Source organism: Aythya fuligula, chromosome 1 (genome assembly GCF_009819795.1).
Source record: "Aythya fuligula isolate bAytFul2 chromosome 1, bAytFul2.pri, whole genome shotgun sequence".
Taxonomy (NCBI): Eukaryota; Metazoa; Chordata; class Aves; order Anseriformes; family Anatidae; genus Aythya; species Aythya fuligula.
The window spans coordinates 188,529,310-188,673,488 of record NC_045559.1 but is presented as its reverse complement, the minus strand read 5'-3'; the positions used below and the strand labels follow the sequence as shown (position 1 = coordinate 188,673,488).

The 144,179-nt window shown below is 38.8% G+C and overlaps 1 protein-coding gene across 7 annotated transcripts; it reads left to right on the top strand.

The window, feature by feature from the left end:
* Positions 1-27,566: 27,566 nt before the first annotated feature.
* Positions 27,567-117,559, top strand: ZMYM2 (zinc finger MYM-type containing 2). 7 transcript variants are annotated; one of them, XM_032187293.1, is made up of 26 exons: positions 27,567-27,626; positions 28,562-28,621; positions 47,178-47,299; positions 48,598-49,099; positions 49,364-49,457; positions 55,224-55,509; positions 59,161-59,326; positions 60,139-60,351; positions 73,378-73,528; positions 74,309-74,424; positions 80,224-80,340; positions 80,712-80,862; positions 92,148-92,320; positions 98,163-98,328; positions 99,301-99,335; positions 101,057-101,186; positions 101,346-101,461; positions 102,307-102,478; positions 103,614-103,721; positions 105,994-106,088; positions 107,226-107,394; positions 108,327-108,478; positions 112,674-112,788; positions 113,860-114,111; positions 114,492-114,612; positions 116,580-117,559. In XM_032187293.1, the coding sequence occupies exons 4-26, from the start codon at positions 48,608-48,610 to the stop codon at positions 116,770-116,772; spliced, it is 3,783 nt and encodes a 1,260-aa protein (XP_032043184.1). In that variant the 5' UTR covers positions 27,567-27,626; positions 28,562-28,621; positions 47,178-47,299; positions 48,598-48,607; the 3' UTR covers positions 116,773-117,559. The 7 variants fall into 7 exon arrangements, 6 of the variants coding, with proteins under 6 accessions (XP_032043184.1, XP_032043168.1, XP_032043177.1 ...); XM_032187277.1 differs by having other exon boundaries at positions 47,178-47,269; positions 48,601-49,457; XM_032187286.1 differs by having other exon boundaries at positions 47,178-47,269; positions 48,598-49,457.
* Positions 117,560-144,179: the final 26,620 nt, after the last annotated feature.

Here is a 144,179-nt window from a genome sequence, read left to right as displayed (position 1 = left end):
TGGACTATGTCACCTCAGCCTGGCTTGTGACCAGGGCCAGAAGGGCCACACTCAGGCAAACTACTCTCATGCCTTGCAGCTGAGTTTAAGTGGCTTTGCACTCAAGATAATTTGAGCATAGGAAAAATTGGCCATAAAGACAGCTGCAAGACTGAATATCAAAAGCTAAGTGCAGAAATGGAGCACTGGTGTGGCAGTTTTAAGCCATGAGGTTGCATCCTTTCAGGATCTAAAAATTAGCCTAACTTGGTAATCAGTGGACTAAAGAACTCATCCCCTACTTTTGAGAACAGCAAAAGAACCATAAAGAATGGGTTTGAATTGAGAAGACAAGGCAAAAGAGACTTTCTGCTATAATCATAGACAAAAACCTGATGTTACTACACACAACTGAGCATATGGTGAGGTCAACCACCATGTTGTTACACTAAAAAGTGGCAAAAGGCAACTTTCCAAGCTGCACATGAATCGTATGAAGCTATGCAGGTCAATAACAGGGGCAAATTGAAAACAACTGGTGACGTCCAGCCCACCTACCAAAACTGATATGGCCAAGTCCAGAATATGGATGATAAAACAAAACTCAAATGCACCATAATCTGCTTAGTTTGCAAGGCTAGAAGAAAGAAGGTGCATGAGCAGTGCTGGGGACCAGCTGAATAAATGCAGTTGCTTGGAAGTGCAGCATCAGACAGCATTGAAACATCACTATGACTTGTTCATATTGCTGTTGTTAGTTGAATCCCAAGCCATAACGCTTGAGGGACACGGCAATGGTTGGTCAAAAGACCAAAATACATTGAGGGCTGAAGCGATTTTCTCTGGCATGGTATCACACTACCACCTGGAAATCATAACAGACAGAAGCCTTGATGGTGTGAAAAGTAAAATACTTTGCAATCAGCACAAAAATTGGCAGTGGAAGAGTAGACAGCTGAAAGGGTGAAGTAGAGGAGTTGGGCTATGTGAACAGCAATGGATTTAGCTGCATTTACAGTAAGTGGCCAGTTTGGTTTTCAAAGTGTGAATTGCTTTAATATTATTACACATACACACATATGCATGTTATGTATATGGTAATTCTGTTAGTCTACAATTGCAAAACCGTTCATAGCACCATGTATCCCCCATTCTAATATCTTACCGTCTTTTTAGCAGATGTACTACTGTAGACTGTCTTTTAAAACACTAATTTTGCACTGATGGCACAATTCCTTTCTTAATTATTACTTTTCCCCCCTGTAACTGGAGGCTTATCAGTCAGCAGCGGCTGGCTGACACACATCTCCTGTAAGGATCCTCATGAATAATTGATCTCTTCCACAAAGCCTTCGCCTCCCATTTTTCTCAACGGGGCTGAGATCACAGGCTGATGCTTTTTTTTTCTTTCTTCTTTTTTTTTTTTTTTTCCGGAACAACCACCCTGTGCCATTGTTCTCCCAGGGCCGAGCTCCTCTCCTGCCGCCCCCCGCCAGGCCCAGCCCGCCACAAAGCCGCCGCTCTCAAAATGGCGGCCGGAGGGCGACAGCGACTTCACTCCCGTTGGGATCTACGTGGGCCGGCCGCCATTTTTAAAGAGGGCGCGGGCCGCCGAGCTGCCTAAACCCGCCTGGAGGGTGAAGCTCCGAGTCGTTTGGGAAAGTCGTCGTGAAGTAAAACCGACCTCCAAATGTCACCCTAAAAGTTAGTGGAGCTTGAGGTTCCTGCCATTTGCAACAGCACTGGAATCTGAGATTCCCATGCACTCCCATAAGAGGACAAAGTGTATACAGATACACTTTGGATACAATCAAGTGCTAGGCTAAGATGTACATAATCTTCTAATTGACTTTCTACTCAAGAAGAAATCTTCAGAAGTATATTCTCTGTTTTTGTGTGTAGTAAATCAGGTGACTACACTGGTGCCTGTGCTCAGGTCTTGAAGTTTTGGGTCCATCTCCCAGCATGGGATCATCTCAGCCCTCGGTACTCGGCGGCGTCACCTGGCTTGACGGTGCCGTGTCCCCTTGTATGCACACTACTTTCTGAGAATAGTGGTTGCTCCTGCAACAAGAAAGTGAGGTATAGAAGGATGAAACAAATAACTTTTTATTAATTCAATATAACCTCTTGGAGCACTTTTTTTTTTTTTTTTTTTTTTTTTTCTCAAGTGCTCCTCATTCGAATATCTTTTTTAAAGGATATTGCTTTATTACAGCAATCTTTAATAAATACATGCACTTACAATCTGGACTTCAGACTTCTACAGTTTTTAGGTTGCCACTGACTGATCTGACCCAACAGAAGGGCTTATATTTGTACTCTTGTCTAAAAACTTGCATATATTCTACAGTGATCTTCAAACTAGTAAATAATACAAGCTACTCATACTTCTAAAATTCCAAAGACAATATGAATTCTAGAGTACTATATGTGTACTATTTAATTAGTTTTTAGTTAATGAGTTGAGTTGGGGTGATGTTTTGAAGTAAAGCATAGATAATAGTAATATTAGCTATCTCAGAAAAGCTATAGTAGCACAAAGTCATTTTTTAAAAGTCTGACAAAGAAATATATTAAATGTTCCTCAATAATGTTCCTCAATAATATTTATCCAAATAGCTAATGAGAACTTCATGCTTTTTTCTCTCTCTCTCTCTCTCTCTTTTTTTTTTTTTTTTTTTTTTTTTTTTTTTTTTTTTTTTTTTTAAGATTGCCTCAAGCTAATTCTGACAGTGGAAGGAAAAGCAATGTGTGTGCTAGGGAAGCTAAGTGGAACGTTTTGGGTAGATATATGTATTCTCAACTAATTGTTTCCTTCTAAAGTCTGCCTTAGATATGATGTCAATATGCACACTCCTTTTTTATACAGTTTTTATAATTTCATTTCATTTAAAACTACAATTGCAATATGTTTTACAGCAGATACTGATTGATCTCTTGGAACTCATTTAAAACTCAATATTAATTAGTACATTAGACTATATAAAGTTAAACTGAACATGCTTAAAATGCAAATTCTTTGAAACAGATATTAAGATGTTTATGAAGTCAGTAACATAGTGGGACTAAGTGATATTGTGGAATGTATATTCAAGTGATGCTGCAATGTAGAACATTTGATTAGGTATGTCATTATACCATTGGATTTATCCTGTTACCAATACAAGTACTGAATATTGTATTATACAATCCTATAATTTATTAAATAAATAAATAGATCACTAAATGCAGAAAGATGAGCATTCATTTTGTACCCTCTTACACTCTACAGATAATGCTGGTTACAAATTGCTGCTTTTTAGTGAAACAGTTGCCAGGATGTAGGCTGAAAAACACTGGGTTTAATTTAAAACTTTATTGCCAGATTTCACGCTTTATACTTAGCAAGAACTGTTTGTTGCCAAGTGAACTTTCAGGAGACCATACTGTGCAAAATGGGCGATACTGTATTTGAAAAAATAAGCATAAATCTGTGAACACAGACTGCAGTCCATCCAGACAGTGTGAATGTTTAACCTAGAGAAGAGCTGCCTGTGAGAAGCACTGTATTTACTGTTATGAAACATTCTTTGTATATTTCAAAATCATTTCAGGGAAGCCTATTCCAACATCCTGAGATGCAGGCTGTTTTGAGAGCATGACAAAAGTTTTTAGTTAATCAAGAATTTAAAATATATTTTCTATATTATGGTAGGAATCTCTTACATCTCCCAACAGAAATGTTCAAGGATCAGAGGAGCAAACAACGCAAAAAGGAAAACTGAATACATTGTAGAAATGTGGAAAAGGCTCATATCATACAGAGGAATCAAATAAGACCATCAGAAGCAACTAATACTCTTTTTCTGAACTTGTGGTAAGAAACAGAAGTGCAAAACTTACTCTCCAGGTAGCTTAAATAAATGGATAAATGGTATAGAGGGATCAAAACTGAATGAAATCTCAGCAAAGAAATAACAGATTATATAGGTCTTCTTGACATGCAATTATTTTATGTAGAATGGCAGGAATTACAGTGAAAAGTGGTTCAGAGATCATCACTATGCACTCAGCTACCTGTGTAACACAGTGAAAAAATGAAGAAAGAAAAACATCCTTCAGCCAACTTAGCTGCCGCTCTCAGAGGCTAGAGATGCTGCCAGTTTATGTTTTTATAGGACTATATGTCCTGCTTTTGCATTTTTCTCCATTCAACAGGTTTAAAGATCTGCTGTGTGGGTCTGTTTGGGAGCTGGTCACAAAACTATCAACCTAGAAAGACAATCCTAATATCGCCATACGCCAGATGTTCTTATCAATGTGATTTTCAACATTATGCATTTCTTCTTAGTTACAAATACAAATCCATTTCTGTTCATCTCCCAATTTAAGTTGTGTAAAGAGACTGTTTGGTGATAACTGTAAAGTAGAAAGAAACTGTGGTTACTTAATTGATTGTTAAAAGGCAGAACATTAAATCTCCATTTATTCATTTGAAGCTAGGATGGGTCTCCCAGTTTCCTGACAATTTTATGACAATACATTGTTCTTTTCCTGTAGTTAAGCATGCATCTCAATGTGTTCAATCTTATCTATAGAAACCATACTCCTACAGTTCTAGAACTGTTGTCAGCACCAATAAGGTTCTATCTATGTTCTGTCTTTAGCCCTATGCTATTTTATTTTAGTAAACGTTTAGTCAGAGCAGTTATACTGACTACTGCTGAATGAATGTTTTACTGGAACAGAGGTTGTAATTAAGTAAAACTATAAATAATTATGACAAGTATATTTCAAGAGCAGTAAGTATCCCTGTCACTTACTGGAGTACTGCCCACTTAAAAATATTGGGAGAAGTTTTAGGACTTGCTTCCAAACTTGTATATACTGGATCACCTTACCTTACAAATTTAATCTAGATCAAGCCTGAATACAGACTGGCATTTCTATCACACTTCAAGAGCACTTGATACAGTGTTTATGGTACTTTTATTGTGGCTATCCTTTTTCATGCAGTGTACAGCAGGACAAAAGTTGTTTGATTCAGCATGAAGTCAAAAGTAGCTTGGTGAGATAATACCTGGTCCAATATCAAATCCTCTAGGACAAAGATAACCTTCACATTTTTTACATACATGTACACTTGAAGTTGCATTGTGAGATCGTATGAATTCAGGACTTTGCATAATGTAGCTGCAATGCTTTTAATCCTATACTATAAGACTTCCTAAAATGCGATCGACCACCATGTGAAACTGTGATCTTATGGTTTGTTCCTATGAACCAAGCAGAGGAGGGGTGTCTTCGGAAACCACCTAAAGGATTTTTTTTTTTTTTTTAGTTAAAGCACCAGAGTAATAATTTCAACTGCACTGTATAGAGATTATTAGCAAGAATGATTCTGAGCAAGTGCACTGTGAAAATTACTTAAATAGGGATATTTCCAAGTAATTTTTCATTCTCACAATAGAATGTGCCACATGCAAAGGCCATTGTTTAATCTGAGAGTACAGGAGAAGTTTTTCGGTATGCTGGAAACCGATTGTATAGTCACATAGTAGAGCCTTAAAAATATGAGTTTTCTTATGGGAAATCTAAAATTATTATCCGATGTCCATATTTCAGTTACTAAATATATGGCTTGATTTTGGACAATACTAACCAACAAATAACTGCCACTAAGTCCATTTGGAGCTATCAGAGGTGTGTCACTTTTGAAAATACAGTTACTTATTCAATGTCTATCTTACTATCTTATTGTTAGCCTATCAAATAACATGATAGAAAATTTACCTGATTTAAACAGTGCATTGTAATATTTTTTTTTAGGACATTGAGAGCTAAGCTTATCTAGGGAGGGATTAAACCCTATATTAGATCCCAGTGCTTTGTGTCTACCTCCTGGAAGAGTGTACTTACATATAAATCTCAGACTCGTATTTACAACTTAAAATGCACATTTTTGGCCTTGTGGTTGCAAAGGCAATATCGAAATCATAAATTAGGTACGACCGATAGCGATGTTTTATCTCCTAGCCTAAATAAGAAGTGTGAACAACAACCACCACTTAGAGGAAGAACTCTTTGAACAGACAAAAGGAGTCACAGATGGCTTCTTTCACACACAGAAACATGCAAAGCATTACAGAAAAGTACTGTCTATCTCTGCATACCCCTTCCTGCTCCTGCTTCTCTGGAGGGAAACATGGATTCCTGTAGTCACTGTATTGTTCCTGAGAGGAGGCATCCCCTGAGGCTTGTATGGAAGGGGATAAAGGCATCTGTGCCACTGTGTGCCAGGCTGGTGGGGAAGGCGAGCCCAGTCAAGTAGCCACAGTGAAGCTAATGGGAACCCCATGTCATGATATACCTGAGTCCATGGGCATACTTCAAAGGCTAGAAGAAGATGCCCCAAAATCATAGAATCATTTAGGATGGAAAAGACCCATAAGATAAAGTCTAATCATGACCTCACACTTAAGTCTACCACTAAACCATGTCCCTAAGTGGCATGTCCACATGTCTCTTAAAAACCTCCAGGGATGGTGACTCCACCACTTCTCTGGGCAGCCTGTTCCAATGCCTGACTACACTTTCTGTGAAGAAATTCTTCCTGATGTCTAATCTAAATCTTTCCTGGCACAACTTAAGTATGTTTCCTCATGTCCTATCCTGTCCCACCTGAGAAATGAGACTGACACCCACCTTGCTTCAACCTCCTTCCTTTCATTTAGTTTTAGAGAGAGATGAGGTTTTCCCTCAGTCTCCTTTTCTAAAAAAATGTGTGGATAGTACAACAAAGATTTGTCACGTCTTTTAGGCTGAGAACTTGCTGATCCCCACTGTAGAACATATAACACTGATACTCAGAAGATGAACACCACTTTCCTTCACCCCTTCACTTAAATACAGATGAGTTCTAAATGACTGGAAGTCTAATAAATGGTTCAAATTATGTTCAAATCGGCATAAGAAATATTGTACTATTGTTGAGGGAGCTAGAATATTAATGGTTAGGAAATAAGCAAAGGCTTACTTTTTTTTTTTTTTTTTTTTTTTTTTTTTTTTTTTTTTTTTTAAATAAGCTGCAGGTGAAAGAAGGATATTTCCTGCTGAAGATGTCTGAACAAAGAATAAAGGAAGCAAGCACAAGTATGGGTATTACTGTGGTGGGAACCTATTACATATCAGCAAATCAAAAGCTGTGAGTAACTATTTGTGTGCAACTATTTGATAGCAATAGAACAATAATAGGAAATAGGAATCCAAGATCTTTAGGAAAAAAAAAAAAAAAAAGAAAAAAAAAAGAAAAAAAAAAGAAAGAAAAAAAAAAAGAGCAAGCAGAAATTGGAGACAAGCTGCTGCCAGTTCCTGAAAGAATTTAAATACACAAATGTGTACTGTTTCATCAAGTAGGAAAGATAGTAAGTGTACACAGAGACCAAGTTGGTTAAATCATCATTTTCTCATTCTTATCAAACAAGGAGGAAACTTCAGTCTAGGATACTTAAAGCACAGGGGGAAGTAGTGAGCAGCTATATCTGAAAATTCATGAAAAGTAATGAGAGATTAGAAAGGGGAAAACATCATACTTGTATCCGAAGAACAAAAATGAGCAGAGCAGAGCAGAGCAGAGCAGAGCAGAGCAGAGAAGAGAAGAGAAGAGAAGAGAAGAGAAGAGAAGAGAAGAGAAGAGAAGAGAAGAGAAGAGAAGAGAAGAGAAGAGAAGAGAAGAGAAGAGAAGAGAAGAGAAGAGAAGAGAAGAGAAGAGAAGAGAAATTAGGGAATTCTAAACCAATCAGCCTAATGCCTTTCTGTGTAAAAATACTGGAACAAACTACATATAAGAACCAAAAAGAACAAAAGTAACAGCCAGCACAAAGCAAATCATACCAAGATAATTTAATTACTATGTCAGGTTAATTGGTTTTATAGATGAAGAAGCAGTCAGTGTATGCTTTTGTGTGCTGACTTTAACGTTTTTGATACTCCTGTAAGTGAAATTCTAATAAATAACCTACAAAAGCATGGCCTAGATCAAACTACTGTAATGCAAAACTGTACTAATAGAGTTGCTATTGATTGTTCTCTGCCCAAGTGGGAGAGTGGAGAGCGTATTGACTGGAGTTCTGCAGGGGCTGGGGCTGGTATTGTTCACTATTTCAAAAACCACCTGAGTAGTTAAATAGAAAATCCAACTTTGCAGGCAACACAAAAATAGGAGATAATTTAACTACATTTACTAAGGATTAGAATTCAAAAGAGTGGTGGTAAATCACAGAAACAACCTGGAGAAAAAAAGGATATAATTCAATAGGGAAAAGTGCAAGATGCTACCTATGGGCAAAAGTAATCAAATGTAGGATGGAGAACAACAACATGCTCAGGTGACTGTTCTGTGAAGGAGGATGTTGGACTTCTTATCAATATATAGTGGTGTTAGAAACAAAAACAAAAACCAAGCTGAAACAAAACCAAACCAAACACAACACTGAGATGGATAAGCAGGAGTACAGTCTACAAGATACAGGAAATAATCCCTCTTTATGTGGCTCTAGAGATGCCAGCGGGATACTGTGTCCTGTTCTGGGCACTCAGCAAAGTCGTGCATCAATTAGCAAGTGTCTAGAGGATGCCAAAAGGACAATTAAAGGGGTAGAAAATATGGTCAGAAAGAAATCAGGGATATAGTCTCAGGATATTTGTTCTGAGAAAAAGATATGAAGATCTGTTGTAAGATTTCAAATGGATTAATGGACAATATGTGGAGGAAGGCAATACTCTCTGTCCATTTTTACAAGGTAAGAAATACATGGTCTTGATCTTCAGCAAGAAAGATTCAAAGTGGATGTTAGGTAAGGCTTCTGAATGTTGAAGTTAAAGAAGGGTTGGAATAAAATTCATATGGTGGTAGAGGTTGTTTAAAAACAAGCTGAGAAGTTTTAAAGAGCAGGTCAGGAATGATGAAGTTGTAAATAATTTTGCATTGGGCTAGAGTGATAGACTATGTGACACTGAGAGCTCTCTCAGCTTTAGTTTTCCAGGTCTTCTCCACAACCTAATTAATGCTACGAGATTTCAGCCTAGTGAGGCAGAAGACCAGTCTCTGTCCCAATTACTCCAGTTTTTGAAACTACTTCAGATTTTTTTTTATTATTATTATTTTTAACAAGAAAACTGCTTGCTCAAATGATTTTAGCTGTGACCAGGCAGTCATAATATTTCTTTTCAGTATCCTTCTGTAGATCAAGGATTAGGACATCCTGCTGAGGCCTTAATTTAAGTCCTATAAGCAGTAGTACTAGCATGTGTTTCTACAGACAGAAGATGATTGTGTTGTTAACTAGCTTGTGCTGGCTAGCTTAATACTACACAGGAATGGAGCACAGATTGCTTTGTCAAATGGCTGAATGAATCATTTCACTAATCCATTCATGGCAGGAGGGTAAGAGGCTGATGTGTCACTTTGATACCACTTCCTTGAAAAGCAGCTGGAACTCTTCATATGTGAACTGAGCCATTGCCACTTACGGTCTGTTCAGGGAATTCTTGTTCTAGGGCCTTATTACTTTCTCTATTTCCAGCTAACTGTCTGAATTTGCATAAAATACTTAGGACTATTTTAGACACCTTTCGCACATCAAGATTCAGCACAGTAGCCGAAATTGAATTAATTATTCATTCTCCAGTGAGTATCTGGAAAGTGCCAGGATATTTGTTTGATGTTCTAAAAAGAGCTGGTATGGCACGCTGTCACATGCTGACCCATCCTGATCACTCACCGTGCACAGGTTGCTACAGGGTGATTAGCCATTCCCAAAGGTGCAACACGGCTTCTTCTGCATGTGCTGTGGTCCATATTCTCCTTGACTCTGTCATTTCTTCTTATTTGTGGAACATGCTTGTGGCAATGATTGTCATTTTTACCACTCCCAATGGTAAATTTTCCAGAAATAAAGTAGGTTTCTGGTGCTTCTTTGGAATATGCTAAACTATTTTATGCAAATAAAGATGGAATCAGTTCTGCTGACTTACTCTAAGTCCTTTTTCTTGTTGTAATACCATGCATGTCAGCCAGAATTAGAACACTTTTGGTTTAATGTTGCATCTTACTGTTTCCATGGGATTCAGCTTGTGCCATACACAACAGATGACAAGTTGCTTCTAGTTATGTGTCTTGATAGCCTCACCTGCCATCACTGATGGCAAAAGTGAGAAGTCCACATTGCTGGTTGCTAGTTTTGATCTCTGTATCATAGTCAGTAGGTGTCCAGAACCATCACTTTTTTTCCTCTAACTGTACATCTGCTGTTGTAGGCACTCATTTTCTGGATTACACATCAGGGTAGAAGGTCCAAGCCACATCCTTCCTAGCCTCCCTCCCAGTCCCTCATAGCTAAGGTGCACTCTTCATCACATGGTAGATAAAAGGGGGCACCTGGATCCAGCCCCCATTCAACATAGGAGCTGCCTCCAATCCTGAAAACTAAAGCTTGTTGATATTACGTACAGCTGAAGTAAGTTGCTTCCCATATCAGTATGGGTGATATTTTTCCAGTTACCAGAACTTCTTATCAATGCAAACATGTGTTTTCCATGTGTTTTCTACAGAGGTAGGAAGTTTAGAAATAAAACTATAAGAACTTTCAGTATCAACTGAAGATATTCAAAAATACTGCTTGTCTGCAGAAGAAAATGACAAGTTATATGCAAATATGTAATATGACATGAAAGAATCATTATAGATTACAAAAATTTAATGATAATTGAAAACTTTGGTCTGCTGAGACCAACTAAATTTTGCTCTACTGTGCAATGTTTCATTTGATTTTAGCTACTCTGTCCCAGTGTTGGGCTATGGAATTGCTGAAATTACTAAAATACCCAGAAATGAACCTAAACAAATCATATTACAGAGTCAAAATGACTAAAGACAGCTTGCCACTGATGGAATTCATCTTTATCAGTGCTATTGTCACAGTCCACAGTGGTACTGTTGTTTTGTTTGAAACCTTTTGCTTTGTTTGCTGGAAGACCACACACAGCTGCAAGATGCATTTTGGAGTTAAGAGGTGCTGTTTTTCATTTGTGTTACTGAGGAGTAAACGGCCCAAAGAGCATCATCACTTTGAGGACTGTATACTGTTGTGTCCTGCAGTCAGATTGCTCTGGTAGTTACTTTCTGGGCTAATAACCCATAGCTGATCACAAGTCTTGACAAGCTGATGAGGTAGAAGCCAACCCCAAAACGTTGTCCCCTGTATTTAAAGATCTACCTCATACATTTCATGTGCACTGTAGTTCTACTAGCTGGACTTTGTTCCTTAAGTGTATTTCAGTTGTAATCATGCTCCTGATTTGAGTCCTTACTGATGATATTACTGAGATCTGCTTTCTGTCGTGTGTTCTTTCTCCTCCCACTCCAGAACTGGCACTTGCTTTTGACCAGATCGCCCCAGCTCCCTGCATACACAAGGGCTTTCTTTGGTTCTTTTTAGCTTTGTCAATAGACATACTCTTAACTGACTACTCATTTTGGCAAATCCTTCAACAGTTCTGGCTTCCTGAGTTCAGCATCTGCTTCTTCATTTACAATGAAACCCTGTGTTTTTTGCTGTGGTCTGTTTTACATGGTCTGTTATTTGTTGAGTAATTAATATATATATTGTTTTAAGTGTTTTAATTTCAAAATGCTGCTTTTATCTCCTTGGGCTAGACTGATCTTGGAATAATGCTTGTCAACAGCTAGTAAGTCAAACATATGCAGCATTTTAGACAAATAGGGTTGTTCTCAAGACACTGTTAGTTAACCTGAGATATACATGTAAATTAAGAACTCTGTGAGAGTTTATGTTTTATGTTTCTTTCTCCATAGTACAAAATATCCTGGTTTAACTTTGCTCCATATTCAAGCAGTATTGCATTCCCATGTTTAAAAGTCTTATGCTATGCAGAAAAAAAAAATAAATCATAATGATCTTTTCTAAAAGGTTAGCTACTTCTGTATTGCTCTGGAGATTTCTCCCTCCCTTCCTCCCTTCCTTCCTTCCTTTCTTCCTTCCTATTTATATGGCAAACATAGCCGAATATTCCTCAGCTATTCACTATCAAGTAGTAGATAATTCCTTCATTTCCTATGATGTGAGTGTAACCATGGTTTCACATGCCAATGCCAAATGTACACAACGACCACTACCTCAGCTGGTATATACCTGGGAATATTCAATACATCAACTTGCTCAAAGAAAAATGAGAAAAAAAAAAAAAAAAAAAAAGAGAGAGAGAGAAAATTAAACCAGGAAAATGCTGCAATATCTCTACTTTTTTTTTTTTTTTTTTTTTTTTTTTTTGATTTACAGGTGATTCACATTTAGTCTGAAATTTAAAAGTGATCGATGCCCAAAAAACACTGCTTTAGAGTGTCTAGAACAGCAGGAATTGGGAGAAGTAGGTATCCAGTATTCTGTGAAGCTTCTGAACCCTCCACTGATCCAGTGAAAAAGAAAATTAAAATATTTCAGACTTTTACTCTATATATGGAGAAGTTCTTACTACAAAAATGCGCATTTTACAATATAGAAACAAAGGTTTTGTTTTTAATTTAATTTGTACAGGCCAAATTTCTGCTTACCTCACTGCTCCTTCTAGTGAAATAGTTTCATTTTCATTCTGAGAGCATTGGATCGTATTGGATTTATATATTTATTGTGATAATGATATTCCCAGCAGTGACAGATTTGATATAGAACTGCAACAAATCTTGAATGCACCCATTAATCCACACCAAATGCATGAATCTGATTATTTTTCTCTAGCAAATACAGGATTTGACAACAACATAATTATTAATTTAAAATACCTATCTGAGTTTGCATCTGGGTAAACATGAATAAAATTAAGCTCCTTTTTTGTTGTTGTTGTTGTTGCTGGAAGAAAAACAGAATCATAGAATATCCCCAGTTGGAAGGGACACACAAAGCCCACCAAGTCCAACTCCTGGCTCCACACAGGACCACCCAAAAATCAGACCAGATGTCTGAGAGCGTTGTCCAAACACTTCCTGAACTCCAGCAGGCTCGGTGCCATGTCCACATCCCTGGGCAGCCTGTCCCAGTGCCCGGCCACCCTCTGGGTGCAGAACCTTTCCCTAACCCCCAGCCTGACCCTCCCCTGTCCCAGTGCCGTTCCCTCGGGTCCTGTCGCTGTCCCCAGAGAGCAGACCTCAGCGCCTGCCCCTCTGCAGGTCTTGTCCCTGGTTCCCTTGCACTGACCTGAGATTGACAGGCCTATAATTAACAGTGTCTTCTTTCTTGCCCTTCTTGAAAACTGGATTACATTTGCTACTTTCCAGTCCACTGGGACCCCTCCAGATTCCCAAGACTGTTAACAGATAACTGGGAGAGGTCTCACAATGACACTGGCCACCTTGTTCAGTACCCTAGGATGGACACCATCAGGCCCCATAGATTTATGCGCATTTGGTTCCAGCAGCAAACCCCATACAAGATCAAAGTCAACTGGGAGTTTATCACACCCCCAGTCACTGTCCTCCAGCCCAGAGCTCCAGGGGTCCCCAGGCCCCTCACTGATGTTAAAGACAGAAGTGAAGAAGGCATTAAATGTTTCTGCTTTATCTTTATCCTTTTTTGTGAGGTGACCAACCTCAACAAGTAACAGTCCAATGTTTTCCTTTTTCCTCCTTTTGCTATTAACATATTTTAGAAAGCCTTTTTATTATTATTATTATTATTATTATTATTATTATTATTATTATTATTATTATTATTATTATTATTATTATTATTATTTTTAATCCACCATAGTACTGGGTGGCTTCAACCCTCATTGAGCTTTGGCCATACGATTTTTCTCCCTTCAACAGCGAACAGCATCTCTGTAGACCTCCTGTGCAGCCTGACCTTCCTTCCAACGTCTATACACTTTGTTTTTCTGCTTAAGTTTCAGCAGGAGATCCCTGTTCAGTCAAGCCAATCTTTTGCCCTGCTTGATTGACTGCTGACACATTGGAATTGCCTCTTCCTGTGCCCTTAAAAAGTGACCAGCATGTATGGACCTCACCATCCTTGAAAGCAGATTCCCACGGAACCAGTTCCTTGAGTAGTTTAAAGTCTGCTCTCCCGAAATCCAGAGTAATAGCTCTGCTGACACTTTTTCTCATATCACCAAAGATTTTAAACTCAAACCCTTCATGACTGCTATGGCCTAGACAGCCACCAATCATCCCTTCACCCATGAGACCAACAGATCAAGGAGGGCAGCTTTCCCAGTTGTCCCTCTTAGTACCTGTATCACAAAGTTATCTCTGAAGTGCTTCAGGAATCTCCTGGACCTGTGTGATAGCCCCCAGCTAACATCTGGGGCACTAAAGTTGCCTATGAAGCTTTCTTATTAAAAAGGGCAATTGACCTAAAGATTTCCCTTAATTCCTTATAGAATAATACATAAGTGTCATCATCCTGGCTGGGTGATTACCCAGCCCATAGTAGACTCCCACAGCAACATCCACTTTATTCACTTTTTCCCTAATCCTTACCCTGAGGCTCCCAACCATGTTGTCCCTGACTGCAGGCTCGGTACAGTCCACCCCCTTCTTTACATACAGTGCTGCTCCTCTTCCTCACCTGCCCTGCCAATCTCTCCTGAATGAAATGAATGCAATCCACTTATGGGAAAAACAAACAAACAAACAAACAAAACCACAAACCACAATAAACAAACAAAAAGCTTGCTAATTATTATTAAACATTCTTTGTAAATAAACACACATGTTTTTCCTGCTGTGCTTATTTTGGAATTAATCATCCTTGAAACAGGATCTCTCACTAAAATGAGTAATCCCTACAAACCAGTCAAAAAAAAAACCCTGTTGAGTGGAAAACACCAATGCCACTATTTAGTTTCAGCAGTTATCCCAACTTTGGGTCTTGATTTATTTCCTCCAGAAGAAAACTGATACTAGAGTCAGTTACTTCTTGATGCGATCCCACTTATTTCCAAAGAAATAAAAAAGAATACATTATGATTAATATAAAAACAATTTTATATTTCATAGGAAAAGAAAAAAAAGTGATGGTAACTCTTCTTTAGCAGTTCTACATTCTAAATTCTTTCCTCTGCAGTTCTTTGATGTGCCATCTACTTACGAATAATCACATCTAAATGACTAGCAACATAAAACTCATCAGCCTTCCTTTGACAAACCGATTAGACCACATGTATTTTAAGTGTCATGGGACATTTTGTCACAGGATGTTTTTCCATTTTTCTTCCTAATTCTTGAATCTAGTTAAACTACCTGGGCCCTGCTAATGACAATGCTAAGGATAATTCATGATAGCTTCCCTGATCAGACAGCCAGAAAGGACCATTGTGTCCTCTCTCCTGATTGATTCTAGAATAGACCCTTGGCTGCCTGATCAGCACAGACCAAAAGACTTTTTCGGAATGAATTCCTGTGTGAGTTATATTATAGCTTTTAGGAAAAAAATATAAACATGATTTAACATTTGTGGTGATGAAAAATCTGTAACAAACATTGGTAAGTAGTTCCAGTGCAACTCAAGCCTTTATTTTGTCCAAATATGTCTGACTGCATCATCTAGGCAATAAAAGAGGAGCTCAAGTACTACCAAATATAAGTTTTCCATGGGACATATCTTAAAGTTAGGATTTGTATGAAGCTAAAGCCAGATGAGTTTCTCAGTGCAATGGTGTTTCCCAGTGCAGATTGGCTTTGCTATTTCAGACATCCAAAAGTTGGGTGCAATCAAATGCACATAAATCTATGGGGCCTGATGGCGTCCATCCCAGGGTACAGAACAAGGTGGCCAATGTCATTGTGAGATCTCTCAGTCATCTGTTAACAGTCTTGGTAATCTGGAGGGGTCCCAGTGGACTGGAAAGTAGCAAATGTAATCCAGTTTTCAAGAAGGGCAAGCAGTCAATGGTGAGAGAAAAGTACATGCAAAAATACTGTACTGTCTACAGGATAGTGCAATTTTGTGAGATGAAAACAACAGAGTAAGTCCAGTTTTTCACTCTATTATTTGTTCTCCATGTTTTCTCAGTTATTTGCTCTAATTTTGCAGCATATTTCAGACCATGTACTACAGCAAGAACAGTACTTTGTCCAGTACAGTTGTAATATAACTTCACTACAACCTCTTAGTATTATTTTCTTTATATATTTAAGTATTATTTCCTTTATATATTTAAGTATTATAGCGGTCCTTTTGCCTACAAGACAGTGCTGAAAGATCATATTTCACTGTGACCCAGTTAGCTCTGGCCAGGATAGAGCCACCTGGCTGCTTGAGATTGTCAAATTTCTTCCAGCCTAATAAGCTTGCATGTAGAAGTAATAAAATGTATATTTCTTCCTCAGACCCCCTTACTAAATGATCGTATCATTCTATATGTGACACATCCTTACAGAGTAACTGTATATATCAACAACCTTATAGTCAGAAAACAAGGAATACTCCAAATTACATTTTATAAATAGAATAGTTCTGTTGGAAGGGACCTACAAAGCTGTCTTACTGATACAAAATATATTACTGGATCATGTTGTGCTAGAGTTCCTCTAAATTATGCCATCAGTGTGAGTTTTGTTGTTACTATCAGTGACCCAACAGATACAGTGCAGGACAACTCTTTGATACTCATTCCTTTCCCATTCACAGATTGTTCCTTATTTTAATTCCCTGTCTGCCTCCCTAGTCATCTGCTGATGGAGATGTCTTCATAAGGGGCATTTTGCATGGATTATTTCTAGCCCTTTTGAATTTTATGTGTTGGAAAATGACTTTGTAGAGCAAAATTTCCAGTCCAGGATTTTTCCTCACAGATGTTTTCATAGTTTTACTTCTGATCCATACTTTTAGATTTTTTATTTATTTATTTTTTTTTTACTAACAAAATAGAAATAGAGACAAGTACTCTGTTTCTTTGATCTGTAAAATGTCTCTTGATACTTTCCCATTAAATTAAAGGTCTATAAAGTGTAGAGGGTTAAAATGTATAGCCTTTGGCTTTGTTGTAAAGGTATTTATAATAAAGTATATTTAAAGTTCAGATTAAGCTTTTTCCTGCAGTTTATCTTGTTGCAATCTTCTTTCACATGTTATATCAAAGGTCTACTGCTCCCTGGTCTCACAAATAACTGGCATCTCTCTTCTATCTGAAAGGAAAAAAAAAAAAATCCACCTACCTCAGCGGGTCATCCATAGTCTAGCAGAACAGTGACTTTGGACAGGTTAGGGTTGTTTTGACAATACAGTAAATGTTAGGTATCTTGAAATCCCAAATCTTGAAAATATGTCACATGGGTAATTACAATATCCCAAAGCCTAGCAGCAGAGCCCAAATAAATCCATTAATGTCTCCTGTGTGTTCCAAACAAACCTTGACACCTATTTATTTAACAACTGTGATCAATGGTAATATATGCAACCTGTTGTGTCCCACCTCCCTCCTTCCTAACTTGTATCTACTAACCTATATTTGAAAAGATACAAGCTGGAGGCTTACAGAATATTTAGAGAGGTATCACTCTGTAGCTGTCTTCTGCTGTTCTCTAGATATCCACTACTGGCCACTGTTAGAGATGGGATCCTGGGCTAACAGACCTTTGGTTTGACTTTTATGTTTCTATATTCCTGCAAGCCTAAAAATTCTCTATTTGCCCAAGTTAGCTTGTAATTAAATTCTTAGATTCCATCCATGTAATTAAAGTTCCAGGTTGAAGTGCAAACTTTTTCTTCAACAGCTTGCTATAATACCAAGAACTGAGAGCAGGGAAGCTGTGTTGGAGTGTGGAAATACGAGAAGATAAATGCGAAGGGATTAAGTTATTATTGAGACAAGGAAAGGATGGGAGCTGGAACAAGGTTTCAAAGAGATACAGGACTAGTATGTAAGCCTCAGATGTGCCAAGATGTATGTCCTTACACTGGAAGTTAAGATGTGAGAAAATGGGAGACGAGATATAGGCTGCATGGCAGGCAGTGACAGAGAAGCAAAGGGAATACATCATTCTTTTGAGTGCAGATTATGATCCAGGATTCATGAGTTAGCTGGCAAAGAGACAACATAAAATATTAGTTTATCTCTCCCTAATGATTAGTTTGCACAGAATTCACAGATGATAGTTTTCTGTTGCTTTTATTTGCTATTAGATCATGTCACCAAGCTTTGCTCTATAAACTCCTGAGTTTTGAACTTCTTGAATGAGCCCCCAGGATGTCAATTTGCTTCATCAAGACAGAATTTCTGATGGTTGTTTTTTCTAGACTGCCTCCTAAAGGTGATTGGGAGAGTATGAAGATTACAAGAAATGAGAACATTCAAAAAAGTAGAAAACGCTGGATCTCAAGCTGCTTGCAAAAACTTAATTCAAACTCCTGGAATGTATGTACTGTGATGCAGTCTTTTACTTCTGAGATCACATACTATTTTTACCACAGGCCATTCCTTCCTGCAGTACAGAGGATACCTAGTGTTCAAAGTATGAAGTCATGAAGTTGCTTGTTGTTTGTGTGACCCTTTGCTCATCTAGTACAGAAGCCAGGCAGTGCAGTGACTGAGGCAGAAGAGTTCAAGAAGAAAAAGTTGTCTGTGTGCTTTGGACAGCAGAATAAGTATCTTCTGAACAACTGGACTCTAACCTTGTCTCATTTCAACGAATCCTGCATGAGGCTGAAACTCATTTAATTCACATTTGGGATCGGTGATGAGAGATGTGTATTTTTCAGCTCCTAGTTGCCCAGGCTTATGCTCTGGAGACTTCTCAACTGAAAGTGGAATTGATGTCAGATGTGATTGCCAAATAAAATGTAAAAATAAATGCTATATCCTTGACAAAAGCAGGCATCCAAAACAGGCACACAAAATTAACATATAGTTTTGTTGCTAATCTAATTGTACCTTAGTTCTCTGTGTAGATAAGTGAACTAATGTTTGTGAAGCTCTCATCTGCCAGTGACAGGTGTCAAAAGAAAATTATTTAGAGCATGGAGCTGCTTAAATAAAGCACAAATTAAATACCCAAACATGGGAATAAAACAAAATGTTGAACAGCATTCATCAATGCCATTCACTTTATATACTGAATGAGACAGATGTGATACGAAAAATAAGAGTATTAGTGTAATTAGGAAGTATGATGCAATGCATATGCTGAAATGTTCACTGCCAATTAATAATTAACTCAAGGGGTGGAAAGCATAGGAGCAGGTCTGAAGGTGGGAGCACAGGGTGGGATTTTTGAGTCTGACTCAGCATGGGCTGACAGAGTGTGAGGAGGAGCTGCTGGTTGAGCTGAGCATAAGCTGTGTGACTCAAGGATAGGAGGCAGCTCCAGCGAGTGGAGGGTATAGGAGGCAGTTCTCAGGAGCCATTTTGGGAATTGGCTGTGATTTCTACAGTTGGCTTTATACAACTGAACTAATCCACAGTTGCATGGGCAAGTAGGGAATGTTGCATTTCCTAACCTGTAGGTATTTAACTTGGCAAACTTACTATTGCTTCACTTATCTTTTTCTATATATGCGATACATTTATTTATTTATAATAAAGAGCACAAGAATGGTTTAGAACGACATGAAAAAAAAGGTTTGCGAAAGGTGATTAGAGGAACAGCAATGCATTGAAGGGATACCCTAAGAGATACTAGAAAAATAAAAGGGAATGATGGACCTTTGGAAGATGATGAAAGTAAAGAACAGACGCAACAGATTCAGAATTTGGGACAGAGGAGAGAGGGAATGTCACCAGTGAGGGGACTGAGCATGAGGATCAAGCATCAGCTAATTCAAAACCAAACCAAACCAAAAACAACTAAGGAAGAAAAATTTTGTAAATGTGGAAAAAGAGGCTGCAATATGATGACAGATGTTTAATGAACAAGAATTTTAATTTCCTGGCCACAAGTGAAAGTCATATTTTATAGTCATTCTAAAGGAAGAAATTGTAAGGTCCGCAAGGAGTCTTGTAAGAGTCTCATCACACAGTACTGTCTTTGTGGAAAACAGGCTTGGGTCCATCCCACTTACATGGTTCTGTGTGGCACATGATTTGAGTCTCATGGCAAGTGAGCAATGGTGCTGTTTAGCAAACACTCCCATCCCCCCTAAAGTTCAATGAAGCCCTGGTGGAAAGATCCTGTGGTAAATTTCCTGGCTGCATCCTGCCTGAACTGATTTTTCCAAATGACCTTTTAGCCTGTAAAACAGCAATGCATTAATTTAATCTGAAGGTAGTGATGACCATGGCACAGTCCTCATCCAAAAGGAAAGGACAAGTTGCAAAAAAAGCTTCCTTGTTCACTGCTAGAATGGGCTGAGACACTTTGAATGAAACTGAAGAACAGTGGTTTTGCTGTGAAAATGAAAAGGTTTGCAAAAAATTACCCTTTTGTTCCCCAGTCCTTTTCTATGAAATGTGTCAAAATATTGTTAAAACCATCATCACAATGATTCGTAGTTTTTTTTTATTTTTTTTTATTATTTTTATTTTTAAATTGAATATCCTACCATAAGTTTTAATATTTCAAAAGCTGACAAATTTAAGCCTGATGAAATAGAATTAACTTCACAATTTTATATTGTGCATTTTTTCCACTCAGCCGGTTCTAAACAATGTTAATAACTTATTAAAAACTACATTGTAGATCCTACCGAGATAAAACAGCAACCAGTCAAAACATACTCCTTCCTTTTCACATATATAGCATCGCTTTGATTTATGCAGGCTAGCAGTGCGGTTTCACAGATGGGATATGCGTTGTTCCCCTGTGCTTCCCACTGCACCCTCCTTATCTGGCAGTATTGCTTGTCTGGTTGCACATGCAGCGAGATCAACATGTTCATCCAACTGAAATTTGGCCAATTTTTAGCCACATGAATACTCATGTCAGCACAGAAAGGTGACAGAAACGTGTAGCCAGCTGTAGAGGAGGGAACAAGAGGGAACTTTAGGCAGTGGCTTTCTCACACAGCAACGTGCCTGTGGTAAAACCACAGACTAACCTCATGGAGACTGATCTCATTCAAGCTCCTCGGTTTCACAAATACCAGGAAAATAAAGGAAAAGTATCTGCTAGGTTTAATGGAAAGAAACAGAGTTGAAGGTTCTTGTGTACTGAAGCCTCCTTTTCCGATACTGTTCTTACAGACACTACAAGAGCTATAGGTAGAGAGATCTAGTTTAGGAGGAGACTTAAAAAGGTTTGAATGACTAAATCCAGTACTTAATATTTGTGATCAAATAGTATTTGAGATCCACTGTTGAAAACCTAGAGAGAAATTGGATTTAGAAAGAAAAAAGATTTTTCTTTCTAGATGCATATACATATATAGACAGCGCTCCAAAGTTAGGTTGTGGTAAGATGAGAGGCTAGGCTCATGTAACAACTCCCTCTTGCTGAAATGGAGTAATTCCACCCTTCTTCAGGCTGCACGGTCTACTGTGCTGTCTGGGGGGGCTTTGGTACCTGACTGACCCAAAAGTCACTTCAATTCACTAAGGTGGCAAAATAACAAATTCACTTTGTTCCCCTGATTGGTTTAGTAGGCTGGAGAATAAGTATTATTAATGGTGGCAGGACCCCAAATACAGCTGAATGTCAGACTAGCAGCTTTTCTCAGCAAAAGGTCACTAAACCAACATGTAAGGATGCTATTTTAGGGCTGGACTTACAGTTCGAAGACAGTACAGAAAAGCTAGCTGTAGAAGATTATCCTGAAATTGATTTAGTGTAAAATGAATGGAAAGTAAACAAAAGCAGGTCTGTATCTAAGCCCCCTGATTTCATAAGGCAACTCTTGGTAAACTAAAGGACCCAGATAATCAAGTCAACTGGACTGAGGAGATTGGGAATTTGAAATGGACATAGTTTGCTGTTACTTGAAGAGGAAGGTACAAACACAACACATTAAAGGATAATTGAGAATGTGTAGAGAGCTTTCATGGAAAGGAGGACTGCTTCGCTTTGCTAGGCTTGGCTTTTGGGTGGTCCTGTGTGGAGCCAGGAGTTGGATTTGGTGATCCTTGCGGGTCCATACTAAATCAGCATGTTTTAAGATAACATAAAGAGGCACAGAGATAAGATGTTATTTGCCAGAGCAGAATGAAGGAAATGGCAGCTGGAAGTACCGAACAGGGAAGTGTCAGATGGAATGGTGTCTGCTAGTAGATTTCTTCAGGATTTATTCTTGGGATTGATCTTATTTGTTTGTCAAAGAAGAGAAAATAAGCTTATCGCATTGGCTGGTTTCACAGAGTCAGGCAGCAGCACCAACACGAGAGCTGCAGTCGGATGTTGTATGGAAAAACAATGAATGACCCTGAAGATTGAACTAATGGAAACAAAACTGCCATGATACAAAATGCAAGGTCATGCACCTGGAGAATAATAAAAATATTGCTGTTAACTGAGAACTCTTCCAATAAACTAGCGGGGTAGAAAATAACATGGGTATTGCTAGAATAGATGGTGGTTACCTAATGCAGTTGTGCAAAAAAGAAAGTGTGCACCCAAGTCTGAGATATTTTCTGCAGATATGGAAATATTAATGTATTGTACAGTGTACTAGTTCAATTTAAAATGCAACATAATGGGAATTTGAACCCATATTTAAGACAGATGAGTTCAGACTGGGGGTTCTGCTCAGGCTAGTGGAATGATCAGGGGAATGAAGATCTGTTGAGCAAGAAGAGACGAAAAGATCTTTGTTTAGTCTTGCAAAAGGAAGGCTGAGCAGGAATATGATTACTGTCTATAAATATATCGGGGTAAACACTGGGGAGGGAGAAGAGCTATTTAAGCCAGAGGACAAACGCTGGCACAAAAACAACTGGGTTCTTGAATAAAATTTGTCTGGAAATTAGAAGAAGGTTTCTAACCACCAGAACAATGAAATTCTGGAACAGATTTGCAACAGGAGTAGGGGGTAAACATATCAAACTACCATTAAGATGGAGCTTGAAAAGTTTCTGGAAGGGATTATATGACACAGTTTCCTGTAATAGCAAAGAACTGGATTCAGTGACCTAGGAAGTCTCTTCCAGTCTTAAGGTCCTGTATTCTGTTTTACACTGTCATTTCTTATCCATTTATCCAACTAAACCCTTCAGATGTATAAAAAAGAATAAAAATATTTTGCAAGTAAAAATAATGTTGATTATTGTAAAAAAAAAAAAAAAAAAAAAAAAAAGTGATTTCAGAATAACACCATTGGGCAATACATTCATGGACAATTGGGATGACTTCTGTGTGGAGGTTTCCCAGTTTGTCATCCTTTACTTCTTCAAAACTGAAATATGGGATGTGGCATAAGGGTCATTTCAAGACATATTATATCATGCAATGAAGAGTAATCTTATAGGATAGTGTATATTCTCTCACTATTTGACCTTTTGAAAGACCACTTTTGGACAAATAAGCTGCAAATTAAACATCTGAATGCAATTTATTTATAGATACATATTGACTTGTTTATAAATATTATGAGAAGTACACATACCTCAAAAACCATAATGAAAACCATAGGCAATATTTTGTAGAAAGCAAATTTTTTTCAATTTTATATGGTGTGGGGTATGTTATGTACTGAACAAACATATACACACATATGGTATTTCTTTTAAGAGTTTTAGTCTATAAAGAGTAGCTGAAATACCTAATGAAACTCCAAAATTGGAGGACAATTAGGGGGAATATTATAGAATAAAAATAGAATGATCAAGATGTTACTGATCACAGGTATTTTAAAAAATTCTTTGTTGTTGTTGTTGTGCGGTTTTGTTCTTGTTTTTTAATCTTTTTCCTTACAATACTATTTCTTGAAGTTATGTTGATGAACCAGCTAGTGGACCATGATACCATGACCATGAAAACATGACATGTTCCATCAACAACTACAGTTTTTCCACATCTTTCTTTCTGATGGTGAAGGAAAATGCCAAAGGGAATTGAGACTATATAGAGGCAAATAAGTGAGATTAAGGACAAAAGAAAAATAAATATTGCCAGAAATGGTAGGGGAAGAAAGCATAGAGGGTAAATAAAACTGTAAAAAGCAGTAAAAACGTGGTTTGTGGGACAGTACAGTATGGAAGCAAACAATATAAGAGAAAATTTGGGGTCACGTTTTACAAAGGATTAGTCTCCACTTTCGCTTCACATGTGGTGGAAACACACAGACATTTTTACAAACCCAAGATTTATTTGCTGTTCAACCACAAGTTTTTTCCAAGCCGATCTTCAAATCAGCTGTAATAGTCTGTGTTTTGAAGGGTTCCATGAACCACTGCTTTTGAAGTGTTACATATATGAAGTGGTGAAAGACATCTTGTTCAAGTACTTCCTCTTCCGTCCTCAGAACTCTGTTCTAGACACTGGGACAATTATATTGATGCAAACCTAAACAGTGTTCAGGCTGAAGAAGAAGTCCTTCAGGAAACGGAATATGTTTACTTCTACTTCTGGAACAAATCCCACTATTTATAATCATAGATAAACACTGCTGATGGCAGGAGGTAGCTTTAAACTATGTACATTCTGATCTTGCAATTTACTATGCATCACTTGAAGGCTGGCGTGGTAGTGTTCCTAAGGTTCCTGCTGAAATATAAACTTTTCAAAATATATCACATTACTCCTTCTCAGATCAAATACTGTTGACTGCTTTTAAAGACAATTTTACTCTGTGACAGATAGAAGGATGTCACTTGTGTAAGTCATTGAGCGTACCGTTGGTTCAGCTTTCTTGAATTTGTCTACTACCAGCCAATACGTTAAACATTTTTTAGTGAAGTTGCTGACATCAGGCCTGTCCATGAAAGCAGTGGTGTGGAGCCTGTAAGTACAACCATTTTGGATCTGTGGAGTTTATGAAGAGATTTTACTGCTTAGTGTTTGAGCTAATGCTAGCTTTCTCACCATAAAGAAGAATTACTTGATCTATGTTGTTGTTAAAAATAATCTGAATTATCATGTTTTTAAAGATGAGGAAGAGCTTACTAGGTGTCTGAATGTATTTCTCCTTTCTCCTGATGTCACACGTAAAAATAATAGAAAAATATGTGCTGTATCTCATTATTTTTGTCTACTTTTGAACACACAAATTCAAAAATGGTGCTATATGTCTACATGGGGACTACGGTCCTCTAGAGTTATAGACTTTTATATATAAATACATTTCAGTCCAGTTCCAAAATTGCAAGCAAAATCATTACAATTTCTGTTAGAACAGAATAAGCTAAAGCATTAATGGAAAGGGTCTACATTCCTATATAAAAGTCCTAGATAACTTTGTTCGGTAATGTTTATTGCAAGGGCATTAGTAAAAGGAAGGTGTTCTTTGGTTACTTGTTTAGAATAACTAAGAGTGAGTTTCACTTAATGTGTTCTAAATGAGAAAACCCCTTGTTTTCTACCACCTATCTTTGTGCATCAAAGCTCTCAAAACCTGGGACTTAAGTCTTCTGGAATTTCTTTCTGAACTTCACTATAGTAGACCAAAGATATTTTCCAGAGGTATGCAACTGGAAAGGTGGGAAAACGTGTAATGCAGAGGATGACTTAACATGTTTTTGACTTTTACAAACCTAGAAGGTTTTCAAGGCTAATAAAGGAAATGCTTAGGAACCAGCTGACCTGATTGAACATGTAGAATCATAGAATCATTAGGGTTGGAAAAGACCTTCAAGATCATCTGGTCCAACCATCACTCTACTACCAATGTCACCCACTAAACCATGTACCTAAGTGCCATATGAGATTTAGTGTTGAGATTTCAATGATTGTCTGGCTACTATGAACATAGTTAGTTGGACAGTGTTGTCATGTAGAACAATGCTTATGAATTGTTTGAAGAGACCTTCAAAATGAGTGGCAATAACTCTCCTTGGCATGTCCCACCATCATCTCACCTCCTTCATCAAGGAATGAGCAATGGTGGCACAAGCTGCCACTAGCCCTCAGGTAACTGTCACTGCAACACCAAGCAGCCCTCCAAATTTCATCAGAGAGGTAGGATGGTGTGAAAATTCATAAATTCCTGTCAACAACTTACAGTAACAGCATTGGGCAAGCCTTTGGCTTGAGCTGTTGACTTCAGTATGTGTCTCCGGGTGGGACGGTTGGGAAGGAATGAGATGTATTGTTGTGACAATAGAAGATAGAACATTTCTCGTCTCTCCCACACATGAAAATTATTAACCGAGCACACCAAGGGTGGCGAGGGAGAAGCACGCCCTTCGGCGACTTGGAGCGCCGTCGGTGGGCTCGCTCCTCCGCCGGTTGCCCGGGCCGGCCCCGCGGGAGGCCGCGGCTCCGCCATGGAAATGGCGCCGGCAGCTTGAACCCGTCCCCATAGCCCCGCAGGAGGCTCTCTCCGGGGGACAACACGGCGCCGCCCATCGATCCGGGCTGGCGAGGACGAGGGCGGGTGCTCGCTCCTTCTTCCTCCTTCTTCTGGGCAAGGGGAGGACGAAGGGATGGGGCAGAGCGGGGCCGGCTCGCCAGGTCCTCGACCAAGCGGGCGTGGGTGCCATGGCCGGAGAAGGGGCACGGCGGCGCGCAGGGGAAGTGCGCAGCCTCCATTTTGGCAGAGGGCGGGCGGGCGGCTTGGCTCCGGGCGCCCGGCTGCCGTCGCTAGCCCCGGAGCTCTCCTCCCCACCCCACGGAGGGGGGCCGCCGGGCTCCTCTTCCCTCCGGGAGCCGTGCAGGGGCGCCTCAAATGGACGCCCCGCTGCGCCTCCCCTTGGTTTGAATTGGTCCCCAGCTCCCCGCAGCGGCTGCCGACAAAATGGAGGACGCCACCACTGCTACCACCACCACCACCACCACCACCACCACTACCAGCAGTAGCTCCTCCAGGAGCCATGTCGGCTGCTGACACGGCTCCTTCCCCCATGGGGCAGGAGGGTGCCCGCAGCCGGGGCGGCGCTGCTCGGCGGGGCAAGGGCTGCGGCTGCCTGGGGGCAGGCTCCTTCCCCGGGGCTTCGGGCGCAACCTGGCTGTCCCCTAGGGGAGCAGCTTCCATTATCCACCCTCCTTCCCTCCTCCACTCATGGAGGTGGCCCCGGGCTCGCAGCACCACCGGGGGGCGGTATCTCCTTGGGGATGGGTTGGGGGAGGCTGGAGGCGAGCCCCGCCAGCCCCCCAAAATCCCCCCCTTTTCACGGGATAGCTGAGCCCGTGCCCGGGGGCTGTGGAGCCCGCAGGGAGCGGGCGCAAGGCGGGGACGGGTGTGGGAAGGGGCGGCCAACTTGTGCGAGTTGCCGCTGTCAGACGGCGGCGGGGAAGGGCGATAAGGAGGGGGAAGGGGAGGCGGCTCAGCCCGGCCGGTGGGCACCGAGTCGGGCTCCTGAAGCCTGATGGAGCGGAGTGGGAAGCACTCGAGGCACGGCCAGCGGCAAAGATTGGCAGCCCGCGGGGGCAACCGGCTGCGGGCAGCCCTGACGGGCGGCCCCGCCGCCCACTCCGCTGTCCCAGCGCCAGCGCCCGCCCTCGGGGCGAGCCAATGCCGGGCTGGAAGAGGCGGGCTCGGCCCGGTTCCTCCTCCCCTCCGTTAGCAGCTGCGCTGAGCCCGGGACTGGACCGAGTTAGAGTTGAGACGCCGGAGGAGTAGCGCAGAGTGCGTGCGGGTTGAGGTGTGGGGGGGTGGCGTGGGTTTTGGGGTGCCCGCTGAGCCCCGGGGGGCTGGGTGAGGGCTGGGGGGGTGGGGGGGGCTCCGCCGCCGCCGTGCCTCGCAGCTTCCCCGGGCCAAGTGCCCCGCGGTGGCGTCGTCGGTGCCACCGCTCCCGGGGTGGTGGCGGCGGCGGTGGCGGTGGGAGGAGGGGGGGGAGCCCCGCGGGTCCAGCCCGGGGGTGGGCGGCGGGGGGAGCCCGGGGGCAGCGCTGTGGGGTCGGGGGGGGGGGTTGGGGGTATTTGGGGGAAGGGCCGGGTCTGGGTTAGCGCCTCCTATTTTAACTCCCTCCCCCCGGTGGCCGCCGGCTGTTGTGTGCCCCGCTGCCTTGCCGTGCCCCCCTCCCTCCCTCACCACCACCGCTGCAGCCCCCTCCCCAAATTTCCTTCCCCCCCAGCCCCCCCGGGTGCCTCCCTCCCCCGTGCCCGGCGCGGCTCCTCCCGTATTGTTCGGCTGGGTCCCTCTAATGGCGGACAGGAGGCGGCGGTGCTGCCGGCCGACTGCAGGGGGGCAGAGCCCGCACCGGGGGCAAACCCCCGTGGGGTTGTAGGACCCCCCCCGTTCCCGGACCACCCCACACACACCTCGGGGGGCTGCTACGGGGCCGCCTCTGCCGAGTTATTGGCTCCTGGGGGCTGATTCCCCGTCCCCACGCTCGCCCCGGGGAGCCCCCGCCGCTGCTGAGCCCCGGGTGGGGCCCGGCTCTCGGGGGGGGGGGTGTAGGAAGGGTCCCCCCCCCTCCTCCTGTCCCCTCCGTGTCTCGGTGTGTTGGGTTTGGGGTCGAAAGGGATGCGGGAGATAACCTGCTGCCCTGCTCGGGCTGAGGAGACGCTGCCTGGGGGCGCTGCTCGGTGCCCTGTGTTAACCCCGTGTCTTTCCCTTAGGCTCCAGCCCGGTTTGGTGCAGCCTTGGCAAAGAGAGCGAGGAGGAGAGGGAGCTCCATTGTGAGTGCTATTTATGTATCTGTCGGCTAGACCTGCTCACCGAGGGCTTGACCCCCCCTTCCTTCCTTCCTTCCTTCCTTCCTCCTTCCTTCCTTCCTTCTCCTCCGGGGGTAAAAAGGAAGGGGCTGGGGTGGGGAAATTCCTGGGTCCAGCAGCTGCTGCCCTGGGGCGAAGCCCTGGTAATGGCTGTGAGGCGGCTCCTCCTCGGGGTGGGCGCTGCTGCTGCAGACATCGCTCCTGCAATACCAACTCCGGCAAGCAGACGACGGGCTGCCGCCGCCGCTCGCCTTACCCGGCTCCGGAGGGAGGGGGAGGGCATATTTCGGGTGCCCTCTAGAGTCTCAAAGCGAGAATGGGAATCCGTAACGAGGCGCCTTTGGCCATCTTTATTTGCTTCCTCTTCCTCCAAGCCCGCGTGCTGCGCGTCTCGAAGATAAGGAGAGGTACGGGAGGTTTTGAGATAAGCCAGCAGTTTGCGGAGCGTGCGCCGGTGTCTGGTCTTTGTGCGGTCAGGTTGGGTCTTAGCGCCTCTGGATTTGCTTGGGTGATTTCGTTGGGTGCTTTTGGTGTTTTGTGTGCCTTGGCAGTGCTCCTGAACCATCTGCTTTGCTCCTTCCCCAAAAATCTAAAGGTCACTAGGGAAAAAACCTTCAGCTTCTTAATAATGACCGGTTTTGGTGCTGTATCTCTGGGATTTTCAAAGCAGACTGTGTTCTCTGCTGGGTGATAGGCCACCTAAGGGGAGGCTCATTACCAAACCTTCTATGTAAGATCGGTGTAATTTGACTCTAGTTTATATGCTTTTAATATCATTTTTTACTGTATACTGTGGAAAACGGTGATTCTGAAATTGCAAAGTAGCACAGTGAAGGAGAAAGTAACCTGGCGTGTACGGATGCACGTTTTAGGAGCTCATGAGTTTGGATGCGACTGTTGTCTGCAGGCTCTCGCCGCTAGAGGCCACTGCAAAAAGCGTAGCCTTGCCTTGGGAGGTCTGGTTGATAACGTGCAGCACAGAGAACAAAACAAAAAGGGAGCATGTGTCTTGTGCTCTAGGTTCCTGAGTTGGGCACAGGAGGAATTCAGGTCCTCTCCACCGCTTGTATCTTGAAGTCTTCTTGTTATTTTCCCCTTACCATTCTAGGTAGTAGATTGCCCAGATTTACATAGGTTGCCACTTCGGTACTTTTGATGGCTTACATGTAGAAGGAATACATGGTTCCCTGCAGAAATGCCACTGCTAAAGAGGAAGACATGAGATCTGAATTCATTCTGAGCTTCTAAAACTAACAACTTTGTGAAAGACTCTTAGGAGTTTGTATGGTTTGTTATCATTAATAAAGTGGTCTGTTCTAAACCTTGACTTACTAATGTATAATTTTAATTGTAGCTCTTTTATTTTCACCATGCCTTGGGAGGAAGGCTACCATCTAATTTTACTTCTGATCCATTATACAGTTCAGTCTAACAGCTGTTCTGCTTTTTCTGATGTTTCTTCATGTTAAAAAAGTAACTTCTAAGAGTGATCCAGGCAAGTAATGCTTTGTAAGGAGGGAGACTGTTGTGTTGGAAGGGAGCGGAAAAGGTTTGTGCTGGAGCTGGTATGAAAAAAATATTGCAGCTTTGTGTGGCTGCCTATGAAAAGATGAGAACACTGCCAAGAACAGCTGTATAGCGAAGATTCAGCAAAACTCAATGAGTAGTTGCCATCTGGCTTGTGAATTACACGAACGTCTTGCACGAAAGCATCCTACTAGATGGCACATTGTTCTCCACCAACTGTGGTGGTGATGGTACAGCATTCTCTCTGTTAGGTGGCTGGAGGAAAGCAGTGTGTCCCATGGCATGGATAGGCCAGGCTGTTGTGTGATGGGAGTCTGTTCCCTGCCTGCTGCTGCATGAGCACTCCAGGCTCCTCGGCCATAATTTGTGAAATGAAGGTGATGATGACACATAGGTAGAACAAATCACTTATTTTTTGAATTTAATAAAAGATTGTCTTAATTAGAGTATCTACTAAATTTGCTGTGGATTGTTACTGACCCTCTTTGACCCTAAATATGATTCCATTCCACTCTTGCTTACTCTGAAATAATATGCTAAGAGGGATTTGCATTGGCAAGAATGTACAAATGCTAGTGAAAAATGAAAGCAAGTGTACTGTCTTCTGTGGAGCTCGTTCAAGTATGCAGAGGGATGTGGGACCAAAACTGATACAAACTCAGAGACTTTTGCTGGCTTTCTTTGTGTTTTTGTCCAGCAGCACCATGAACAGCCCTGAACTGTTACAGGAGCTTTCATTTTGGTTTCAAGGAGTAAATAAGGTATTACTGAAGTTCTGTCTGTGTATATTGGAGTTCACAACGAATCAGTACACTCAGCAACAAAAGCAGAATGAGGAGTTCTGTGAATAATTTATATAAAGTATTATTACTGATGGAAAATCCATTGTTCATGGAGAACTGCTTTGTTACTCTAGGAGGCATGTACATCACAAATAATAAACTCTACCTATCTGTAGAAAGAGATTGAGATTGAAAGTTTGGGAACTTGAGAAGTAAGCTATCCCTTCTGAGAAGTTGAAGATAACGAATGATTGTCTCATGAGGTTGTTAAAACCCTGTATGCAATAGGAATTTTGTTGTCTGCTGAAACTGTTGGGTTTATCTCTGCAGTTAGAAGCGCTTTTTTCAACTTCTTTGAACTTTGTTTCTATGATTTAATCTTACAGGGTGAGTGCTTCAGGAAAATAACTGGGTTTCTGAGAGGGTAGAGTTCAGAAGAAACTTTTCTTCCATACTTGCAGCTTACCCTACATGCTGCTGGAGGATATGGCTGGCAGTAGGCGTTAACTTGGTATGTGAATCACAGGATGGTTTGGGTGAGGTTTCACCCTCATAGTGAAGAATTTCTTCCTTGTGTCTAATCTAACCTGCTTTAGGTTAAAACCATTACCCTTTGTCGTATTACTGCAGACCCTGGTAAAACGATCTACTCAATTTAGTTGCTAGTATTAAAGTTCTTCATTTTGGAGCAGGATTAGTGACCTTGTCAGTGTTTGGTACTTGTGAGAAAATTTTTGGATAGAAGAGAGAAGTGTGAGACTTCTGAAATGCAGTTCCCTGGCGTGTCCCCTTAAGTTAACTAAACATGTGGGCTGCTTGGCTTGAAACTCCACGTATTTGTGCTTACGTTGTTTTGGCAGTTTAAGACTTCTGTCTTTCCTAAGTTTCCAGAAATCATCAATTTTAAGACAAAAGCCATAATTGTTCTGTGTAATTCTATGCCACTGGACTCTGGTACGATTGATACGCACACAAAAAAAGATTGCACATCTGTCTGGATGAGAACATCAGCAGTTGTGTAGGGGTTGGTGCCAGTCCTTTATGGATGGGTTAGGTCATAACCCGTTCCTGTCCATTCAAGGAGTCTTCCCCTGAAGTATTTCATGAATCGGGCACGTCAGTGATTCAAGTTTTGTTCTGATAGCACACTAGAGTAAGAAAACAGTTGTTATTTCAGTCAGTGGTTATAATACAGACAATGAACTCAAAATGAACAGAGATTATTCAGTGTTGTGGTCAAACGGGAGCCTCTGGTGACATGGTTGCCACCAGCGTGTTTTTGCAATTACTGTCTGAAGGGCGTTAATGCTTTCTGTGTGTCTGCTAATGCATGAGCGCTCCATCTTCCTCCAAGCTTTTCGGAGCAACCTTTCACCATAACTTCATTTTCCACTGCTGCTGTTGGCCACGGGAGCATAATCTGATGGGGGTGTTGGGATCAGCCCTGGGGCAGGGGGCTCAGAGGCAAGTGCTCAACTCTTTGAATAGAGTAGATGGAGTAGAGTCTTGAAATGCACTTGGACATTACTGGTGCTCTCCGCAACCACCCTGAGCATCAGTAACACAAGAGGATCGTGGATTTTAAGCTTTTTCTGAGATGAGATTACATAAGCATGCATTGCTGTTGGGCAGAATGGATAGTTCTGGATCTCTGGAATACTTAACACATAAAATGTTAATGCTTTACCTAAAATAAATAAATGAATTAGGCAGTCTGTAGTTAACCGTGTTAAGGTTCATAAACTCTATCTTTTAACTCCTAGAAGAGTTATCAGAATTCTTTTGTTTGTGTTATTGTCGCTCCTAAAATCCATAATGCCTAAATTTGTGTACCTCATACTGTACAAAGCTATCGAAACACAGCCCTGAACTGTTAGCTTTAACGCTTACTGACAAGTGCTGAGCAGGAAGTCATCTTAATTCCACCTTTTTGGAAAAAGGTGTAAAATACTGATATTCACTTGTTTACGTGAGCTGTTAATTAATTGGAGAACTAATTAGATATTGATGATTACTTGATGATAACTGATCAGATATTTGCACCGTAGCTCACCAATCTAACTCTTGGGGGGTGGCAATATAGTAGGTCATTGTCCTCTACTGGAGAGAGGACAGTGGCTTTATGGAAGAGCTCATTCAGCTTTCTATATAGTTTCCTTATTTCTTTTGTTGTTATAACATTGGAAGAAGAAAGTCAAATTGGGTATAACCCATAGAATAGCAATATACACAAGATTTTCTGATTTAACCCCATTGGGCCTCGGTCACTAGAAACGTGGACCTGTTTTGTTTTTGGACTCTAGACAAAAATCCACTTGTGAAGCAAGTACGCCCACCCCCCCTAAAAAATAAAATAAAATTTAGACTCAGTGAAGATCTTTCTTCTTTCTGAGTTCCTTTTCTTTGCATCTCTGTAAGACCTCTCCGGTTCGGTGTTTGCCCCTAGTACAACACCCAATTCCTCTAGAAGTTATCTCGCTAATCTCATTCACGAAGTCAGCTGTCATCTCTCTGTGGAGGGTTTTCCAATCTCTCTCTTCCAGACTTGCTGCTTTTCCTACCCGCGGTATCGTGGTGTGTGCCGCTGACATCCCTTTGTGGATGTTTGACCTTTAGCTCGGGCTGCTATCGCAAAGGCAATCCTTCCTCCCCAGAAGGAAAGCTCTCCGGGCTGTCTGCCACTTGTGGGCTGTGTTGTCATGGGACCTCTGGTTTAAGCCCGTGATCTAGCTATTGTTTTAGACCCAGAGCACACTGTTCTTCCGACAGATAATGTGCTCTATCTTAATTGCTAATAAACACGTAAATGGTTGTTACTTATTTAGTTATGTGATCCATGGTCACATACCTCTCATACCTCGTTTTTGATCTCCTGTATCTTATAGTAAGACTTTTTCTTACAGTTTGAGTAAAAATGATCCCGATCTGGATTCAGAATCCTCAAGAGTGATTACGTAGTCCTTGGCTTTGACTGTCGGATCTTTGCATCTTACAGTTTATGGATGTAAAAGTAACAGGTTACCAGCCTTTAATTTAAAGTTGGGGGTTAGCTGTGAAAGGTATTACCAGTATTATATGTATATTTTTTGTTGTTAAAGAGATTTTTTTAAGGGCTTTCCAGACAGTGACACCAGGGGCAGTTGAACACCTTTGTCCATTCTCCTGTGATGCTCCTCATGCTCAGGGAGGTTCCCTGTGTGCATCATTTAAAGCAGGTGCAATCTAGTAATGCAGAGGAAGCAAACTTAAACAAACAAAGCCTACTAAAAAAAAACAAGCCAGCACCTTTCCCATTACCCTGGGACCCAAACGCTCCATCCTTGGAACAAGAGCTAATTCAAACCGTTGTTTATGGTGGTGCTCTTTCCTTGGATTCTCTTTTTTGTCTCTCTCCATCTGTTGTCCCTTATGTTTAGGTTGTTTGCTCTTTGAACAGACATTCCTATTCTGTGTTTGTACAGTGGCTGGCATAACGGGGTCTGTAACTTTGGCTCCTAGGAACCTGTGATATGAGCTGTAATATATGGGTGTGGTATCAGTGTCTTTTTTCCTTCCTTTTCTTTTGTAGCTAGGGAAGGAAGACCTAGTGTTCTGTGATACCTGAAACCACGGCACAATTTTATTTCACCAAGAATTAATGACTAGTATGTCAGCCTGTATATGTTCATGAACCGCTACTAAGCTGGAAGAATTTATCAGACATCTCCTGAATTATTAGCCGATATATCTGTGTTCACGGTGGTTAGTTCCATTTATTTATTTATTTAATACAGAAGGTAACGTTTTATTCTGGTAGATAGTTCTTCATTAAAGAAGGCAAATGTTATATAGAAAGTCCAGGTAAGAGGTTCCCTGCAATACATACAAACAAGGCAAAATGCTATTTGGAAATGACAGAAAATGGAGAGTACAACAAAGGTGTTTTTTGATTTTTTTTTTTTAATTTATCACATGCAAATGTTGGATATATTTTGAAATTACTGCCATTGCCACTGTGTTTGGCTAGCACTATGTACACTTCTATCCAAAGAATTAACAAATAGAAACACTGAGATGGTCTGCCTAATATTGTGTGTAGGACCGCAACTATGATCTGAATGAAGTCCAGCATTTTTTAATAATTAAAAAGAAATTGAGAGGTCAGAGAAGACCTACAAGAATGACTTAGGGAGGAGTGGAAGATACGCTTTGTATTAACAGATTTTAGAAATGTAGTCTTTCTCTCAATTAGGAGAAGATAGGTTAGGGTGTGTCTTAATCCTGGTCTGAGCCAGACTCTGCACCCAAGAGCATATGAGATAATTGGGTGCTTTTCCTGCCATCTGTGTTAAAGCCCCCATTCCTGAGGGCTGGTTATTGGCTAAGCAACACAAACTCGGGGAACAGTGGGTAGGTAGCCTGTCAGCATCTAGGATAACGGAGAGTTGGAATAACTGATTGAGACACTGCTTTAACCTGTTTAGGCAGAAGTTTAAAGAGGACTTGAAAAGGCTCTCCTTTAGCAAAGTTTGGATTTTTTTTTTTATATGAGACTTTGAATATACTTCATGCAGGTCTTTATTCAAGTTACAGGTTTGGACTCAGAAGACAAAATACTGGTTTAGAACCAGTATTTTATTGTTTTTAATTGGGTTCATTCAAATAGACATATATTGCTTGTTTGCATGACTGTAAGCCACCCAAATTTATGGCTGTTGTCCTCTTCAGTTTTACCAACAGCAGCTTTTTCTGTCTCTTCTGGGGAATCAGTTCAGCTCCATGAATACTCACAGTGAAGTTTCTTCTTAAGGGGAGCTGTGCAGTTGTTGGGTTTTGTTCTGTTTTGAGTTTTCCAGCTTTCTATCACTTTAGTCCCCGTGAGTGACTGACTGCTGGGACCTGTGATTACCTAGTACAAGAGCAAGAAGGGGAGAAAGTGGGAGAGAGGAGTTGGAAGCCAAGATCACGGCAGTCCTGTCCTAATCTGGATGTGTTTCTTGTCCTGTTCTGGATATGTTTCTTTGTTGTGGAACAGCAACCATGGCAAATATAGTATGCATTTTGTTGTTGTTAAAAATAAGGCTACATTCAACTTCTTAAAACCAGTTGAATTTTTGTGCCCAATATACTGGAGTCTTGACTGCATAATGTAATTTACAAGCAGTCAGGGAGTGCAGCTGTGAAAAACTTACCATGCTAGCCATGCTCACCATATCCATTCTTGCCTTGGATCCCATTTCCAATCAACCTTACCTCTGCATCAAACTTGAACTACTTTTTTCCTCATGTTTCTTTTTTAATCTTGCATAATGTTAAGATTTTCTTTCTTTTGTAACACTGGCTTAATTGGCGCTTTGTCCATAGTGGGTTTCTTTTGCTATATTTAGTGTAGCATTCATATAACCTCAATTTCAATTTTTCCTTTTTCTGAATTGCTTAGATATGTTGAATGCTAATCATTGAAGGTAATGTGTTGAAGAGGCTTGTCCATACCCAGCCAAAAAGCAGTAGGTTATTAGTTGAACTTGGGTATTTCTCAGATGAAAAAAAATCTGTTCAAGACTCCTAGTTGATCTTTTTGCTAAAGACAGGAGGAAAATAGGTTATCTGTAAACTTCTTGTTCATTTGTAAGCTATATTGAATGGCACTTTTTCATCCTGAGCACATACAAAAATAAAAATGAATTTTAAAAGCTGTAGTAAAAAATGTTTGTGAGCCCAGGCTCTGAGAAACTGGGCATGCCATTAGATATGATGTTTATCAGTTATCCATCCAGAGTTATTTGTATCATGGGCAATACATATGTAAGTGTAGATTGCATGCTAGTTTTTAAATAATTATAAAAAGGGAAAAAAAAAAAAACTAAGAGGAAGCAGCTTGCAGAGAAGAAGCTGGGAGTCGTGATGGACACTAAGTTGAACACGAGTAACGTGCTCTGGCAGGGATGAACGCAAACAGCATATTGGGCTGAATGAAGCAAGGCTATAGCCAGCAGGTTGAGGATTGTGATTGTTCCACACGGTTTGATACTTGAGATGACATCTAGAGTGTTCATTCAAGTTTGGGGTTGAACATAGTATAATAAAAGGTGGTGATAGATTGGGATGAGTCCAATGGAGGGCCACCAGGATGCTTAGAGTTGGAGCACGTAACAAACGGGGGCCAAGAGGGATGGGGTGTATTGAGCCATAAGAAGAGAAGGCTAGAGGGACATGTAACTGTCTGCAGCTATTTAGTGGCAAAGTGTAAAGATGAAGCTAGATACGCGCTGGTAGGATGGCAGGTAATGGGTACAGGCTGCAACCAGGAAATTGTGAATAGCTAAGATGACAGCACTAGAAGAGGGTCTCCAAACGGCTTGAAAAATCTCTGTAGATACTCCGGACTATGTTGGATATAACCCTAAAAACCCAACTTAACTTCAGATGTGGGTCTTGTTTCTAATTTGACACCCTTCTGAGCTGGAGTGAATGTGCAAAGGTGATATCCATCATCTCCTTTTGAAATCTGCTGTTCTATAATTCTATTAAACTTGAAGCGTTTAAGCGAAGTCTGATATCATTTAGAGACAAAAAATGCTCTCAACTGATAAGCGGTGCTTTATTGTAAGTTATATTGGACATTTATTTTTTTTATAACAAAAAATGATGCTGTTAAGATAAAAATCGATAACGTAAATGTGTGAAGCATGGTTTAAAAACTTATTAAAATCATCTTAAATGTACTAAATTAAAAAAAAAATACAGGGAAGGTTAACTTGTTATGAGAATTAACATTGCTCTATTAAATCGGTCTGTTTCTGAATGCGTAGTTCTACAGGATACAGTAATCTACTAGATCTCACCCTTCCACAGCTGAGATTTCTTTTACTGTTTCCCATCCCTTGTTGTTTTTTCAGATTTCAGTGGTTTATACATGACTGATTGTACCCCCAATTCTTTTTAATGTTACGATCTTGGCCAACTTCAATGTTTCTATAAATGACTTGGATGCGGGACTCGAGTGCATACTAAGCAAGTTTGTGGACAACACTAAACTGGGAGGAGTTGTTGATTCCCTCAAGGGTAGAGAGGCCTTGCAGAGAGATCTCGACAGATTAGAGGGCTGGGTGATCACCAACAATGTGAAGTTTAAACAGGAGCAAGAGCCAGACTCTGCACCTAGGAAGGAGCAGCCCTAGCTATATATACAGACTGGGGGATGAGAGGCTGGAGAGCAGTCTCTACTTGAGCCTCACCTCAAGTACTATGTACGGTTTTGGGCACCACACTGTAAGAAGGACCTAAAACTACTAGAGAGCGCCCAAAGGAGGGCTACAAAGATGATGAAGGGTCTGGAGGACAAGGCGTATGAGGAATGTCTGAAGTCACTTGGTTTGCTCACCCTAGAGAAGAGGAGGCTAGAGGGAGACTATACTTCGTATGAAATATATTGAAATAGATTATTACTTGGAGCCTTTTCTCATTAGTATCTGTATTACATTTAAATCTGTAGCATTTGCTGTAATGACTCTGTTACCTGAATATTACATAATGTTACCCAAGTACTTTCCACTCTGCTTCCTCAAACCTGTAATAATTAAATGGTGTGTTAAAGGGATTATACACTTTGTGTGTTACCAACTCAATTTATTTTTTTGAATGGTAGTAAAATACAGGGGCATGACAGATTTAAAATCTGCATTAATCATCTTTATTGGTACCTGTGGAGCAAGTGTGAGGCTTGGTTTTGAAATGAGTGCTGTGACCCACTGATCCTTAGTAATCAGTAGCCTATATTCCATGTCCTAGTCTAGGCATCTAAATAATTTTATTAATCTCAGGTCTGTTTCTGATCTTGAGTGTTGAGTATTGAGGCATTGAGTATGTATTTTACCCAACTAGACTATGTATACTTTTAAAATTAATTTATGTCAATTGACATGGTACACTTCTACTCTTTTGTGTGTGCGCTGTGCTTGTCCTTTTGCTATTTCCATATCTTTAGTGTTTCTCTTCTGTTACTGTAACGTTCCCTTTGACTTAGGTCATCTTTCAAGTCTGTTGCTGTGGTCTAGTGTTACTGACTTTCTTGGAAAGAGATACGTATTTGGATGTAAGTAATAGATAAGCATTTAGACATACCTCCTTTTGTGGGTCCTTGGGTTCTTTGTTTTGTTTCACCTTTCTATTCCATTTATAACAACATACATCCTCAAGTAACATGTTGCTGCTTTAGTAGAGAGAGAGAATTTGTCTGCCACATTACACATCATGGCTTTTAAGGCTAGAAGCAGTACTGGTTTCTTGCTGATCAACACCTTTTCAGGATTAAACAGGTATGAAATACATCGAGTGTGTGTGGGATACGTGTCAGTATGGCTGTCCTAAAACTTCTACACTGTCAACAGTATGATTTTGATTTGCCATGAATAGCTATGCCAAGTGCTGCTTATTCCCCTGTGAGCAATCTTGAAAATGTGAGGTGCTTGGTGTGGATACTCTTCCATTCAAGATTGATGTTGAATAGGATCAAGTTTGAGATTGATCCAGAATTTCGATGCTGTTCATCCATACGAGGGAGCAATTCTCAGCACTGGTTGATTAGTAAGACCAAGAGAAGAGGCTGTGTTAAATAAAGGTATTCAGATGTTCCTGGAAGTGTCAGATGGAAACCAGATATCAGCATTCACACTTGACGTTGATGGCTGCAGTACAGTTAAGATATTCAGAAGGTACTGAAGTTTGCATGTCCCTACCTGTCACTTCTCAGTAAGCTTTAGTTTGTGTTTAAATACTTTCTCCTCTGAAGAAAAACAACTTACTGATTCAGCTGCTTCAAAATGTTTCTTTCACTGCATAACTCTTGCCATCTTACTGTTTTTAGTTGCTGTCTCTGCTGGAATGCAGGTCTCCGCATGCATATGCTTTTCTCCTCAATTTCTTGAAACGTGTAACAAACACATTTTGGATGTTATATAATGAAGTTTCCCTCAAATTTTCAGATTTGTAAGAAAAAATGGAACTTCGGGCAGCTCTAAACCCACTGGAAAATAAATTCGTCTGAAATACCATCTTTAGGCTGAAGAAATGAGATCTTAGGCTTTTGTAATGATGATACTTGGACTGTAGGGCTTGTAAGTACAATCTGTCAAAACTGAGTATCCTGTCCCTGAAAATTCTTACCTGTGGTCGAGAAACAGCAACATGAACGCATTGATGGGTTACTGTAAAATGTTGTTCGGACTCTTGGTTAATCTTTATAACCAACTTGAATAATATTTTAAGAAAGACCTTGTTTTGCTTTGGTGTTAGGTATATTTGCACTTTAGTTTAGCTCAAAGTACGCAAGTATGTTGAACTCAGTAGCCTGATTTGTGTGTGAAGCTGGTTGACTAATTAAACAGTTGTCATTGTGGCCTCGGCGTAGTATGTTAGGCTTGCTTACAAATTTCCAGTACCCTACTGATTGCTATCAGTAGATACACGTGTTTTAATTTAGTATTCACTCACTCAATCGTCAAATAGCATGTGCATTTCGGAGCAAGCGTGTTTCACTCAGTATGGGATGTGTTTGCTGTCAGAGTCATGCAGTTGTGGCTTTCAATTTCCTCTCCCTACCCTATCCGCTGAAGTGGCCTTGACCAACCTTGTTACAGTCTGGCACAGCTGCTAGTGGTGGTGTGCAGAGAATTTGTTTTGGGGAACTGATGTGGCTGGAAAGGACTTCTGGAGGAAAGTCTTTGTTAGCCGGATCAGCTTTTGTCTTATTATGAGTGTGGTAGCATCATGAAATGAGCCTGTGGACCTAATCACCAGGTGGACCTTCAGTAATGTTACAGTTTTTGGTAAGATCAAACATGTAAAAGTTGACAGTAACTCAGGGCCACTGTGTATGGTGCCTCTCTTTGCTTAATACGCTAGGATTGGCTAGATAGCCCTCAGGAAGGATGTAAGGAGAAAACACAAAAATGCTGAATGTTTATAGTAAGGCTGTTCCACAGAAATGATCTTATTGTGGTCGTCTGCGGTAACGGAGCTCTATATCCGATGACTCAGAAGGGCCCTTCAACCCTCCCCAACGCGGGTTTCTGCTCATATAGGTGGCTGGCTGTCCATACACGCTGTCTTTCATTCACTGCATAAATTGAGACTGGTCTGTAGTAGCAGCATTCAGATTTAGCCTACAGCTGGTTTAAATTGCAACCCTTTAAAGTATATTGGATTATTGCTGCTCTTCTAGTGCTTTCAGTCTTCCTGTCTGGGTATAGTTGGGCCAGACTGTCTTGGTTGCAGAGTAAAACAGCCACTTAGAAGTGATTTTTTTAATTGGGATGTTTTACTTTGTTTTGGGGTGATTGTTGGCACACACTTGGTCAGATGATGGTTCGTACTATGGGGTGTAGGTTGCACCTGTTTGTGTAGGGGATGTAGTGGTCCTGAGTTACAGCAAGAAGTTACAGCATTGTGCTAAGCCAGTGAAACAGCTTCCTCGTAGCTGTATGCAGTCAGTCCTCACAATAGGCTGAGGTTTTGATAATTAGACTTACAAAAAGTCAAGTGGTAATGAAAAATGAATTTCTGTGGTGTTGTGGTTGGAAGGAAGGGTATGAACTCCAGGAAGTAGTTGAGTTGAGGAATTCAAATGAAGTTATGGTCAAACAAGCACCAAGGTGAGGAATTAATCAGTAGAACCATACAGTGTCACAGAGCATTGAGATGTGTTCAGATTAGTCTTGTAGCTCCTTATTTTGCTTAAATATTGATTTTTTTTTTTTTTTAATTTTTTTTCCCCTCCATTCAAGCTGAAGTCAACCTAACAGCCATAGGTCAAAATTCAGATGTGGATAAGTGGTTAAGACTTCCATGAGGGCTAGTGACATCTCCTGTACATCTAATAATGATCTAATAGTGAATTACTCCTCTACTAGGTTAAAGTAATTACTGTACTAGGGTAGTAGACAGTTTGGTAATCTGGTTACAGCAGCAATGTCTAGGGATAGAAACTTGGCAGTTACAGCACAGTTTTTCTGCAGGTGAGTTCTCCTGATTTTCAGTATCTGCCTGGCTAAGTACTTCTGTAGTTGTCTTTCAACTACTGTGTTTGATGGTCACCAGTGTATTTATTTCCAGCTTTGCCCAATCCTTATTTTAACTGGTTGCGCTTCTGGCCTCCGTCATTATATGATGGCGGTTCTCACAGTTGAGGAGAAAAAAATGTTTCATGCACTATAGATTATTAAATCTACATAATTATTTCACAGGGTGTCTTTTTGTTTGTGTGTTATGAGACACTGGGTGTAGCTCTCAATCTTCTCCATGTTTTTTTTCTTTTTTTTTTTTTTTCCTGAGTTATCTTCCTTTGTTTGTCTTCCAAAGAGAAAACTCTTCTTTAGTATAAACTCTTCAAACTCTTCAGCATCTCACCTGTTTTTCTATTTCTCTGAAAAGGGGTGACCTGAAAATCTCATAATTAAAAAACAATAACAACAACAACAAACAAACAAAAAACAAACAAAAACACCTCCCACCCCCAACCATAGTTCACCAGCATTTTCCTTATAGCGACAAATATCTCAATACAGATATCTGTATTGTTGATTCTTTGCTTAGAAAGTCTGAACATACTTGGTTTTTCCTCTTTGGTCATTGGTGGTTGAGTAGATTTGGTTTGAAGGAGTGGATCTTTGACTTCCAATTCAGAGGAATCACTGTGTGTGTTATTACCCTTTTCTCCCTGTTCACTGTCATATTTTTATCACAAGTGAATTTTGCCTATCGCACTGTCTGATCGTTCAGCACTGTGATATTCTTCTGCTTTCAGATCATGTGAATAATTTTGCACGATTAGGAAAACGTCCCTTTGGTAGTCTCCATCTCTTATGGTTGATTTATGAATGTTGACCTGTATTATTTTATATTGGGATCCCATTAATAACTCCTTTATTGAGATAACAGCAAGCGATACATAATACTTCTTTCTCTTCAAATAATTGCAAATCCTCGTGAGGACCCTATCTTGAATCTAATTATGGATAATTTCTACTGCAGTCTTCAGTGAGAAATGTGTTTGAATGTCTTTGGAAATCTTGAGTGCTGTATACTGGTTTAATTAGACTTGGTCAATGAGCATGTGAACCCTGCAGAAGACCTCTATAGTAGTCCTGTGAGATGTTAACTTCCTCTCGCAAAATCCCTGTTAATTCTTTCCCCCTTCATTATGTTTTTTCCTTAGTGTATTTATTCAGCCGTAGTTTCCATCAATCTGTCTAGTGATGGATATAGGATTGTAATCTGTAATTATCTGGGTAATTATCGCCTTCTGTTTAAGTAATTGCTTGCAGATACGTAAATACAAAATTGCCGACTGTCTTTGGAAGTCATAAGTGAATGTCATGCGGCCCTAGTGATTTGTTCTGAAAGTCTCTTGTGGTAGCACTTTGATAGGATGTCTTTCCTTTGACTTGACCCCTAGAAAGAGAGCTTTGATGTGGTCTTCCCTGATCTTTTCCTTCATGAACATCAGTGCTAACACCTTATTCTGTGTTTTCTGCTGTGGTTCAGGTTTCTTGGGTACTTCTGTTCTGGAAAACTGTACTGTTGTACAAGAAGAGGTGTGTTAGGCAAACCTTTGCTCTGACATAGCTCAGTGGCCTGTCTTAAGCCATACCTAGCACAAGGTAACGAATTGGACAATTGTGTGAGACTTCCCCCTAGTACAATTACAGCATCTTCTTATCTCAGAGACTTTTTGATAGTAGTCTTTATGGTTTTGGGGGTCGTTTTAGATTGGTTGTATGCTTAATATGGTGAGTTCTTAAATAGCCTTCATGCTGTCAAAAAGCTTTTTGTTCTTCTAGCTGCTCCATTTCATTTCCTTCTACTGGGTTCCTCATACTCGAGGTTGTTCTTCCTTTTGAAGACAAGCAATGAAGTAACATTATTTTTTCATTCCCTTGGGAGTTTAAATGTGCTGTTCAGATAATTGCATCTTGACCGTGTTGCATGGCTCAGAATTACCACGTGTTGTTTTTCCTTTTGTTGGTCTCCTAGCTGGTTGCAGTTGGCAGCATTGCATCTCCATTTCTGGTTTTTGTCTGCCCTTTTCCCATAGTCTACACAACAGTGCTTGAATTCTTCCATTCACTTCATGTCTGGCTGTTGCAGTCTTTCTTGTGCCTCTTATCTCACACATGCCGTCAAGTGGAAGTGATTGATATTACGGCATTAATACGCTGTTTCTTCTATTTTGGGTGTAGAATGTAAGTGTTAGCACAGCGCCTGTTGAGGTAAATAATTTAGTTAAGATCCTGTGGTTTTCCTAACAGAAAGTAGTATTCCTTCGTGGGGGCAAATGAGTCATTCTGTTGTTCCTGTGGTGTTTGTACCCAGGTAGAGCGCTACCCCTAGGATTTTATTCATCCATTCAGCGTTGAAGATCTCTTAGTTATGTGCTCTCTTTTCCTTTACAAAGTTTAGAAGCCTAGAAAGGAAAAACTTTCTTTTTTACCTTTCTAGGCTTCTAGCCTTCTCTCTTTTACCTTTCTAGGCTTCTAGCCTTCTATATGGAAGCACTTGCACATGCTGGTCTTGGTTTGGGTGTCTGTTTCAAGTGCTTTGATGTTGGTTTGGTGGGGTTTCAGTGATCACTTTTGATTGCTCTGACTTTGATCCAGGGCTGCATAACCATGGCTGTGTTCTTCCATACCTGTCACCTGCATCCCAACTGTTATCAAAGCCACCCAGTAAAGGCTTTTAAACTCCAGATTTTGGTTAGTTAATCACTTCTAGGTATACCCTCCTCCCATTCCAAAATTTCTTCAATTTCTAATAAATTTAAAACTATTTAATTATTCAACTGTGGAATTAAGACTTGGCTTATGAAGCATTGCCTGGCTGGCTGTCTTAAAAGCTGTCATATCTGTCACTTCTTTCTGGAGAAATGCCCAAATTTTGCCTTTTATTTCTTCAGCAATTAAGTCTTGAATGTAGCCACGGGATTGTAATTTATTTCAGCACGAACACTTCTATATGTGAGTGATGTAACCTAATTTAAAAGGAGAACATGCAAAGCTTGGCTCAGGAAGGGCTGGTGTGTGTTGGTAGTGCCCGTGTTCCCATCCAGCTATAGTCGTGGTGCCTGTGCACTGCCGCAAAGCCTTGAGCTCATGGCACAGCAGAATTGACTGCACACTGTCTGCAGACTAGGCCTCACCAGGCTCTCTGTTACTTTTTTTTTTGTTTTTATTTTTTATCCTTCTCTATAGAGTCTTAACAGTTCATGCAGTCATCACTCTAATGAATCTTAGAGGCTTTTAGCAGTCATGCTTCTATGGTAGCAGTGGGAGATGCTTAACAAGTTACGGAGTGTGGAGTTTTTCCTATTTTCCCATTCTAAGCCTATACTTTTCACCTGGTAGATTATTACTTTTTTGGTATTTTTCATTTAGAAATAATTGACCACAACATTGCCTGTGTAGTCTCTGAGTTTCTCCTCAGTATTGGCATTTTTAGAGCACTAGCTATCTCACTTTCCAAGTTTTTTAAAACTTTTTTTTGATTTTTTTTCTGAGTCTTGCAGAGTTAAAAGATGATATTTGTGAGGAAATACCTGCAGGTATTACTGTCCACAAACGATTAAGCTCATAAGTTTTTCTTTCTTTTATGTCATACCAAATAGTACAGGTCACAAAACCCTTTAAAGAGCCTGTGTGGAAAAAACAAGTATGTTTAGGCAAAAAGATATCTTTCAGGCTATGTTATAATACATGGGCTTACCTTTGCAGTATATTATGTGCAAATCTATCTTTTTACTGAGCATCTTTACTTTGCTATTTACTGGAATAGCAAAGGTTTGAGTCAGACCTGAGGTGTAGTCTTGGCATATTCTCATTTCCTCTTCGCTCCCATCTGTTCAGGTATATGTAAAACTTTATTGAAAGCTTTTATATGCTTGATAGGCTTTTCTCCTTGTTGAGAAAGAAAATATATGAAATAAAACTAGGAAACTTAAAGAGTCAATGAACTGAATACATGCTTTTCAGCAAAAGCTTAGATGCAGGGAAATCTAACTTTTGAATTATTCAGCCCTAGAGGGAAAAAATGATAGGTAAAAGAGAATATTGGATTAAATTAATCTTCAGTGTAACTGACGGATTTCCAGGGAGGTACAAGCCAACTGCATTGATAATTTTTTTTTGTAAGAAAACTCTTCATTGCAATTGAATGTTACCTTTATTACAGTTCAAATGCTCTTACATAATGGCATTTGGCTGTAAGGCTAACATATGAAGGAATTAAAAGGTGGTTGCCACTCTTCTAGGATTAATCTGGTTCACAGCTTTGCTGTTTGGATTCTGCTTTGCCAGCTTCAGCTAATGGACACGAGGGCTTGAATAACGCTGTACATGCTTAGAAGAATTTTTGTGCTTTGTTCCCTCAGGCCTCTTTGCTTTCTGGGGATTTTAAGGGCTGTCCTCAAACAGTATACAAGTTGATACTGCATTGTAAAAATGCTGCCAAGCTTGGTAAACCTAATGACTGTTGCAAAACTTGAGGAATAAATTCAGACTTGAGCTATGAACATTTTCAGTCCCTTGTAAATGGGCATATGTGTTAATATAAGCTATGGATGCCTGAACTTGTGCTCAGTACTACTGCAGTGCGTATATACAATTTGAAAATGATTAGCAATGTAGGGTTTGTATTGCACTGTAAGATTGATTTGCAGTATGCATTCTGTAATTTTCCTTTTGCCATGTCTGAATTTTAATGTTGTATATTCTGCTACAGGCATTGGGAAAGTTGACACCATAAAAAGCAAAGAAACTTATCAGTTATTTTGTCAATAGCTTGGTTTACTTGAACCATTTATTTCTTTTTATGTTCCTTTACAGATAGACTTCTTAATTCCAGTGTTTGATTATGTAATTGGAGCTATGTCTGTCTGTTTCTTAAGAGACATACTTTTTTCATGTACCTATAAAACATCGAACAAAAGATTCTGGAAATGTAGCGCCATAGATTAGAAAATGTAGAATAAACAGTCCTGTTGCTGCTTTGCTCATGGCAATATTTGTCTAGACTAACATTCTCTGTTGGCATGGAACAACAGTGCTAAAAGTCAGTTTTGAACTTAAACTGCAAATTCAGCTTAATGAACAGAGTTCATCAATGAATCAGAGCTCAGTACAAGAGGTCTGAGATGCAGAAACTGTTTGAGGTATCTAATATTTGTTTCAACCCTATTTCAGAAAACTGCTTTTGCGGAAGGCAGCAAGTTGATACAAGAAGTGCAGGTTCCTCACAAGAAAGGAAATAAAAGGTCTTGGAGCAACTTATTAAGGTAAAGAGATTGCAGTGGATTTCTGGATGGGTAAGTATTGATGAGTGGGATATTTCAACTTCCTCTATATGCCTTCCTTTTATAAAGGATTTATAAAAAAAAAAAAAAAAAAAATCATGGAAAGCTACGTCTAGCTTTTCACAAAAGCTCAGTGATATCATGCATTACTGTATACTCTCAGACATGCTCTGTCATGTTATTTTTGTGTTTCTCATATATATATCAAGATCACTTTGGTATACACATGTTTTTTACAGAGATCTTAATTCTTTTAACACTTACTTGGAGTTACAGGTACAGAAATTAAATATCCAGGCTGCCTTTTATCAGTTTTGAACTCATGGTAAAATAGACAATTATAAACAGGAGATTCCCCAGACTGAACAATCACTAAATGCAAACAGAAACCCATGAGCAAAGTAGCTGTTGGGAGGGAGCCTGAAGAAACATTGCTTGCTGCTAGAGAGAAAGGAGATAAAAGCTGTTGAAAGCTGTAGTGGAACTTGAGGTAGTAAGTCAGGACCTCAGATGAGCCACCTCTGATAGTGGCTAGAAAGGAGTAGTTGCTGTGCACCCTCAGTAATGTGTCTATTCTCATTGTGTGCAGCAGTTCCATATCTCTTTTCCTTTTCTGCCCCTTACGCTGAGGCCTGTAATAAGCTCTGGGTGTATGGTGGTGGGGAAACATCAGTTGATTTTCAAAGTTGTTAATATGCAAAATGATTTTGCTTCTGCTTTTTTTTTTTTTTCTTTTTATTGGCTAGGCGCTTGTTTTGTGTTGATCTGGCTTCAGTCTTTTATTGTATAAATCTGTTAATGTTGTAACTTTGTAACATTTCTAATAGCAATGAAATTTAATAGGAATTTAAATTTTCTTTCTGCTTGTCTAGATCTTGATCTTGTTTTTGCAGTCTAGCAAAAACAGTGTTACGGGATCACTGTGTGTATGTGTGGGTGGAAGGAGTCCCTCAGGAGAGGGACCGAGAAATGAAGATTTTATAATAAATACCAACAAAAATTCAGTTTCTGGTGTGTGTGTGCATTTTCTGTTAAACATAACAGCATGTAGCTATTAGTGCGAAATCTTAGGAATGGCAGTATCTCTTGCTAGTACAGGATTAGAAAGTTAAGATACTCCGAAGAGCATAGATAAACTTTTTTTTTTTTCATTTGTGTGATCCCATATAGGAAGAAAACAAAGTAAAAGCTGAAACTATTAATGCTGTAGGGTTTTTTTTTGTTTTTTTTTTTTTTGAACTGTTACGGGAAAGTTATATCTTACTCTGAAGCTGGGTATGTTTTGTCTTGTTTTGTTTTTCCTCAAACAGCAGATCTGGAATGGACACAAGTTCTCTGGGAGGATTAGAACTGTCTGAACATACTCCTGGTCTACTAGGGAATACCGCCATGGCAGCTGGCCTTGCAAATGTAGGAAATACATTTGGAGGTCCACCTAGTTCTTTAGTTTCTAGACCTAGTAAATTCCAAAACTCGCCTATAGAAGATGATGATGATGTAGTTTTTATTGAACCTATACAACCTCCTCAAAATTCTACATCACTGATAACAGAACAAAGGAACACTGCGTTTACATCATCCAAAAATGATGAACTTCAAGGGGAAGATTGCAAAATGCTTCCTCCTCCAAAAGACTTAAATTCACAAAAGGGGAGCATAAGTGAAACTATTATTATTGATGATGAAGAAGATATTGAAACAAATCAAGGACAAGAGAAGAATGCTTCCAGTTTTAATGAGCGAAGACTTCCAGAGTGTAAAAATAGAACCAACGATATGGATTTCTCAGCTTCCAGTTTTTCAAGAAGTAAGGTAAATTCAGGAATAGGTGGTAGTGGTATAACCACAGAACCAGACTCTGAAATTCAGATTGCTAATGTTACCACATTAGAAACACGTGCTATGAGCTCTGTGAGTGATGGTCATTTAGAAAATACTGAAGGGCGTGACATGAACTTAATGATTACACATGTAACATCACTGCAGAATGCCAACTTGGGAGATGTTTCTAACGGACTGCAGTCAAGTAATTTTGGTGTTAATATGCAAACATACACCCCATCTTTAACTTCACAGACCAAGACTGGTGTAGGACCTTTCAATCCTGGTAGAATGAGTGTGGCTGGAGATGTATTTCAAAATGGAGAATCTGTGACTCATCATAATCCTGGTAAGTTACAATTCTGATTATTTCCTTCAAATCTGAAAATACATAATAGAATCTTTTATTCTTTTTTTTTTTTTTTTTGGCAGTTGATCTGCTTTAGTTTTAGTTTAATTCTTGTGAAAGATCTTGGTTCTCTTCATCCCTATGACAACCTTATCTGTGACTCTAGAATAAAACATGCTTGATAACATGATATGTTGCGTAGGTACAGTATCCCAGTTTAGCAGGTAGTGATGCTTTTAGATGTCTTGAGATGTAAATATTTAAAGAGCAAAGTTTTCTTTATGACTTCAGTGTCCTTTAATTCACACAAAAAAGGTAAGTGTATCTATAGGACTTCTACACCTTTTTGTGTGGTTCTATAACTAGTATAATGCATCAAAATTATTTAAATAAGATTTATTTTACTGATCTATTGTTGTGCCATCTGAATATAATTTGACATGCAAAAAAAACAAATTTGAAAGTCTGATGTTGTCAAAAGTAGTTAACTGTCATAATTCATTGCATACTGAGCAGTTCTCAGTATTTACAGTGCTTAACAAAATGGGATACAACTTGTAGTCTTTCATATTTCTCCAATAAGTTATACGCACATCATAATTGCTATTTTGTCACCTGTGGTAATATGCGTTTGTTTTATACACTATTAATTATGTTTATGAGTTGGCTGGTTTTGTTCTGTATCTCTGTAAATTACAGTATATTGTCTCTTGTTTTAGTGAGTAAACAGGTTTTGATAAAAAAAAAAAAAAACAAAAAACACATGGGGCAGTTGTAAATTGTTTTCTTGAATTGCTATTCTATAGAACTTAAGCTTGCACATTTAAGCTTTTAACTTAAAATCTTTCAAGTTTGTATACTGATACTCCACTGGCCCATTGGGCTAGAAGTGGGAGTGAGGAGGGAGAATTACCACTTCTGCAAAAGATTTGGCTTCAGACTAGTCAGGGTCATCTTAAAAGGAAAATTTAAAACAATTAGAATCCAGATGCAAGAGGCACTTATTAGCAAGTTAAGAAATTGTGAATTAATATGCTGATACGGACTTCCTACCTACTTTTCAAGAAATATTTAAATCATATAGATCTTCAGTTTGGTGATAAATCACCAAATACACTTTTGCAAAAGTGTTAATATCTTCTGTGTTGTACTATGGAAATGCCAGTATTGAAACTAAACCTTTAAATCAGATGTAACATTGTGTTCTTTTTGTTGTATTCATCTTAAAACTAACTTCAAGATTTGACTTTTGAAGATGAAATTTGGGAAAGTTTTGTAGTTTGGATGTCTCACTGAGTAATTTAAAAATTCATCTTTGAAAACTAATACTCTCACTATTGATAGTTGATTCCTCAGACATGGGGTATGATTATTATGACACAGCAGATGGTCAAGTAGTTGTGGATGAGAACTTAAAGTTTTTGTAGTTTTTGTTACCTTAAAATAGTGTCCTGCCCCCCCCCCCCCTTTTTTTTTTTTTTTAGGGAAAGTACTTATTAAGAAAATTAGCATGTACTTTTCCTGAGAAAGGGTAGGAGTGATTTATTTCAAGGTGTGTAAATGCAGGATTTTATTTCTTATGCCTGTGGTCTCTGTATGTGAATATTTATAAAGAGCAGTAGGCTCAAAAGGAAACTGGAAAGGAAGGGCTGGCACAGGTAAAAAGGAAGGAGAAAAATGCAACGCGCGAGAGAAATGAGAAAAATGACCAGGAACATGGAAAAAAAGGAGAGAAGAGGGAAGACAGCTATAGTAGGAATGGCTTTTATTCAAGAAAAAGCCTGGAAAATGGTAGGTTTGGATCATTTACAGTTTTTACATACTTACAGACATGTACAGGAAAGATTTTCAAGATACGTATTTCAATTTTATTTTTTTTTCCCAGAAGTTGCCTTCTTTTCTTCTAGGCCTTCTTTTCTTCTAGGGACTGAGTGTGTGCTTGTCAGCAGAAGTATCAATGTGTGCAAATCCCTGACAGGAGGGTGCAGAGAGGCTGGAGCCAGGCTCTGCTCAGTGGTGCCCAGTGCCAGGACAGGAGGCCATGGGCACAGCCGGGCACCCAGGAGGCTCCCTCTGAGCACCAGGCAGCACTGCTGTGCTGGGCGGGTGACGGAGCCCTGGCACAGGCTGCCCAGAGAGGCTGTGGGGTCTCCTCCTTGGGGAGCTCCAAAAGCCGCCTGGACGTGTTACTGGGCAGCCTGCTCTGGGTGTCCCTGCCTGGGCAGGGGTGGCACGAGATGGGCTCCTGAGGTCTCTTCCAACCTCAGCCATTCTGTGATTTTGTGATTTTTGTTTGCTTCCTGTATGGAGGATTTGAAGTCTTGAAGATGAAAACCAAGAGCATTATTTTTCCTGATCCTTATTAGCAAAGGAACAAGGACATGTGACATCTACATATTAGAAAAATAGTAGATCAAATTTATTGCTAATGAGGCTCCTCAAAAAAACACTGTATGTGGTGACAAATGCACTATAGGTTGTTTGGAAGATTTCTTCTGGATTAGTGTTAGTCTGTTTCCCTGAGCTAAGTGCCTTCACTATGTGAGAAGAGGTAGGTAAATAACAGAGAACTTTGTGTCCCACACGTTAATTCGGATCCTAATGTCCCCAGTAAAGACTATAGTATATATTTCATATGCTTCTAGGATGAAATTTGGATTCCATTCAGAGAAACAGAACTTTGTTTTTGTGGATCAAAACTGCTCCAGAAACAGAACCAACACAGCAAGTTGAGGGCTGCAGTTTAGAATCATCCTTATCTGAACCAGTGCAGAGGTAGTTGAGTATGTTTCAAGAGCTGCATACCTCTACAAAGCTTTATAACCACTTTCCCCTTCACCCCTGCCCCAAGTTGTGCTGATAGAGTTTCTTCTGCTTTCTAAAATAAATAAATAAATAGAAATTTAAAGGCATTTCATTGAGCCTTTTTTCTTTCAAGATGGCTCTACAGATGAACGTATTGGGTGTGAGTGAGGGTAAGGAGTAATTTTATTGCAATTTAGAGCAGGAACAAATGAAGAAGAATGGGAACACCCTGAACAGCCATTATAGTTAAGAAATTGAACATGAAACTGTACGGTCTCATAAACGTGACCATTAGAGGAGAGAGCTGCAGATAGAAACCTGAAGGATGAAGACATAAGGGCAGTGGGGCATGGAAACTGATCAGGAATCAGGTAGGGAAGTGTGACGCTTCTCAGTTCAAGGACATGAAAGATTTTAGAGGTCTTTTGTAGAGCATGCAAAGTGGAGGAGGAAACGTGGTTAAAATGAAACGTGAGGAAAAGTCACAAGACAAAAATGTTACGTATGAAGGAGTGATATGGAAAAAGTGAAAGTAAGAAAAGAGAAAGCAATAAGATACCTGTTCTTGTGACATGCTTGTGGAAGGAGGAATGCAACAAGATGTCAACTAGGGGAGGCCTTTTGAAGGGTAAGATAATAAGCAAATACTAAAATCATCTTAAAGAGGTACTAGGAAATCATGATTAAAAGTTTCAAACCCAAATGGGCCTAGCAAGCTTATGTTTTGGTGAGTGGAAGTTGAGTGCTTACTAGAACTACAAGCACATGTAATTTTACAGCATATGCTACGTGTTCCTGATAGAGGAGATACAAACTACGTGCTCCCACCTGAAACCTCTTTCTATGAGGAGGATCTGAAAATACTGTGAGGTATTAAGGTGCCGTCAGGATATAATCAGCTGTCTGAGGTAGTTCACGTAACAGTATAGAAAAATTTGAAGAGCGCACTCAGGTGAATTTTACCTTGAGCACTGTGCTAGCATAACTTAGATAGTCAGTGTAAAGACTTGTGCTTTAAAAAGTAAACATGTTTAATGGTTTAAAGAGGAATGTGTTTTGTTCTCTTTCCGTTCCCTCTTCTTCCCACCTCTTTGTTGTAGCCCCTTCTCTTTACCCTCAAGCATTGCAACAAGTTGATTTCCAACTTGTATTACGTGTCAGAGAAATAGGACAGCCTTGACAGCTGCAAAGTCACGCTGGGAAGTGATCTTCCACTTGTTCAAGAATGTCTGCTTGTTGCTGTAACGAGTTCTTGAAAGTTTGTCGCAATTTTTTTAAAGCTATGCAGTAAAATAACTTTAATAAAACCCTTTGTGAAAAAAATACTTCAAAAAATAGAAGACACCTTCTCATACAGTTTAATGAATGATTACGGACTGAGATAATGTCCCTTAATTACAAGCTATGGGCAGTTACTAGAGTCTGTAGGTTAAGGTTTTGTTGTCTGAAGTTGTAGGATTTGAAATAATTTTTGTTATTTCATTGTCAATACTAGTTTAATAACATTGCAGGAACATACTGAAGTAGGACATTAAAGTAGTTGCTGCAGTAGGACATTAAAGGCTTCAGACTTTTTATTTATCTACATTTATTTACAGTAAATTCAGTGTAAACTTAAAAATAGTAGCACAACTACTACCAAATACAGTTGTAGCTATGAGGTGAAATGGTATGCAGTTGTGAAATATTATTGTAAATGTTTGGAGTAACAGGCTTGAAAGGTAAGTCCCAAGTGCTTTGATGGTACTTGGGATAGCTGATACATGCTTTTGGAAATGTGTGAAATGGTTTGTTGTAGTGGAAAGAAGTTTTTATTCAGGTTTTCTTTCATTCTTACATAATGTATCATTCTTGGCATCCTTCAGTAGCTAAAAGTTCCTGAATTGTGGTGGCAATTATTTAAAATGAAAGTTTACATTTCCAACAAAAAGCCTAGAAATTCGATTTTATTGAAGGGCTGTATTGTTTGTTTTCTTTTTCATTAGAACTGTATTTTCTGGTCCAAACCAGGTTATTGAACATGTAATCTAACAGACGCATGTGATGTTTCTAGATGCATTGCTTTTTCAATAGCAAATTTTACTTAAGTTCTTGTTATGCAAGTTGTTCTGCAAAATGTTATGCCATAAAAGATTGGCTAAATGTGACATGGTTCCGTAGTAGTCTATTGTACAAAAATGCAAGTAGAGGGCTAATCAGGTCTGGAGCAAAAGGACATGGAATTGTGAATGTAATGTAGACTCATTTTTTAGGTGCATTGGTTTCTTCTGAGGAAGATGTGAAACAGTCACGACTTTGCCATCTCGTAGATTAAGTGGTACTCACTGCATTGAAAAGGTTAAAAACAAACTCCTGAAATAACCAGTGACATAGATGCAGATCCCAGATGTGGACCCACTCTGCTTGGCTTTGCAGCACAGTTCTCTTGTCTGGAGACAAGACTAAAAGACAAGTGGGGGGGAACCCCAAATCTAGGACTTATACCTGAGGCTAAACACATCAGTTGCTAAAAGCTTGCTTTAGTACAAAATAACTAATGAAATTCCTAACATTTCATGGTTTTATAGATACATTTGAAAAGTTTGTATCTCAAACGTTGGTTTTGAAATTCCATGTTCTCTGTTGGTCTCTCTTTTTAATTGCAGTTGGTAATTGCAGTTTTGTTTGTCTGGAGATACAATTACCACTTTGCAAACACAGTGCAAGTGAATTGAGGTCTTCAAAACCTGCTTCAAGGTGTAGAATGGGACCATCCTGAGACTTAATGGGTGTTCTGAAGCTTTCTGCAACAGTGGAGAGTGGTACAATGAAAGTGCATTTTATTTTAAACTTCAAATTCTAAAATACTGTTTATCTTCTGTTGTCAGTTCCAATAAGAAAAAAATCTATGGATATTATTCTCTCTATATATAATGTACATGTTTGTTCACTTAACCTTTCTTTTTTTTTTTTTACCTGAAGATTCTTGGATATCCCAGTCAGCTTCATTCCCTAGGAATCAGAAGCAACCAGGTGTGGATTCTTTGTCACCAGTAGCATCACTTCCTAAACAGATTTTCCAGCCTTCTGCTCAGCAGCAGCCTTCTAAACAGGTTAAAGTCACATGTGCAAACTGCAAAAAGCCTTTACAAAAGGGACAGACTGCGTATCAGCGGAAAGGATCAGCTCACCTTTTTTGTTCTACTACCTGCCTCTCATCATTCTCACACAAACCCACTCCAAAGAAACTTTGTGTTATGTGCAGAAAGTAAGGGATTTTTTTATTTTGTTTCATATTAGCAGCTAAATCCAGTAATACTTGAGATTCTCATGCATTTATGAGAATTGCTCTATTAATGATATAAAATCTGTCTATTCAAGTGCTTTATATAGTGTCAGTTTAATGTTTGGAAATGAATTCACTGTGTACACTGTAACAAAACAAGTCTATCAGTGCTCAAGTTCAGAGTAGGGCAGATTTTCTATGACAGGTAAAATCCGAAAATTGCATATCTTTTTTTAAGACGAGGTGTCTAGTTGTATACCATGCCAAGATAGATTCCTTAGATACAGTATTCTTCATTTAAAAAGTGGACCTTATGTTAACATAAAAAGCTTTCATTTTGATAGCAAAAGATATAAAATCATGACATCTAAAATGGAGTAGGAATTGAAAGCAGCTGGAGCTCATGGGAGTTCTTCCACTGTTGGTAGTCTGGAGGGAAGAGGTGCTTTGGGCTTGTCCCATAGAATAGGTGCAACTATGGCAGCATTGGAAGTTGAAAATAACTTGAGCAGATAGTAGAAGAGAAATAAGCATACTTTTAAGAGGCTTACTCTGAATTATTGGGTAGGTTTCACTTGTAATTTTTCATTATTTCCAAAACTTAAAATTGCCAAAGAAATACCTTCCATGATATCACTCTTGTAGTGTTAGGTGTACAAACTAGCTATGCTATCTTGTTTTTTTCGGCATACTGATAACTGAGGTATTTGGATTTCTTGCGTGTGAGTGTTTTTTTTTTTTTTCCAGAAAAGTCCCTCAGTCTAGTACACTCTGCACTGACACTAATTAGATGATGAATTCTTACTGAACCAAAAAAAAAAAAATACCTTGCGCTAAGGACTGCCTTTATTAATGCATGTTTTGGAGAGGATTATTTCTGCTTAATCACAGATTTAAGCTAGTAAAAGTTTTACATTAATATGCAATGAGGTGGATGAATGGCTTGTATCCAGATCTCTCTTTTTTTTTCTTTCTCTTGAGACTCGGTAAAATTAAACTATAGAAAGTATTTATATCCTGCATTTTCTTACGTTGGTACACTGTAAATATCTCAAATCTAACATGTTAGCTCTTCTTAAACATGCATAAAACCTCAAATTCTCTCAACCCTTTACCTCTGTAGTGCTAGTTAAGAGCACTCTGTACTCTTTCTGTCAGTTTGTATGCCTGTTTCTTTTTATTAGAAGTGATCTGGCATGGTAAATGCTCCACTAGCTGTATCATATGTGAAGATGAAGATTAATATTTTTTTTTCTGACTGAAATCTTGAAAGCTTATGGATAAATCAACGCTTTTCTTATAACTGTGTCTTTGGATGTGCTTGCCAGTGAGTTTTAAGTGGATACATACAAATGAAAATGATGAGAAAGTATTTGTAGCTTCATTGCTTATAAAATAGTTTGTATAGTGTTTGATTTCTAGAGAACATCTGTGAAGTCATCTTCAGACTGTTTTTGAGGTGATGTTGATCTTCACTCTTCCATTAGCATTCAGCTGCTCATAGATGGAAGATGGAACATGAACTAAATGGTTCCTCACTAGTATGGCTTTATTATGAAGGCCAATCTTACCCAGCTTTTTTGCTTTATTGCTGAGTTTTTGCTACCCCATTGTAGCAAACCAGGTACTCTGTTCTGAATTTGCGTTTGCATTCCTTTCCTACTAATGCAGAAATGGTATTATCAGATTGCAGTTTAGTGAAAGAATATGGCAACTCTAGCAAAATGTAGGAGATGTGGAATGTAGACTGGAGCAATGATAGTAGTTGGTATGTCACAGGTGACTTTCAGAGGTAATGCTCAATTTTATCTTCAAATGTGTAGAGTAAGTGGAAAATGTGAAGCTTAAGATAACTTGAAGAAAAAATAGATATATAGATACACACCGTCATCGGAAATAAAGCTTCTACATTTTTTATTGTAAATCTTTTTTAAAATAACACTCTATAGAAATAAACCCTTTTGAAACTAGATAAATAGCATAGGAATGTTAGTAAGAAGAAAAGTGTAAGAAATGCCTGGCATTCTCCTTAGTGTTTATAAAACTCAAATTTTATTGACTTTGTTACTTCTTTTTGACCTTAGACTCCTACGCTTTGAAAATTACAAGTGTTTGTAAGTCCTTATGGAATCCAGCCAGAAACTGTAAGCTGCTCAGGGCAGGAGCTCTGCCTTTGTTTTGCAGATCAGAAATGATAGCAGTCCCAAGCCTAAATCCCTTCTATCTTGCCAAAAGGCAAGCCAAAATCTGCTGACTTTCCTTTGATGGGAGACAGGCTTGCAAATGTTAATAATATACAGGGGTGGTACAAGTTTATTTTTGTAGAGTCATCAAATGATTTTGTTTGGAAGGGACCTTAAAGGTCACCCAGTCCCAACCCCCTGCCATGGGCAGGGACACCTCACACCAGACCAGGCTGCCCAAAGCCCCATCCAGCCTGGCCTTGAGCACCTCCAGGGATGGGGCATCCACAGCTTCCCTGGGCAGCCTGTGCCAGGGCCTCACCACCATCTGAAGAATTTCCTCCTGTTTAGGGACCATACAGCATTTTCCCACTCATCCTAGTTTCAGAGCTCCTATGTATGAGTGTCTGGGAGATGTCTTTTCCAGCTGATGATCGATCATAATATCAGTGAAGAGCCAGAGTTGTCCAATCAGTTTTTTATTTATTCTGTCTAATAGCACTTCCTGGATGTTGACTCTTTATTTACTTAATAGGCAGACAGGGAGACTTCTATTTCTTCTCCTTAGTGCTTTTAATTTACGGCCTATGACAGTTTGGGATTGAGTGAAACCACCAGTGAGATGGTCTTACAAATTTGGAAGACCTGAATCCAAGGGCTGACTGATGAGTGTGGTGGTAGCTATCTTCAGTTTCCTCTGTGTGCAGCACTCAGTTGAAGATCAGAGAAGTTTAGAAAGTTTGATCAGGAAAGTTAAAGTTTCCACTTCAGTGGAAAAAGAAGAGGATTTGCTCTACTTCTAATTAATTTTATTGGTTGTTACTTGTCAGGTTTTATGCATTAGGTTGCTTATATCCTAATTCTTCGTGGGCAGCTCTGTTAACTGTTAAGGTGCTTTGGGACATTAATGGTGTTAACATTTGAAATAGTGATAAAACTAGGTTTTATAGTGGTGTAGTTCTAATAATTTTGATTACATTTATAAATACGAGAAAACAACCTTCTCTATTATATGTAGCTCTGAACTTCTTGTATGAAATTTAAGAACAGCTTTTGTGTGAAGTTGCCAAAGAGCTAGTTTAAATTCACCATATTCATTTTTGGTTTAAGATTAACTACCAGTTGTGGCAAGCTCAATGATGCATTAGTTACCTAGTTCTAGAATGATGTAATAAAAAAAAAATAAAAAAAAAAAAATAACACCAGGTGGGGGGTGGAGGGGAATATGTTTTTATACAGGAAACATTGTATTTGGAGTGCTGACATTAGTCATAGAAAAATTTATTAAACTTAGTGTTTGACATGTGACTAACAATTCTACACCCACAAAGCTGTTTTGAAATATGAAATACAAGCATTTAAAGGAAGAATGCATGTTACAAGCTGTAAAGTGTTCTTGTTTAAATATATAATTATACACATACACTCTAGATGTTTTTTTCTATTTCAGAGATATAACAACAATGAAAGGTACCATTGTTGCTCAAGTTGATTCAAGTGAGTCTTTCCAGGAGTTTTGCAGTACATCGTGTCTATCATTCTATGAAGATAAACAGAATCCCTCAAAAGGAGCTTTGAATAAATCAAGATGCACTATCTGTGGTAAACTAACTGAGGTCTGGTTGATTTTGTTTTTTCCATCTTGTTCTCCTTAATGAAAATAGAATAATCTTAGTTTATAAATATTCTAAGAGAACTGAAAAAAAAAGGAAATTTAAAATGATGCAGCATTTTATGTACACTGAGATAGGCTTAATATACATGAAGAGCAAATAAAGAAAGAAATGATTTAAGAGAGAAAAATTACTCTTGTTGACTTTATTAGACTTCTAAGAAAGTGCCTTTGCTGATATTTTTGTAGCTACTGTCAAGAATTTTGTTGAGCATTGCTTCTTGTAATTATAACATGGATCTCCTGAGCAGAAAAATTACCATTAAAAAGTCACAATTTACAGAATTAGTTTTTACTGTATGTTTTGAAATATTACACCAACATTTTGAGATGCATACCATATACTTCATTCTAAATTCTCATTAATGTATTTCCTCTTGATGCCATTACTGGGGACACTATAGTTCAGGCTAATGTACACATTTTTTAGTATGTGTGTGTCTGGACAGTCTTTGCATGTTTATTTTGTACAGTTGCATAAATTGACCTTCTGTTCTAGTACCCAATTATTACATCCTTCCCTGTGTTCTTGGCTTCTAGGCTGCAAGAACAAATGGGTCCAAGATTTTGCTTATAACTTTGGGAACAGAAGAAATTTCTATACTACATGATTTGTCCTTGAATTACTCAGCTAGTAAAATGGATGGTGTTTTTTATATAGTTTTGTGTTTGAATGCAAGATTTTTGACTTCTCTAGTAGTCTTAGGCAAGTTGGTATTTTTGTGGTGATGGAATGCTTTTATTCTTATTTTTCAGATTCGTCATGAAGTTAGCTTTAAAAATATGACTCATAAGCTGTGCAGTGACCACTGCTTCAATAGATACAGGATGGCAAATGGTTTAATAATGAATTGCTGTGAGCATTGTGGGGAGTATTTACCCAGTAAAGGAGCTGGAAACAATATTCTTACTATTGATGGTCAGCAGAAGAGATTCTGCTGTCAGAACTGCGTTGGTGAATACAAGCAGGTAATTATTTCTTAATCTATAAATTAAATAAGCATTAATACTCTTTAAATTTATCCTCTTACTCATAATGTGGTTTTATTCTTTATTAGAAGTCTTAAGTAACAAAGACTTCTAAAAATATGGCGTTAATGCAAGTGTGGGCAAACTAACCCAAATGGGCCTTTTACGATTGTTTTTTTTTTTGTTGTTGTTACTGTAATAACAATACTTATTGGTTATGAACCAAATATCATTGCAATTAACATTTCTGTTAATAATTTCTTTTTTTCTAATGGGTGCATCATTTGTAATGGGTACATCATTTAGGAGTATGGTAAAATCAAGACTGACACACAAGTTTACTGGTTCATAAGTGATAACTTTTTTGGATTTAGAAGCTCACTTTTACACAATTAAAACATCCAAACATACACAGGATGTGTAGGTTGGACATTGCTGTGAGAATATGCTTACACGTTGCCTATGTACCTGTACTATGTCTTTTCACTGTACAGCATATGATTTTGAAAATGATAGTTACTTTCATTCTTTCATGTCTTAAATTTTGTGTTTTTGTGTTCTTTACTTGGTTTGGGTTTTATTTATTCTTAAAATTGTTAAGATATTAATACTTGTGGTTCAAAATGGTTCCAAATCAAGAATCTGATGGCGGGTAGTGATGCACTTTACATAGTACTATTCATTCCTAATGCTGGTTGGAAGGTTTAAACATTAATCACAGTATTTATGCTATGATAACAATTTCATAGTTGTGAAATGTTAAATGTTTTGGGAAATGAGCAATTTGGGGATTTTGTTAGTTTTATTGTTTGGTCCACATTGCTTTGAGTTTTCAGGGATAGTGTTATGAAATGCAAAATCACTATTTTACTAGCAAGGAATTTCCTTGCTTTTTTTTTTTTTTTTTTTTTTTTTGTGGCCCCAGTGCTGAATATTGCTTTGGGTTCTTCCTTCATCTCTTTCCATTTTTGAGAAACCAATGACTTAAGAGAAAAAGGGAGCCCAGCACTGAATGTTTATATAAGTTTCTTAATGTTAACATTATTTTTGTTTGTTTTTTCTCTTTGGACATTCAGTTTTGCTACTTTTGGGGTTGGCTGTTCTTGTGTATATGCAATGTGCAAAGAGCAATTCTGGAAACGTGCATATGTAAATAGCGTAACTGAAAACATAACTTAAGCGTTGTTCTTTTGTCACAGCGAAACCAAAAGGGACAGGATAGGTTTCCAAGATACTAAAAACATAGGCATGCCCAGAAGCCATGGCAAGACTTGAAGAAACGTTGAATACTGTCTCTCGAAGAAACAAAAAGGCATGAAATTAACTTTGAACTTGAGACATTCCCACACAACCAGTATAACATGCACTGCATATGGAATTAAGAAATGAACATGGAATTTTGAGAGGTTGAATGATAAATCTGTACTTAACTCTCATTACAGACTGTACTCTATTTGTTTAGATATTTCTGTATTTTGTGTTTAGATATGTACTTGAGAAAGGTATGGGTAGCAAGTTGTATGTGCTAGTTTGATTTGGGGGAGAGGAGCAGTTTGCAGTACCAGGAAATCTTCATAAATAGTAAGTGGATGTTGTACATTATTGTGCGGATCCTTAAGAGAACCTTTCAAATTGAGAAACATGCATTGTTTTGGTGTATTCAGTTCTGATAGCAGTTTGCAGTTTTTATTCAAACAAGTTTTTTGGAAATATTTGGTACTGGGGAACTGTAATAGGCTGTGAGAAGCTTAACTCTAGTGCTCATGGGCATCTAGTTTGGACTGGTGATTAAATGTAATTCATAGCTGGCAGATTTCAAATGTTCCTGGAGTTCTGTGGGTTTTGGGAGTATTTTTGATATTAAGAGAACTATAAAATTAGGAGCTTTTTTAGTGTATGTTGTTGTAGGTGTCAAAGTTGCTCAGGGTACAATTATTTCAGAATAACTAGTTGTCTAGCAAGATTTATTCAGATTTGAACTTGCATTTTCATTAAGGTTTTTGAACTGAACATAATCAAGGAATTCTATTTTTGAAAATAAGTTTAGACTTTGGAAAATGTCACTGGTAAATCATTGGGCAACAATTGGTAAATCACAGGTTGCTTTATTCAGTAGTAACAATGTTTTCTTGGAAATCTTTGATTCAGATCTGGCTGTTAAAGGAGAACTAGTGAAGGAGACAATACGGGAGACTTTACATGCTGAAATAAACACACGGGAGCCAATAATACAGGAAAAGTTGATGTGTCATTTGATTACAACATTGTGTTGTGCAACTGATTACCATGTGTGACATAACAGTTTTAGCAAATGTTTTCTTACAAAAAATTGTAAAATAAATAGGTCTTACTGGTACGAGCTTTGTATTAAGCAGTTTATTTTGTAAATGTCATAAGCTTATCACTATACATTTGTAGTAGTAAGTAATAAATGAAAACTGATTTTTATTACTTGTACCTATCTATATACTTCATCCGTATTTTTTAAATAAATATTACACTGATTTGAACAATTAATTTTCATTAACTTATCATGGACATTTTTTCTTCCTGGAATGAGAAATGAAAATTGTGCACAATAAAAATTACTGTGGCTCTTGGAATGGCCACCGAGCGCAAATAATCCACTGTTGATGAAGGGTTTCTTTCCTCTGCTCTAGACTGCATTGGTGGGAGGCAGGGAAATAAGCAAGTGTTATGGGATATGGGTGTGCATGGGGAGTAGGTCTTCTTCTGAAGTGCCTAAGTCACACTTGAAAGTGATGGATGCACATAGCTTTCTATGGACTATTTTCAGAACCTGCTTTAAAACTGAGACAAATGATCCTGAATATTATGTCCTGTGTTCTGCTTTCCTAATGGTTGTTCGTTCTTATCTACAACTGATACAATTACAGAGCTTAAATTTGTCATAGTAAAAGAAACTTATGAAAGATAAATAGACTAATAAATTGTTAGAATTTAAGAAAAAAATCTACATAGGCGTAGCCTCTGAAGAAAAAAATTAGTTATCCTGATAGTACAACAGCCATTCATCAAGACAGCTAAGTGCAAATGAAGCTCTTAAAAAATGAGAAAATAACATTAAAACCTTCCTCCAAAACCAAAGTCATTGTGACAGTTCAGATAAAAAGATATCAGAAGAAAATTCATACAAGAAGTAGGTATTTTTAAATCTGAAGGTGACTACTACTTCTAGATTGTAAATTCTTTACCTATTGCACTGCAGTTCGAAATCTTCACATCTAAGGGGGCAAGAAGGACTTGAAGAATGATGCTGAATAAAAGAAGTAAAGAAAACACAACTCTAGAGGTGAATTAGGTAGTCATGTCTTTGTCACATACCATATTGCCTATGTAATTTTGGAAATCCTAGAATATTTTGATTTCTTTGTGTAGGCATCTCATAATTAAAATGAGAATTTACACATAAAAAACCAGTATATATGCAACAAATTGAAAGAAACCCCATGTATGCCTGCCATGAAGATATTATCCAAAGCAGCTACAACCATCATTTCAAAGTTTTTGCTCCACTTAATATTGGATATTTTCCATATCCACAAAACTAGCCGATTTCCTTTTCAAGGCAGTTACGATGTTTATTGTACCCTGGTTGGGTACAATGAGCTGGGTACATTCCTGACAACCTTGTTTGAAGGATCAAGTGAATGTGACTTGACTTGTGCTACCAGCCATAAGTTTTAATTTTCAGCTCTTCAACTAAGATAAGGCTGAGTCTGGTTGTGTCTTCTTCTATAGATAAGTCTTTGAACTGTTTTGCCTACTGGCCTGATCAGTCCACAGTTTTCTTGATTCTGGCATGAAACGTGTTTGACACTTTACTAGTTGAATTTTTTTTTTTATGCTTCACCTTTTTTGTCTTTTTTGATTCCTCAACAAAATAATTGCTAGAATGTCCTTGACCTTGATTCCTTCGGGTTCTTCTTAAAAGCAATGGTCTTCATGTGCCGTCAAAAAAGAAACGGCTAGAGCTCCTTCCCCTTAATGATTTCTTAATAGTTTTGGAATGAAGTTGAATACCAGGTGAATGCAAACCAAATGGGTATTTTCCTGGTTGGAGAGGATGCTGCAGTGTCTTTTCATCTAGTGTTAATTTTCCTTCTGCACTTAAAAAAAAAAAAAAAAAAAAAAAAGTGGTGGCATCACTGTCCCTGGGGGTGTTCAAGGAAAGGTTGGACGTCGTGCCTGGGGACATGGTTTAGTGGGTGATGTTGGTGGTAGGGGGATGGTTGGACCAGATGATCTTGGAGGTTTCTTCCAACTTTAATAATTCTGTGATTCTAATTATTCTATGAAAAAGGCCATTTGGTTGTATTCCTTGATTAGATGAAGACTCCTTGAATGTCCTTCAAGACTAACAAGGCTATGCCATCCCTACAAACTCTTTGCTCACAGACAGGCAATAGAAAAAGCCCAACATAGGCAGCTGTGACTCAAATGTGATGTTTCACATTCTACTCCTTGCTTAGCAATTTCTTTTGTGAAATTGCGTTTTTGCCTGGGTGCAGAGGTTTAGGAACCTTTGTTGTATACAATGACATGCATGTGAGTTCTGCAATTTAGGGTTACTATTTATAGAGCTTGGATTTACTCTCACAAGAAGTATCTTATCTACTAGTATAAATTCATACAGAATGCTGTGCTAGAATGTCTTATTGCATGATGCTTCAGTGGAAGTGTTCAGGGTTTTTAACTTATCCCATGCAGTGTCTGTTCTTTCCCTGTGCTCTTGTTATTAAGATGAATCTGTCCTATTTTCTTGTTTTTTTGGTAGTACAATTAGCTATGAAATCTCCTGCTTCCTGCAGTAGTTACTGCTTTTTAAACTCTTTGCAAGTGTCTGTGTTTCAATAAACACAGCTGATAAAAGCAGTAACTGTGAGGTCTGAGCAGCCTCTTTAAAAAAAAAAAAAAAAAAAAAAAGTCAGTATTTCTAATATTTCAATTTAAATTTTTATTTCTGGTCTCTCCAAAGAGACAGTGTTGAGGTTTCAGCCAGTTCAACTGAACTGTGATTTGATAACAGAACTTCTTCCTCATGTAGTAAACTACTGCTGTCTTACTTCACGTACTATGTCTTAGTACCAGACTAAGACAGTCCACTTCCTTTCATTCTTGATCTGTATGGGGTGAGGTTTCTCTTTGAAGCCTCTTAATATTTATACCTCCAGTTTCTCGTGTCTCAGATGCAAACCAAATCCCTCTAGAAATAAGTAAATCTTATTTACTTGAGTTTCTGGAACCATTTATTTTACCATTTCTGCTTTTTTTTTTTTTTTCCCCCACATGTAGAACCTGTTGCTCTCCAATTAAAAAAATAAACAAACCCTTACAACTATATAACCAGGCTACTGAAGCACCAGAGTTGTTAGTAGTAACTGTTAGGGATATTCCCATTCTGTCTCACTCCTATTTTAGTAGATAGAATGAGGTAGGTTCATCAGAAATGTTAAAACAGCCATGTACTTCTGAAGAAAAATACTTAAGGCATAATTGTGATGTGTAATCTGTATGGGAGCACAGGAAGTGGTTATGAAGAGGAAGCAAGGAGGGGATATGAGTAGGTATTGGAGTTGACATAGATATAACCACGTCAGTGCACTGCTGCACCTCGAATGATTGGAGGTAGAGGGGAAAAAAGAAAAGGCAAAATAAACATGAAACGGAAGGAAAAGGTTTCATATAGTTAGAGTAACCTTTATGAGGTAAGGGAAGAAGGGATTCTTAATCTCTTCCTTCCTTAAATTCATGAAGATAAATGTCTGGGGAGTGGGAATGAAACTGGCAAGAAGAGGGAGCACTGGAAGTTGGAGATGCCAGAGGAAAGTTAGTGGACGTGTTAATGATTTGGTTGTTTGTGTAGTTCAGCTGAAACACCAATTACTTGGTGTTCAAGAACCACAAAAGCAGCTATTAAGAGCCTTTGCTCTTAAGACATGGGCAAATGCTTTTGACGCGTTACTAATCTTAACCTTAAGTTGGAGCAGGGAAGAGTTTATTCTTCGGGTTAGAGACGGTATGGGTGTGGTATTTCAGAAGGCTCAATAAATAATACGGTTTCTTCTTTCTTTGCTGTTACAGATTCTGCTGACATCTGGTTCTTTTCTTAGACGTGTGTTGCTTCTGGATCCATCTGGACCATCCTTCTTTCAAATAAATCTGAAGCAGTTTAGCTGCTGCTTGCTTGATTGCCTTTCTAGTGCATCTCCGTTATTGTAGAATTCCATGTAGTGAATACCTCTGCTTTTCTACTTCCAGAAATTTTCCATTTTCTTTCTCATTTACCTTTCTGTTTGAACACAGGTTGTCTGTGTGTCTGTCAGTGAATATTTTCTGGAAGTTTTTCCTATTTTTATCTTATTTCTAATTCTAAACTGTTACTCTGTAAAGATAGTGGAGAGAAGCTTTTGCCTGGATTGAGAAGTATGTACAGGTCTCTTATGTGGACTGTATAAGTTGAATTGCAAGGGACTTCCTCCAGCTGTAAACAGATCTTTGGGCTGCTGTATAGCATTGTAGCAATCAGCTGGTCTCATGTTCTTAATCAACTGGTCTTTGCATGGGAGAGATTGTAGCAAGAATGCTCTTAGGCTGCAGATGTGTCCTTCGTCCTTTTGAAGGAATGTGAAAGAGGCCATACTGCTCTTCTCAGTGGCGAATAAAAGCTAGTAATGCAGGTGCCTAGATCTTAGGCACTAATAGCTTTATTAAGATATTCCTGCAACTGGAAGGTTCAAGAAAGGAGACCGTAATAAGTTCTAGTTTGCAAACAGAAGTGAACATTATTTCTGAAGTACCATGGATTTGTAGTATTGGTCTGATACTTGTTTTTGGGCTTGATCTTTATTCTTAGTTATGGTATGTACAAGAAGAGCGCCAAACTTCAGCTTTCATCATACCTTCAGTCGACACCTTTGCTAATAATGACATGAGCAAATTCCTCAGAAAGCCTCCAAATGAATTTCCTCTTATTTCTAGGAATTTGGATTTCTGTTGCCACAGTACCATTATTTCTGGAATATATCTAATTCTACTGTTTTGTCTTGTGTCTTGATAGCCATTTTTGTAGTTGGCAGTTGGAGTTTAATACTATCCTAGCAGACAGAATGAAGACTTGAAATGTATGCTGAATTAATGACTCCTAAGAATTGAAGTATTTTATCGTATTTCTATTGTTAGTTACTTACCATGAGAAGTAGACCTGATTTATAGGATTAAGCCTGTTATAGGGTTTAAAAATGTCACGAAAGAGTGAGTGATTTTGGAATCAAGTGGAAGAAGACAAGAATGTTCAGGCTTCCACTTCTGCTTTGGACTTCATGCTTTGGAAGAAGTCAAATATGAATGTGTTCTAACTAAAATTAGGTCATCTCAGTGCAGAATCTAGGAGGAGGAGTAAGGGAAATGTAGTCAGACATTAAGCTTCCCCTCATCAGAGGGTATTATGCTGTTGTTTTCTATAAATTTTGCCTGTAGATTAACTTTTTTTTTTTGGTATTAGTAACCTAATTGGTGCTATTTCTGCTATAGTGATAGCTATTCCAGCTATCACTGGAACAGGCTCCCCAGGGAAGTGGTCACTGCACCGAGCCTGTCTGAATTTAAGAAGAGATTGGACTGTGCACTTAGTCACATGGTCTGAACTTTTGTGTAGACCTGCGCGGTGTCAAGAGTTGGACTTGATGATCCTTAAGGGTCCCTTCCAACTCAGGATATTCTATGATTCTATGATTCTTTCTTTAAATTTTCTTAAAATTGCAGGCCATAAATGTACTCATAGTGTCATAGGACTCTGCAAAATCTCTTAGGGATAGGTTGGAGATAAAGGATTTTGAATTTTCAAGAAGAGGTGTATAGAAGGAAAATGTTGGATATTTTCTCTTGCTAGTTGGTTCCGAGCTCATTCCATCTTTGAAGCTCTGGAACTGAAGCAGAGACTAGTTTAAAATGTGCATGCTTTTGTCTGTAATCGTTCTTGTCTACTCCTGAAGTATCATGGAGAGTACAAGTATCGTGGAGAGTGCAAGTCAGTCTTTCATCTGGAATGGAAGTGTGACTGCCGAACAAGCATCTATGGAAAAAAGATTTGGGTGTCCATATGGATGACAAGATGAACAGGAGTTAGCAGTGTGCCCTTGCAGCAAAGATGTCTAAGTTGGAGGGCACCTCTAGTTGTGTCCACTGCCCTGCTCAATCAGGCCACTTGGAGCCAGCTTGTCAAAGACCATATCCATTTGGGATTTCAGTATCTTGAAGGATGAAGACTCCACAAGCCTCTCTAGACAACGTGGTGCTGTATTAGCAAGAGGGTAGTCATCAGGTCAAGGGAGAGGAAGGTTTTTTTCCTTCTGTTCTGTACTCCAGAAACTGATGGTGGAGCAAGATATGCAGTTTTGGATCAACCTAGATGAAAAAGATTGACAGAATAAAGTAAGTCTGGTGGAGAGCTACCAAGATGTTTCGGAAGACAGAAGCACATGGCATGGGAGGACAGGCTTGGGTAAGATTAGTTTGGTTAGCCTTGGGAGGCTAAAGGGAGATCTAGGGGATTATATGGAGGTTGGAGTTGGAATGTTCATGGAAGTGCGTAGTGGAAGGTTGAAAAGCAACAGCCACAATTTGAAAACGCAAAGGATTTGATTACATGCAAGTTTAGTTTTTTTTTAATTTTTAATTTTATTTTTTAAATTTGTGGCAGTGGTGAAATACTCAGAGGTTGTCCAGAGAGGTTTTGGAATGCCCATCCTTGGACATACTCAAATTTGACAAGAACTGGGCAGCCAGCTCTGGGGACTCCATCTGGAGATGGAGGTTGGACTTGACCTTTGGAGGACCGTTCATGATGCTGTGTTTCTGGAATGAAGCAATGATGTTTAAAATAAAATCATGAAGTCTTGTATTTTGTGTTTCCTTCCCTCTTAGTCAATAATGAAGATTTTGGTATTCCTTGTTTCATTTTTCTTTCTACCAGTAAAGTTTTTTTGTCTCATGACTATGATACATTAACAGCATTGACACAGCTTTACATTTTTCTTCATTTCCTTTTTTCTGAACACATTTTTCCTTATGAAGAGTTAAAATATTCAAGTTGAACTAAAAAGAAAAATCTTACGTAGTAAGAGAATGAAAACAACTACTGGTTCAGAGCAGGAATTGCAATGCCTGCAGTGTATGTAGGTGGGCATACAGGGAACAGTAAGAACAGGATGGGTGTATTTATGATATTTTGTCCTAAATGTTGTTGTTTTTTTTTACTTCTGATTTTAGATCGAGGGATCACTTAAAACTTGAATAACTTTCCATTCACTTTTTAAAATGAATCTGAGTGCTTCTGCAGTTAACACACGTACAGTGTTAACATCCATGACGCTCTTCAGTAAGAAGTTCTGCTGACCTTTTTAGGTGAAGAACAACCTCCTTCTGTTTGTGTTACTATTGTTCTGTTGAGCTTCATATGACTTCCTGTAGTTCTCATCTTGGACAAGACAGCAGCTGAGTCGTAGTGACCCTCATACCATTCTTGGTTCTGTGGATCTGTCGTTACCATAATTTGTCTTGCATCCAGGCCATAAATCCATGCCTCGTGATTGCTCTTCTACCCAAGATGTTAATGTAGTTCTACTTAGTTTCCATGAAGCTTCTGTTTGCTTTAGTCCAGCTTCAAGAATACTTCCAGAGAAAGGATTCTCAAATTTTACTTTTTCTATGGGTTAAAATTAATACTACAAATTCTTAGAGATGGAAGACAGCCTATGTCTGTCAGATGATGACAGGATGAGGGGGAATGGTTTTAAACCAAAAGAGGGGAGATTTAGATTAGAGGATAGGAAGAATTCTTCACTCAGAGGTTAGTAAGGCACTGGCGCAGGTTGCTCAGAGAAGCTGTGGATGCCCCATCCCTGGAGGTGTTCAAGACCAAGTTAGATGAGGCTCTGAGCAACCTGGTCTGGTGGGAGGTGTCCCTGCCCATGGCAGGGGGGCTGGAACTGGGTGATCTTTGAGGTCCCTTCTAACCCAAGCCATTCTGTGATTCTATTGAGATGAATGTGAGAGTACAAAACTGTGGGGAGAGTCTCATCTTGACTTTTCACACTTGAGAACAGGAGAAAATTCTTGTTTTGCATTATGGCTGTCTAAAAACATGGGACAATACAAGGATGCCTGTTGATACTGTCAATGGGGAAAGCCTATCTGTTGGACTACTAAAAAAAAAAAAAGTGCAATGCAGCTGTATAATGGTGATTGATTAGTACTTTCGGGTATTTTATCATTGCTTTAATTTCTTTTATAGCAGTGTTGTACTTTTTAGTTTTTGAATGGTTTTAGTATTCAAATTTAGAAGTTTGAGGAATGCTGAAAAGAATACACCGAAAGTTCAGCTTGAAGGACACGATGACGAGTCCTTGGGAGCGATAAATTTGAAGAGGTTTGGAGCCTTTTAAGTTTTATTTTTTCCTTAACAGCTGTCCCCCCTTCACTCCTGTAACAACGTATGTTGAAGTTGCTAGTAATACAGAAATGCTTAAATTCTCTTAAGTGCTGTAACAATAATCGTGAGAGAATCTTCTGCATCCTTGATTTTTTCTTTTGGTGAAACTCATGGTCTTTGTACTGCTAGCGTAGTTTAAAGTTCAATGGATACTCAGCAGATACAAAAAAAAAAAAAAAGTTAAAAAAAAAACAAAAACAAAACAACCCTGCCTTTCTAATTTTGGAATATTTATAAGCAAATTGATACTTCGGATCTAGATTTGGTAGCTTTAACAGATAGTAAAATAGACTTAAAAGCAACAAGCATCTGAAAGATCTAGTGTCAAATCAGTAAACAACTCCAGTATTACAAGGATGTTTGAAATGCAGAAATAATGGACGGGGTAGTGCACTGTACTTCATGTGCATGAGCCTTCCTTGATACCAGTTAAATTCTGATGTATTGAGATGTTGGTTAGCAAATGCTTTTTCAACTTCCAAGGGGTTTTGTCCAAACATGAAGTACTTTGATACAGTGAATTGTGTCCAGTTGCACTCTGTTCAGCTTACTATAAATTCTTTTATAATATATTATATTTTCATCTTGATATAAAGTTGTTATGGCTTTGATTTTTATTTCAGACCAAGAACTTGTGAGAGCTCCACCTGCCTGTACGTTGTTTTTTGATCATATTCCTTGATGCTCTTCGTTAAGCTATGTCAGCATATTTGTACCAGTGCTTCTAGATTTATATTTCGTTTTGTTCTAGAGGTACCAAGGCTATATGTGTGTGCAGATTTTTTGACAGTTGTTGTTCATTGAACTTTTTTCAAGAGAAGTCTTATATAAAGTGTGATCTCCTATATACATGGTATAACTTGAAGGATTCTCAATTTTCTACTTTTGTCTTCTCAGCATGCCAGAGGAGATGAGTGAATATTGGTGGAATAGCTGCAGCTCATAGAACAGTACAATGGTTGCATTTAGTGCATTTAGCTCTTGGTACCTAGTGTGATTTTTTCCAATATTGTGGCTCATTAGGAGGATTGATTAGCAGGTACTGGGGAACATTTTTAAAGAAAAAAAAAATGGGAAAGAAGGATCCTGGACCCATATAAAATATTTTTCTCTAGGTAGAAGCTTGCTAGCTTGGCACAGATTCCTTTTTGGAAGAAATACACAGCAAAGATTTCATCAAAGTGTTGTGCAAATTTTGAAGTTGTTGAGGTATCTTGAAAATTTGCTAGTCTGTGCAAGATGCTACACCCAATCTGTGGCATAAGCTTGTATGTTTACATGTATGCATTTTTAATATAGGGAAGATGTCATCTTATGCTACCCTAAGTGTCTTCTGTGTTTGTGAGACTGGATTTAGCTAGTTCTCAAATGTGTAGAGGTGGGAAGACTAAAGATAGCCACTTAAGCTTCTGTTACTTCAATCAAGGTGGAGCAGATGTGAAAGATTCTTTGCATTTCTTTTCCCCTTAAACCTTGAAAAAGAGGAGAGGCAATGCCAAAATCATTCCTGAACAGAAGGCAGGAAGAAATCTTTCATGCCAAAGAGTCAGAAGGGTATTTTCTAATACCCAATAAGAAGAGATTGTCTGATCTGAGACTCGTGATTGTTCAAATTTGAGAATTATTGTGATTGCTATCAAAGCCTTTATAAATTTCCGTGGCCAGGGAGGATGTTTCGATATTTTTACTGAAACTGGCTTTATGGTGTATGGGCTACATACTTCACTGTTAGGTAAATAATAGATGTGGCAGGTCAAAACTACTAATTTTTGTCTACTCACTTTGTCACTGGTATTTCTGCTCAGTGCAACTTCTCCATGCTTTTTATATAACAATTCTGTTTTGTGGGACACTGTTGACTGACTGACTGCTGTGTTGAGAGATGTCAGAACTGAGTCTGTTTTCAGGTTAATGGGAGTCATGGTTCCTTACAGGGTCAAATGAGGAGTATAGGAACTCTGCAGTGTATTTCGCCTGCCTGGTAGACTAGAACTAGAAGACTGCAGAAGCTAGAGAAGTTCTCCAAATAGTGCTGTTACCAAGAAACTGCTGCAACTAACTCATACGTGATAACATTAAGGATGTTATTTGGGGGAGAGTGCAACTTTGTTTCTTCCAAGTTTAGCACCATTATTTATCCTTCCTCATGCCAAACTCCCATTTCTTGTCATAAAACCATTGTCCATATAACCATGAAGGAGAGAGAAACAACATCATTTCAAGCCCTCCAACTCAGCAGAACTTGTCATATACTCTTATCACAGTTTGTAGGTGGTGGGTAGTTTTAAAATATTTATTTATTTTTGGTTTTACACAGAAATGTAGTTTTAGCCAGGTCCCAGGAGGGAGAAACAAGTGCTGACTACACTTGAGAAAATGACAGTATAGGAAGGTTCTGATGGGGGAGAGAACTGCAGAAATAAATAAGTTTCTGTTTGTTATACTCTAATTTAAAAACAAAAGCCGAACATGGTTTTAACTAATGCATTGTTTTGCTTTGTTTTATGTTTTAGAAATATGGCAAATTAACATCTTGTACTGGCTGCAGAGCTCAGTGCAGGTTTTTTGACATGACTCAGTGCATAGGACCTAATGGATATATGGAGCCATACTGCTCAACTGCATGCATGAACACACAAAAATCAAAATATCCAAAATCACAAAGTAAGTGACAAGGATGTTGGATTTTCGTCACTGATAAGAGTAGACCTGATTTTTTTTTTCCAAGATTGAACAGTGGGGGTGGGTTAACTTGTTTTAGAATGAATCTCTGCAGAGTTTTAGAGTCTTAATAGGTTTTTAAATGTAGATTTCGAAAAGATTATCGTATATTGAACATTAGTAGATGGATCCATGAGGGGTCATTTTCCCCACGAGTATTTTTGCTTGATTTCTGAAACAGTTCATCTGTCTTAAGGTCTCCGGAGGGGGGAAAAAAATGTTGCAACATAAAGTGCTCTCTGCCACAGAATGGCAATGCAACTTCCACACACGTGAAATAATATTTTATTGTCTTTGTGCCACCCCATTTTATCTCCTCAAACAATAATTGATAATTTTTTTCTTTTGCAGAAGGACAGAGGTAGTTATACTGTATAGAAACATTCTCTAGGTAAACTGTTTAATCTGGGTGAAAGGAATGAGTAAATCAATTCAAAACTTATGTTCTTCAGTATGCAAAGCAGACATAGATCTTAATTCATCAAACTTAAGATGAAAATGCTCTACTGAACGTTGTAGAAGTTGCTGTTTCACATGCAGTGCTTAGCTTTAATGACAGAATTAAAAAAAAAAAAAAATTCTTTTGTTTTATGTGACTTACTGAAGCTGGCTGGAAAACAGAAAAATTTTAGCTTTTTACATTGAAAAGCTGACCTGTAACCCAGTATTTTTTGTGTTACTATTTTATACTTATTTTATTTGTAAACTACGTTTTTCTTTTAGGTATGGAAATTATTTGCCACTTTTGTAAACGAAACTCTTTACCTCAGTATCAAGCCACAATGCCTGATGGAAAACTGTACAACTTTTGCAGTTCCAGTTGTGTAGCTAAATTTCAGGTTAGCTGTTGTGTTAAATATTTTCCTCCCTAAATATCTGTGTACCTGTCTTTGTGTTAAATATTTGCGTATTAAGCAAGCTTGCTTTTACGTATGTGCTTATGACTTACGATTAACATAGCAGATGCTTCTGGCTCGTAACCATTTCTTTAGAAAGTGCTGTTTCATAATAATAACACTAGTTACTATCTTAAACTTACAGGATAATAATAACCCATTTCTCCTTGATGGTGTAAGTGAACCCAAAGCAATACCACTACTCATCTTATTTTTCCCATGCCAGCCTCAATACGGAGATGAGTTTTGCTGCTGTGCATTGATAACCATCAATTTTCATCTCTTTTATGCTAAATACAGTAACAACATTCTCATGTTGGATATTGTGCTGAAAAAGGTTTGTGACATGGGGAATAGTGACTCTCTGAAATGGAAAATTATATTCTAAGTCATTACAACTTTTATGGATGAAACCAGCTGTTTAAATTACGTCCAGAAATTGGATTGTTGCAAGCCTTATGGTAGGCATGCTGTAAGAGGCTGATACGCTTTTTAAAAATGTCATCTTTTTAATATGACTTAGTTAAAGCATTTGCAAAATGAGTTGTAGCGATTAATGTGTAGATGATCAAAGAATGTTTCAAATACAGTGTTTCAATTTGTGTATGTAAAAAGAGCTTCCCCAAATGTGTGCTGTTTGATTGATAATTGTTCAACACCATGTGAGGAAACAGTTACACCCATGTAGGGTTAACCCATTTGTCATGAAACTTTTAAGTTTACTGGAAAGCAAGTCAGTCTCTTAATTGCTTCCTTAACATTCCCTGGATGGGACCTCCAACATGTTGCCCTGTTCTTGTGCTTTCGTCCTAACCAACTTAGTAGATGTCTGTCAGTGCGATCTAAATGGAACTGATTAACAAAATAGATGTGGATTGTTAGTAGGTAATGACAAATCTGTTGGACTTCTTGCAAACTCATTCAGCATCTACTTCATTCTACGTGGTCTTACAATTGATTGCAGCCCCAAGAGTGCTCAAAATGAAAACTATGCTATTTGAGGCAGAAAAATAAAGGTAGTGAATGACAAGTACAACCTGGGCCTTCTTGGATTTGCAGATAAATCAATATTTAGCAACACTGTTGAATATAACAGCAGATCAGTGATGCCTTTGTGGGTTCTTGGTCTTATTGAGACCTGGCTAATACTTTTTTTTATAGTTTCAGTAAGATGTGGAAGTCTCTCCTCAAAGTTGTAGCGTACAATCCGTGAGTCCTCAGCAGCACCAAGTACAGCTAGGTGGTCGCTTGGCTAATCTTCTCTATTCGATTCTGATTTTTGATGGTTTTCATGTGTTCACTGTCTAGAAGAATAAAATTATATTCACCATTAGATAAAAGTTGGTAATATAAGAACTGCTGCTTCTGTTTGTTTAGTATTTAGATGGAGAGGACAGTATACTGCAACATGTGCTTTGGACTCTGTGTTCCCGTGGGGGGGGGGCTTATACCTGAGTGACACATAGGAACTGGACCTAAATTGAGATCACAATTTATTCCATTTAGTCACATTGGAATGCTTTCTGCAATGATCTTTTTGAAAAAAGGAAAACAAAACAAAACAACAGCAACAACAAAAACTGCTTTATCATGATTCTCCACGTTTTTCACTTTTTACTAATGAAGATATTTTTTCTTGTACTTTTTCTGGCATTGTATTCATCCCTTTCTCTTACTGTGCCTGTTTTTCCTGTACTTTTTTCTTTGTTAGAAGTTGCCTTTCTCACAGCGGAATAATTGCTGTTCAAGCTCTGTGTCTCCCTTCTGCAAAAGCTTCCTTTTGGTTTACAGATGGGTTGGAATGTTTAAATGCCTAATTTGGTTACAGTGTTTTAGGGTTGGTTGTTGTTTTACCTTATGTATAACCTTATGTTTATAGATAATTGTTGCTTTAATCTATTCAAACGCTTGAGAGATTCAGCAGAGTTACTTGTTGTGCAACTTATATCTATATCTGTATTCCTCGTTGTGCAAACAACTTGCAAGAGCATTCATCCCTGTAATAAAGAGGGTAAAAAAGGGAAAATAGCCTGGCCAATGTGATTGCTGTTTGGTAGTTGGTATTAGAGCAGTGGGACTTTATCTTGTCTTCTTTCATGCTCATGTTGGAAGATGTTATTGGAGATTCAAGTACAGAACTGCTCCAAAACTGTATTGTTTAAATCCAGTTTTGCTGTCAGTAACTTTACTGGGTCAGTTGAAGATCTTGTGCTGAACTTGTCTCTTAAGGAAAAATAAAACTGCTAATTTATTTCTTGTGAACATGGAGGCTGTGGTACAAGTGTCTTACCCAAGTTAGCAAAAGTACAAGTATAAATGTCTTAAAACGCAAGCTATCTTGCCAAACCACAAGTCTATACAAAGTTCTCAGAATACTATTGTTAAAGCTTTTATTTTTCAATTTATGGATATATCTGAAGAGTTTCAGAACCAGTATGTGTAAGAATTAAAAGTACGTTTTTTATCAGGTTACTCTCTGTTTTTCCATGATTGTGTTGATCTCTCCCTTACCATCATTATGATGTCTGTAAGTGTTCTTTCTCAGATTCCTTACATCTCTGTCTCACTCTCTGTCTCTCTGAAATGGGAAGCATGTGGGAGATGCTTGGCATGCTTTTTAGAGAAATAATGTTTCAGATCTGATCATAATAACAAATATTTGAGGGTTCCGTGTGGTGGTTGAAGTTCTGTATGTGTGAGGGCAAGGGGAGTGTGTAGTTCCCTCCCTATTTAATTTATTGCCCCTAACTTTCCCCGTGGCACAGTTTATATGATGCCATATGGGTGTCTATACAGTCCATATGGGTGCCTGCCTCATATATATTTGCTTCTTCTTCATATTAACAAAGAACAATTTAATTCTTACAAAATTCTTTTTCCTGAACTAGTAAAAGAAAAACGTTTGGCTGCCTATTACACCTTTACACACAGAAATGTTTCCACAATTTGATTTTGTATTGCTATGAGCAAGGATACCACCTCTGTCACTTATTGCTGCAGGTAATGACAGGGGCAGGCCAGAATCTGTGCTTCTACACTGGTCTGCTCAGAAGACTTCGGAGCTGTGCCTGTCTATCGTTCAGCTGTAATTTGACAGCTTAGAGCAGTTTGTGGTGGTTGCATTGAAGCCTGAAAACGGCTTTATAATGATATTTAATCTTGCTTGGCACTTTCCATGCTCTTGTTGTTCAGGCTCAAGAAAAGCCAAATTAAAGATAACTATTTGGGGATTGAATTTAAGATTCCATTTAAGGATGTATGTGCATATGTGCACATACGCGCACACATGATCTCAAATATATCTTTAGTAAAGCATAACATCAATAAATCCTTGATGTTCAAGGTGATCTGTGAAAGACTTTAACAAATTTGTGATCTCATCGATTCTTTCGTGTAAGAATGCTTCCAGATAATTCCTAAAGATACTCTCTATTCTAAGCATTTTGTAATTTAGAGGCAAGACAGGATGATGCTACATGCATGACATCTTGACTCATTAAAATACTATGCAGAAGCAGCCTTTAATTGCAGCATAATGGGAACTTTAAGAAGGCAACTAAATCATGTTGTGATTAACTCTTGGTTTAACAGCTATTTTTTGCTTGTTTTATAGCTACCAGTAATGTGAATTCAGTTCTTTACTGATTTATGTAGAAAATGTTTACTTGACCATAGAAGTTTATGATTAAAAAAACAACAACCAACAAACCTGGTTTTGTTTTAGAAGCAGTAATGCTTAATGACATAGCTAGCTTTTATCTATAATTAGATGTAAATATTCTTTAAAACAAGTTTGAATTTTTAACAGTCTAAAATTCCATTCTCTCTTACCTTCAGCTTTTGTTTTTCTTCAGTTACCAGTCTCCTAGACTTGGTAGGGCCTACATTTCTACCACAGCAAAAGGGAAAAGAAGTTGAAAGTGCCATACATCAGAAAACAGCAAAACCCAGTATTTTATGCTGTAACCCTCAAGATAGGGTTTTGCAGTACCACATTTAATCGCAACTATAGACATGGAAAAATACAGTTGCTATTCTTGTTGTGAGCACTTGATATATTTCATCTTCATTCTTCCCTTTATCTTTAGTGTGCTACAGGTCGTCACAACTGCTAGTTCTTAAATATTTCCTTCGTATCTAAACTGGTGTGATGGGTGTACTTGCTTATTGATTTCCCTTTGTTTTCAACTAGAGCTTCTAGGGCTTTCATTGCAATTACATAATCCATATGGCAGCATGTGTTGAGAATGGTGTTTGCTTTTTGGGGAAACCTACAAATGGAGAAATACAGAGGTTGGACTTTTGATGTCAAAATGCCTTTGTGGCTTCTATGTTAGTACAAGTCTTCAGCAACCTATTTAGAGCAGCCAAAATCTAGTAAATCTCTCTCAACAGCAGAGAGGTTTGCAGGATATAGAGGGATAAAACCGGTAAATGCAGTATGTAGGCATCAGACTTCAAGCTGTTATAGGATAATGGACCATTGGGATAAATGTGACGTGTTTTCTGCTGTTTGGTTCTAGGGTTCTGGCCATGATTGGGAAATGTGTATGACTACTTAACATCTGTAAACTGATGCAGAAGTAGTGCATCTGCATAAACCAATACTGTTGGCTCTGCAGGCTAACACTCAGCAGTATTGGCCTGCTTATGTGAAGGTTTACATCAATAACCAGTCTTCACACAATTTATTTTTTTAGTATAGATGAAGATTTAGTAACACAGCAGCCTGAAGCAAAGTACCCTGTAACAGAAATGTTTTATATTTTCACTAATATAGATTTGTTATTACCTCTTCATCTCCTGTGAAGAGAATGTCTCTAATAATATGTCTTGTTGCAAAGCTTGCAGAGAAGATGGATATAAGAAATTTATATTCTGGATTCTTTGGGCATCTGTGATCACTACTTATTCAGACTTTGTCTTGAAAGTTGCATGGATAATATTCCAGTAGTTGGTTGATCTAAGGATATGCAAAAGATTGTCTTGGGAGATTTATAAAAAACCTACTGGAAGATTGCAAGTGCAATAAAATTGTGTTCTATTGATTGCTGCAGAAACACATTAAGTGAATTATTCAGTTACAGAATTAAATTCTCATTCCTGCATGAAATCTATATTATTTTTCTTGATCTGAAAACCTTTGTTTAGGGCTTAGGTATTTAAATGGCTGCATCTTCCAGCCACAATGATTGAGGGCCAGCTAGGACTGTTAGCTAGTTTTTTTCTTAATCTTAAACCCTGCATTTACTCAAATTATTGCTGAAGGCCTTTCACTGTAGTATTTGTATTTTGAAGTGATATGATTAGGTAAGGTGATGATAATCTGTTTTGGTCAGGTTTGGATTTGAAAATATTTTTTGTAGGTCTTTGTTTGAAATTCTGTGACCAAAATAAGGCAAGCTGTGAATTATAGTTTTCTGAAAATACATCTTTTGTGATTAACAGGTGTTCAATTTTGGGAGATTTTTTTTTTTCTATTTATGCATTATAGTCTCAAATGGCAGACATTAGAAAGGTAAGATAAAAGAAATACTGAGAAAGAGAGGGTGAAGTTTCAAGACTGGAGAATCTAAGATGTCAAGGGAAGAGACTAACCTGCTGTGCTTTTGCCTAGAAATGCTGCTGACTTTTATTTATAAACTCCTAGATTTTCAAACAATGTGGGTTAAATGAAAAAAACCCACAATTTAAAAGTAACTATTTTTTTGTGATGTATATGTATATACTTTTGTTTTTCAGACTCTCAGTGTGCAGTCTTCAACAAATGGTCAGTTTGTCTCTCCCACTGATATTCAGTTGAAATGCAATTATTGCAAAAGTTCTTTTTGTTCAAAGCCAGAGGTACTGGAATGGGAGGTAAGTTTTTTTGTTTGTTTTGTTTTGTTTTTCCCCCACTATTTTTAGAATGGTGAAGTGTTTACAAAAGTTTAAACCTATAACTGCAATATAATTTTTCTGGATAAGTCAATTGGCATATTTTCCTATTTTGCATTTTCATATGAAATGCTGACTTTTTGTCAGCATATTTGTAGGACTCACTATGAGCCTGAGAAAGAGTTACTTGTTTTTAGCAGCAGAAGTCATACTTTAATTGTGTGCTTGCTCATCTATTTACATGGCACGTAACAGTTTTGTCCTAAAGGCAAACTATTATTTAAAGTTGCAATTCCCAGATGTTAAAATTTAATGTTAACCCTCTTCATGATGCTTTGCAATTTTGCATTTAGAACAAAGTGTATCAGTTCTGCAGCAGAGCATGTTCTGATGATTATAAGAAACTGCACTGCATAGTTACATACTGTGAATACTGTCAAGAGGAAAAAACGCTGCATGAGACAGTGAATTTCTCTGGCATCAAAAGACCATTTTGTAGTGAAGGTATGTATGTGTTTGTTTTTTCTGAGGTCTTGGTCATTGTAGCTTTACTGCAGCTGACATACTGTGTTCATATTTCATGTTAAAGCTTAAGGTACCCATTCATTCTGTTGTATTTGATGCTGAAACACAAGTTTCTTCATCATTAATGCATATGCCTGTTAATTCATCAGAGTTGCTTTTCTGGTCTTCTGTTGAGTTTTTGACCACTTACTTCTGGTTAGGAGAACTGGACATCTCTCTTCAATGTGTGTGTGTAAATACATACACGTGTATGCATATGCACAAATTTTTTACATATTTTCTTCTTTAAAAAAAAAAATAAAAAAAATGCAGCTAAGCCTATTCCTACACTACCTGCATTGAGGAATACCAAGCTTTCTGTTTGGTTAGTATTTTCAAAATTTAATACAACAGTGGAAATTCTTTCTATTTTAGCTTAAAAAGGTCATTCAAGGAATAGCTCCAGTGATGCCTGTTGATATATGTTGCTTAAAGTCATTGTAATTTTCCTGATCAATGATTAGAATTTTCAAAACCAAACAAAAAAAAAAACCAACAAGCTATGCAAAGTGGTATATTGGCATAGTATTCTTTTAAGCTGCATTAAAATATTGAACATCTTAATAGAAACAGAAAAGTACGGTCTTGTCTTCCACTTCTGGTGAGCTATCCTTTGATAACTGATATTTAATCCCAGTCTTAGAAGTTTAACTACCAGTTTGGATGATCTATATTTGGGGGTTGTACTGAATATATATATGTATTTTTTCTTTATTAGTTCATATGATAATGCTTTCACTATCATTTGATAAACGTTTAATCTGCTTTCAAGCAGATTAAACAGCAAATGTACCAATGTACTTAAATCAGGGTCCTGTTTGCTTGAAGAGGAGTGAAGTGTGTGGCTGGAGGCATCCTTTCTTCCACAATATTCCTTTGTAGCTCTGGACTTTGGAATTTCTTGTTTCTGATGAATGGAGTGTGGTGGCGTAGATTTTTCCACCATCATTACTTTCTTGTGTTCTGGACTGCAAAGTGATAGGTGGAGAGTTTTTACAGTATATTGCAACACTCAGTAACATCTAGCTAGATACTGTTTCTGTGAATAACCAATTCCACAGAATATGTTCAAAGACAAGAGCAAACTTCTTTGAGGCTGGAGATTGCAGTGTATGCTGGTATTACTGTGGATACTTCGGATGTCCTCATTTCAAATCCTGGCTGCTGTCACAATGAAATCAATAAGATTCATAATGTAAACTATACCATATTACATTACAGAGACAATTCTTCATGAGGAGGCTTGGAATGAGGGGATTTGTAATTCCTATTGGAAAATTTGAGGAAGGAAAGGAGATGCTCTTTCCTGCATGAATACAGTTACTGAGTGGGAGAGATACATTTTTAAAAGTCTTAGTGTGGGTCCCAAGCTTGCATGTGTTGGAATTCCAGTTTGAGAGCAGAGGTGATCTTTGTGAGGGTGAATACATCAAATTTTACTGTTAAAATGAATTTTATGGTCTTAGTATGATGACCTGAACCACTGAATAACAGAAAGACGGTAGTGAAAAGCACCATTAAATAAGATGTAGCTTGAATAAGTATGGCACACATCTGCTAGCAGAAGGTTAGGCCTGCTTTGTGATGCATATGAAAAAAAAAAAAATCTTTGTTACCTGATGAAAATGACTTGCTGATCTGCACAGAAGCTCTGTAGAAACAGGTCCTAGGTCCTGTTTTTTTAAAGGAGAAATAACAATTGTTACAGATTACTCCAGAAATTTTGGAATCCAGGAGTTAGAAGTGGGAATGTGATGTGGGTGAAAGGGGTCAAGGTCTATAGCTGGACTGAGTGGAGGTAAACAAATTAAAGGTTCCATCATCAGAGGTGATAAATTCCTCTTCCCCACTTTCCAGGCACCCAAACAACCCTAATTTTTCTTTGATCTCATAGCCTTTTTCCAGAAATACCTGCCCAACTGTTTATAAAGTAGAAAAGCTAGTAGATGTAGGAAGAAACTAATTTGATATGGAGGTCATGCTGGTTTTGATATTGCAAACTGTTCTTCAAGAAATTCTACCAACATAGACCATTTTGGTGAGGATGTAGTTTTTCTTCACCAGGAGACAATATATTATGATTTGAGAAGTAATACCAGAGGTGTTAAGTTACAAAAGATACTGTCATTTCTGGAAGAAATAAAACTCTTTGTGGAAAATACTGGCAAATTTCAGGTGTCTATTTATAAATGAAGGCTCCTGAGTAAAAATCAATAGAAATTAAACAGGTATTAAAATTTCAGAAAGAATGCTTATTTGTTCATCTTCAAGGAAACTTATGGATAACATATATAAGATCAACTACAAATACCCCTTGACTACTTACGCCCACCTACAGTTGGAGTAATGAAGATGCCATCATTCTTCTGCTCACATTTTTCAGACCTGAGTTTTTTTTGTTGTTTCGATTTATTTTTTATTTTTTTTTACACATGCACGCACTTCTAAAAACACATAAAATTGACGAACCCTGACACCCACACTGAAGTCTCTGGGATTAGTATTTCTGTGGAGTTTCATTCCAACTCTGTTTCTTAGTATGTCTATTGAGCTATTTGAAAACATGTGCAGTGAACAGCTGAAATTTCTGTTGCAATAATGTATAATTAGAAATGATTCATGCTAAAGCTGGCTATTAATTATTTCATGGGATACAGTATGCTTTTTCTGTTTTTGTCCAAAACTCAGATCCTATGTGGAAGATGAGCAACCTGAACTGACTAGTTCATCTGTCCCCCTGGTGCTGAGACTTAGGAAATTATACTGTGCTGGCATTTTATGACTAGGGAGGCATACCAAAATACCAATATTTAAATTAAATAAAATGTATGTCATGTATGCTAAAACAAGATAGTCAGAGTTGCTTGTGAAATTTTAGATATATGCACTCACATGAGTGACAACTGAGGATAGGCTGTGCGAGCTGCTATTCCTGAGATCCTGAGTTTGGGATTTTTCATGTCTCATGTACAAAAGTAGTCAGTCTTTGGGAATCCAGCAATGGAACTGTTCTAGAATGGTATCTCCATCACTTTTTTTCTTCATTTGGCATATAATTAATCTTTCCCAATAGAAGTAAGTGCTATAATTTAAATAATACAGGCATTGTAATGATTTTGTAGTATGAATTTTAGTAACGTTGATTCATATGCTGCAGTAGTCTGCTTCTTGGAAGAAGGTCAGTAAGCTGTGGAGTAACTCAGTTATTTGATACTTGGAAGTAACTTGGAAGTTCCTTTCAAATGGATAATACAGAAAGTTCAACTATGAAAGCAGCAACTATATTATGATCTTGACAGGATGCTTACATGCTTCTAGAAATGTGGGTCTAAGTACAAGATGCTGTAAATTAAATTTAAACAGTTCTGATATTTCATCTAAGTAGAATCTAACCCTTTTTGAAATATTATAGAGCTGACAAGTAGAAAAAGAATTTAGGAAATTACATGAATTTCAATCTTAGTATGTCTAGGAAAGATAAGTATTTAGTTAAAGCATTGCATATTGTAGATTGACATCTTTTCAATCATTTCTGGACAGTAGATTGTTAGATAAAGTATACTGTTAAATGCTTAGCTGATTTTTAGATTTATAAGAAAACATTGTAGATACTGGGAACAGCCTAAACACAAGTGTTTTAAACTACTTACAAGTGCTTACAGTCGAATGTTTCACCACCAATTTAGAAATTAACCTGAAATTACAGAGATTCCTGTTATTGCTGGAAACATTAACAATTGGATTTCCAAAATGTTAAGTGATATGAAACATCACGGAGACTTGCTTAGAGTTGCTGGGCTTCCCCAGTAGGTGGGAAGCTGCACTGAGGAGCAGTTGATATGATGCTCTTGCACAGCAGAACATCATACCCTAGGTGGGTCAAGCCTGCTTGTGCCCCTTTCTTTGCTGATGTTTGCTTTAATTCTTAAACATACAGAAACGATTTTAAAGGATTTTTTTAAAATAGTTTACGTTATCAGCTATCTATTTTAGAGATATAGATACACCTCTTAAAAAGTACAATGTATGGAATTTGGACTAATGTATAGAAAATTGTTCAGGCGGTAGTAAAGCACACGTTTTTATGACAAAATTTTGACTTCCTAATTGCATGCTATTTGGCAATAGGACCTCATAAAGTTATCAAGCACTGCTGAGTAGTATAGATTGTAGTGACAGAAAAAAAAAAGTGATATTTATTTAGCATATGTAAAATTTTATATCACAGTTAACTACTTCGTATAATAAAAATTTTCTTTTGCAAGCTCTCAGGTTTGTGCTTCATAGAGCTGTTATCTCCCTCTCTGCAGCTCTGACAGTGTCCTACCATACCAAAATAACTTGTGCTCAGTGTGGTGCCTTTTCATCTTTAGCCAGCCACGTTAGTTTGCTTTTACTTTTGGCTGCTTCCTTTGGCAATGTACAATGTACCCCTCTAAGATAAATTCGAACCTGAAATATTGGTTTCCTTGTGGCTTGCTTTTGAGGACTTCTTCAGTGATGAATTGGAATATCATGGCAAAATGGAAAAAATGAAAAGCTTAACATCTTAAATGCTGTAAAAAGTATGATGCACAAAAATCCCCTTTTACAATTGTACAAATCGTGTTGTTAATGAGGGAAAATGTTTCTTTCCAACAAATCAGGTTAATAGAAAAGTGGAAGCCATCTTCAGAGGGATTTTGTAGTGCCTGAGTTACCCTGAAAGAATACAATGTGCTTTGACGTTTATGGACATAAGTTGTAATGGAACGTCCCTAATTGAGTCATGGCAGCTTTTGTTAAAGAGCTCTGATGGGCACAGTGTGGTTGTTGAGGCCATGTTGTCTTATTTAGTCGTCTGGTATTATATCTTTAATTTGCAGACAACTATTACAGATTTTATTATTGTAAAAGCTCTAAGATACTATTCAGCTGATTGAAATAATAATAATAAAAAAAAGAGTTAAGATAGGAAAGACAGCATATTGAAATCAGAGAAGTCCCTTATGAAATATTTAACAAGTGCTCTCACTGCAGAAGCAGCAGGTAAAGGCTCTTGGCTGTGTTGAAGGAAAGCAGATCTGCACATTCTAGACAAATGCATGCAGAAAAGCTGAAGGCTTGTTTCTTGTGGTATGCCGCAAGTGGGAGAGTCTGGTTGTGTAGATGTAGTTTCCAATTAGTGCTTGGCTGTGTGCATAGCTTCTGGAATGACCTGACAATTTTAACATATTGCCATGGATTTTGATTGTTCTGACAGCATTCTTATAGTCAAAAATGCTGAATGCTAGAGATATGTTGAGGAGGAGATTATTATGTTTATCTTGGACATGGTTGGTGGTAGGGGCGTGTGGTGGTTTTACTCAGGTGGACAGCTGAGTTGCACCACAGCTGCTCTCTCACTCCCCCTCCTCAAAGGAAAAGGAGGAGAAAATACAACACAAAGGGCTCAAGGGTTGAGATAAGGACAGGGAGATCGCTCAACAACTACTGTAACAGAGTAGGAAGATACTAAAATTTATTGCCTATTATCAACAAGCTAGAGAAGTGAGAAACAAAGAAGAAACCAAAAACGCCTTCCCCCCGTCCACCCTCTTCCATCCACTCCCCCCAAGCGGTGCAGGGCAATGGGGGCTGCGGTCAGTCCCTAGCGCTTTCCCTCCGCCACTCCCTCAGGGTCCCTCTCTGCCCCTGCTCCCCGTGGGGTCCCTCCCATGGATGCCGTCCTTCCCGAACTGAGCCTGCGGGGGCTGCCCACAGGCTGCAGCTCTTCAGGAACTGCTCCCACACGGCTCCGTCCCACGGGGTCCATCCCCCAGTCCCAAACTGCTCCAGCACGGGTCCCCCACGGATGGGTGGCAGCTCCCCCCAGACCCCCTGCTCCTGCGTGGGCTCCTCTCCACGGGCTGCAGCTCCGGCCCGGGGCCTGCTCCTGCGGGGGCTCTCCATGGGCCGCAGCCTCCTCCAGGCCACATCCACCTGCTCCACCGGGGGCTCCTCCACCCATGGGGGGGCTGCAGCGTGGAGATCTGCTCCATGTGGGACCCATGGGCTGCAGGGGGACAGCCTGCTCCACCAGGGGCCTGTCCAGGGGCCGCAGGGGAACTGCTGCTCCAGCATCTGGAGCACCTCTCCCCTTTCTTCACTGACCTCAGCGCCTGCAAGGCTGTCTCTCACTTCTCACTCTCCCAGCTGCTGTATAGCAGCAGGTTGTTTTTTTTTTTTTTTTTTTTTTCCTTTTTTAAGTCTGTTCTCCCAGAGTTGCAAACAACATCGTTTATTGGCTCAGCTCTGGCCAGCAGCGGGGCTCTTATCTAACATGGGGCAGCTTCTATATTCTTCTCACAGAAGCCACCCCTATGTCTCCCTGCTACCAAAACCTTGCCATGTAAACCCACTACAGGGGGTGGTTGGACCGGGTGATCTTGGAGGTTTTTTTCAACATTTATGATTCTTTAATCTTCTATCGCTCTTCAGAGGGAAAACACTGATACTGTTACAGCCATTTGAATTTTGAGCACAAGTTGTGCAGAGTCTGAAATTTTTAGATCATATAATTTCTAAAATGGCAAAGAATATAGAAGTGAAACCTGAAACCCTAGCCATTGGTTGACTACAGCAGTCTTCATTAAATTTGCTTTTTTCAGTGTTAATTTCCCTTCTATGTCTTTGAAGAGGTTTGAACCAGTTCTTTATGCAAAGACTGTGTTGGCTGTTGCAGATAAGGGGTGATGACAACTTAAGGTGCTAAAATTATGGTCACAAGATGAAGAAAGCTTATAAAGATGCTTCTTATTAACCTGAGAGAATAATCAACTGGAGAATAAGAACAAGAAGAAACTGGGTAACTGGATTGTGGGTAGGTAAGAGGAGAGAAGGGAAAAAGCTAGTACCTAGAGATCTGAAATTTTTATCAGGATAAACTTAGGATGTGTAAGAAGATGAGTTGAATCGGCATAGTAAAGTAGTAAAAGATTCCTCAGCAGAAGACAGGGAAAGAAGTGAGATACACGACCTCCCTATTACACAGAGAAAATGGGATCTACTTTAAAGGTAATCCAACCAGGACTCAACACTGGATGCTTTGCATCTGGTTTTGTAAGGATAGTGATGTTTATTGTGAAGCCAGAGACAGAGAGAACGGTAGGAGCAAGGGTATGGAAAAGGTGGCTATTATATTTGAATCAATACAGAGAGAACAGAAGATGACAGCAGAATGATGTGAATTGGAACATAATTCCAGAATTCATCAAGACCTTGCTTGTGATGTTGCAGACCTATTGATATTACAGGTTTGTGATGTTAAAGGCCTGTCGCTATTCTTCTCTAGATGAAGTTGTTACAAATAACTGTTGAAGTTACTACAGGATGAGAGAACAGTGAGTCTGGGTATGTAGCTTGAAGAAGGAGAAAGATAATCTAATAAATACAGCCTTTCAGCAATTAAAAAAAAAATTGCTTTTAGGATGGAATAATTGTGTTGTATAAAAGATGTTATTGTCTGTGATAATAAGAAACTGGCAATGACTCAGGAAGTGTTTCTAGTTCAGCATTTCTTTTTTTGTGGCTTTTTGCATGTGTGAGTGTACTGAACTTCTAGTAATTCAGGTAGGTGCTGCTGGTAGAATAGGACCAGGTTCTTGGTAGCTTGCTTGCATTAGTTTACAGACATCAAGTGAAACATGTTTTCTGTCACAGATAGCTCTGCAGGGCTGGATCTGGCAGTTCTAGAGGCTGCTGAAAGAAAGGAGACTCTTTTGACCTTTAGCTTGTTTGAACTGCTTCTGTGTCATCCTGTCAGTAAGTCTGTGTTGCATGTGTTCAGAGGCTTATTCTCTCTCTAGTTGATGTGGGAAGGCCTAGGGTTGCAAGAAGGGATGAGTTTCGGAATGGTTTTTGTTTGGAAGCCAGAATTTCAATAGCCTAGTTGAGGATGTGTTAGGTTGATTTAGCAGATATTAGCAACTTCTTTTTTGCCTGGTTCAAATTTTGCATTGGAGAGATCTCATCCTAAAATGCTTCTTAGTGATCTCTTTGAGGTAATGGACTCACAGGGTGGTCCTGTGTTAAAACCTCACTAAAGAATATATTCAGTTACCTGTGTAGCTAGAACCAAATGATCTACGTGTACAATTTTCTTTACACTGACCAGCAGCTAATCTCTTAGAATCACTTAAAGCAGTAGAGCTTTCTATCTGGTCACACTTTAGCTGGTATATGTGTTGTAATAGCAAAAATTCTGAAGAGTTTAGGAATTACTTGTGTATCTTCATTCAAAATTACGGGGCTGACGGCTGTTGGTCTCAGACAATGCTTATTCATGAAGCCCAAATTTGTAGGGCAGATACATTGGCCAAGCCCTTAGGTTTCTAGTGTTGATATTGGAATGATAGACAACCAGTGCTTTTTGTATTACTCACCTACAGTGTTCTGTCAGTTAGAGCCCACTTCTTGGTCACATCCACAAAATTAGCAAGGGAGATACTGCTTGGTTGATTTGGGGTTTGCATTGTGTACTGTGAAGACCAAGTTATTTGAACAAACTTGATATGTTTGCCAAAGGTGAACACCTTTCTCTGTGCTTTAAAGAAAGTCTTACCATTCCAATCAAAACCATAACTTCTTACCATGAAGTTATATCCTAGGTATGTACAGAGTACCAAGGACCTAATTAAAATATATCCCATAAAAAGTATTTATAGCCCTATAAATAGGCATTCTGTTTCCCTTTGTCTGAAACATGATCTTGAAGCAACCAAAGGTTCCCTGGTCAAGAGGATTATGTTACATATTACAAAGACATTACCAAAAAAAAAAAAAAAAAAAAAAAAAGCATCAAAAAGCATCAGACATCTATTTCTGAAGATTTTTTCTCATGATGACGCAGAAAGAAAAACCTGTATTTCCATTATAAAAGTCTTCAGGGATATAACAGTCTTCTATCAACATCTGAAGTTTTATGAAGATGGATTCTGAATCCTCTGTAGAGGCATCCTTCAGCAAGAAGTTCTGCAGTCAGTGATTTATAAAATACAAACAAATATGTTTTTCAGGCACTTGCTCTCAAGGGCTGGATTCTGGATTCTGAATTTTGGACTTTTTCTCTCCCTGCTTATTTTTCACTGCTCATTATTTTCTGTGAGTCACAGAGATGTGGGAGATGTTTGACTGTAGAATGGAAAACTTCTTATTTGATTTTTTCATGTAACAGCAGTATCTTCTTCAGTTTTACTCTTTTATCAGCCAAGAAAAATGTAAGTTTTAACAGTTTATTTCGTAGGCTATTTAGCCAGTTAGCTTACCTGATTGGTGATAGACTACTTTTACTAGCTTTGGTCTTAAAAGATGGACACAGCAATGAATGGTTCTTCTAAGGCACAGCTCAAGAGGAGGATATGTTGTGGTGCTGACCTGTCTTTGGAACTGTGAAGAAGTCAAAAGAATCCAAAGCCACATACAATAATGAGAAATATGTCCATCAGAAAAAATACTGGCAAGAAATTTTCAGTGCTTTAACCAGTACTTTGAAGCTTGCACGCACTGGTACCTTCGGGATTATTACTTCCTCCAGAGCAATGTATTTTGCATCCAAATTAGTTGCACTCCAAGGACGTTTGCTTCACTTGGCCCTTACCTTTTGCACTCTGTGCTTTGTATTAGTAATTTTCTTTATTCTGTTGTTAAAGAATCAGAGAGATAAGACTAAAAGAAAAATAAAGTTGAAAGCAGTTATTACCTACATGTATTTCATTTGTATGATATCCTGTAATTATATTGTTTTGACATTGTTAGGAAATTTAATTTCTTAGCAGAACTTGTAATGTTGCAAGTTAAAATTTCTTAATAACCTTTTGTTTTTGGAAGATGCTGTCTGCTGCAGCTTCCACTTGTATTTGTGTGCTTTTAGTGGTTTTAAAATTAGAGTCTGTTTAACTGAAATTCAGAATACCAAATTCTTCCCTAATAGACAACAGCACAAGACAGTTAATTGAAATTACTGGGTCTATTACAATTATATTATTTCCATATTGTGTATTCCAGAGGAAGTATATATTGCATACTGTTCCCTAACTTACCAGAAGTACAGAAGTCTGCACATACTAGGCAATATACCCAAGCAGGGCAAGTACTAGGAAGACTTGAGTTCAGGTCTTGGTGCTACTGTGGTATTTGGGAAATCGTAAAAACAGCTGCAGTATCTTAGATTAATAGTCTGTGTAGATGTTATCTTGTCTCTTCAGTGTTTTATATGGACAGTTGCTTCATCTACTCATACTGTTCTTTTCTGTAAAATTAGCACAATTATAAAGATGTATGGAATATGATTTAGGCATCAGCTTGAATAGACACTGGATTTGAGATAGTTTAAATACATTATATTCTCAAAATAGCCTATGTAATAGCTAGAGTATTCATTTTTTAATGCATTTAATACATTAGAATGTCTTCTCTAATTTGCTTGAGGGAAGATCAGATTATTGAAGAATATAGCTCTCATTATGATGACCTTGGTGTTATGACTGCATAGTGAACACAAATTAAAAAATAACCCACCTTATGTGAATGGGGAAAAAAATATGATACAGATCTAAGATAGAGATCTTACACAAATTTCATATGTAAGCTCCTATCATTGCATAATCATTCTCAGAACTGCTTGCTTCATTGCTTACTTTGTAGTTGTTTCTTTTTTTTTTTTAGGAAACTCTTCAGTTCTTAGATCTTGTACTTAGCATTCTTAAAAATGAAAGAGTTATCTAAGTGGTTTGTTGTACTTAAATGAATGAAAGTAGTAATAATGAAAGTAGTAATAGAAGTAGGTTGATCCTTGAAGATAGCTATTGTTTTAGAGAACAGTGCTGCCTGGCTTACAATTTCTGCTTGTCATTATCTGGCTATCTAGCATTCTGAGGATATGTAATTCCAAGTCAATGCTTCTGCAGGGGTCTATATGAAAAACAAATTATGCATTTTTTTTGTCTGTTTATTCAGGGATTTGATAAGTACAGATTTAAGCATAGTGTTTTGAGAGAGATGCAGACACCACATAAACCATAGGGTTGTGAAGGAAAGGTATTCAGGTAAAAATGTCTTGAAATATAGTGTATTATGCAACCTGAATTTGTCTGAAGCCCCGATTGTTAGCTGTTGTTGTATTCATTTAGTTTTCGATATTTAACTCTTAATTGTGATATCTCTCTGTAAAAATTACTTTGTTCCTAATATTTAAAATCTGTTTCCAGGCTGCAAGCTGCTATATAAACAAGACTTTGCAAGACGGTTAGGACTGAGATGTGTTACTTGTAATTACTGCTCGCAGCTGTGCAAAAAGGGAGCAACTAAGGAACTTGATGGTGTAGTGAGAGATTTCTGCAGTGAAGAGTGCTGTAAAAAATTTCAGGACTGGTACTACAAGGCAAGTAACTCAGAATTTTTGACAAGAGCTCCAGAGTTTAACAAAACAAAAATGCACATGTGAGGATATCTCAAGGACTGTGCAGCAAATATGGCTTACTTCAGCAAAGCATTTGCTACACGAAAAGCAAACGTATTAATTTCATCATTTGAATTTTCTTAGAACATAGAGCAGCATTTCTATGATCTGATTTATTAATTCATTTGGCAAAGCAGTCTTGAGTCACAGGAAAAAAAAAAAAGAAAAAACCTATTGTGTATTTGTTACTTTACAATTCTAATTCCCCCCCCCCTCAATTGATACTATATTTTTCTTATCAAAATTACTTACATATGTATTCAGAATGTTGAAAACACTGTTAGTTAGCAGCTGGATGATACTTTAAGTTTACTGATGATAAACTAGGTTGGCAGAGTTTATCCTGTTCCTGCTTTTGCCTCCTTTTTTGCCTTTTCCCTTCTCCCACAGTTTGAACTGCAGAGGCTTTCACTGTTGATTATTTCCCAATGGAAAGGATGCCAAAGGGAAAAGCAAGACCAAATGGATGTCTAATAAAAGTTTAAATCAAATGTGATGGCATCTGTTTCTAAATCTCTGGAAGCTTAACTACCTTGTGAAGCACAACCAGCAAAGAGTTCACGTTAAGAGGTTTTTTTTTTTGTTTTCATTTTTTTGAAAGAAGTAAAGGTGAAATTGGACTGGGTTTAACCTGCGATTAGTACCACGGATAAAATATTTGGTCTCTGTGAACATCCTGGAAAGCTACACTGATAATACCAAAACGAGGACTATACTTGTGGATGCAATTGTAAAAAAACGACATTACAAAATTCGTCACCTTACCAAAACTCTGTTCAGAGCCTGGAAGGCAATAAAAAGCTTGAAATGCTAGAGGGCTAGATCAAAGTCCTGTAATTCAAGATGATCTACCTACCATAAAAGACCTGAAGAAATATCTGATATTTTGGAATGTCTGTTTCCAGAAGTGTTACAGCCCAACACTGTCTTTATTTTGAATAATGTACATAGGGTCCTTTTAGAATTTTCTGGAAGAAAACTACTGAAGACCAGTATCAGTTTCTTATGTCTCTTGTGATAATAGGGTGATGAAGCTTGGCTGCAAAGTTCTTAGACTTAAAATGTTATTTCATACAATAATATTATATCAATATGCCTTAAAACTTGAGGTATGGGATGAAGTTTATCCCTTATTAAAAAATGCCTCCTAATAGAGAATTCAATAAAGCTTTGGTGTGCTTTAGAAACCTCTTGATGATTCAGCAAATAATAGTCTGGGGATGAGTGTACCAAACTAGTGTCATATAGTAAACTTCTGTGGAAGTTTGTACTATGATTCAGATTTGGGAAACACTTGAAAACTCTGACTTCAGTTTATCCTTCTGATCCATGGGATAAAGCAATAACTGAATTAGCCCATTAAGTCTGCTTAAGAAATGGTGTTGATACTGTGGTATGGGAAAATAAGATATGATGCCATGAAAAAGTAATTCACGCAGACTTACTGGCAACTAGTGACTTTTGATGACGCTGAATTGTTAGATATTTTTACTTGCTGAATCTTGTGCTTGCCAGTGGAACTAGTGTTAGATGATGTTGAATTGTTGATTGTCATTTTTTTCCAAATACTTCTTAAAGCCTTTGCCTAAAGTTCAGGTTAAAGAAGCTGGTGTTTTTTAAAGTTCTGGTTATAGAAGTTTGGGATTTACTACATAGAGAAGACAAGTACTAGGTTAAGTTTGGGGTATGTGTATTTTGCTAAAATTGACTTTTTTTTTTTTTTTTCCTTTACATTCTTGCTGGTAACTTCTCCCTCTTTTTATAAAAGTCATTCCAGGTATCCTAGGTTTGGTAGCACATTGTTAGTGAACATTCTTACCTAGTCATAAATAGGTGATCAAAATACAGAAAGACAGAACAGATATGGGCCCCTCCCTTGATTTGTACTTCATTTCTTGTTTTGTCTGTTAGCTTCTTGAAAGAATAGATACATATGTTTGAGCTTTGTCTCATTTATGTAACGTCTAGTGTTATTTTGGAGTTTCAATTAAATGTATACATAAAGAGAAATAAGTAGTAATAACCTAGTAATGTTTTAACATCAGCATTGTGCTCATTAAACAAATGTATGTCTCCATTTCTTTGTCTACTTTCTTTTATGGACACATTTTTCTCATGTAGTTTTATCTGGAAAACATCTTAACATTTAAAAAATAATTAAGTATTTATGGGAGGGTTTACCTGAACGCAAAAGTTCTCTTTATGGAAAGCTAGAAAAAGATAGCAGAGGTAGAAGCACATCAGGCTTATCTAAAAGTATTCCTCAAACCTAATGCAAGGGATTGAAATGTGAAAGAGTAGTTCAGTCATCATCATCTGGTGAATGACAGCTGAAATTAGTTGGTGCTAAGTTCTGAGGACGTTTTTGTAGTATGGTGTCCAATGCACTTCTAAGAAGAGAAGCAAAAAATTTGGTGTCTTGAGGCTAGCTCCCTATGTTATTAGAGCTCCTCCTCGTAAACTTTAATTGCATGCTGTGGTTTGGATCATAATTTCACAGTCATTTTTCAGATTTCAATATAAATATTTTAGTAGCCTGTTTGATGACAGTTTCAATCATTTGATGTTTCTCATACTAGCGAACTGAAAGTATCTTGACAAAGATTATACAGTTTTGAGAACAGTACAGAAATTGGTTTCTTAAAATATACATTGTGAAGCATTGCCGAAAATACCACAGCTCAAGAGCAAATATAGGTCATTCCATCCTGCAGTGGAATAGTGATTGGATTGAACATGTATGGTAATAATTGTGTGTTCAGAGGAGGTCAGATGTCTACAGCCAAAACGAAGTTGGAGGTGAGGAGCTGTAGTCTGAGGCATAAGCAAATAACAATGATTGTCAGACATGGTAAAATCTGAGATGATGGATCCAACATTAATCTAGATGGTAAAGGCAGCAAGACACCGTTCTGAAATTTATCTCGTCCAAATTTAGCCATTGTATAGCTAAACATCTCAATTTTAAGCAGTTACCCTTGTATAATCAGGCACTCTCTGGAAACATCTCTTGCTTTCTACTTTTGCAGATGGAACCAAAGTAGCTTGGAATAGACAGCCAAGATAAGGCCAAATTAACGGTAGCCCAGATCTTTGGAGAACATTGGGAACAGGTCAATGGAGGAGTAAAAATGTAAATAAAAAGCCCCACATGTGGAAACTTATATTTCAAACCAACTTTGGGGCAAACAGAATTGTTTGATACATTTTTAGGTGGGTGCTAGCGATTTGAGCATGTTGAAGTCAGACCTGGGGAAGGAATTGGACCAAAAAGCAGTCATGAGTGGAAAAGGAGTTAGGTGCAAATGGAGCACTAAGGGTATAGGTGGATCTTTTAGACATACAGTGTTAGAACAGACTCAAAGGCAAGGATTTTGGTGATTCAGTTCATGAGTAGTTCCAGTATCTTAAATGAAAACAGATGGGAAGGAAGGAAAAAGCAGAAAATCATGATTTCTGGTTTTTCCTTTCACTAATTTCACGGTCAGGGAAGTGGGAGAGTAAGCAGGTCGTAGGAAGCTTAAGTGCATGGGAAGGTTTATAGAATTGACTGCGGGTATGGTTATGGAAATATTTAGAATTAATGTAATAAATGCAGAGATGAGAACCGAAACATCCATACAGAGGAATTTCGGGTTTGCTAAGGAGTGGTGGCTTACCATGTCTGAGGAAACTGATTTTTTTTTTTTTTTCAGCTAAATACCATAGTAGCAGTCCAGGGGAGGCATTAATTCACTTATTCAAAGGCTTAAATGAAAGAGCAGAAAATAGAGGGAGAAAGCAATTAGTAGCAGGAAGACTGTAGTTGCTGCTTTTTACAAGATTTAGCACCTTCTTGCTTTGAAGGACAGAGAAAACAGAAGAAAATGGCACTTTGGTAGCCAAGCTGTGTGCAGTAGGTGAGAGTAGGTGGGCTTTTCTGTGTGGGGGTCAGCTGTCGTTCTTAATGACCATTGTTAGAGGGGCTTGAGATTTAAAATTAGAGTGAATTACACAATTGTATTTTATTTTTTCCTACTGGCATTTCGGCCTTTTGGTGGTTTTGTAAAGATGCATTTGCACTGAAGTTGTGAATTCACAGTTTCCCTAAACCGGTAACACCTAGGCTATTTTGACAACACTCCATGCTTCGTCTGCTTCCCCACTCACTTACAAGAATACAATTTACTTGCTCTTTTGTCCCTCTGAGAACATTTATGTTGCAAAATGAATTGTGGACCATCATCAGCAGAAAGTCAAAGTGACAAATGTAACCAAAAGGAAGGGATGGGGGGGCAATGCAGTGCTGCAATGCCCCTGCCCTTGCTTGTGTGCCAGGCAGGTGCATGAGCACTACTGCTGGCACCTGCACCAGGGAAGGGAAGTACCTGCCCTTTCCGTGGCACCTTTAATTGCTTTCTTTGCCTTAATTGCTCCCAGGCAGGTTGAAACACGTTTATTTAAAGAAAATACATGCATATGTATATATACTTAAAGCTGGTTATACTGTTAGAATCAACTCTCTCAATATATCATTCTGAATATTTGAAAATTGCAGCTAACAGCTGAATTTCCTGCACTGCCAGAGAATGGTGCTGGACTGGTCAAGTACGGTGAAGGGACTTAGCATTTAATTACCTTTTACATTTGAACTAATTGGCCTTTTGGTATGTTTTTTGGAATTGTAAGAACTACAGTTGGACCATTTTTTTTCAGCCATCAGAGCCTTGTGCATAAGTGCAGTGTTGTGTATGGTTTTGTATATTAATGTTTTATGTTGCACACTATCATAATTTCCCTCCTCCTCCTCAGGCTATGCTATTAGATTGAGTTATTTGAGATTCCTAAGCATCCATAAATTGTTTTTTATTTTTTTGGCTTATTTTTAAAGACCACTTTGGGATGGAGATTACAAGAAAATATTAAGGGGAACAACATTGCAAACAATTCTTCACTTACTAAAGATCTGAAGCCGGGGCTAGTACTCTTCAGATAATATTTTATAGCATGGCTGATTAAATTCTGTGGAACCAATTTAGTAGAAAAATGTCTTTATTAGTGATGCCTCGTGAAGTTATCCTGTAGTCTGGTGAATAACGAAGTCTTGAGTTTCAAGTTGTGTGCTAACTGGAATCCTCTTTAGGTTGAGAGCTAGTTTTGCTGCTTTTAAATCATAGTGAGAGAAGAAATTTGAAGGAACTAATTAATAATCGGAATCTAAAATTGTTGTCAAACTACCACAATAATGAAAATAGAAAAGTTATCTACACCAAAGGGCCTTGATCTGACACCTAGAGAAGTGATTTTGTTTTCTTTAAGTCACAAACAGAAGGAAAAAGAAAAAATAACACACCAAACTTGGGGGGAGGGGGGGAGGGAAGTATCGTACTTGTCCTGGGTTCAAGCAAGTCATTAAGGAGTGTCGCTTTTTGCTCTTGTTTGCAGAAGATTTTAGTGGAATTAATGAAAATTGTTGGATTTTTTTTTTTTTTTCTGAACGTGCAAAAACGAGCAATTTTAAAGGACTTAGAGTTTAATTGAAACACAGCATGTTAATTATATTAATTCTGGGCATTAACCCTCAGCAAACACTTGAAAGTAAAGTGACTAATATGTGTATAAATGTGGGTTAGAGGGTTGTATAAATATAGAGCCTACATGAGTGAGACTTAACTGTGTAGCAGTAACGATTTTTCAGTACTTTCAAAAATGTAACCTTTTAAAATGTAAAAGTAATTTTTTTCCAAGGCTTATTTAAAATGTCACAATCTTTCTTTGCATTAAGGCTGCGCGATGTGACTGTTGTAAGTCTCAAGGAAATCTCAAAGAGAAGGTGCAGTGGCGTGGAGAAATGAAACACTTCTGTGATCAGCACTGTTTGCTCCGTTTCTACTGTCAACAAAATGAACCAAATCTGGCAACCCAAAAAGGACCTGAGAACTTACAATACGGTACGTGCTGCCTTACCCTTGCTAAATGGCAAACAAAATGTTGCTTTTAAGTGAAAAATTCAAAGCTACTTGAATTATTTATTTGTTGTAATAAACTGGCTTGTGTTAGAGACTGCCCTTTTTTATTTTATCACCAGATACATAATTTATTGAGTTGCTAGGTATTTTTTTTAATCTTAACTCTGTATTTTAATGCTCTTTTGAGAGCTGAAACATTTTCAGCTAATCAAATGCTTTTGCAATCACTTTTTTTCAAAAACTAAATCTTTTTAGGTTAAGCATAATTTTAGTGTTTTGCCTTTACGGGGATAGAAAGTGGCTTCCTCTTTCATTGTGCTCCAGTGTTTTGTTACTGGCTCTGTGGAAGCATTTCTTTTCAAAACATGTTTTGGTCAAAGAGACCAGATAAATGCACTCAGAATTAAAAGGAAATGAAGAAATTGAATTAAAAGGAAACAAATGAGATGGAAACTCAAAGAAAATGAGAAGTATGCAGATGTGAGCAATGCACTGCTTTTTTTTTTTTTTTTTCCCCTGTTGGCAATAGGTACCTTATATGTTTTCTGATGGGGGCAGAATGCATGTTCACATGGTTTATAGTGATCTAAATTGCACATCAGCATGCAAGTGAATCACCTTTTCAATTAATGTAACTATACCAACACAGCTTCTTTGTATGGCCGTTTTCATATTTGAACTTTTCAATATATACTTTTATGAATGAGGTCGTAGTCACATCTGACTGCAGCAGACTGATTTGGCTTTTGGCTTTGTGTAAGGTTTGATGCCAGAGTTGTGCAGTGTTTGTGACGAAGCAGAGTTTAGTACAGTTCTCACCTGTGGTACAGCGCTAAGCAGTGCTGTTAATTTGACATTACCCTGATGATATGTGTTGTCTGCATTGCTTACTGAAATCTGTTATAATCATGAAAAAGGGCGAAAATATCTAAAAATGTTTTTTTGCATTTTTAGATCAGGGCTGTCAAACTCCTCGAACAAAAATAACAGTAAGTACATATTTTTAACATACATGTAACCTAATTGGAGGCATTTAAAATGTGAGATCCTGGTGGCTAAAGATGATAATGTTAAAAATACCACAAACTAGTATCTTTGAATGACACCAATCTAAATTTGTGGTTATTTTTTAGTCTTTGTCACATCAGTAGTTGAAACTAACTTTTAAATATTCGTATTTTATCTTTTCAATGTCTTCTGACATTGAAACCTTTGATTTCACATCTGTGCTGCATGAAAGTGTAGTTACTCCATAAGTGTGTCTTATTTTTTTGTGTTTAGACTGATTAGGTGTATTATTGAGTACAGAATGGGAAGAGCATTTCCTTGATCAGTTAGAATATTAAGGTTGTATTTCAGCTTTGAAGGGCTGAAAACAAAGCATCAGTTCTTAAATTCTAAGTGCTAAGAGTAGAATAATTGGTACACAGGGCCTGACTGACTTTGCTACAAGTGGTAGAGTATGGAAGCACCACCTTTTGCAGGATTGCTGTCTGTGAGGGTGGACATCATGAGCAGAGCAGTAGCCTTTACTTTGAGTTTATCACTTTTTGTCAACTAGTCTTAAATACCATTATTAATAATTTTTTTTTCATTGAACTTCGTGTATTTGATTTGAAACGTGGTTTTGCTTTGTCAGAAGTTCTCACTTTTCTGTGAAAGAAGTAACTTAATGAAAATATGGTTATGTAAGGCAATTCTTAGTTTTAATTGAAAGTACTTTCATGGCATTATAAAACACATTAATGAAAAACACAGAAAATAACTGAATACCTGGGTAATAATAATTGGAATAATTAACTGGAGCTTGGGTAACTGGAGATACCAGCAAGCTAAACCATCGCATTAAAAACATCTGGTATTTTATGTTTAATAGCTTCCAAATATATTAATATGGTCTATAACTTTTTAAAAGATCATATAAAAGCTATGATAATAATAAATAAATGTGATACAATTAGTTTTTACACTTTAGAAGGTGTTCTGCCTTCTTCTGTTATGATTTTACCTTCTTTCCATATCTAAAAGGACATGTGGGGCTAGTCTTACAACATACGGCCAAGTAAAAGTGACAGTCTCTGTTTCTTAAATCAGGTTCTAAAACAGGTGCCAGGGGACAAAAAAAAAACATGTTTGGAGCAAGATTTTTTTTTTCCTTGTTGACTGTAAGAATGCAATTTGAGCATTGTGATATGCCCAAGTATTTGTTGACGCTATTATAGAGCCAGCAGGGGGAGCTCAAAGTTTATACTTTAAGTATTAAAATTGTTTAGAGATAATGTTTTATCTAGAAATGCTCATTTTTAAAGTGATTTTTGGATTATAGCATACTTCAAGAAGATCAGACCTTGCGCCAAAAAATAGTTTTGCTATTCATTTTGAATTATTTTTAACAGCTAAAATTATTTTAAAGTTATAAAATAGCTTACATTTTACTTCCATGTATACAAGAAAGAAAAAAAAAAAAGTTGAAGTGCTAGCCCAGAATGAGCAAAACACTGCTGTGTTACATCCATTTTAGTGGCAGCTCATTACTACAAATGCAGAATAACACACAGTTAAAGAATAATAATTAATGCTGTTGTGTGCTTGAGCTTTCTCTTCAGTATCTTGTGCATGGAAAGCATCAACTGATAGATTACATCAAAAAACTTCGTGTTGTTGCACTATGTTGACTTCAATATGTTTTCTTGTATTTGCTTGCCTGTAGGGCTCAGCACCACCACCTTCTCCAACGCCTAACAGAGAAATGAAGAACAAGGCAGTTCTTTGCAAACCTTTGACAATGACAAAAGCCACATACTGTAAACCTCATATGCAGACAAAATCTTGTCAGACAGGTAACTCTTGAACCTCTCTTTTCTTTGTTACAGGCTTTTAAAAAAATGTTATTCTCTTGGAACATATGGCAAATATTTTGATTTTTTTCCCTAACCTGCAGGTGTAAAATATATTTAAGTACCTGGCAGTGTTTGCCTTTTTCTTTTTTCTTTTAATAGAAGATGATTGGAAAAAAGAGTATGTCCCAGTGCCTATTCCTGTACCTGTCTATGTTCCGGTGCCTATGAACATGTATAGTCAAAATGTTCCTGTTCCTACAACAGTTCCTGTTCCGGTAAGTCAGACCAGCTTTATGTTTAAATTGGCATCCATTCACATGCATGCAAGGGACCACTTTGTACTGCTGACTGTTATCATTCTGCTCCATCTAAATGACTGCAGGATATTGCTGCACTATTTGTTGAATTGGGATCAGAAATCTGACAGTGGCATGTAATTTCCTGATTGTTCTTTAGGACCCATCTGCCTGCTTATGTAAAAATCTTGCACTGCTGAACATTTTAGAAACAATTCTGAGTGATGTTTTTGTTTGCTGAATAACCATTAAACAACTAGATTTGTTGTTTGTGATAGAGAAACTGAAAGATTGTGTTAGGGAGGGATGGCAGAGCAGGATAAGCAAGAAAGAAAACAACAACAAAAAAAGAATCTTGTACTGGGAAAAGAAAATAACTGTAAGTTAAATTTGTTATCATTTATGTACCAAATGTCATCCAAACAGTGGTTAAAAAAAAAAAAAGAGGAATTCCTGAAATTCCATCTTTCACAAACAAGTCATGAAAAGAGGATGTTGATTTGTCCAAACGGTTAGTCTGAAGTTACAGTCAGAATGAGGTGTAGAGCTCCAAAATTCCTTCTGTTCAGATTTTGACACACTATAGTTTGTTGTATCTACTTTTGTGTCCTTTCCTGTTCGCCCTTCCATTCTGAATCATTTGTATTAATTTTTTTTAACCTGTCAGCAATTTTTTTTTATCTCACACTGAAATGATATTTTTCTAATCCACTTTAATTCGGTCTTCTACAAGGGTGTAGAGTTGGCGTTCCTGTGCTGGTTGCTGCTGTTGCTTTGTTGCAGGAATTTTTTTTCTAGTCATCTCTTCCTTCCTGTCTACACAGGTGCCAGTTCCAGTTTTCTTGCCCACTACTCTGGATAGCACAGAGAAAATCCTTGCAGCAATAGAAGAGCTGAGGGGAAAAGTGCCCTCAAATCCTCTGGAATCTGAGCTACTGACTTTGTCGGGGATGTTGCCTGAACATGATGGAAAAACAGAAGTTTCTGACATGGCCAGTGAGTTAGTTACCATATATTTGACTCTTTGGAGTGATGGGGTATATTTAAATAAAGAGGAGGGTTTTTTTGATGGTAGGGGAACATTCTTTCACTGCAACAGTGCTATTATTGAGTTCTTATATTAAATTGAAATCTTAATTATTTAAATACTTTAGAACATTTAATACATGTAAAGTACAAAAAACTTTCTGAAGTCTCTTGCGTGACTTTGGTGGACAAAGTCATTTGTCTTACTTTTGTCTTTAAAAATATAAACATTCTCTTTGCTTATGCCAACATCCCAGCTGATAGCAAGCAGTCATCTATGTTTGCACTCACAGGCTTTCTTCTCAGTGTAACTCAAAACAAGTCATAACCAGACCACTCTTCCTTCCAGACACGCTCAAGTCAAAGCTTTAGGGGAAGTGTTCTCCATACTTGTGTCTTTGAGGTTCACACCTCACATGGGTGTGAACAGCTTCCTCTGAACATGGTGGGATACAGCAGGGGCCCATTCTCTTTGTGGTAATACTTTACTAGGCACATTTTACGTTGTGTGTGGGGAAGCAGGGGGCTGCTAAAACTTAAAGAAACATACATTTCAGAGGTGGAACTGTCGTCAACAAAACCAGATTACCTAATGATGGTTTGGCTCTTGATTGATCCTCACATGCAAGTATCACCTCTCTGAAGATAGTGACACATCAGCACCAGACAGCACTTCTGTGTCAAGCTTTTGTTTCTCTCAGCCTGCCTTCCTTGTTTGCTTTTGAAGGATATCTTTCACAGACTTGAAAGTCTGTTCTGTTTGCTGGCCAAAGTATGTAGAAAAGTAGTTACATATTTCAAGCCTATCTGTGTTCTGTGATTGGTTGATAAGATCCAGATTCCCCAGTATCTGGTATTCTATACACTGAGACTCATCTTAATGAAGAGGGACAGATGGGATCATAAGTATCTTTCCTGTTTAAAGGAAATCAGATTGAAGACGTAAATCTAAGATCCCCAAACCAACAAAATCTAGGACTTTGTGATGAGCAGAAAAAGCAGTTTTAGAACCAAGCAGGTTATAACAGTCTAAATCTGTCCAGTTTTGACTAATCCATGTTAGTTAAAATGTTTTTTTTTTTTTTCCATTTTTGTTTATTTACAGGTATGATAGTTGAGTCAAATATACTAAACTCAGAAACAGAGGCACAGAGAAGCTTGCCAGATGTTCCATATGAACGAGACCTTGATATTGAAATAGACTTTCCAAGAGGTATTTTTTCTGTAATTTTAATATATATTGTGAAACAGACATTATGGACAGCTATTACAATTTGTTTTATCATCCTTTCATGGGAGCTTAATTTGATTGCAAAATCTACTTGGCTGACTCTCTTAGTAAAACTTTGCCATGCTGTTGCAGGACTGGGGACTTCCAAAGGACTTTAACCATCTTTCTAAACATGGTATTTTAAGCAACATGCAAAGATAAGGAATTAATTAAGGAGTTAATCTTTCATAAGGTTATGGCTTATATGGATGTATGTTTTTTTTTTTTTTTGGACATGGATTTTGGAAGGATACTTTGAAGGCTTGAAGTTTCAAATAGCATGGATCGTGGAAAACAATAATGAATTCATCCTGAATCACCAGATATTTACATGTGAAGTGAAATGCTGGTTTAGAGTGGAGATGACAAGTAGATACTTTACTCGGATAGATAACGATAGGACAAGGGGGAATGGTTTTAAACTAAAGAGGGGAGATTTAGATTAGAGGTTAGAAGGAAGTTTTTCCCTCAGGGTGGTGAGGCACTGGCACAAGTTGCCCAGAGAGGTTGTGGATGCCCCATCCCTGGAGATGTTTAAGACCAGGTTAGATGAGGCCCTGATCAACCTGATCTAGTGGGTGGTGTCCTTGCCTTTGGCAGGGGGGTTGGAACTAGATGATGCTTGAAGTCCCTTCCAATCCAGGCCATTCCATGATTCTATGACAAAAGGACAAATATCCTTTTAATATGTTACCTTTTAGTATCTTATTCATATCCATACGTATATTTGAAAAAGTTTAAATTTGAATTAACAGGAAAATCACTAATTTGAGACCTTTCTTGAAAGAAGGTCTTGGTTTTAAATTTTACAATTTCTACTGTTTTCTACAGAATGCAGGCAAACAGTCTTTATTTCCTTACACTGTGTACTATTCAATCCAAGAAAGCTCCTGGTTATAGGTAGAACTCCTTAGATGTAGCTTCTTAGGGCATATAACTCATACCTTCCCTGGGGAGTTTCTATATCTGCTGTTGAAAGTCTCCTTCTGCCTTGTGCCGTAGATATCCACGCTACTTGCCCAAACTGAATTTCTCAGTTTGCTACATGTCTGATTTGAAGATCAAGTCTTGGAGTAAGGAAAACAGATTGACATTAATCTGAGGAAGTATTATTAGCAATATGTACCCTCTTTATTTTTTAACCCTCCGTACAAGAAAGGCTTTTTTTACATAAGGAAGGAAAAAATCATGGAAGTAAAAACCAAAGTGGAATAGTAAACAATAGCAGTTTATAGTAGATGTTAATCTTCTTGGAGTGCTTCTGATATTCAATTATTTTTGATAGCAGGAGAAAGGCTGGTGTTTAGTGTGGGGGTAGAGTTCTTAAATCTTTGAATGCCAATGATATTTTAATTTGGACCAGTTTTCCTAATTGTGGTGATACATTTGGTGATAGTTTGAATAAGTTCTTGACTAGTAAGGTGGTAAAATTGGAATAATTCTCAGAAGAACATTGCTTTGAATGAAGTCATTGTCTGATAGTTGCATGAGAGACGAACCATCTTCAGTAAAGTAAATAAATTTGGAACTTACACCATTAAATCTATTTGTATGTTCTCTCATTGTGCTGTGTTGCCTGAAATAATAGACCTTCATCCTAACCCAGAAACGTTAAATAAGTAGTATTATATTGTAATGCATTTTTATCTGTTTACATGTATTATAATATCATCTGTCACAAGCTAGGCCTCCACCTTGTAAATATAGACTAAAACCAGTTTCTCTGAAAGAACTGACATTCTTGACGCATTTTTAATCACATACAGTAGCTATATAAAATACAAAACATGAATACAAAAGACAGCAGTCAATGAACATAGCGCTTGTATTAAGTTAATTTGTATTTTTCCATTCATAGTTGCTCATTTTCACCATAACTTAAACTTCTTAATACCAAAGACTGCCTAGGCAGGAAAAATTGTGTGAAAGACCAGAGTATGAAGAAATGCTGACATAGTGATGTGAGATAGTTTTTGAAAATATTCAGCATTGTGTACTTTGCAATTTATTTAGAAAAAGCATTTTGGTAGTTTTGCCTTACCTTTAAAGTAAGAATAGGCTTATTCCTTCTTAGTGAAATCCTGTCCTTGTTAACGTTTCATGTGGCCTTTTGTAGACCCCATATATTAATGCATGCTGGTATAGGTAATTGTCTTTTCAAACCAGTATTTTCCAAAAGGAGTTAAAAATTAAGTTTCTGTTAATATATTTTCAGCAACTGAGGAGCTTGATACAGAAAATGAATTTTTACTGCCTCCCGTTTTTGGGGAAGAATATGAGGAACAGCCAAGGCCGCGCTCCAAAAAGAAGGTAATCATATAATGCTATTAAAAAGGCACAAAATTTTAGTGGGCAAAAATATGCCATGATTTTTTCAATTTTCATACTGCTTGTAGGCTTTTACTGCGTATGTACCTAGGGTATGTAGTACCCTATCTTTTTGATGTAAATTGATACTGAAAGTAAGCATTTTATTTTAGTCCTCGACTGTTACAGTTAACTATTAGATTTAATAGGGGTGCAGTTTCTATATTCTGCTGTAAAGAATTTAAAATTGCTTTCTAAATTTTGCTATAAAGGATTCACATCGATAGATCTGTGGATATAGTTAGTGCTTCACCTGTTGTTTTATATACTTACTGTATTCTCAATGTTTTTCTACCTTGAATTTAAACAAAACTCTCATGATTTAATTTGATAGTCAAATAGAAGAATGTTGGCATTACCATGGCTTATAGCGAGACAGTAGCACCTACTGTATAAAATGGTTAAAAGAAGTTACTTTTTTATTTGCTTGTAATTTTCCTAGATTTTATTTTCAGTTAAAATCCTAGTTTAGACATTGCAAACGAATTAGCCCTATTCTTTTATTTAGAAGGAAGCTAACAGGCAATAGAGTTTCTGATGCCTGGCGCAAAGCTGATAATAAAACTTACTAAGAATGAATGGATCTGGTTTTAGATTTGGAGTCTGTACTAACGGTACTATCCCTTTAACTGTTAGGCATGCTTTAATTTTGGGCCCGTGTTGGCCCTATTGATGAGTTCAGCTAAGCCTAAAAGTTGACCTGACAGATTGATAGTATCTTTTAACATCCTATGCATTGACAAAATGAAATCCTAAAAACACACTGAATTATTGGGTGCCTTATGTTTGTTGCTTAATATGATATAACCAATGCAGCAAATCCATTATCAAAAATCTTTTGTCTGTTTTAGAAATCAGTTTGAAAGGTGAATTAGAAATGACTGTCAGCTTAAGTAAACACTCCTCTTAGAAGTATATTCAACACAGAAACTACCTGCTGGCTCTAGCTGAAGGAAACGTATGTTCCTTTATACTGAACCTTTAGTTTATAATTTGGCCTGCAGCTTGCTTATTCTGCCCAGCTTCTGTTATTCCTGTTAGAAGCTATTAGTAGCATTAACCACTTTGTTTCAATGGCAGGGAGTGAAGAGGAAAGCGGTGTCAGAGTACCAGTCTCATGATGATAGCTCTGAAAACTCAGAGTGTAGTTTTCCATTTAAATATGCATATGGTGTAAACGCGTGGAAGCACTGGGTGAAGTCTCGGCACTTAAACGAAGAGCTGCCAGAATTAGAGGAACTGAAATCAAGTAAGTATTTCCAAAAATCTGGCATCCAGATTTTAATGTGGTAGTGAGAACTGTTGATAATGTCCGATTTTCAGCTGGAATTATTATTAGAAATTTTCACATGTCCCTAATGTTCCTACAATAACTGGGATTATTTTACCACAGAGTTGCCACACTCTTTTTAGTAAAGAAATTTTCCCTACTTGGCTCAGTGTTCTGTGACTTACACTTCTAGTGCAAGCCAGGACAGAACCTTTCTAGAACCTTTCACCTTTTCTTTGTGACCATTTAGATTTTTTGTTTGCATCCTGATTTTCCCTGTATTCTAACTTGCTTTAGAGTTTGTACCTTTTCTGTGCTTCTTCTGAGTTGCAAGGGGGGGGCATCCTACTTTTTGTAGGATGAAGAGATCTTCATCAGAGGCTGGCATTACAAGGTTTTGGAGTTCTGACATGGTGTGGCCTTCACTCCTGTGGAGTACTGCTTCTCTTTCTGCAAAGCTCTGCTGTATGGACATTTATTTACATTGAGGGGAGAAAGAGGGACTGCTGGTACTCTTGCTGTTCTTCAGTTCCTACATGCATCTTAGCACTGTTGTGTTATGCTGTTGGATCTTTGGAAACTGTCATTTCCCCTGAAGGTCTCCCTCTACAACACTGTGTTCACTTCAGCATCTTGGGCTACTTCTGCTTCTGTGTCATCCTCAGCTGTGCATGACTGTAAATTCTTCAGTGGGTGATGCTGCACTTAGTTAATTAGACTTTACTCTGGTAGCCTTGCCTATTTCAATATAGACCTAACACTTGAACTACTTGTTACATCCAGACTCATTCATTTGTTAGTGTAGAGGACAACAAGCCAGTTTTCCCCCCTTCAGTCCAAAAATACCCCATCCCACCCCAAGCATGTAATAATACTGTTGTATAATGTAGCGTTTTTTCTTTATTTTACAGCAAAGTCTGTGAAATTAAAGGAAGATCTATTATCACATACTTCAGCTGAGTTAAACTATGGGTTGGCACATTTTGTCAATGAAATTCGAAGGCCAAATGGAGAGAACTATGCACCTGACAGCATCTATTATCTGTGTCTTGGGATTCAGGAGGTTAGTAGAGGCTGTAGAGATGGGAAATGGAGCTGTTGATTTCACTCTAATCCATTTCAGTGGGAGAATGGAGATAATGTGGATTTATTGGCTGAGAAGAGGCTAGGAGCTATTCTTAATATAATGGCTATGATCTGGAACACAGAGAGGCTGCTGTATATATCACATTATAGAAAGCTGTCTGTATAGAAAATGAGTTTGCAGACCCATGCAGAAAACTCAAATGTAAGCTGGTATGGTATAATTTTAAGCTTTTTGCTGGGGTGAAGCAAGGAATTTGCAATCTAAAATGACATAATTTTTCCAAATGCTGTGCTTCATTTGACTGTTAAAGATGGCTTAATGTAAAAGAAGAATGAAATTTAGGAATGAGCTGTAAAGGTTTTACTAATTCAGTTACTTGGCAGATAGTGGAAACAAGCTATTTGAAGTGTTGTTCTGGGAGAGCCTAATTTACTGAATATTGAAGATGGGGGCAGGCAGTTTTCTTTTCTGGAATGCAAGAAACTGTGCTGTATTTTTTTGCCTTCCACCCCCAAATTGCAATTACATCATATTTCAAAGCAAAAGGGAGTCAGTTTAGATGTATTTTATGTGAAGGCAATAACACATCACTAGATATGGGAAAAAAAACTATTCCACAGCTTATCATTTAAGCAGAGAATGTCTTATTTTTTTGGTATATAAGTCAAATCATAGATAAAATAAACCATGTTCAGAGCTGAGAACACAGAAAATTTCATTTAATTTAAAAGGCAATAAAAATGCATATGATGTAGAAAGCAAGATGTTCACAAACTTTGTCATCCTGCTTAAACTTTTTTTACATTTAAAGCAAAGTACTTGAATAACAAATATTCAACAAATCTTTCAATCAAATATTTTAATCAAAATCTTTTAAAAGAACTAGTGCTTCCAGTAACTTTTCCATATTAAGACTATACAAAATTAAAGAGTTAGTTGATATCGTTCCCTCATGGTTGAAATTTCAGAAGTGAGCCTTCATTGGCATTTTAGTCAATATTGCTACAAAGCATGTTTCAAATTCAGCTAGCTTTCTGCCACTGCACTTGCATGATCTACTGTCTCTCTGTATCTTTCTGTTGAATAGAAAATACTCATATTGAGCTGATAAACATAGAGGAGCGATGTGTTTATAAAATGGAACTTGACTAATAGCTTTTATCTTTTTCAATTTGTCTCTGTGCCACTGACAATGTTTATTTTGCCTATTGTGAAAGCTAATTATACGTAGAATAAGTTTTTTTCTTTTTTAGTTCATCAGAACCAGTTGCTTGTGTTGTACAACACAAATATCAGGAGCTCTAACACACATACAATGCTGAAACATTAAAGGAATAACTAGTACTCATACGACTATGTAATTATTGCTTATATTTAGCATCCAGTATTTAATATAGGTGGTGTTAACAGCCCCATTTCATTGTCTGGCCCAATTGTGCCACTGGTATTCAGAATGATAGGTATATTTGCCCTTTTTCTGAAGAGTTTGCATTTCACAGAGGCAAGAGGAGCAGAAACATGTAAGCATGTGATCTGGCAAAGGTTGCAGCCAACATTTGTGTGCTAATGCAAATTTTATGTATGTGGGTATGCATTAGCCTTTTGAAGAAAGAGGTTTAAACAAGTTAGTAGTACTCTAAATGCAGTGTAGTTACCACAAAACACATTGCCTTCTAGTATGTCCTTACCCCTTCTTTCCATCTGACAACCCCTTTATGGGTACCCATGAAAGAATGGATAAATTGCCTGTTACTGTGTAAAAGTTATTTGCTCTGTTTAACCCAGAAGGGGCTCAGAACATTAAATGATGCCAGATAAGGATAAAATTATGCCAGAAACCAGCAATAGTTTACTAACTTGGAGTAATACATCAAAGAAAGAGAATGGGGAAGACGTGAGTCAGAAATAGAGCACTCTCCTCCTCCATCAAAGTTACCAAACTCACTATGGTGAGGCACTGGCTCAGGCTGGAGCTTTTCCTCTTGGCAGTGGCATGGTTGTAGCACAGTGGAAGTGCTAAGGAGTCCATCAAGTCTTCAGCTGTCTTTCTGACTGTGTAATTTATTTATTTATTTTTTTAAAGGAAGCACTTGAAAAATCTGTCACAGTGTACTAGTCCTTGAATCAAACCAGTACATTTTCTCAGTTCTGGTTCATTTGCAGCTGAAGTTGTTCTGCTTATGGCCAGAGTTGGTTCAGTGAGGTTTTGGCATCTTTGAAGTACCGTTCTTGAAAAATACAACACTTCAAAGTAAAGGTTGTCACGTGATGGGGTGGGCATCTAGCAGAAAGGAGTCCTGTGGAAAAGGTGTTAGCCTGCCTTGCACTCCTGCTGCATCATGGCCCTCATTCTTTGTCCCAGTGTAAGATGATTTTCTGCACGTGTGGCACTGAGGGGAAGCGTGTGGTATTTGCAGCAGATGCATAAAAATGTGCACTGGGAGAGGTGGAATTAAAGCCAGTTCAGTTGGTCACCTTTTCTTCCACCCCTTAATAAATCTATGTCTGCATACTCTCAGCAAAATGCTAGTGAAACAAGAGTACATAATCTAATAGTAAGTCTAATAATGGGGTGGTTTGGGCAAAATTCAGGCTGATATTGCTAAGCAGGTATTTGAATGTGCTTTGGGCTGTAATTAAGGCTGTTTCCCATTGCAGAAAGCAGCATGCCCCATAGTGCCTTCCTGGTGGCTCTGGTTTCCTTAGAGCTCATAAAATCATAAGGGTTGGAAAAGACCTTCAAGATCATCTGGTCCAACCATCACCTTACCACCATCTCACTTGGAAGCTGCTAATGCTAATCCTGCCCCCTCCAGAGCTCGCAGTGTAGCAGAGCACAGCACTATAGTATAGAAATGAAGGTGTGATGATGTGCATTTGGTAGTTGTGTAGCAGGGAAGACCCTAATGTGGCATTATTGCGTAGACCCTGCAGCATTAATGGTCTCACTGATTTTTACAGGGGATGTCAGGGTTTAGCCAAACATATTCTGAACCAGAAAACAGAAACATTTTTAGTTGAACTGTCACTGGGTTTGAGTGGGAGTTGGTTTCAAATGAGTTTTCGCTCTGATTTCAGTATTGCTGCCAGTGTTTGATAGAGACCTATGGGAGTGTTTAATACAGAGAAAAGGGAAACTCATGGAGGAAAAATGTTCAAGGGAGAGAGGAGCAAACCCTGTGATGCTTATAGTAAGCAGTACTGTCTGCTTTGGAACTGCATTATAAAATCAAAACCAATGTGTATAGAAACAATCATATTTTGGGGAATATTGTACTTTGAAGAATACCTACCTGAAGGAAGATGTGCTGGAAGCTTCTAAGAAGTGTGTTAATTCATTTTTCCTTATTATAAAAGTAAAGTGCAAAGATAAGCAAATCAAGATATGCTGAACTGTTTAATAAAAATGAGTGCTGTTTAATATTATCTCAAGTATGTGTACAGAAATAGATGCCATTGCCAGAACTGAGTACATTTTTTGTCTGTCACGTTTATTGTGTTCACTAACAGGCTTGTTCACACAAAGATAACACTGGAGTGGAAATTTTAAGAATCCAATCCTCTATTTCTTAGAAATGTCTCCAGAGAGGATAATGTCAAACACTAGCATAGCCTTCAGCCATGAGTTCTTGGTAAAGGTTCAAAAGAGTTTCTGTTTGTAAGGTCAGGAGGGTGAAGATAGACAGCAGAATAGGCAGGTGCCTTGCATCAACCTATCATTTTTCTTGCACTGCTGATTTTTTTTTTTTCTCTGATGTCTGTGTTGGAGATGCTTTTGTGGTTGACCAGACTTCATGAATAAAATGGCAGTTTCTTGCTAAATGTGTTTTTTCTTTGAAGACATAGCTGGAGGAAAAGATAAATTATTATTATTATTTTTTTTTCAGTGACTCACCGTTCACTGATACAATGTTGAATACAAGAACATTTTAGAGAAAAATGTTAGAGTTGTAATTAATCTATGATTCATATCTAGTTAAAAATTTACAATATACATTGCACTGGAGTTTAAAACTTTTCCAGTATTTAGTAGGTTTTCATTTTATTTTCAGATACTGTTTTTTTTTTTTTTTTAAGAGTGCAAATATTGTACTGACAAACAACCCTGTAGTGCACAGGATTTGGCCTAATCTGACATTGTAAATATTGTCTGTTACTCTCTTCTCTGTAGTATTTATATGGAAGTAATCGAAAAGACAACATATTTATTGATCCAGTCTACCAGACGTTTGAACAGGAATTGAGTAAAATCCTTAGAAGTTGGCAACCAAGCATACTTCCAGATGGTAATTTTCTTTTTGGTCATGTATGTTTTTTCTCTCTTAATAGCTCTGTTTTCTTAAGCATGTAGTTACATAGAAACATTTTGTGCATTGATTAAAAATCACCAAGATTTCATCTAAGATTTCAGTTAAGACTGTGCCTGTAATTCTTATCTTTTTTCTTGGTAATCCATGTTGCAAGAGTTGATTTTGCCACCACCTGTTAATTTTAAATTGGCTATCCATCTTCAGGAGAGAGAAACCAGAAAAAGCAGCTTGTTTTCGACTTTTTACATGAGCTGGATTTATTTTTGCCCAAGTGAGTTCTCAAATGGGAAACAGGCAGGTGGGCACTGGGCTAATGAGCTATATATTAAGGATTAACTAGACTGGGAGAACTCTCAGTTTTGAGCCTTTTGCTCAGGAAGATTGTTGGTTCATGGAGGAAACAGAAGTGTGGTATTCTAGGAAAATTTTCCCGGCAGATCAATTTTGGTGCTGAACTGCAGAATCCATTCTTCCATCTCTGCCACAATCTTCTTGTGAGTGAGGGCTCCTCCTTACCAACCCCTTTCCTCTCTCTACTTGACATTGTCTTCTTTTTCTGTATAGATTTGGAGGGCTCTGTTTCTGGCCCTCCCTATGCAAACATATGCCCTGGAAGTAATTTCCAAGTGAGATATCCATGAGCAATAAGAATGAAGGTGCAGCTATTCAGAAACCTTGTGTGAGCAGAATATAGAGAACTAAAAAATATGTTTTTTTTTGAAGGGACTAAGATTAGCCCCTTGAACATCTGCTTTTATATGATAACGTGAGGGAGTCACATGTAAGAAATACTGTTGAAATAATTAAAGAAATGTATTCTGTATAAAATTGCATATACTTATATTCCTTATCAACTGTCTCTTCCTGAAACAATGGATGCTTGTGTGCTTACTGGGTGGTTTTTGTGGGCTTGGGTGTATGATGAAATATGAGAGGCTTCTCTCATGAGCATTTTATTAAATTTTACATCAAACAAGAACTTTATTCTTTTACATCTGGACAGTTTATGGGCTAATCCATTTTCTCTAATATTTTTTTTTCCTGAAGGGTCGATATTCTCTCGAGTTGAAGAAGATTATCTATGGAGGATTAAACAGCTAGGATCACATTCACCAGTTGCTCTTCTGAATACACTGTTCTACTTTAACACCAAGTATTTTGGTCTGAAAACAGTGGAGCAGCACTTAAGACTTTCTTTTGGCACTGTTTTTAGACAGTGGAAGAAAAATCCTTTAACAATGGAAAGTAAAGCTTGTCTTCGATATCAAGTGTCTTCCCTATGCAGAGCTGATAGTGAAGGTACTATGACAGTTTCAGAATAAGTATTGTACAAGTATATAAGTATTGCATCCACGTTTTGCTCATCTGAGGGACATCTGGGCACCTTGCCAGGAGCCAGAGGTCTGCCATGGCGTAGAGTTTAGCAGCTCTTGGCTCCTGGATCTTTAATGGGAGTGTGTTGTCTGTGGAGACTACAGTAGTAATCTGCAGTGAATGATGCCTTTCAGCTCACTGGTCTACATGCTACATCTGGGACATTGTTGTGGCTATGGGTTGCATTTCCAGTGTGCAGATATACATAGCTCTGGTGATTGAATTGCAGTACCTGGTGGGTTTTATTGAAAAATGTGCAGTAACCTCAAGTTATGGCTTAGATGTTCTTTGTTTTCTTCTTAAAGATAAAATTACTACTGGAAAAAGGAAACATGAAGACGACGAACCAATATTTGAACAAATTGAAAACACGTCTGATCCAGCTAGGTGCCCTGTGAAAATGTTTGAGTGCTATTTGTCTAAAAGGTATGTATGAAATGGTAATGCAGAGTAGATCTGAGTGGTAATACCAGAGTAGAAATGAATGGTAATACCAGAGTAGAAAAGGGATACTTTTTGATGATGAAATATGCTCAAGCAAAAGAAATGAATTAAATTCTTCTAAAAAATATGAAATGAAGGCATGGAAATTTCCACTCCTGTAAACAGACAATACCTGCAAAAGAGCAGTGGAGTACTTCAGTATTGGTTGTTAAGGGCTCCATCTGGGAATGATAATATGATTGTCTTCTTAACCAAGCAACATCAAGCATCTCTGCAGATTCAACAAGGAATCTGATAGGTTTTGCTGCTGAGGGTGTTTGTGAGGTCAGTGTCTCTTCAGTAAGAAGTTGGTCAAGACAATGGATTTGCTTCATGTTAAATCATCACAAATTTGAAATGTAGATACTTCTGAGGTACCTTAAAGTAAGTTAAAGTATTTTTGTAGTAGAAAAAATATTACTGACAGTGACCCACTATTTATAAATAGCTTGTTTCCTTCCAGTCCACTCAGAAATTAATACATTAAAAGAAATACGGAAAATTAAAAAAAAATAAATTAATTTAGCAGCTGAATGTTTTGGAAGTGTTTGAAAACAGGATTTCATGGAAAATATTTTTCATTAATTGGACCAGCCACCACAGCAATGGATTTTAGTGGAGTTTTTATGTAACTGTAAGTGGAATAGGCAAGTGATACAGGAGAAGAAAAAGTACACAGTAGATCAAAGGAAATATAACACTTGACGTGTTTGGAAACAATGTTTTACTCTTAAAACTGAAGAAAGATGTAGACAGAAGTAAAGTATATGATGTTATAAAGAGAAACTTGTGGTTGTCTGTTAATGCAAGCACCTCATTTTTCATTAATTCAGTTGTGAGTGTTGTGAGGTGTATTGTTGTTTTTTTCACCTTTCCACTATCTACTGTCATGATCTGAAGAGGGTGTATTATTACACTGTGGAACATGTTTGTTGTTGTTGTTGTTTTTTTTTTTTTATTAAAAAAACTGATACTCAACTTCTAGTAGTGGGTTAGTGGGGATCAAATCACTTTTCTATAGAAAACTCTCAAGTTTGTGAAAAAGAACTCAAGTACGTCCATTTGGAACATTGTTTAGGGTCCCACTGTCTTGCAGATATTGAAATATTGGTCACCACTGCTATCTAGAGCAGCAGGCTGCTTTTCCTGGTTCCAATTCTAACAACATGTACTTTGCATCTTTGATGAAATCATGTAATTAACATATTTAACACTTTAAAATCTATTGTACGTGAAATATTGCAAAATTTAAGGTAATGTCAGCTTTTTGAAATATATTTGCCAAACTGTGGTTGAAATATACTTGCTAAACAGTTGACAATTGCAACTGATACCTGAGGGATACTCTCATTCACAGTTGTGCACAATATACCATTGCTTGTTCCTATAAAAATGCTGGCTTTTCCAGAAAGTGGGAAGGAGAAGTGGGAAGCCTTAAAGATCATCTAACTCCAACCCCCTGCCGTAGACAGGGATGCCACCCACTAGATCAGGTTGGCCAAGTCCCCATCCAGCCTGGTCTTGAATGCCTGTAGAAGTGGGGCATCCATTTATGAAGGATAGAGCATGAATGAGCACTTGTATATGCAGGAATGAAAATTATTTCCGAAGACTTGCTTAAAAGAACAAAATACTAGAATTTCCTAGTGGTGTAGAGGGTATATCTGAGTTGGATTAAGCATGTGTGTGAACTCCAAAATACATCAGGTCAGGTGTTAAGGGATTTTAAGGCTTAGTGACCAACCCTCTGAGTAAAATAGAAGGAATTTTAATATTTTTCCACATTAATCTTCATTTAATAACTTGCCTAAATACACGTAGGATTTCGTTAACACAATGTCAGAAATATTAATGTATTAATACGTTCTGTGAAACTGTTATTCTAACTCCCCTTGTTTTCCACCTTGTAGCCCACAGAATCTGAATCAGAGGACGGACATGTTCTATTTGCAACCAGAATGCTCTGTCTCCTCGGATAGTCCTATCTGGTACACTTCCACCTCACTGGACCGCAACACTTTGGAAAATATGCTCGTACGGGTTCTTTTAGTAAAAGATATTTATGAAAAGGACAATTATGAACTGGATGAGGACATTGATTAAAACAAACTTCCAAAAACATTCAAGAAAACAAACAGCATTAGATATAGTCATGCTGCTAGACCTTTATTATGGAGAACATTTCAAGTTTACCCTTTGTTTTATGAGTTTTGTAGCAGTGTGTACCCTCACCTGGGTATTACCATGTAAATAATCTGTGAGTGAAAGTTTCCATTATTCTGCATAGTGATTTTAGGACACATAACAAACACATTTCAGATTCTTTTTTTTTTTATTATTATTTATTTGATTAGGTATGTTTGTAACTTTTTACATTGCAAAAATATGAATGAGAATGTGCCATGTGTAATTTTTTTTTCTTGTAGTAAGAGACATCCATATTGCACAACTCTGCTGTTGCAAGCTCCCTTGAAAGGACACTCTTTTACTGGGTTCTTAAACCAGATGGTTGTGTATGGGTAGCACTACTAAAGTTTAGAACTTGCTGTGTCTTTCAGAATTTTTAAATAAATTGTAAACTAATAGGTTTTTTACTTTTTAGTTACTGAAGCCTTATGAGGTTATGTAGAGAGATTCCATCTTATGTACCAAAAATAGACAAAAGAGAATGCTGTCAATATTGGTGTACTGTAATGTGAATCTATTCTGGTGAAAACATTTTTTTTGTTGCCCTTATTAAAACCTTAGTGTCCTTTCCTTATTTGTGACTCTCTCTCAATTGCCCCTACAAATAATATATATATATATATATATATAAATAAATAAATGAGCATAAGCTTAAAGCATGTGATCATCAAGACATGTATTTTGTTTAAATAAAAAAAAAAAAAAGCAAAAAAAAAAAAAGGCAAAAACAAAGAAAAGGGAAAGATTAAAAAAAATGTCTGATGACAATGCTGTATAATTCTTTTCCATTACTTTTCCTGCCATAAATGCTGGTACCTCATATTACTGTAAATCTGTCTTTGTAGCCTTAGAGAAAGGAATTTTAATACTGTATTACATAAAGTAATACAGTTTACTAAATTTGAACTTGTTTGTCCTTGCATTGCTGTACTTAAATACAGTGAATACTTGACTATGGGTGGGAAAATTCTTTTAACTAATGCCTCCATTCAAAAGCCATATGACACATGATGTTGCAGAAAGTTGAAAGATAATTTTTTTGAAGAAAACTCCTTTCATGTGTTCTATATCTTTTCATTGTGCGTATTTTGCATAAGGAGTCTGATTTCCAGATACATGTTTATCTGCTCAAGTTTTGTTCCTTGCTCTTGTTTAACTGATGTGAGCAATATGGTGGCTGATACAATGATTTTGCTATTGTACTGAAAAAATTGTAGTAGAATATTCTACTATGAAGTAATAGTCATGACTTTTGCTTTCTTAAGTGACTTGAAATATGTTGAGAGGAATCATCTGTTAAAGGGGAAACATTGTGTGCGTGTATGTACGTATATATATACACCACCTTAGGACTCATTTCTTGCAAGGGCTGCATGGCTTTTTCATTTTCCTTAGATTAAAAGAATGCACATAAGGACTCATCTTTCTATATAGAGAAATAAAGCTTCAGTTGCTTTGTTTTGGTAAGCAAGTTTATTTAAATTTCTGCTATTCTTGTGTGTCCATGATTACATATTAACTTTAGATATCACTATTTCAAAAGTAGATGTAGTGTATATATTCATATATTTTTTTAATTTTTTTCTCGTGGCTCTATCCTTCCCGTGAAATCAAGAAATAATACACAGCAACACCCAGTAGGTAACTTATAGCTTCAGTGCTCTAGTTCTCTAACAGTTTTTTGTTGTTTTGTTTGTTTTTCAAGCAACAGCAATACAATTTGTCCGTGGTATGTGAAAGATGAAATTGGGAATCGTAACCACAGTTTTATTCTGGCCACTCTGGTTGAACATCTGACTTGACCATGTGTTAAATTTTAAGCCTTCACTGCTATTTACCCACCTAAAATGTGTTGTGCTTAACATGAAATATTTATTTAAAACATTCATTCAAATGCTTTGAAAAATGGTAATAAGAATCACCCTTCTGTATAGTTTCAGACTTCAGATACTTCAGCATGGGCTTCAGTCTCACTGAGTTTCAGACAAGTATTTAACTGCAAACACACTTTTGTAAAACTACAGACTTTTATCACGAAACTGAGGTACCCTGAATCAGGACTAAAGTGTGTGTATGTTGAGTGTTAGTCTCAAACAGAATCTGAATTGGTATTAGCAAAATCAGATTATGCCTATTAAATAATAAGGTTAGTTTGTAACATGTTATACTGAACAATGCATGTACATTTTCAATGTCATTAGAAAATAATGAATGCTCTCTTTAATTTTATCAGAAATCATATTATCCTGAATTCATCACATTTACTACACAGGATTCACCTTTCATCAGTAAAAATATTAAAGTTAGGATTTGAAATAACTTTTATGTACAGATCCACATTGGAAGCAAAAAGGTTTGACAAAAAAGTAAGTTTTATTCCAGAAGATGGAGCTATTCCATCATCAACCATAATGTTTTTCATGGGTGTAGTGTGTCAAGGCCAAACATTGTAAACTTCTGAGATATTGTGGTCAAGATTGCATCAAGGCTCAATGTAAACGTGCTTTTCCTAAATTTGAGTGGTAATGATTGTTGTACAGCAAACTGTGCAATGCTGTGTCCTACACAGAGCTCCCAACCTAACGATATGCATCTGAATCCTACCCTCTCTTTCCCCCTTGAGAAGGAATTGTGAAGTGGTAACCTGGATATTCTGGCCATCTCTGTAAGCTCTGGCACAGCTCACCTGCAAAGTGCATGTGGGAAGTGCTCTACTTCTCCTCAGCTGGAGACCTTGTCTTGAACAATTCATCGGTGAAGTTGTAGCCTCAAGATACTGGGAAAATGAGAAGGCAGTTGTAAGCAAATTACATAGAAAATATGCCTCATTATGAAAAACTGAAAAACTCATGCAATCTTCAGAAAAGTAATTTGCTTTGTCAGTCACATTTTTTCCGTGTATAATTGTGCAGTAATTTTGGGAGTATGAGAAAAACGCAGCCTAGGTATTTTTGTAATTACTGAACTAAGCATAAATTACTGAAAAAAAGGTGGTTATTGTGGAGTAATTTTAAAGTGTACAATGTTATTTGCCTTTAAAATGCCACTGTGTGAATCTATAATGTAACAAAATTTGTTTTCTTATTATCTACGACTTTGTCCTATGAGAGGCTGTGTAAAATAGGAGAGGTGGCCAACAAAGCTGGCAGCCCTGAAAGCTGGCAGAAATGTCTTTGGGATAGAAGAGAAAAGATGGGAGTGGTAATGGGCATGCACACCATATTGCCATTTCAGCAGACTTTGTTCTTTTGGGGGAGGGTGTATAGAAGTTCCTTCTTGTTCTAATACTCACTTTCCCATTTTGGTCTGTTGCTGTTAGGAAGGGCAATTAAGTATTTTCTTTCCATTACAAGTAGAAGGGAGTATGGCCTGGAGTAAGCTGAGTGGGAGCTTTTCAACTTCCTCTTGCACCGAGGGCACCAGGACTTTCAATGAAACTGAAATTCAGAATATTTTAAAGCCAAGGAGTTACCAAGATTTAAAATAGTATGAGACCCTCATAAGTGAAACAAGACTGTCTGGGTTACAACAACAAATGCTAATGATGTTTTGGAAATGTTTTGAAGTTTACCTTGAAGTTTGACTTACCCTCCGTTTAGGGCTAGATCGAAGCCGTAGGGTTTGCGTGTGTCTCCTGAAGAGCCTGATCATGGCCAACAGCACAGACTGTACTCTGCCCATGGCCTTGGGGATTTGTCAAGTCAGAAATCTTTCCTGTAGCAGCTTTTTAATTTGAAATGTTGAAATCTGAAAGCCCTAGAACATGAGCCACAGCACAGGTGCTTGAAACCACAATGTAATGGGACAAGTGCTTCAACATCCAGGCTCATGCTAGTGTTAGTAGTGGTAATTGCCTGTCTCTTTGGACATCCGCAAGCACAGCAGGCATCTCACAGGCATAAAAAGATGATGTGGGGATCTGTGTCTGTTCTTTGCACCGCTCCATCCGGAGCTGGCAGCCTTGGGAGAGCGGCTCTGCCTTGGCAGGGCCCCAGCTTGCTGTGGGTGGCCCCGAATTAGGCCATGGCCGGAGAGAGAACTGTAATGATAATTCCACTTCTTCCTTATTCTTCAGTAAGGCATATTTTCACCTCTTGTTAGCTTTACTAAAGTCTTCACCATCCTCAAGCCAATTCTGACAGGCAGAATACCAGAAAGGATTTGAGTGAGACACTTTTGTGGTGAGCATCTTCAGGGGTATGTGGCGGTGGCTGGAGAAGCTGGTGTTGGTGGGTGAGAAGAGTGAGCAACTGCAGAGAAGGGACAGAAAAGATTGGTTGTATCCATGTTGAACAGATTACAGGGTTTAGAAGTGTAGGCTTAATTTGTGTTCCCACAGTCCCTTCCAGGCTTCCATCCCTATTCAAACTTGCTGCATAGCCTGTCTCAAAGGATTTCGCCCAGCTACTGCTCTATGCTGCTAGTGGGCATAGAAACGAGGTAGATAATTAAAATCATTTTTCATAACGAATTCTGTTTTCAGGATATCAGTATCTTGGTGTTTCAAAATGCATTTATTTCATACAACTGGAAAATTTTTGTATTTTGTCACCTAAGAATCATTTGTTTTCATAGAGTAAAGCCATTGATATAGCAGTCATGGCATATTTGCTTCTGCATAATTTAAGCAGGGAAGGATGCTGTTAAATCACTGTATGGTGTACCAGGTACCAGCAAGGAGTCACAAAACTTTAAGTGTTAAATCAAATATTTTTCTATCTCTAGCCTCTTTATTTTATTTTTTTTTTCTTTTGAGAAAATCTGTAAAGAAAGTTGAGTCCTTGGAATCAGCCCTTAAGGACAGCGTCAGTTGGGTTTCCTCTGCTGCTGGCAGTCAGATGTGCGAGCTGGCTGAGGTGGTCCTCGTGTTTGTCACAGCTAGGAAAAGCAGCCCAGACTCTGCTCCCCTCATGAACCACAGCATTATCCAGGCAAACCAGTGGCAGTCCTGGAAGCAAATTTCTGCAAACTAAAAACAAATACAGAAAGAAAACAAGAAGGTGGATCTGAACTTTCATTTCTAATTCAAGCGATTTGTGTACTCTCAGACTTTGTGGATGTGAGTGTAGGTGGGACTTGGACAGGACCTGAGTTTTGCTTTCCCCATGGCGTGGAGATTTTTGGAGAAGTGGCACGTGGCCCTGGACGAGGCCTGCTCCTGCCTGCCATCCAGTTTTGCACTATCAAAGCCAGTCACATCAGTGCTGAGAGCTTCCCAGAACTGCGTGCCAAGCTGAAGTCTTTACTTTACTGGTTGTACCCATCTTGGCCCAAAACTATGAAAATGACAATGTGACTGGACGGCAAATGCTGAAAATGAATCTCCCTCAGTGATGCGTGCAGGTTGTGCAGGAGGTGAAAGCTATTTGCAACAAGGCCCAGGTGTGCCAGGAAGAGGAGCCAGCGGTTTGTGTTCAAGAGGTCTGGAGAGAACAAGACCTAGCATTGAACTGCCTCCATTTTTCAGCTGTTGCCTTACTTTGAGGAAAATAAGCAAATGATGAATTGGTGGCTCATTCTGACCTGCCGTTTCCCCAGCACAAGCAGGCTGGTTTGGTTTCTCTCAGAAGAGGTCCTCAAGAATGGGTGTTCTGCCAGGTACAAGGAGAGGTTAGGTTTGTTAGCATTTGTTTTCCCTTTTTCCTTTTTTATTAGTGCTTTGGTTCAGTCACAGGGGAGGGAAGTGCTCAGGGCATTATTGGTTGTGTCATGTACAGCTAAGTCTTGAAAGCCTGTGCCTAGATAGTTTAAGTCCTCTATTTTGCTATTGCACTAAAATTTTGTTTCATAAAATATTAAACCCCCATGTTCTGTCTTAGAAATGAACAGGAACATCCTTGTCATCTGTATAATTTAAACTGCTGTTGTTTCTTTTGTGACAAATCACTAAGTGCTTTTCTGGTTTAAAAAAAAAAAAAAAAAAAAAAGACGTATTTTATTTCTTGTTATGTTTGCTGAGTAAGCAATATGCTTCCAACTGTCATCAAGATGATGTTTTCTGTTTTCAGCATACATTATGCAGGTGATGTAAATGTAGTATTTGCGTTTCTAGTCTTTAATTAAGAATTGTTGGAATACCCTACTTGAAGCTGAAAGGAAGTTTTTCAGCTCAGGAGAAAGCTGTGTCACCGTGGCAAACAAAGGTACCCACCACCACTGCCAAATGATCGACCTGGACAAAAATAATTCCGGAAAGTCTTCCCTCCTCATTACATCTGAAAACATCTTCTATTTGTTTTTTCTCTAATGCCAGAAAGGAAATCTATGCTAGTACACAACAAATCAATGATTGTAATCAAAATAATAGATACCGAAAGATCTACAGTCTTATTTCCATTAACTTAAAAAATAAAGCCTTATTTTATTTGTTTATTTATTTATTAAGATTAAAGCGGAAGGTGAAAGTTGTTTAAAAAAAGTTTTAAAAGAGAGCAGGAGGAAGAGCGTTATTTGATGGGCTTAACATCAGCTGAGGCAGCTAAAAAATAAATAAATTCTCTATGAGTGTGTCCTTCAGGTTTGTTGGAGGACAAAAACCCAGGTGTCTTGCAATGTACAGACTTGTTCATATACATTTTCTTATATCTTGAGTAGTTTCTATAGACAATGTTCTTGAAATGGTATACTTCAGAGAAATAACTATGGATTGCACTGTCTGTTAATGTATATTTATATGTATGTGTATGTATGTTCACCTGGAGAAGTGACCATGTTGCACTGCAGCCATTATTTCCTCTGACCCTCAGGTAATAAGTGTTTTTTATTCTAAAGTCTCACCTCATCCACAAGGACAAGGTCCAACATTCATTGTCACATTTAAAAAAACACTGTCTGCTAACTCCCCAAGGAGGACATTCTTGTTGGTGTCATCATCATGGCAAAATAATGTGATTTCTCCTCCAGCTTGACTGGAGAATCCCATAAAGGAAACCCCCTGGAGAGGAGGTACAAAGCAGCAAGCTAACTCTTCACATCAGCTAAATCCCCTGAACCATGAGGAACAGCTTGGGTTAGTTAGGTTTTGGTACTTTGCCAAAATAAAAGAGGATCCTATAAAATTCCTTAGTAACAATGTGGTCAAGAGTTTAACAAGGGACCAGAATCTGTGGTGCAATCATTGACCTTTCTGGGGAATGGAAGCCTGGCAACGATGTAAAAATGATTTTTATGGGAGAAGGACTAAAATATTCAGACTGTTTAAGCTCAGAAGGGAGGAAGTGAATAATGGGATGTCAATATAAAGTGTCAAGCAAAATAATTAAAATTTAACATGAAAAGAGCCACCCGTTCACAGCACATTGTTAGTCCACATAAACCCACTGGGGTGTGATCTCAGGGTGGGAGCAGTGCTAAGTCTCCCAGGTAAGACTTATTTTTTGAGAGCAAGACTTGTATTTTTGTAAGACTTGTATTTTTGAGAGCAATCACAAGAACGGTTTATAGTTTTATATATATATATATATATATATATATATATTTTTTTTTTTTTTTCAAATATTAGAAAGTGAATTCTCTGGCCTATATATTTAAGGAAGTATCCTTGCTCCTCCTGTTCCTTCAGCAGCACCCTGGGACAGATGGCTGCAGTACAGGGAGAAACAGGTGAACAAAAAAGCCTCAGAGAAATAAGACCACTTATGGGCTGCATTATGCCCTGCCTTCCCAGAGGCACAGCAGTTCCCAACACAAGGGAGGACGTTCCTGAGTTAGAGGGGAGCTGCCTCATGCTACTGTCGTCTGAGATGAGTTACCAGGAGGAAAAAGGTTTCCTGGTCCCAGCAACGTGCCCATAGCCACTGCAGGACAGAGGTGCACTGGTGTGGGATGCATTTGGTCTGAGGAGTGAGGCCTGGAGCTGCTGGTGGCAATGGAGGTGCTGTTCCTGGGAAAAGCATCTCCAGCCCACTCCTGTGTTCACTCTTGTGTTTGGCTGCTCCTGTCTCTCCTTTCCTTCTCACTAATGGAGAAATTCAGTTGACCTGCTGGAGAAGTTCATCAGTCACAAGGAGCAAAGCAGTGGCAGTTCTGCTGCAGAACATAAAAATGTTTTCACATTTTTAGAATATATGTTTCAGAAGATGTGGTAGTATCAGATATGTATGTTTTCTCCTAATACAGACCTCCTCCCTACAAAACTAGGACAAGTTATGAAATTACATATGTGGGAAAAAGAAAAAAAAAAAAAAAGAAAACGAAAGATGGATGTACTCAGTTGTTTGTGTGTTTTTTGTCGTTTTGTCTTTTGTTTTTGTAGAAACATTTTTCAATGTGTGTAACATTTCATAGAAATAGAAGAGGATGTCTGCTAGGATTTAAAGATCCAAGCAAAAGTGACCAGATGGTGAAAAAGGAGTATGACTGCAGCAAGACTTCAGACTGAAAAATTAAATCTGAGTTTAGTTTCAAAAAAAAAAAAAAAAAAATGTTATTGTGAAGAACCATGAGCAAAAGGTGTCTAGTATCACCCCAGTGCTGTGCAAGGTTCATGTGGTGGAAGCATCCACCAGGAGACTCACCTCACTACAGATCTTGCAGGGTTTATGGTGGATTGGTATCACACCAAAACTCCTGTTTTGATCTTTAAAATTTCCAACATAAACTTTCCCTGCTGTGGTGTTCCTGGTAGACTGTAGAGGTGCATGTGAACACTGGCACAGGCTGCCCAGAGAGGCTGTGGGGTCTCCTCCTTGGGGATCTCCAAAAGACACGTGGACGTGGTCCTGGGCAGCCTGCTCTGGGTGTCCCTGCTTGAGCAGAGCTGGCACCAGATGGACCCAGAGGTGCCTTCCCACCTCCAGCATTCTGTGATGTGATGTGAGGGATAGGGAATTAGATGTAAGCTGGCTTGTTTGAAGCTCTGCTAAAATCTATTTTTATTTGATTCTCAACTTCCATGGGAAATCAGCACTCGGGTGCCCAAACTGTACCTTACAGAAAATGCAGGTACCAAGGAGAATGTCAGGAATCTTCCAAAAACTTAGACTGCCTTGCAGAGCTTTTTCTTTGGAGAGATTTTGAAGGTGAGTTTTTATAGCACAACATTTCTAGTTCATGACAATCACTTTGTTGAACAGTTGCTAGAGGAATCAATAGAGCCAAGCTTGTTGTTTCAGGAATGTAACTTTGCACAGTAGCGAACGCCTTTGAAACAGCTTTAATGGTTTCATAAATTGATATCATGACACAGTGCAAGCTATAACAAGTCACTGTTTGGACTCTGTAAAAGATCTGTTTCTCTGTCTGATTAAAAAAGACAGCACAAAAAATCACCTGATAGTAATAGCTATGAACACTGGGAATATGGAACAGGTCCCTTTTGCAGATTACCAAATGTGTGATACAAGTGGTGGAAACCTGGCAAAAGAAAACATTTCACAAGGGAGAAGCAGGGAGCTTTTGCTTGAGCAGCAGTACAAATTCCTCAAATTGCCTTTGCTTATTGGGCAAGGCAGGGATTATTTGCAAGATAGAGGAAATAGAGGTCTGTTCTTGCCACAACGCTGATCATTTGCTAGTTACAAGAAGAGCTTGTGATGACTGCATACATGAATCCAGCAAAAGGCACAAAGGAAATCGCTGTACAAGCAGTGTCTCCCATTGGGTTTACATTCATCAGTGATCTCTGAGCACATGTAAGACACTGGACACAAATAACTTCTTTTAACAGAAAATGTTCATTCAATACTAAGCATTTTCCTGCTATTTTTCCCGAGTATCAAGCAATATTTCCTTAACACAAAAATGCTGCTTGCATTTTAATCTTTGCAAAAATCTCATCTCATAGCTGCTGTACTACCTGCCGCTAATAGGGCCTGATCCAGTAGTGGCTGCAGGAAATGAAAGTGGTGACATTGCTTTCAGGGAGCTTTGGACACAGATCAGTGGACATGTTACGGTGATTACATTTCTCAATTACAATAAGACTTAAATTAGTGTTTTTTTTTTTTTTTTTTTTTGTTTTTTTTGTTTTTTTTCCTGTAAATGGGATTGTTAACTCCATTTACTGTATATTGCTGTAATACCTGCCCGGTTTGACTTCCACATGGTTTGGGTCAGAAGGAGTACAACAGTCATCCTCATGGAAGGAACAATACGTGTCTGCAGGCAAGTACCTTATATATTACCCTAATCCATTACTTGTACTCATTTTCAATATAATTTTCAACTGTTCCATCTTGTAGGTGCTGTAAAAAGCTTTCTGGCTAAACAGAAATCTCACTAGCTGTGCTGGGTAAAACAACTCGTGTACATATAAGTGAAGGCAGACCACAGTGCAGCTATTGCACACTTCCCAATGGGGCAAAAAAGTACGATCAAGAGCAGATTGGAAAAATTTCAGAATTACAGAAGTCTGTGGTAATTGGTGATTAATTTATTTTAAAATAGGTGATCAAAATCAGTTCCTTAAATAGTACCCAATGATGTCAGCCCATAAATTAACGTTGTATTAATGGCAAGCAAAGATAAATGATACATCAGAGCTATTTCTACTAAAATACGTCCTCTTGCAACAGGATGTAATCATTTGAAATCTTTTTCTTTCTTTCTTTCTTTCTTTTTTTTTTTTTTTTCTCCAAATTTGGTGTTGCTGACAAGAAGAGAGCCTTTTTATGCCATTGTGCGAGGTTTCTGAGACGATCACGTGCGCGAGAGCGCAGTCAATGCATAACAAAGAGTGCCGTGCATAACTGACACCACATACAATGAAAGGTTGATGTAACCACATTTCTGTTAACTCTGTGAAAAATCAGGCACATTAGCAATGTGGGTTTCACAGGGTTTTGTGTTAGGGTGAAATGAAACACATTAATTACACATTACTGTTAACAAGCAAAAGGATTTTCATAATTCCATTTTATTATTTTTTTTTTTTAAAGAATGATATGGAAAACAGTACCCTAGTTTCAATTCTCTTTTTTTTTCCTGAGCTTCCATTTCAGTGTGCTATGCGTCCAAACAGCAGCAAGCTGGCATTACTGAAGCATTGACTTGCTCCTGCTATATGGTAAATAGTGTGCTCTTACCGCTGGGTTTGGGGAATATGTGCTACATACCTGGGAAAGATGTGCTACAGCGAAGCAGGGCAAGAAAGAGCCACTGCTAACCAGAAACATTCAAACAAAAATGTACAGTTAAAAAACAGTCAGAAGAAATTTCACAGTGCACATTATTTTGTCATTATTTGATAGACCAGGGATAAATTAAGTGAGGCCACAGAGCACAGCAGCAGACCCACACCTCCCAAGCCCCTCAATGCAGATGTTTCCACCCTTCCAGCCCAGATGTGCCTGCAGAGCCAATCTCACTCACTCCATACACAACCAGATGGCATCCAGCCATCTGCCCAGCCAGGATGACACCTCCTGGGGAGGACAAAAATATCCCCACAGGTGTCTTTAGGACAGTGCATTCTCCTTGTTCCCCTCAGGAGAGCACCACAGCCATGTGAAACTTTGGGATGACAGAAACAAGAACACCACACCATTTCTGGGACATGCTGAACTCATTGGCCAACTGCTAGTGTAAGTGCCCAGTAGGCATCAAGTCTGTGGTAGACATCAACATCTGCAGGGAAACTTATCTTAACATATCTGAGGAAAAAAAAAAAAACACACACACAAAAAAAAAAACCTCTCTTAACCATGCAGACTGGGATGTCTTGTGATTGCCACCCACAGATGGCATTTGAAGACTGAAAAGATGGAGAAAAGCAGACTTCTGTGCAGTCTCATTTTCTTACTGGCTCTAATTCATCACTGGGGGGCTGCCTGCTGCAAAATGCCACTGCTGTGGTTGTGACATCTTGGCCAGCAAAACAGATCAAATGCTGCCTCAGGGTATCTTCTGCTCTTGGAAGAGGAAGCAAGATATAGATGTCACAGAAGCATACAATCATAGAATCATTAAGGTTGGAAAAGCCCTCTAAGATCATCTGGTCCAACCATCCCCTACCACCACTGTCACCCACTAACCCACGTCCCTAAGCACCACGTCCAACCTCTCCTTGAGCACCCCCAGGGACGGTGACTCCACCACCTACCTGGGCAACCCGTCCCAGTGCCTGACTGCTCTTTCTGAGAAGAAATGTCTCCTCATTTCTAACCTAAAACTCCCCTGGTGCAACTTGAGGCCTTTCCCTCTAGTCCTATCATTAGTTACCTGTGAGAAGAGGCTGACCCCCAGCTCCCTACATTTTCCTTTCAGGTCGTTGCAGAGAGCAATGAGGTCTCCCCTGAGCCTCCTCTTCCCCAGACACAACAACCCCAGTTCGCTTGGCTGCTTCTCACAGGACTTGTGCTCCAGGCCCTTCACCAGCTTCATAGCCATTCTCTGGACACGTTCCAGGGCCTTGATGTCTTTCTTGAAGTGAAGGGCTGTCAAATCAGTCACGGCCTTCCTGGCATCTTTGGGATGTGCTGATTTAAATCCAGCCCAGTCACAACCATCAAGCATGCAACAAGAATAGTCCTCTGGGCTCCTGGATGCTCAGGGCAGAGCGAGAGACACCATCAGTGATGGGTCCTCCCTGAGGGTATGATGACAGATGGGATTTACTCTCCCAGGACAATAGAGGGGTCCTGTGGCCCTTTGGCTGACAGAGAGGAGATGTAACCCTGGGTGTGTAGGTACAAGGCCTGGAGGAGAGCTGCCCCAGACAGCAATGATTTAACATCTGATTCTCTCAGAATGGAAGGAGAGGTGTTAGGAGACAGCACTGTGACCGGGCAGCCTAGGAGAGGTGGCTGGATCTGAGAGGAGAGAGGCTGCAGCCTCACAGGGTCCTCCTGTCCCACCTCCAGTGAAAGTACCTGCGCTTCTCCTGACACCTGCTTTGTGAGCAGCACCGTGCTGAAGACCTCGCACCATGCACACAGGAGCTCAGCACTGAAGACCATGCACCACGTATGCAGGAGCACCACGCCGAGGACCATGCAGCATGTACAGCAGAGCAATGCAGTGAAGACCATGCACTCTGTACACAGGAGGGCCACGTGCCACATATAAGTGAAGATCACACTCCTTGGGTTTAGATGGCAGCTGCAGTTTTTGTGGCAGTTTTGGGAAATGTTTGGAGGTGAGTCAGGATGAGCTGTGCACAAGGTCACCACATCCTCCTTCACATAGAAAGCTATTGGATTATTTCTGAGAGAAAGCACCGGCCTAAGCCAGCCATGCCACGGATGCCCAAAGCCCTGGGGCTGACAGCAGGTAACATTTGCAGGCCAACAGAGGCCTTATCCGTGTTTCCTTCTATGTTTTATGGAGAGCAAACCTTGTTGGGGAATGCTTTTCATCAAGAAAAATAAGCTTTATCACAATAAAAATGACATGCCTGCTGCTGGGATCCCTCCTGGAGCTGTGTGGTGTTCGGTGTCTTCGGTCATTTCTGCTCTGAGCCCCACAGCCAGCATAACTGGGTCTTTCCAGAAAAAAAAAAAATAAAATTATATGGGAGGAGGTTATAAAGCGTCTCTAACTCCAGACTGTTTTCTGCCTCATGTGCTCCATGCGTCCTGTGGTCAGATACAGGGATTACAGACGTTGTCCTTGACCTGAAGATACCCAAAAACATCATTGCAGCTTTTCCTGTTAGAACTCCCCTTGGTACCTCCACATTCAGTACGAGTACAGGCAGCTTTAGGGCACAACTCCTCATGGAAATCCCAGTGTGACATAAAGCAAAACTGGAGAATCACATTGCACAAGTGACTGTTTCCCTCCATTGCCTCCAAGGCAACACAAATTTAATCTCATCTAAACTTGCACGAGGTGAATCACATCCCACATACTATTAGTAACCCAAATAACTCTCAGGGTCTTTTACATTCTCTATTTAATTTTGTAGAAGTAAAAGTGTAATATCCTGACCCGTCAAAAATCAAGAAGCTATGGCAGAGAGCTGTTAGAGGAATATTTCCATGTTAATAGCCATATTACATCTGGGTATTTTCATAGCCTGCACGCACTCGGGAGCCCTGAGCTGTCTGTGGGCAAACCCACAGCTGGAAAGCAAGTGATGAAATTTCCCTTCCTCACCCAGCTGCTACAGAGTATGAGGAGGTAGGACGCTACCATAACTACCACCACATATGTGCTTAGAAACTGCTTGAAAGAGTCATTTGGATATTTAACTACTATTTTTGCTGAGTAAATCCAGATTTAATGGCAAAGTAACACCATCATGCAGTGGATTCTGGAAGAAATGGAAGACTGTGGGAGCCAGAAAAAGGGTCTGGTCTGGATACTTCCATCCTGTGGGAAGATAGCCTCAGACAGCTGCAGGAACGGTCATACCAGTTCCCATACTGGACCCCGTTCACATGTTAGAGATGTACAGCAAGACTGCAAACAGGAAGGGACAGCAGCAGACTGGTGTCCACAGGGCTGAACCCAGCTAGGAGGACAGCTCTGAAAAGACAGGACATCATCAAGAAGATCTTGAAGAAGATCAGGACATCACACTGGAAGAAAGATCACACAGAATCACATACAGAATGCTTTGGGCTGGAAGGGACATAAAAGATCATCAGCTTTGTGAGGTTCATGTGGTTCCCTGTTGAGTTCTCTCTGGATGGCAGCCCTTCCGTCCAGCGTATTGACCACACCATTCAGCTTGGTGTCATCAGCAAACTTTCTGAGGGTGCACTCGATCCCACTGTCCATGTCACCAACAAAGGTGTTAAACAGGGCTGGTCCCTGAGGAACACCACCTGTCACTGATCTCCACCTGGACACTGAGCCACTGACTGCAACTCTTTCAGTGTGAACATCCAGCCAATTCCTCACCCACTGAGTAGTTCATTCATCAAATCCTTGTCTCTCCAATTTAGATACAAGGATGTCATGCATGACAAATTCAAATGCTTCGCACATGTCCAAGTAGATGATATCAGTTGATCTTCCCCTATCCACCAATGCTGTAACCTTGTCATAGCAGGCCACCAGCTCTGTCAGGCACAATCTGGCCTGACCAAATTTAATTCTAAATGGGCTTTGGCTTTCCTAACCTGATCCCTGTCTGCTTGGACAATTTCTCTGTATCCCTCCCAGGCCATCTGTCCTTGCTTCTACCCTCTGTCAGCCTCCTTTTTCTGAGTTTGGCCAGGAGCTCCTTGTTCATCCATGCAGGCCCAACTTCATCTTTGTTGGAGTGCATTGTTCCTGAATAAAGTTTTTACAGAACTATGTTCTAAAGTAGTCAACTATTTATAACACTTAGTATCTTTATTGTTTATTCTAAAGAATTGTAACTGATGCTGTAGTTCACAGATTTGTTTCAGATTTCATATAGTACTAACACTACCATAATAATTTCTCTTAGAATATACATATACCACTGCAGCTCTTCAGAGTGTTTTATCAGCTTCATTTAATGACATGCACAATAGCCCTTTGAGTACTGGGGAGATAGAACAGCTGAGACATGGGAAGATATTTCTTAAGGCTATTTTGTGAACAGAAGAGTCTACTGGAACAGATTGTGTCTGAGAAGACAACATGAGAAACCAAAAGAAGAGCTATACGCACTGTGGAAGAGGGCTTTAAAATGGAGAAACAGGTTGCTTTAGTCATACTGTCATATATTTGTGTGTGTGTGTGTGTGTGTGTTTGTTTGTCTGCTTGTTTCCCCCAGAAGGAAAGGGCTGCTACTGGGTGGAAACCTCTCCTCATTCCACACCTGGGTTTCAGCAAAGCTGGAGAAAATTTGGTTTAGGAGATGAGGTAAAATGGCTTAGCTATGGGTGTACCTTAGAAGTGCGCAGGTGGATGTGTGTGGGGCCCAGGAGCAGGGTTACAAGCACAGGGATGTTTCCAGCCTCACCCCAACGACACCAAGCACCAGCCCAAGAGCTTTCATTTGGCCCTGCTGCTCTCCACAACGCTACTTAAACTGATAAATAAAATAAGGTCCAGACCAAATCCTGGCCCAGGGGCAAAACACAAGACAAGCTTACCCCGGCACTGCACCATCAAGTGCCCAACCCCTATGGGCTGGAAGGGATGTCCTCCCTCCCACCCGCTGCCCAGCTCAAGCACAGCGTGCTCTTCTTTGGCTCAGCTTCAGGCAGTGCCTCGCTACCTTTTAATTTCACATCATTTTTATACGCAGAGCTCTTTAAAGTAAGAGAAAGGGAAAGAAACAGAAAAGCAAGATTTTGGGCTGGCTTTGTCACTCATTCTAAACATGAAAGCTATTTACATGGTGTTATCAGTAAGCAGTCTGCAACAAATTTCAACCGCAAATTTTTTGGAATAAAATACTTTTGCTCTGTTATAGCTTGATTTATTTCATAAGGAATATGCCAACACTGCATTACCTATCATAAACCTATCTAATCACTATCCTTCAACCTTTTGATATGAATACTCATCATATATTGCCAGCATGCCAAGAAAAAAACAAAACAAAACAAAACAAAAAAAAAACCACCACAAAGTAGTGTTAGTGCATGAAGTATGAAGCTGATATCATGTTAAATCAGGTTGTCTTGAGCGATGTCCTGTATTTCTGTGAAAGAAGGTTCTTGCTCACTGTTCTAGCTGTTCCAATTTATTTTAAATGCATCAGGACATTTTTTTTGGAAGATGGAGATTTCTATCAAGCGATGTTGGCCAGACTCCAGATTTCTTCTATTCATCTAGAGCTATAACAGTACTGAACACATAGCTGTGAGTGTGAAAGCAATTTTCACCCCTGCATTTTTGTTTCTGTTCAATCCTCTTGTCCTTTTAGACAGCATAATAGAAGTGCTGCAGTAAGCGGGGTCAAGTAGGATATGCCGGTGAGAAATGTTAAAATGAGACTATAGGCTGCGATTATGGGCTCCAATGTGTGATGAATCCTTTTTAATCACATGATATGAACAAATGTCACCGTTTATTATAAAACAACAAAGTGTCCAGCTACAGGAGGAATAGAATGGATGACAACTGCATTTTTAAATGCTTTGTTTAAGCAAGTACAATGTGATCTTTTTAGGCAACTAGGAAAAACTGAAGTTAAAGTAATTGCATTTCCAGCCTGTTTCAGTTAGAACAAGTATCTTTTCAGGGGATGAGGATTCAGTACTCTTTATGACTCTCATGTGCAGCCAGTATCCACCTCCTTCTCTCAACTCAAGTGGAAATTAAAATTTGTCATTAAGAAAAAATATTAATTAAATATTTAATGAATTCATGATGTGTTATTAAAAATGTAAATACGAGAAGTTCAAGTGCAATTCTGTTCTAAAATTACTTTTATTTCTTGCTTTATTATCATTTCTTAAGACTTTGGTTCATGCCAAGATGTAGAAAAACTCTGAAATTAATACCATCCATTTTGACACATCAACAACTCTCCATCCAATCTTCTAGGTAAAAATATCACAAAATATTTCTAGTGCTCAAGACAATCAAGAGGTGTTGCACCTGAAGGGACAACAGGGACCTCTATGACCTAGGAGCCAGCCTGTGCAGACATCCCTGCTCGCTCCAGATCCTAGAGTTGACCTGTTGAATATATTCTGCTATATATGAGTAATTGAGTTAATTCTTTATCTAGTTTAATTCACAGAGCCAGGACAGGGCAGTAAATCCAGGCAGGGTGTACTGAAACTATCAGGGGGAAGCAGCCACTTAAGCTGCCAGCAGCCAGGTAAGCTTGTTTGATCCTAAAACTGGAGACACAATCTCTCTGAGTGGCCTTTTAAATTGCTTGTAAGTCCCTGTCAGAAGCATGAAGGTACTGCTGGGCTTTCTGGTGCCTTCTGCCAACCCAAAACAGGCTGTCATGCTGCCCTCCAGGCTGCATGGCAATTCTGATTCTTCAACTTTCTTGAACTGGATGACCAGCTGAGGAACCTCAATGTGCACAAATGCATGGGACCTGATGAGATACACCCACAGGTCCTGAGAGAACTGGCGGATGTAGTTGCTAAGCCACTGCTCATCATGTATTAAAAGTTGTGGCAGCCCAGACAATATCCACTGTTCTCCTCTCACCTACCAGGCCAGTCATGTCATCGCAAATTAAGTTGGTGAAGCATGACTTCCCCTTGAAACTAAGAACTTTTTAGTGCAGCAGGCACGCTCCTTCGGACATGGTGCATGGGTAGACAACTTCAGAAAAAGAGATTGCCTGCATGCTGCTGCTGAATTACTCTGTTCCAGGCCTGGTGAAGAGTTATAAATAAAACAAATTAAAGAAGTGTATAATTGGGCATACTGCAGCACTAACTCCCTCTTCAAATGAAGCGTAAGGGTGACAAAGTAACTATGAGTAACACAGCTGCACCCATGTCCAGTCATGTTCAAGGCTTACAAAAGGATAAGAAAGAAAGAAAGAAAGAAAGAAAGAAAGAAAGAAAGAAAGAAAGGAAGGAAGGAAGGAAGGAAGGAAGGAAGGAAGGAAGGAAGGAAGGAAGGAAGGAAGGAAGGAAGGAAGGAAGGAAGGAAGGAAGGAAGGAAGAAAGAAAGAAAGAAAGAAAGAAAGAAAGAAAGAAAGAAAGAAAGAAAGAAAGAAAGAAAGAAAGAAAGAAAGAAAGAAAGAAAGAAAGAAAGAAAGAAAGAAAGAAAAAGAAAGGAAGGAAGGAAGGAAGGAAGGAAGGAAGGAAGGAAGGAAGGAAGGAAGGAAGGAAGGAAGGAAGGAAGGAAGGAAGGAAGGAAGGAAGGAAGGAACTGCTTATTTCCAAACCACAAGCAGAGAGTGAATGGCTCAGCCCAGGTTGGATAGGAAATCTGCAGCAGAGTTGGAATATAAAGCTGTGTCTTAGTTTTTTTTCTGGTTCCTCAACCATAAAATCATTATTATTTTTTTTTAATATATGTGGAAGATCTCCCTTAATTTCTTGGTAAAGGATGTCTCTGATGTTGATTAGAATCAAATTATTTGATTAGAATCAAATTATCTCTATATGTTACAAAGTTTGCATCTCATTAGAATTCACGTGTGCCAAAATTCACAGAGAAATCACTATATCACCTCTTTGGTTAGCATATGAAATCTCTGTAGCCCAAGGCAAAAACTATCTTCCATGGAGACAGGGAGTTGCTAATGTCCATGGGGAAACAGAAATTTATATTAAATATATATATTATATATATAAATATATAAATTATTTATATATAAATATATATATTAAATTTAATTTATAATAAATTAAATACTGGAGAAGATGGATGTAGACTTGGCTGTATGTCAGAAAGCCATTTTTTCTGTAGTCCTGACACCAGTGGGGTGACTGCAGCCAGGAAGTAAGATTCACACATCAGCTATGCATCATTTGCTTTGTCAGACAGACTTTTTCTTGATTTGAACCCTTTTCTACCATTATTTCAGTCCCTGAATATCTGGCAAGAGCCCAATGAACTGCTCTGTGCTTAAGGAACAGGGCAAGGCACTGCAAAAAGCACAGGTGAAATGACGAAGGCAGCTGCTGACTGCCGTGGCCACAGTACTTTCTCTGCTCGGTCGGTTTCTGTCTTCCTTTACTGACGAAAGTAACAGGAGTTCAAAAAGTGGCCATTGGATCAGAAACCCTTTCACACAGCTTTGCTGGAAGGAAAGGGAAATTAAGGTCAACAAGAAAGAAATGCCACTGGGTGTTATCAGAAATCATGTCCAAAATTTCCCATGTCCTGGAGCTGTATGATTTACTGCTGAACTAACACAATAATGCTAGAACATTGCAATACAGTGCGTCATCTAAATGATCAGCATGGATTTTTTTATATTTTAATATACAAAGTTAAAAAGGACTGTCTGCTAAAGAGAAGATCAGTCAAGGAAAAGCATGCTGGAAAAGATTTAGGCTGGGACTGCAGCACAACATTAGAAGGACCAGTTGTCAGCAACAGAAAAACATCCCTAATCAACTCAAAATTCATTCAGATCACAGCAACAGTTTGTTCTTCACCAGGTAATGAGCACAGTGTATTGTCTTTCTCCAGCATTCCCAGGAGAATTAATGTTCAAGGCAGGATGTTGCCCTCTGAAGCTGCAGGAAGAGAAATGTCAGAGGACACCTGGCTATTTATCCTTGCTACCTTCTCCAGGGTTATGTTTTTCATGTGAGTAGAATCACAGGATTCAGAAGTTCACATACCCAGATCCTCCCTAGGAAACCAGTAGAGCCTGGCCTGGTTATTTAACACTGGCATTTTCTTGGCTGTTCTTAGAGAAAAACCTCTCATTTTTCCATAGGTAACTTCACAAGTATGTCTGTAAGGTGGCCATGGTTTCCACATCCAGCTAGATCTCTCCTGCTAGCTTTGTTTTGCTTATGTTGGGTGTGGACATTACATGACCTCAGTGTCTTTTCAACCTTGACATTTGTAGAACAGCAATTAACAAAATCTTTATCAACAGCTTAAATGGCAGGAAGAACACCTTTTCATAAAAACTTGTGAAAAAACAAAGCACTAAAACAGGGGTCACTGTAAGCAAACAAGCACACCAGAAAAGTGATTTTTTTAGTTGCACAAATTTGTCCTTAGAAAAGCATTTCAATTCTCCTGTAGGATGCTGAGATCCCACACCCTTGTGCTGGGAGCCAGGTAAGTTCCTGCCTGTGGCTCACCAACCCCAGGACTTCCCTGCCCACCTCTGCCCTGCCTTTACAAAAGCACTCACCAGAATAAAACATGGGAGAAACAGAGTTTGTCAAGCACTGAGAAGTCAGAGGTCTTTCCCCATGGAAAGATGCACAGCCACAGACTTGAAGCAACCTACTCAGCCCCTGGTCTGAGCCCCCTCCTCCTGAAGTTGTGGATGCCCCATCCGTGAAAGTGTTTAAGGCCAGGTTGGATGTGGCTTTGAGCAACCTGGTCTCATGAAAGAAGTCCCTGCCTGCGGCAGGGGGTTTGGACTAGATAATCTTAAAAGGTCCCTTCCTATCCAAACCATTCTATGATTGTATGACACTGTGATAATTTATGTCAGCAGAGACAACTGTTCTTGTTTCTGCACCTGTCTTCCTCATTGCAGACAGTCTTTCCTTGATTTTTCATGTGCCTTAATTTGTTCCAGGTCCCAGAAACCACAGGATGGACAACAGGACTCAACCCGAGTTGGCTGGGTTGAGTCTATCCCTCCCAGGGTCATGGTGTTTAATGGCAAAGTCCAACACTAGACACGAGTGTGGCGATCCCACTGGGACATGGAGGAGTACTGTGTCTCCATGGGACACAGCTAAATATCTTCATTTATTCTCTGATCCAGCTAAGTAATCATGTGTAGGATGATGTAGGATGATGTATCTAAGGTAGCTGCCTTGGCTGTCTCTGCAGAGAGACAAGCCTTTCCCCATGGAAAATACTCCTAGAAGAAACACACCTGAGGACTAGGGGGTAAATCACTGCCCGGAGACACCACTGTCACCTCATTGCCTACTGGTTGAGTTTGCACTGATGGGATGGACCAGCTGTGCAGCACTTGTTTTGTCTGTCATAGCTGGGCCATTTAGAAAGGGAATTTCCATTCCCTGATCCAGGCAGCTTTTGCATTTGGTGAGCTGCTCCAGGCTTTACCATTAAGTACCCTTGGACTGCTGAGTGAGCCCTTCAGAAGTCACAGCAGGGGTTATCAGCAATGTGGGGAAGGGAGGAGCAGAGTGCACAAAAACTTCCAGGAAAAAGACTATTGTTTTTCCTTGCCATTTTCTGAGAAAATCAGCAGCATAAACAGTCCACGTGGGAATACAGGCATACAGAAACTGAAATATCAGAAAATTCATAACTGTATTTCTGAGGTCTGAAAATATGAACAACACACACTTCTGGTATGTGCATACAAAATAGTCAGGTAGGATCAAACCAGACAGAACTGTCTTATTTTCCCACCAGAGGAAGGCTTGTTCAGTTCTCCAGCAGGTAGGCACTTCTGAAATTAAGAATCATTTTTTTTTACTAGTGATATGAATAAATACATAGCATCAGAACAGTGTCTATAGAAGTTGAAATCAGAGTGTGGAATAGCATCTTCTGGCTGTATATTAAAAGGAGTTTCGTTCTTTTAGGATGTCACTATTAGGTTTGAGCCCAGGCTTGTAGAAATGGGAGAAAAGGTTTTGAGACTTCTATATCAAACCATTAAGCTGTAAGTTATTTCCTATTTAAATAGGCCCATTTTCTGTAGCCTACAGAGAGTGGAAGCAAGTGCAGATAGACTGGGAGGGATACAGAAACATTGTCCGAACGGCCAGGGATCAAGTTAGGAAAGCCAGAGGGATCAAGTTAGGAAAGCCAAAGCCCTTTCAGAATTAAATTTGGGGGAATGGGGGCTGCGGTCAGTCCCTGGCGCTTCGTCTCTGCCGCTCGCTCAGGGTCCCTCTCTGCCCCTGCTCCCTGTGGGGTCCCTCCCATGGATGCCGTCCTTCCCGAACTGAGCCTGCGGGGGCTGCCCACAGGCTGCAGCTCTTCAGGAACTGCTCCCACACGGCTCCGTCCCACGGGGTCCATCCCCCAGTCCCAAACTGCTCCAGCACGGGTCCCCCACGGGTGGGCGGCAGCTCCCCCCAGCCCCCCTGCTCCTGCGTGGGCTCCTCTCCACGGGCTGCAGCTCTGGCCCGGGGTCTGCTCCTGCGGGGGCTCTCCATGGGCCGCAGCCTCCTCCAGGCCACATCCACCTGCTCCACCGGGGGCTCCTCCACCCATGGGGGGGCTGCAGCGTGGAGATCTGCTCCATGTGGGACCCATGGGCTGCAGGGGGACAGCCTGCTCCACCAGGGGCCTCTCCACAGGCTGTAGGGGAACTGCTGCTGCCTGCCTGGAGCACCTCCTGCCCTCCTGCTGCACTCCCCTTGGGGGCTGCAGGGCTGCTTCTCACTCCTCGCTCTCCCAGCTGCTGTAGCACAGCATTTGTTTTCCCCCTTTCCTCAATCTGATTTCACAGAGGTGCAAACAATATCACTTACTGGCTCAGCTCTGGCCAGCAGCAGGTCCCTTTGGAGCCAGCTGAAACTGGCCCTTGTGTAACCATGGGGCAGCTCCTGGACTCTTCTCACAGAAACCGCCCCTGCAGCCCTTCGCCACCAAAACCTCTCCATGTAAACCCACTACACCCAGAAACTCATGGATTGCAGTTTTCTTTTGTTTGCCACTAACTGTATGTAAGGCAGCTGTAACTTGTTCCATCTTAGAGCATCTTAGTATCTTCCTGGAAGTAAATATCCTGTGTTAGGTAAGTCACAAAAAGATGGTGGTGTTGATGCATAAGTAAATCAGTTCAAAATACCACAGGCAGCCTGAGCTAAATTCTCTAATTACATTGCCTGCACTGCCTCTATCAGATTTAAACATATATTTCACAGCCTGCATGATGGCGATGTCAGTAAAACAGTAATTTTAAATGAGATTCAGGTAAGGAAATGACAAAATGCTACAGCATCCATCCTATATTTACCTCACTGAGATTGTTTTTTCCCTTTCTCTCAAAATAAAACTGAAAGCAGCATATTCTCTTCTGAGCAGTAACCACAGCATAACTTCCCAACATCATGTGCTGACATCCCATTTGTCGTTGGCTCTGTCTTTGCATCTGTCATTATTGCACCTGCGATAATCTTTGCATCTCTCAGTCTTTGCATCATCAGTCCTTGCATCTCCCACTATCTCTTTGTATTATCATATTTTATTTTTAACATTGACGTGTAGCTGAAGCACACAAATGTCATACCTGTTGCATATCTACAGCAAGACTATTCTAGCAGAAATCATCTCCAATTCCCTCTGTGTGGCACAGCGTCAAGGGAAATGTGACTTTTTGTCACCCAAATCCAATGCCAAATTAGTTCCCTAACAATACACTGAAAAGCATTTCTCTCTTTGTATTAACCATTTTACTTCAAGTTTTGTGTAACAGACGAAAGTTACTGTCTTTGGAAAACATCAGTTTGATAATGCTGAAATCCTCTTCTTCAACAGATCAGAGACACCCTGCTGCCTCCACACTAGTCCTGAGCACTTCCAGCTGGGATCTCAAGTGCTGGTGTACCAGAGGAGAAAGGGCGAAGGACTGAGTGCTGGTGCACTGTCTGTGCTTGACCCCATCACTAGCCCTGTCAGCAAGTTGCCTCTTGTGACAGTGGCTTTGAGTGTGTAAACATCGGCACAGGACGGGAAGACGAAGAGCCAGGCACCATTTCCATCCTGCAAGCTGGAGGGAGTCACGTCCACAGCACAGAGGCTCCTCCTCACCACCAGGCCAAGGTCTAGTTCACATCTAGGCCTACTCCGAAACATGCTCTTCACTTCCTAAGATCTACTTGGCATTATAAAAATGGTTGTCTAATTAGTGCAGCAGAAATCCCACAATATACTTCCAGTTGCTGCCTCCCGAGACAAGACTGTAAGCTCCTCCAGCCTCTGTTAGCTGTCTTAGTGTTGTGAAGACATTGCATTTGGGTTTAGCCACTAACAATGTGCTTCCTCGAAAATAAAATCGCTGCTTGAAGGATCCCACAAAATGTAACGTCTCAAAATTTGGGAAGTTTCTTGTTGTTGTCCAGTGCATGGAAAACCAGTGAACACAGTGCAGTTCCTTCTCATGACAGACAAAAAAGAGCCTGGAGATGTACATGGTTTGCCTCTCTCAGATCGTTTCCCCATGTGACACTATTTACATTTCCATCAGTCATGCATCAGAGCTTGCCATGTAACACTGAAGCCCCATCACTAATGGCAGATCTTCAAATTCCTCCTCATTTTGGGGCTTCCCTCTAAAATTACGCTTGCTTGTGTTTTAGGGCTTTGGTGGCATAGAATTCAGATGAAAGAAGACTATGGTAAATGTCATGGAACTATATGGGATGGCTTGAAACGTCCTTAGCTAGTTAGTGAAGCTATTAAGAAAGGGCAGGGATTTTTAGAGCTGTAGTAAAGAACAAAATGATATACAGAATAAACAGTATTATAATTATAAGTAAATAATTTTAAATAGGTTGTTTTCTGGAACACTCATAGTTTGGCTATTGTACACAAACTTCTAAATCATGGTTGCTGAATTTTAACTATTATTGTGTATTGTTTGTACAGATTACTATAGCCTGTTCTTGAAAATGTACCTCCCTTCCAGTGGCTGACAGTATATCTGTACAACTTAAAGCTTCTCACCTGCAGAAGTGAAAGCACTTCTTAAAGCAGGTGAAAGTCGTGTGCCCCTTTTGGAGGTGGAGAAAGGGAGGTACTGGGAGCTTGCAGGACTTTCTCAAGGTTAATGCGAAGGCACCGCTAAGAGACTTGAGGTTTCCTGGCTGTTGGACCAACAGTGAGCAAAAAGAGTATGCTCTAAAATGCTGGGGGAACATTTTGGAGAAGAGTCAGTACAAAAGTAAGCCACTACACAAGAAGGGCAGTGAGTGCCAAATCTTGCCTGCTCTGTAAATCAGTCTTGGCAGGAGGTCACTTTTATTAGTCCAGCCAGCTAGCCCACCTCAGAGACACTGGGCTGACATATGTGGTTTGCAATTCATCACCTTTCTGACATAAATTCAGAGATACAGAAAAATGTTCAGTCAGGCTGACAGATCAGTTGTGTTTTGAAAACTCAGTATGTGCTTTTCAGGCTTGGTGACCTGCCCTTTGCAATTATTCTTCGAAACAAACCAGCCGAGCTTGCAGGAGTACAGGACATGAAGCTGATTACGCCTCCTGGGCCCACTTCACTGTGTCAGTCATGCCTATCTCTGAGCACTGTAATGATAACACCGTGCTGTATACAGAAGGGAAAATAGTTGCTTGGTAACTACTCTACATTTTGGACTTAACTCTTTACTCATCAGGGTTATCCATGTCTGGTGTCTACTTAAGGACCATCCAGCTTTTACACCAGTAGACAGAATTTTATGCTAGTTGCCTGAAAAGCAGAGCCCTAAAATTTTGTTTGACCACTGTTGGACAAAAGAGTAGCCAGACAGTGAAGGTGCTGGTGACAATGCACAACAAAGGTCTCTGCAATGCTGAGGAGGAAAGTTCCTTGTGAGGAGCCCAGCTGGGACTCCCTGTAGCCAAAAGTTATCTTTCTTGGCTAGCAGCTGTAAGCACAACCAAGTTCCCTTTGCATATCACAGATATTAATTTGTTATTTTTCTAGGACAAAATGTTTATAAGTCAAGCTTGTATATATTCTGCAAGCAGCCCCTTTTTGCTCCAGGGAGGCAGGAAGATCTCAGCTGACCCACTCCACAGTTAGCTACTCTGGGGGGAAGACGCAGAAAGACCCATTATAGAGTCAGCAGAAAACAAAACCAGAGACTGTCGTACAGGGTCTCCATGCAACTGGGCTCCTGCCACAGGCAGATAAGCATCCTGAAGTGAGCAGATTCCAATGTGTGCAGATATGTCAATGCTGTTGACTGCAGCACAGTGCAGAGATGCCTGAGAGCATTAAAATGAATAATCTGGGGTCCAGAACCACAATAAGAGTCAAACCAAGGACCAAGGGGTTGATAGAACTGTTCATAAAAGGGAAAAAGTATATATGTTTCTGAACTGTGAAGAAGGGAAAATACACTTTCAGCCTGTCATTTCTAGGTGACACTAGCCAACCTATCAGAAAAAAAAATAATAATAATAATAATTTTTTTAAAAAGATAAATAATGGGCAGGACTCTCTGTTTGTCCTTGGAAGTTTTGCCAGAACTAGGCAGATTTCTATGTCTGGCTCTCTTCGTGTGTATTTATCTGTGAGATATTTAATTTGCATGAGCCTGTTTAATTTTTCATGACCAACTTTACAGCACAACCCATGTACCTTCCAACTTTGTTTCTTTAAAGACTGTTATCTTTTAAGCTATCTTTTAAGTCTGTCTCAGGAAATCACTTATGAATCTGCTTAGACTTAAGCTAAGGGAAGTTTCATAATAGAGTTAAGCTAAATCAATATATAGGCACATTCATATTAGGGTTATTTTCAGGAAAATTCTGAGTAGTACCTGATCCTAAGTGAAACTGGTCTCTGAATTTTGTAAGTAAACAGTTTTTAGGTGTCGATGAGCAGATTTAAAAACAGGGATTTCAACTGTAGATGATTCATAAGCACAAATTAACACTGACTTTCACCAGAGCCTGTAATTCCTTATTATCCTATAAACTCCTTAAAAAAATAAAGTCTGTGGAAGAGGTTGCTTAACTTTTTTTTTTTTTTACAGGGTTAATGCTGCCAACCTGCCTATGTGAGCAAGCCCCAGGAGCTGGCACAGTTCTCCTGCCTGTCAGGTAGGTACAATTTTCATGACATACAGGCACCAGCATCTGGCACAGGTAGTGATTTCCAGAGTCCTTTCTGAAGCTTAGGTACATCCTGCTGCTGGGCCCCAAGGTCCTGAGAAGACCATCCCTGGTGA

Bases quoted from the DNA above. Each gene is read 5' to 3' on its own strand.
- ZMYM2 (XM_032187277.1), top strand. From the start codon at position 48,608: ATGGACACAAGTTCTCTGGGAGGATTAGAACTGTCTGAACATACTCCT. The intron at 49,458-55,223 runs GTAAGTTACAAT...TTTTACCTGAAG, and splicing joins TGTGACTCATCATAATCCTG to ATTCTTGGATATCCCAGTCA. The intron at 103,722-105,993 runs GTATTTTTTCTG...ATATATTTTCAG, and splicing joins TGAAATAGACTTTCCAAGAG to CAACTGAGGAGCTTGATACA.